Here is a 144,179-nt window from a genome sequence, read left to right on the forward strand (position 1 = left end):
AGCACTGTCCAATAGGATGATGGCTTGGATAAATAAAGAACAAGGAAGCAGCAGTAGATGCAAGCTCAATTCTTCTTGAATGGGTTCTTGATTGCTGCTGCAGTCTGAGGATATCGGATTCTAGCTTCTTCACTCTTCCAGAGCAGACTCTGCTGGTGATTCTCCAGGGAATTTCCAGAGGCCTTTGGTCTCAGACTAAGGTAGCACCCTTGATCCCTCTTGTTCTGAGGCTTCAGCCTCTTGGACTGTGCAGCTGCTGGTTCTTCCAGCTCTCTAGCTTGCAGACAGCCATTGTGGACTATCCAGCTTCTGATCAAGTAAGCCAACCTAATAAATCACATTCATAATTATATTTCCTGTGATTCTGTTCCTCTAGAGAACTCTGACTAATATAGACAACCTGTAGAATGGGAAAAAAGTTTTGCAAATGACATATACAATGAGGGACAAGTAAATAGGATATAAAAATAATCTTACAACTCAATAGCAAAAAGATTAATAACTCTATTTTTTAAATAGAGTTATTAAATTTAAGTTTACTCAAACTAAAGGGTTTGAGTACACATTCCCACCAAGAAGATACACAAGTGGCCAACCAGCACTGAATAAGCATTTACCAATAAGCATTTTCCATCAGGAAAATGCAAATCAAAACCACCATGAGATATCACTTCACATCCTCCAGGATGGTTATAATATAGAGATGAAAAATAACAAGTGTGGGGAGGATGTGGAAAAATTGGAACACTCATACCCTGCTGGTGGGAATGTAATATGGTGCGGCTACTTCGCAAAGCAGTTCCTCAAAATGTTATGCATGGAATTAGCACACAATCCCACAATTCCATTCCTGAGCATACAATCAAATGAATTGAACACATATGTCAACCCAAAACTTTATACCCAAACATTTATAACAGGATTATTAACAATAGTGAAAAAGTAGAAAAAACCTAAATGACCACCAACTGATAGGTGAATAAATATGGTAGAGTGACAATGAATTATTATTTGGTACTAAAGAGAAATAAAATATTAATACATGCTAGACCATGGATGGACCTGAAAACATAAAAACACCAATCACTAAGGATCACACATTTCATAATTTGGTTTATCTGAAATATCTAGAATAGAATATTTATAATCCTATAATCTATAATCCATAGATGCAGAAAGGAGATCAGTGGTTGCCTAGGATGAGAGACTGGGATGCAGCTGGGGAGTGACAGCTGAATGAGCACAGGGATTCTGTTCATGGTGACAAAATTTCTCCACAATCATATTGTGGTGATGGTTGCATGACTCTCTGACTATATTAAAAACCACTGAACTTTATAATTTGAGTGAACTGTATGGTGTATGAATTAGATCTTAATAAATCTCTTTTTAAAAAAGGAATAGGCAACAAAAAAGAAATGTGTATTGAGTGTCATGATTGAGGAGGAATAATTTGGGAGCCCAAATGAAGGATCTGAAGTTTGGTGACTAACCCAGGGCAGACAGTAAAGTCATAAACCAGGGAAAACATGGACAAGGGAAGGAAATTGTGGTATGCAGGTATGGCAGGAGCAGAAGCAGGAATAAGGTGTGGCTAGGTGGGTGGGCAGGCTTTTGGGGTCTGAGTTAATGACTCTCGGTTTGTCCTGTACAGTGATGGGAAGACATTGATGGGTTTAACCTGGGGCATGCAATGAATAAATTCTGGCTGCAGGAAATGGATGTGAGGGTTATGAATGGATTAGGAACCAATGCAAAAGTCAGGGAGAGGGAGGATGCCTAAGAAATTGAAATTGATGTGGTTTGAGGGGAAAGTGGGAGGTGAAGATGTGGAAATAATTAGTTCTTCTATGATGTTCAGGTGTAATGGGAGGAGAGAGAGACAGCTGTAGCTGGAAGGGGATATGAAATGGAAGAAATTTAAAAGATAGGCATGTTTGAATGGGAACTGGAAAACCCCAGAGAAAGAGACAGGTTTAGTATTCAGAAGACAGAGGAGAAAATTCGTTCAATCAGGCCCTTGCAAAGGTAGATGGTAATGAGATACAGAACACCCTCAGAGGGACATGCCCTCTAACACAACAGGAGGAAGGGAGGAAATGGTTACTGATGAAGGCGGATTTGTAGATTTCAAAAAAGAAATCCCTCATCTGCCTGCCTCCAATTCTGTAAGCAACATACGAGCCAAGAGTGAACAGGCAAGCTTTAAGTGTGATGAGCAGGAGTGTTAGGGTATGATGTCAGAAGCTGAGATTAATGAGGACACTGGGGAGCAGCTTAGGCTTGATGACAGGTGTTGGTGAAAGAGGCTCAAGTGCATGTTACCATCCACCTTACATTAGAGTCCCTTCTCATATTATCTTCAAAACAGGAGGGGCTAGAAAAATTAATTAAGAAGGAACCAGAACCCAGATGAAGAAAACACAGAGAATTCAGGCATTTCAAAAGTTCAGGCATTTAGGCCTGGGGACCAAACTAGCTTAAAGATATAATTGAACTGTGTCTTTGATATTAAAAACCCATGCAGACTGGAATAGGCACAAAAATGGGAAATGATCTCTTTTAAAAAGGAGGAATGGGGGAATTCAAGAAAATACAGTTGAGTCAAATCATGATCTCTGCCGTTTGTTAATTTGTGATCATTAGGAATCACCAAATGTTCATCAGGAAGTATTTATGCTAAAATATTATTTCTTTATCTATCTATCTTGTGATTCAAGGTACATTATTGGTAGATAAAATTAAGAGTTTTTTTAAAAAAATAACAGAATTTCAGAAGGCTGGAGAACTGTTCATTTTAAAGGGACATAGGCATGCACAAAATGGTCAGTGGGAGATCCCAGATGAGAGACAGCAGAGATAACTGCAGCGGAGAGGCTTTGGGTGAGACAACAGAGGTATCTCCATGCTTTGAGGCATGAAATGTAAGACATTTAGAAGACATCTAGTCCAGTCTTTTTTCTCTTCCATGACCCAGAACAAAAGCTAGAATGAGGGGTAGAAAGTTACAGGGAAGAAAACTGTTCCCTCTGACACCAGGAGATGACCAACAATGGAGAGAGCTTGAGTTTCTCAGTCTTGAAGGCTTCTAGGAGAGAGATTCTGCTGGGGCTTCTCCTACAGCAAGGTGTGGGTGTGGATTATGTAACTCTAGAGTCTGTTCCATGAAAACAAATGTAGAGAAAATGTGACGTGGGTGTTAATTCTCTGGCACACTCATGCTAGATATATAAACACTGATGCCTACAGATGTCTGCGATCTGTCCAAGCTCGTAGTCAAGCAGTGGTAGAGCTGAGGCTGGATCCGATTCTCCTCTCCCCAAGGTCTGCTGTTTCTATGGCTCCCCACCATTCCATCTCCACCATTTCTATTGCCTTTGTCTTTGTAACATCAACCAAGAATGTTAAATCCCTCACTTGTGACTTTTAGGCCACACGCTTACATGAATGTCCATTGGTCTAAATGGCCTGCGTGAAATTTTCAGCATTGGCCTTACAACTAGGGGTCCTGAGCCGCTGAGCCTCAGCTCATAAAGATAAGGTTTCTGTAATTGCTGGGGGGCTGTTCCCAGGGAATCTTATGTGTGGTTCCTGGAGGAAAAGGGGAGCTGTTTATAGCAGGAAGAAAGGATTCCAGAGTTATCATGTCGTACCTGGTCCACAGGGTCTTCTATGCTCCTTGTTTTAGGTGTACATGACCAGGCTCATCCACTGAGAAAAAAGCATCATCATTACCAATGATCATTTTTTTTTTATTGGTGCATTCTAATTGTATGTAACTGTGGGATTCATGATGACATATTCATACATGCACATAACATAATTTGATCAATCTCATTCCCTAGTACCTGCCCTTCTACACCCTGATCCACTTGCTCTATCTGTATTTATGACATGATAACTCTGGAATCTACTGATCTCCCCTTTATTATTATTTTAAATTAGTTTCTTATAATTTACACACACACACACACACACACGAGGCTTCACTGTGGTATATTTGCACATGAACATAGCATAACGGGAAGGTTACAATATCGAGCACTAGTGGATGCCCTCCCATCCTCCCTCCCTCTTGTTGCCCTCCTCCTCCAATGCATCACAACTAATTCTTTAAGCTTGTTTATTTAACATGGAGTGGAGAAAATGCCACTCTTCTCCCTTGAAAGATCTCAGTTCTGCCTCATCACTCCTTTCCAGCTAACTCCAAGTCAAGCAGGAGGTCTCAGGCCCCTGTCACAAGATATCTTCTGTTCCCCCTTGAATAGCCAGGCAGTGAGAAGTATATCTGAGGTCGACCAGCTGGCCGGTTGGGAGGCTCTAAAATTCAGTGGGAGCAAATTTAATGTACGGTGAGCTCAGCGGGTTGTTCTTTAGTTCCCTCTTGGATTTATGACTCCCACATAATCCTCTGCTTTATTAAGCTATTGGAAAAAAATAAAATCTGTCTGCCAAGATCCTAAAGCAACCTGGCAGCCTGCAATATATAAAGACAGTAATTGGAGGCAGGGGGGCTGGCAGCTTGGCTGGACTCTGAGGGACTGTTCAATACTCTCAGGAGAAGAATGCCCCCAGGGAAGGGGATCAGGAGAGGCAGCCTGGGACTATGCCTGGACCTGGGAGGGGAACGGACCTCACCTCCATTTCTGTCAGGTAGAGTCCTTTTCCATCCTTGGAGAGGTTGCGGAATGTCTCTAGGATAAAGAAGGAAAGGTTTTGACCGACTTAAGAGGAAGGAATCAGGGCGGGCCAGGGCCCATGTGAAGATAAAACCAAATGAGGTTCCGGGAAGGCAGCCTCACTTCCACTGTGCCTGTGTCCTCTCTCTTCTCTTTTGGGTCAGCTCTATGCTGCCAGGAGCTCAGGGCACCTCCTCAGGATGGCTCTGTGTCTCTCTGGCCTCTCCCCTGCCCAGACTCTGCGCACCCTGCATCCTTCCCCATTCAGTTGTGTGAGGGCTTGACTTTCTTTCGGGGCATGGTTTGGGAAAGTCTTGGAGACTTCTTGGTCCATGTGAGAACTCCCTGGTGGCAAGATTTAAGCTTCAGGCTTCTCTTTTTCCCTCCCCCAGGTTTCTATTCTCTCAGGCCTTATAAGTTGGCCCACCCAGAGCCATAGCAGGATGGTGCCAAGAGGTGGAGGTCTTTCTAGCCCCATTCTACCTCACCCTCAAGAGCTCCATTCTGAGCCACACACACTGTGGATGAGGGTCTCACCTAACATTTCATTTAAAACAAAGGTGATGCCTCTAAAAAGCATCGCACCCTCTGGCCTGCAGGGTGGGATTTCTAAAGCTTCAGGGGAGAAACCTTGCCCCCACCTATTTGCTTATGTGTGACATTTCTCCAGCAGAGACCAACACCCTTCATGGCATGACTGAAGCAAGGTCTTAGTTGTAAGTACGAGCTGGAGAGGGGATTTAAGTGAACTGTTTCTGAGAGAGGAGCTGATAGGAGGAGACCCGGGGTAGAGGAATGTTAGGGAAGGAAGGGTGTGGGAGGGAGACGGGGCATGGCTGACCATATTATCTGTGGCCTCATTTAGCACTGTCCTCTTGGAGCAAGGGTGCCTGAGGCAGGAAGCCATCCCACTGACTCCTCAAATCTGGGGCAGCCATGACTTCCTGGTCCTCTCCTGTGTTTTTGGTCACTGCAAAGTATTCAGAATGTGCCCATGAGATACTTACTTGCCATGGCTTCCAGTCGCATCAGGAAGCAGACTAAACTAGGGAAAGTGACCCGGCCCATGCTGTCACTGTACCGAAGGGTCATGAGGTCCAGCAGCTCGCTGCTTACGAAGATCCCTGTAAGGAAGACTGGGGTGGCAGGGCGAGCTGGTGAGCAGGGAGGGGCGGGTGGCCTTCTGCAAGGCCTGAGAAGCCTATTCAGAGGGCCTGGGGGACTCATGCCATCTTCCCTACTCAGCCTGGCTTGGCAGCCGGTCCACCTTGCCCAGAGTCTGTCTCTCAGATGCTTCTGTCTTCTCTGGCTGGGTCTCAATGACAGTTCTGGAGCTTGGCCAGAGACTACTCAGGAGCCTCAAAACACTGACTGTTCTAGAGATACATGGGCCTTTGAAATGGTCAGATAATCCCCATACAGCAAGGGAGGTGCCAGGACAGCTGGGGCCGGCTTCCAGCCCTGTTTATGCCAGGCCTCTCTCTGCTGGTGACTTTATAAAATAAGCGTCACCCTGATCCTGCAACTGTTAGTGCATGGATGGTGCTAGTGTGGGCAGGTGTGGTCTCCCTGGAAGAGGGAGATTCAGCTCTAAGTTGATCATCCAAGAAAAAGGCTGGTCCTCACAGGAGAGACCAAACTGAGAAGGTAGCCTAGCTGGGCAGGAGGTCAGCACCCTGCCCTCTTTGGCCGTGCTGTCTTTCATGTCTAGTTATTAGCTCTAGGGAGGTACCAGCCCAATAGGGGACATGCGCAGACTGGTCAACAGTTGGGCCTGCAACCTTTGATAACAAGTGGAACCTTGCAAGCCTTTCATCAAGGGACCACCCTGGTGGCCTGTAGACCCCATGCAGCCAGAGATACATTTGGCGAGTGTAGAGTTAATAAAATGGGAATGGGGATGCTTTCAGTTAGGGTAATCCCTCTCCAGTCTGGCCTCTTCTCAAATCACCCATTTTCTTAGGGTTGACTCCAAGTGGCCCCAGAGGCTTTTCAGTTGAACTTGAACTCTTTCCATTTTGTGTCCCTTTTATTATACTGGCGTCATTAGTGAAGACTCCTTTGTGGTTTCATTTTTACTTGGCTCTTCAAGTGATTCTCAAGTTGTGGTCCCAGACCAGGGCAGGAGCACCCACCCTGGGAGCTTGTTAGAAATGCCCCTCTCTAGCTCCAAACTGGAACCCTGATGCAGAAACTAGAGGGAGGCTCAGCCTTCAGAGCTTTAGCTAGACCCGCAGGAGACTCTGAGGAGCTCATCTGCAGCATCACAGCTGCTGTTGTGAAGAATTAAGCTGGGGATCAAGTAGGAAGTGGGATCCTGTTTTTTTTTACCCCTACTCCAGACCAGGAGGCAGAGTCTCCTTCCAGAGTTAACCTGGGGACACATGACTTCATCGTTTATTAAGAAAGGTAGCCATTCCCTTACATAACCTTTGTGTGACCGTTACCTCACAGGTACAATGGGGGTAATGAATCCTGCCCTTCCCAGTTCACAGAGAGCCAGGACAATCATATGAGATGACGTGAATAAGGACTCCTGGTGAACTATGAAGCACTGAAGCACCCTAAGGTATTGTTATCAGTATCCCAGGACTGAAAGCTTTTGCCTACTTGAAACTGACAGGTGCCATTTGATTTAATTTAGCGCTAAGCCCTTTGTGGAGAGAGAGAGACGAGAGATCATCTGCCTGTCCGTGGGTATTTAACCTTGATTGCCCAGACACTGAGCTGGAAGCGTTTGGAAGGAGAGCTCCATTCCTGGTACAAAATCAGTCATGTGGGGCTATTTTCTCACAATTAGAGCTGTGTCGGGAAGAAAAGGCAACTGGGAGATTGCTGGGCAAGGAGAGCTCAGGTGGGGATGATGTCTGAGTCCGGAGCCCAGGTCGCCCATCAGTGGCAGTGTATGCCAGGAAGACAGGGGACCTGTGGCTCTCTTCTCTCCCACCTGCCCAGCCTCACTGCACCAGCATGTACACAGCAATTGGAGCGTGGGCATTGCGTACTCTGGCCCCCAACCATCACTGCTCAAAGGGCCCCTGCATTACCTGTATTCTCTATGGCCTTCCCCAAGTTTGAGCTCAGGAGGACTCCAGAATTCATCCGAATGTTCTGAAAGACATGCTGATGTGGGAAAAGAAGGAAGAAGTCTGAGTTAGAACTGGAGGGTGTGACCTGAGGGCTGGGATGTTTCAAAAAATCTGTTTCCATCCCTTGAGGTTGTGGCACTACAGCGTGGGTGCAGCTAGCGCAGAGGCAGGCAGAGCAGTAGGCAGAGGACTGGGGCAGGCAAGAGTGGCCACATCCGATCTAGTCCACCAGCCTGGCTGCTGCTGGGACCGGTGGGTTCCCCTCTCCCAACCTCTCCTCCTCTCTTCTTCCCACCCCTTGTTGGGGCCCTGACATGTGGGGCAGCTTGCCGCCTTGCAGGGAAGCATAGGGATCTCTAAGGAGTTTGCACAGGGTAGTGGTTAAAAGAGCACAGACTTGACAAACTGCCCAGGGTTTAAGTCCCAGCCGAACTAGTCACCACCAGATATGTAACCAATACTTAGACAAGTGATTTGATCTTTCTAGGCCTCAGTTTCCTCGTCTGTAGCATAAGATTAATTACAATACCTACCTCATAGTTTGGTTGCCAGGTATAAATGGGCAGATACTCTTCTTTGGAGGGGAGACGGTAGATACTCTAAAAGTGCTAAGGAGCATGCCTTAGGCATTAATGAGTTCTCTATAGAAAATACCGAAGGCAGGTTAAACCCTCCTCTGGGTCCCAGCACAGTTGCAGGAAGTAGTACCTTGAATGTGCCACTGTGGCACACTCTTCTCTCATTTACCCAGAACTTTTCCTCCTCTGCCTAATCCTCTCTGTAATCCTGGTTGTCATTGTTCTTCCCAGATGAGGAAACTGACGCTCGGGCAGGTAAAGACCTGGCCTTGCCTGAAGTGTGCGGTTTGTATAGAACTGAATGCACAACTCCCAATTTTAGTCTAAACACAGCTGCCCCACAGGTCCTTTTTCAAGGCAAAATAATCCCCCACATGTGTGAGGGCATCTGTGGGAAACGAGGATTGTGCAAGGGCAGCCTGAGAGCTTTTTCTTGGCCTTATTTGGCTTTGGCCTGTGTCAGACAGTCTCAAGTGCTCAACTGGGTATTCTCTTGCTGCTTCACTAATCGACTATTTTGGTCACTAATTCAGCATTTTTGAACACCACTGTTCAAAAATGCACTGTAGAAAGAGGACAATAGGGACCCCCTCCCTGGAGAACCCTGTAGTGTAAAGGGGAGGGGTGGCCATGGCAACCACTGTGGTCCCTGTGAGAAACCAGATGACCCCAAGTGAGGGGTTGGGCTATGCATCCTGGCCAGTCACTTGGGAGAACCGTATTCAGACTTTAAACATGTTGCTGAGACTTTAGTAACCTTGCCACACATTTAATATATTGGTGGTTTTCATCATCTCAAAGCAGATCACTTATTAGTGTGGGTATTCATACACATAGGAAAACTTTTTGAAAAATACTCACTAGGTTTTACTAGTTTCTCTGGTTGGCAAGATCATGTTTTCTTTTTAAAATTTATTTCTGTTCATCTGCATTTTCTAGTATGAACAAGTGTTACTTTTATAATGAGGAAAGATTCTTTTAAAGTACAAAATCATAATACAGCAGCGTGGCTTGCCCAGACAGATGTGGGCTCACATGCTAGGGGCTAGAGCCGGGAGCTAACCGGCTCTGGGGCTGGCAAGGAAGGCTCAGTGTGGAAGATGTGTCCGAGGCTGGACTCTTGAGTGGGGTTGGCAATGGCTATGCCCAGCATGCATGTAAGAGGGGAGGACCTCAAAGGTATAAGGCCATGGCATTTATTGGGACTAAGTCTTATAGTTGGGGCCTAAAGAAGATTGGGATGGGTCAAATGGGCTTCTCTTGGGCCTCAAAGTTAGGGTGCAAAATGAAAGGGTCTTGTGTACCACTCTGATGAGTTTAGACTTTGTCCTGGGGGCACTGGGGAGGCCACCTGAGGCCATGGACAAACCATATCTGTGTTTTTGGCAGATCCTCTGGCAGAGGCTTCAGAGGAGAACGAGACGGACTCCCTTAGGGGATGCCATAATTAATCTGGGGAGAAATGAGGAGGACATGCCGGTTGGTGACTCCTGCTGTGGTCCCTGGTGACCTCTTTCCCCTCCAACCTCCTAGAGCATTTCTCATCCTGCCACTCCATCACTGCCTAGTGCCTTGGCCTTCCGGTGCAGGAACATCTCCCGGAACAAAATGTGAGCTCTCTTTGGTGGCTGGTGTCAGGTTTCCTCTCCTTTCATGCCCCTCGACCCTGGGACAGGGTTGGGCACCCAGTAAATATTTGCTAAACTTGATGAAATAAGAGTGGTAATTGCAGAGAACAAGCCATACCTGGCAGTGGACAAGGCGCCTCCACAGCCTCCCAAACTCTTCTTGGTCAAGACGCCCGTCCACTTTCAGCTGGATGAGAAGTTAAGAGTTAACTAGTCCAGGTGCCAGGAATGGGGGAGGGGGTGCTGGTCCTGCCAATGAAGCCAGAGTCGCCCCACCCATCACCTAGGAACTCAGTGGCTCTGGTGTCACCTAATGTGGCTCCATTCCAGCTGGCTCCCTCTGTGTCTGAAGGTAACCTGGCTTGGGCTTGTTTTACAAAGGAAAATGGACTATTGGAAAGAGAAGGGAGCCCTATGAGAGAGAGGCTGGTATCACTTGTACCTAGGGGAAGAGAGTGAGTCCAGACATGGCCTTCACCAGATGAGGGGTGGGTTTCCTGGCAGGGGAGGGTGGGGAGGAGCATGAAGGGGTCCTGCAGCAGTGCTAGGTGAGTGTGCCAGCCCTGTGCACTTGTGTCTGGAGGGAACACTTTCCCTGTACTGACATGAGCCCTGGCCACTCCATGTAAGGGGCTCATTGATGACCAATGAAGGGAAAGAACTGACCCCTGAGAACTGGAAGGGAGCCATGGGGGAGGAAGAGGACAGCCAGAAAAGACCTGTCTGCTTTGCTGGGGTCCTTCAATCCTGACCTCCCTTGGGGTATCTGCCCTGGCCTGGGGCTGCAAGGGCATTGGATTCCTCTGTGCCCTGAATGATGGTGACCACAGCCAGCAGAGACAGGTCTGATTTATGAGTTCATCAAGAAGCCCTCTTGTTCTACAGTGTCCGACTCCGCATTCCCAATCGAGCCTTGTTAACAGTGTGGGCGCCGGGCGATCTGTCTCTGAGACAGCGCAGGGCTGGAGAGGAGCTGCCAGTCAGCAGCCAGGACGGCACAGGTGTGCAGCCTCCCCTGCCTGCAGGGAAAGGAGATGGGAGGGGAGAAAACTGTGGGTGGAGTGTAGAAGTCAGGATGATAGCCAGGACTGGAGTGTGACCCTGGGTCCTGCCACTTGTAGCCATGGAACTAGGTGAGCCATCAAACTACCTCCACCTAATGTCCACATCTGCAAGCAACAGGTGCAGCTGCTGTGTAGACCAAGGAGGTTTCTACACATTTTGGTGGCTATCTTTTATTGAATTGGAGGCTTGTTGAGTAAAGGAACATTCTTGAAGAGGGGAAGGGAAAGTAGCTCCCATCAGTATTCTAAGGAGGGGAGCAGGATGAAGTTAGAACATAGAGTTTGAAGGCTAAACTCCTACTTCATATCCAGGCACAAGTCTGGCTAGCTCTGTGATCTGGGGAAATTACTTGACTCCCTTGAACCCCTATTTCTCCTATTACACAATGGGCTAATACCTCTTGTATCCCAGGGGTTGTTACAAGAATTATAAGGAAAAAAAATATATATATATATACACACACATATATATTCACCTATAACAAGTCTCAGCATATAGTAGGTGTTTGATCAACAGTAACTTTTCCATTGTTACGTGGTTGATCAGAAGAGTCAGTGAGCTGGTGGAAAATCCACAGGACCCAGGCCCTGTGCTGAGCCCTAAGAGACTCCCAGGGAAACCCACAGAAGATGGACTCCTAGGTCTGGGAGATGGGATGACTGCAAAGGATACATCCATCAGAGCCACAATGCTGCGACACTCGTCCAGGGAGAAAGTGTCCCCTAGAGATCCAGAAGAGAGAAAACAGGAAAGACAGATGTGGCAGCAGGAGGTGTGTCAGGCTGAGGCTGGGACCAGCAGGCCCCGGGGCTGACCATACCTGTCAGAAGCTCCTGGTTGAGAAGGTTCTGAAGCTGGGTGGCATCTATGTCCAGCCCCTGATTCGAACAAAGGAAGGACACGGGCATCAGACCATTGCCAGGACTTGAGGGGAGCACCAGCCCTACCCTGTAAAAGCTCTCCAGTTTCTAAACCTTTTCTTCCCACGACATGCCTGCCTTACCTGAAGCATGTTGTTCTGGGGATTTTAACTGGGCCGTGCTCTGGGCCATGGCCATAACCCTCCCTGAGCAATGTCTGGTCCCCACCAGGCTCCCTTGCATCCCTCCGTCCTTGTTATTGGGCTGAAGGCTGCACTGGCCTTCTCCCCAGCATGCCTGGCACTGGGGAACTTTGGGGGGATGAGGATTGTTGTGGGGCTCAGTACAGCCTTTAGGTGCATTCTCCACCTGCTTCCAAAAAGAGACTACGAGGAAATGAGACAACTGTGTGTGCACACACGCACGTGTGTGATGGTAGGAGTTAAAAATACCAGGAATCTAGGCTCAGAGAAGGTGCTACAGTCAAGCCCATTACTTAGCATTAGTCTTCCCAGGCACTGCGGCCAGAGGGAGAGGTGGTTTTCCCTTGGATTAAAAGCAGGAAGCAATGGAGGCCAAGGGGGAGAGGAACGTGCTTGGGCCTGAACTCGGAAGGCTTAATGACCTTAGGCTTCTCAGGGGGAAGTGTACAGTGTGATGGGTGGTGCCTTTGATGACCAGATTATAGAGATGTGGGAGTGTGCTGCTTTGGGGACACTTTTACTTGGAGAGCTGGTACAGGAGTTTGGTTTTTCAACAGGTGACTTGGCAGAGGGACAGGGGTTCAAGAGGAAGAGGGTGCCTTCTGGGCTCTTCTGAGAACCAGCACCTCATAAGAAAAACAGACACGCTGTCCCTTCCATTTCCCAGGGGTGGCCTCACCAACCAGCACTAAAAGCAAAAGCAACCCCACAGCCTGTGTTTCCGTGGACCTTCAGCTAGAAATACGAGCCTTCAGGATGCCCCTTGAGAACACATCCTGCCAGGGTCTCAAGTTGGTCCTTGGGTCATCCATCTAGCACCTCCCAGTTTGGGTAGGACAGGAAAGTTCCTATAACAGAACCTGATGCCTCCCTTTAGCCAGTGACATGGTAATGAGGAACTTGATTTACACAGGACCACCCACTAGACTATAAGCAACATGGAGCACGGGACATGTCTGCTTCTTTCTCCATATTCCTCACCTAGCACAGACTCTGATCTGAACTTCACACTCCATAACCAAACAAAAGCGTTTGTGGAGACAGTAGGGATGGAGATGATGGCTGCTGAAACAAATTCCCAAAGAAGCCCATGTTTGCCACCACCACAACAGGATTTACCCACGGGCTGACATTTTGGTGTTCCCAAAGTTCAGTGTGGGACTTAAAATGCCCCAGGTGCTTGGGAAATACTTGCTAATTGACTAAAGAATAGATGGTGGATGGATCTAGCCCAACCCAGAGTCAGAGGACACCCTCCCTTCCCCACAGGCAGGCTCTGGTGATGTTATAACCACCACTACCAGGGCTAATGAAAGCAACCAGTGGTAGGGATGGTAACAAGTCACTGTATTAGTTTAAAGCTGGTGAAACCAATATAAGAGACAAGGAGAGAGGACACAGTGGAGGAATGTTTTGCTTTAAAATTTCTTTGGAGGACAGAGCGTCTGAAGGTAGTTCGGAGGTATTTTGCAGTTAGGCCCTGCTCATGGATGCCAAGCTGAGGGTCACCTTAGCACAATGCAGTGTCTGTGTCTTATTCTGATTTCCACCAAGGCCCAATATGAGATGGTAATCATTCTCCATGGGGAGGAATTTGGATGTTGTTTGGAATCTGTACCATCTTATCATATGACAAAACCTATTTTTATTTTAGAGGTACAGGCATAGACTATGCGTTAGAATTTTCCACCCTCCCAAGGAAGTTAGGTCTCAGGCATTCTAATCAGGCCCTGGTGACCACCACACACAGCTAAACTTGGCTTGGGCATCTGCTCTAGGGAAGCTAATCTGTCTTTATTCAATATGACAGAAATGATTGAGCACCTACTCTGGGCCAAGGACAGTGATCAACATTGGGGACAAGGAATGCATATGATGTTATCCCTGCCTTTAGGAGCTCACATTCTGGGGACCACAATCATCTTGGCTGGACTTGTCATGCATCAAGTGAAGGCCTATGGAATCAAGCTGGGGGTGGCCCTGAATCCTGGGTTAATTCTGATTTCAGGGAGACCGACAGTCAGCTGCTATTTGGAACATGTACCCCTCATTTCAGCCATGTTCTTGATTTCTCATTTTCTCCCTCTGGGCCCAGCCTGCCTCCAGGATGCCACCAGCCCATTAGTCTTCTGAATGTAGAGGAGGGCTCAGCAACCTTCCTGTCCTTGGTCTCTGCCTGGCCCAAGCCCGTGTGGTATGCATAATCATTTGAATCACTTTCTGCTTCCCACACAAACACAATTATTAATGGTATACAGCCCATCATGCAGAGCCCTTGGCAGCTCTTTTTTCCTGATAAGTCAAGGAGTTCTTTATAACAGTTTATTAAACTATTAGGAAAATCCTGTGTGCACATAGGTGACTTGGCAGGAAGAGTGCTGTTGGTGCTTTCTGAAGCTGGCCAGCTCCTGGTAGGACCCATGCCAGATCAGGGGAGGTGGTGTCCGAATCAGAGAAGGGATGATTTCAGAGGGTGCTGCCAATGGCTTGTTTAAAGATGCAAGAAGCAATATATCCCATACGCATACCCTATACTTATTCCCTTCTTTTCTAAGCTCCACATTGTATCCCAATGTCACCCACCCAGATGGTGCCACCAATTCTCTCCAGAGCTTGGCGGCCAGATCAGTTCTGGAGATGGTCCAGAAACAAAGAGGATAAAATGATCCATCAAGTCACTTTTCCTCTCTGCCTCCCAGGAAGGGCCTGGAGCGGCCCCCCTCCCTCAAGTCCCTCCATCACCTGCCTACACAGGTCCCCTGTACTGTACCTTCTGAGCATATCTGTAGAAAATGCTTTGTTGGGAGCCATTTTCTGGAAGACTTCCCTGGATCAAAGGGAAAATAGCCAGCATTAAACTTCTGGGGAGGAGGCCGCCAGTCTTATACAGTGAGGGAACAACTCCCACCAAGATCTGAGACTGAGGCTTTGTCTGGCAGTTGGGGAAAAAACTTTTAGGGGAATTGGAAAACCAAAGCTTGTGGAAGGAAAAGGTTGGATCCAAACTGGCCTCGGAGGCCACCCTGACTCCCACCTCTTTGAGCCACCTTTGGCCCATTATGGTACCTTTCTTTTACCAATTAGTGGTGGGGCAAGGAGAGAGACAGAAGCCCTAGGGACAGGGAGTGGCCAAGGAAGCTTGCCAGCCAGACCTTCCTACACACCTACCTTCAATTCTCTGAGGTCGAAATTGTTGCTCGAGATCCTGAAAAACCAGGAGAACAGTGTGACAAGGATGACCAGGCCATTATTCATAGGAGGCTGACACTTCTGACAAGGAAGAGTGGAAAGACCTCAGCACCATGGGATGTGAAGTGGGAAGTCGTGGAGGTCAGCAAACAGAGGAGCACGAGGGTTATGTGCCCAGCCTGTCGGATGAACACAGTCTGATCTTCTAACCATTTCATCTCTCACAACCAGATGGGGGTGTACGGCAAGCCCCGTTGCCAGGGTGGGGATGGGCTTTGTTTTAAGTTCCATCTTGAATTGTTAGTAATGGGCCTTGGGCCAGGGGGATGAAGTACCCAGTGGGGTGAGTACTTGTTGACACAAATGACTTGATATTCAAGACCTTCCAGGACCAGAATGTGTCACTCAGGCCCACCTTTCACAGTCCCCCTCTCTACCCCCCCATTCTGGATACATTTGAGACAAGTTGACACACATGCCACCAACCACCTTCCCGCACCCTTGACCAGCGTCATTCGTTATTTAGCAAACCTGTGCTCATCCATTTCCCTGCCTTTGCCTAGTCTTTCTTCTTTGGTCTTTGTGGCCTTACCTTTTATGCCATTAATTTTTTTTTCTGTTTTCCCCTAGGACCCACTCAAGTGCTGCCATTTTTCAAAGAAGCCTCTTCCCGTCCCTCGGGCCAGCAATGAGCCCTTCACTCTGTCCTCTCACGCAGCTTTACTTCCAGCAATGGCCCATCACTTGGGGTCTAGTTATTGATCCCCAGTCTCTCTTCCCCCTTTATGGTGATCTTCTCGGGAGCAGGGCCAGTATTGTGTCTCCACTGACTGTCCATGTTATATTCAATGCACAGAGCACTGCACACAATGATGTGATGCATTTTTACAAAAATAAGTAGAATAAAACACTCAGAATCCCAAAGGCTCTGTACCTGTCACTGTCCGACATTTTCAAGAAGATTCGGAGCAAGTATTCAGTCTTCTCTCTGGGTGCCGAGGGAACCACAACATAGTGCCCAGGGATCAGATGGAAGGACTTTGTGAAGTTGGAGTTGACTTCATACTCTATGCCTTGGATATCATGTCTGAATGGGGAGAAAAATGTGGGCGGCAACCTCTCCTGGAATTGTTGGAACTGGAAGAAAGGTGATTATTGTGAGAAAGCATGGTCCCCAGCCACCAGGAGAGAGGCTCACCTTCCAGATCCCGCTCTGTTCACCAGAACAGCAATTACAGGGCCTGGACAGGGAGACAGTGAACTCTCAAAAAACCCACTAGAGTTATAGTGATATTTTTATCCAGACTCCACACACTACAATTAATGACACACAAAACTATCTCTTTAAGCCTAGCAGCATCCTGGGTCTCTGGCTTCGTTTTGTTTTTTCTCCCCCTACTTACACACAGAGAAGGCTGGTGACATCGTGCCAATGCTGAATTTCCTTGGGGGCCTTAAATCCCACTTTCTCCTAAACCTTTAGCCAATGCTCTGGCTGTCACTGCATTACGGAGTGGCATTCTTCTCCCTTCCTCTGTTCCCTCTCTCCAGAAGAGCCCAGAGATTCCTTCTCATTGGAAAATAATAGGCCCTGATCATTTTCCTTTTATTTCAATATTTTCTTAGAGATAAAACAATAAATATAATGCAGTTCCTATTACCAGATGTCACATACATATTACATAATAAAAACCCCTTACTAAACAAATTTTCCCCACTACAGTGGAGCATGGGGATTCCATTTAGAATGGTTATGCAGCATGAAATGATTATTTATGAGTTCTGCTGTGGGGGAGAAATGGGGGAAGGGGAGAATTTCTCTACAGGAAGCAGGAACAGAGTTGGGCTGCAGAGTGAGACAGGAGGTAGGTCACTGCCCCAGGTGTACAGCAGAGGGCTAGGTGGAAGCAGCCCCCGTGGGTTTGGGAGCCTGACTTGCTTGGGCCCCTCGGGCAGAAGCCATGATAACTGTCTTCTTCAGAGCTATGTCCTGTGCTCTGGGTGGGAGTGTGTATGCAGAGGTGCGTGGGCAGCCTGGCTGCTATAGTCTAGGAGGCAAGGATGGCCTTGGTGTCCTGCTCTCCTCCCTCCATTAGACCTCACAGCTCTGCCCAGGTTTCCTATTCTTTGGAAAACACTTGCTCAGGGCAGCCAGCAAGTGGGGTGTGGGCAGTGATGAGAGGTCTTGGTCCAGCACTCAGAGGAGCACACCTCAAATTAATACAGGGCTGGCTGGGCACAGAGCTGACTGTCACTCTAGGGAAGGAGCTTGTGCCTTTTCCTGGATCCAGTCCCTACCCTGTTCTCCAGCTCTGGGAACTAGAGTGCCAACCCATTCCTAGCCCTTGAGGATTTCCTCAAGGCCCTTTAACTGTCCCACATCCATGGCTGGTGGGGCCGGGGGCCAGAAGCAGATCCTAACTTTCTGCTCTGTGGCTCAGCCACCACTGTGGGACAGATCTCTTGCTGCCAGCTTCCTGCCAGGATTTCTGAGTCTCCCCTGCTCTCAGATTCCCTGTCCTGGCCTCTGTCTACCTATTGAGACTCCCCTGGAAGGCCTGGAGGGGCTGCAGTCACCCTCTGTTGGCTGTGGCCCACCTGCTTCCCTTCTACCTCCTGTGCCTTCCTCTGGCAGCCAAGGGCACTGCAGAGCTCACAGCCGTGGAGGGACTCACAGTCATTGGAGGGGCTGTGTGCCTGGAGCACAGGTTTCTGGATTTCATCCATCCTTCTCTATTATCCTCTAGAGTTTGAAGTCACCTGTCATCAACACTGAGCCAGGTCATCTGTTTAGGAGGGGCAGCGATTTGCTTGTCAGAGGAACTGGAGGGTATGCCTGAAGCTGCGTGTGGACGACACACTTGGGTCTGTGATGGATTTGGGGCTGACTGTTTGGGAGTCTGAAGGTTCTTCTCGGGTCCCCTCAACAACACAGACAAACCAGCTGCACCTGCCTTTTGCATTAGGGGCCCAAAACCGAGGATGGCCTCGTGGTTGCAGCCCCTCTTGAATGTTAAACAAGAGAACCCTCTAGGGGTCCAAATATCAGACCAGGACAACTAAATATTTTCCTGCTTTGTTGACCTGTTTGGAGAGGTCAACAAAAATTTGCAGCCAGAGGACATGTGAAGAGGACATGTTGGAAGAGGTTACACTTTACCAAGGGGCATCACCAAGAAGCCTGCCCAGTGAGGATGGTGGTGATCAATACCTGGGAGTCCACCTGTGGGGAAGAGGAAGAAAGATGTTCAGGAGGCCTGCTATAGTTTGGAAATGTCCCCTAAGGCCCATGTGTTAAGGGTCCCAGCTCATGGTGCAGTTTTTCTCAGTTTCCCAGTCGCAGTGAAGTGAATAGCCTCCCCACCATGATGGACTGAGCCACCACAGGTTCAAAGCAACAGGACTGAGTAACCATGGACAGAAACCCCTGAAACCATGAGCCAAACGTAAAACTTTCCTCCTTTTAAGTTGATTGTATCTCAGGCATTTTGTCACAGTAATGGAAATCCAACTAACATAAGCCAGACCACAACAGAAAGATAGGTGGGATCCCCCAGCCTGGCTCAGGGACTTGTGCCCCTTCTTTTTGTGCAGTTGACCTGTTCCCTGGCACACTGGTGGTAAATGGATGATTACTCTAACTCCATACCGGGTTGTAAAAAAGAAAACCTACTCAATTGTGAACAATAAGAAGGAAATTGAAGAGGAAAGAAGGTGTCTGAGAGGAGGAGGTGACCGTTTGTCCCTCAGCAAGGTGTGGTTACTGTTCATGGCAGTGATGATAACATTGAAGAGAAAGGAGAGACACAGGCAGGGCTGGAAATAAGAGAGAACTTTGCTGTCACTCTAGGGAAGGGGCTTGTGCCTAGGAAGAGCACAAGCACAATCCTGGCCTGGGGGAGGTGCTTTGGGGCAAGGACAAAATGGCTTATCTACCCTTTTCCACTGTCTTCACCTCTGCCTTCCTGCTCATCTACCACTGCTCCCTGCTCCTGCAGCAGTTGGGGAGCACAGGCCTGCACCAGGGGTACAATTTCAGTTGTGCCAGACATTGTTCCCACTGAGTCCCAAGTGTGCAGAGAGCCTAGCAGCTGGCACACATAGAGCCTCTTTTCTCAGCTGCACAGCAAAAAAGAACTCAAATATCTTTTGAGCTGTCAAGGTCTAGACTCCTCTTTGGTTTTTTAACTCAATCAGGATCCTTATCCACTGAGATATCCAGAGAGTCTGAGGAGATCTTGGGCAGCTGAGAAATAATGCATCTCTGGTAGAAAAGAGAGAAGTGGGCTCTGGTAGTATTTTTAAAACTGAGAATGATTACAGCCCTGCTAGGGCTTCTGAAATGAAAAGACTCTGGGCAAAACAGTTAACACCAGGTGTTGTTTTGCCCAGCTCTGGGGCCCCAGGCTTGCAGACAATAACATAAGTAACCAGCCCAGGAGCTGTGCACTGGGGCAGACCTGAGACCGTCTTTGGGGCTTCTGTCTTCCATTCGAAATGGAAGAGTTGGCTGAGATGCTTTTAGTAGACTTATCTGGTGTTTGAGTCCTGGCTGGGCAGACCAGGTACCTTAACACAGCTCCTGGGTTTATAACTGCTGTTTTGTTTTGTTTTCCTTTAACTCTTTACAAAAGTTTGACCAATGATTCTCAAACATAATGTGCATAATCAGCCCCTCAGGAGCTTATTAAAACACAGATTTTGAGACTCAGTTCTTGCACAATCTGATTAGGAGGTCTGTGGCAGGCCCAGGAATCTGCCTAATTACAACAGCTGAATTTAGATCAGACCACCTTTTAAGGTACATGCATTAAGTTCTGCATCATACCAGGAAAAGCTGACAAATGACCCAGGCAGGAGGTATGTCCCATTACAAACAATGTCAAGTCTAATTTCCCTCTAGTTTTAAGGTTTTTTTTTTTTTTTTTCATTTTGTTTCATTTCAAATTTCAAGTTGGACAGGTAAGTGCTCCAGACCCTTGGGCTTTATCTCCAAAGCTGTGGTGTACTCCAATCTCCCAGCCTGACCAGCCACTCTCCCCAGCCCAAGGTATACAGAAATGTCCCAAAGGGCAAGCCCTGAGACAGGCTGCCTTACCTTGAACACCTGGAAGCGTATCGGAAAGTTCTCATCTTCTGCCTTCAAGCTTTGTGGCCTGACAGTGAAGGACACCACAACATTGTGGCCCCTCATGAGCTCTGGCACATCGAAGAAGTACTGGGTTTCCCTTCTGGGTGCTCCTGGGTGAGAAAGAGCCATTACTGGTGCTCAGTTCCACTGCTGGGACCCTCAATGAGGGTTATGTCCAGTTCAGAGAGTCCTGTGGGGTTGGCTTATACACTTTGCATTTGGAGACCTAAGACCTGGGTCTCCACCCATTTGTGGTACAAGTTTCTTTATTTCCTAAATTCCAGTCTCCTCGTCTTAAAAACAGGGAGGGAGTAGAGTCCCCACTTGCTAATGTTTTTCAAATGTAAAGTCAAGGGCTGTGTTTATAATAATAAGTGAAATTCCAGAGTCCTGAAGTATGCATGACCTTATGCTCTGATGTAACCATGGAGCCTTGAAATGGTGTCAATGGTTCAAGCATCAAAGGAAATGGGAAAATAGGCAGAGAGGGCGATCCACACTGCTATTCTACCCAAGCATGCTCCTGGAAGCTAGAGCGAGAAGAAAATCTCATGTGGAAACATTTCTTCAATGCATGAAAAAATAAAGGTAAGTCAGGATCAAGGTGAATAGACACATATCAGAAGATTTAGGTCACAACTGGGAAGCTCTGAGAGTGGGGGAGGGACCTGAAGACCATCGCAGTCATGGGCTTTCTATGGGGATTGAGGAAGACAATGCATTAAAATGCAGGGAGCAGCATACAGCAGGTGCTGCATCAATGGCTCCCTTCTTTCCCTCCCTGTAAGGTATTCCTAAAAATGGCCCCAATGTATAATTTTGTTTGTTTCATTGATATGCATCATATCCAGGGAAGAGGGCTTTGGCTGTATAGGCAGGCACAGCTCAGGAAGATGAATCAGAACATTTGCTGCCCAAGAATGACTGGGCAGTTCTTTGAGTCTGTCCATGGCCTCCTGATGAGGAGGCTATCTGAGTAGCAGAGTGATCACTAGCACCAGGAGGTTGAAAAGAGGGACACCCTGGGGCCTGGGGTCATTCAAACAGCACATTCTCAGCAGGCAGCTGCTCAGGAGAAGAAATGCATATGTACACATACGCACTTTCACACACAAATATATTGTACACAACCTCTTTTATCAAGGATATATTAGCACACTCTGATTCAACTCCACAGGAAGCAATTTCACTTATCAATGTCACAGGGAGTGGGAGGTACAATAAGGGAAGGTGACTTAGAAGTAAGGACAAAGTCAAAAAGTTTTATCCCAGGGGAACCTTTAATGGCTCAGAAGTGCCACCACAGCTGTCTTACAACCAACCTGGGGTAGGGACATTCTTCCTTGAGTCTGGGTGGTGCTTTGTAGGTTCAAGGAGCAGACAGGCTTACTCATTCCAACATTTACAGTTGGGGAGGCTGAGGACAAAGACATAAGCTATATTCTCAGAGTCACAAAGTTAGTGTGCAGCAAAGACAATAGTTTAAGCAAGGTCTCAACTTTGGTCTGGGCTTCTTTTCACAGCCTTACCCACCATCCTGGATATGTTCTAAAGAGCAGGGATTCTGTTCCACTCCCTAGAGGTAGATGGAGGTGAGAAGAAGAAACTTGGTGGAACACAAAGGGCCAAGGGAGGCATGGTAGAGATTCTCCTGCCACCTCCCACCAGCTGCCATGTTCCTTGAAGAAGCAGTAGCTTACAAATTCCTCTCCTTTCAGCATCAGGCTAATGGTCTATTTAGAACTAAAGGTCAGAGATGTTCAACACCAGGGCAGCACTGGGGCTGAAGGTCTGCCTGTCTGGCAGAATGATCTCCAACATCCTACCTACCTGTGGTGTTTCCAAGAAGCACTTGGTTCTTAAACATTATTAGGTGCCATCTTTCATGGGGTGTGATCCCATGGTCCAGAGTGATGGGGAATTGGTTACAGATGAACAGGCAGGAGAAGTTCTCTTGGAAATCTTGACATGACATCCTGTGGAAAACATATACATGTCACTAAAGGACGGCCAGTGTGTCCCCAGGTGGGGGTTCCCATCACTTCATTGTATCTTTTCAGCATCAGCTCAAGTATCCATTGACTTATCACCCAAAGACCTGGGTCAGATTCTTGCTGATTTAGCACCACGCTGCTTTTTAAGGATCTCTCCCTCCAGTGTTTGGGAGGGCAATAACAGAGTCATATTTTGAGTTTTTCGTGTCACCTGGGAGGGGCTATATCATTAATTATTCCCTGAGTCACTGATCCAACCATGAGCCCTATGACCAGTGGGACACGCCAGCCTCTCTGCTGTGGGCCCCACATGCTGCCAGGAAGTTGGCTTTTCCCTGGGGCCCTTTGCCAAATCCACTGATGAGGTTTTTATGAAAACAAAATTGAGTCCACACCCCAAATCCCACCTCCTACTGTGAAAAAAGTGGAAATATTGGGGGATATTTATACTTCAAATTTACATTTGTTCCTCTGATTCTTAATAACCCAGGCTCCTTTTCACATCTGCTAAATTTCATCTAAATATGTCACTAAGTAAACTCGAAAACCCCTCCAAGAAATGTCCACTTCCTCCTCTAAGAGGTGTGCACATGGTGGGACCTGCCTTTTTAAAGCATCTGGTTGTCTAGTCTGCCTGATTTCTGGGTGATGACAGTGACATCCCACCCAGAATCCCAGAGTCCGGTTAAGAAATGAACTTCCCGCTCCTTTTTTGGAGATTCATTTCAGAGGGAGATTGTGGAATTGCATGCAGGGTCACAACAAGATAACATGGAAGATATGGGCATGACAACCAGGTTGCCTGGCTTCCAAGAAGCTGTTATTTCAAACCCTGGATGCCCTCATTCCCTTTATCATCAAAATATCTGGGAAAGCCCAGTACACCTCATAACCAAGGTGACTTTCACACCAAGACAGGGAATGCAATGATGTCCCATCCAAAGTCTTTTTGTCTTTGTAGAAGAAATAGGCTCCCTCTAAACAGGTCTCTGCAATTCTCATTTCCAACCTCATGAAAGTTTAGGGAAAGGGGTAGGGACCGAGGGTTTGGGCAACGGTAAAAGGTTCAAAACGGCATTCTTGAAGAGGCTAATACCAAAACTCTCCATCTTCCTTGTTCTCATACAGTTGGCTTTTCCGCTGGTCACGGGTCTCCTGCCATTCCCGGGACCTGTGCGTGGACAGACACGGGGTGAGATCTCGCAGAGCATTCTATATCAACCATATGTTGCCCTAGCAGGGTCACTTGTCACAGGCCATTTTTACTTCCTAGGGAAAGGACTCAGTCATTCTCTCATGCTGATGGCTTCCAAACACCTGTCTCCAGCCTGTTTCTCTATGCCGAGCTCTGGACGGATCTATATTCCACCACCCATTTCCACTAGAATCTCACGGTGATCTCAAATCATCTGCCCTTTACCTCCTCTATTGCCTGAGAAAAATGAAGAGTCTCTCCTCTCTCCCTCTCTGCCTCTCTCCCTTGGTACCCTCAGCTCTAAACAGTCACCAAAGATTATTCATTTATCGATTCTGCCTCCTACACGCCTCTCGCAGCCACTCACTCACTTCTACCCCTACTTTTGTTGTCCTTCTTCATATCACCCTCACCCCCCTTGAACATTGACCTGGTCTCCCTCTACTGGGTCCTTCCCACGTTCCTACCTACTCTCCACATTGCCATTCAAATCGTTGTTCTCAAATATGAACTTGATTATGTCATTTCCCTACTGAACACATGCCAGGGGTTCCCTATTACTCTCCAGGCAAAGTTCCTCCTCCTTAAAGAAAACTCTGGCCTCTGCCCACATCTCGACACTTACCTGGGAAATTCTGTACTTCCCCACCCCACCTTGTGCTTGAATTCATTCTGTGCCCCAGCAGTCACGAATGTCTTTATTTTTTAAAAGACACTCCAACCCCACAGGCTGGCTTTCACCTTGATGTTCCCCCATCTGGAGTGCTTTTCCTCCCCTCTGTTCTGTAACCTGTTAACTCTCACTGATCTCTCCTTCTAAAGGGCACCTCTTCCAGGAAGCCTCCCATGGCCCTGATGACCCACCTGCTGCACACCCAGAGTAGGTGCCCTCCTTTGAGCACCAGCATCCCTCACCACTCCTATTTTAGTCTCAGCACCCTGTATTGCTATTGTTGCCCTCCCTGCTAGATTCCAAGTGCCAGGAGCCTTGTGTACCATTATACCACCACAGGGGTCTGACACGTGCCTTGTCACATACTCAGGACACAGGAAGATTTGCTTCCTTCCTTGCTTAGTTAACTAATCACCACTGTCCACATCACTGGGATGATGAAGCTCCCCCAGAGTCTAGGGAGGAGGAACCCTCCTTCAGTCTGCTGTTCAAAGCAGAGGCAAGCTCATAGGCGATGGGCCCCAGAGGCACAAAATCTAATGAGATCTTTCCCCATAGAGGAGCTCACATTGACAGCCTGGGTCACCTCTGTGCTGGGACAGCAAGGCAGGGACCACCACTCGGGCTTCTGGCTGCAGGCTGAGGCAGTCAGATGTGTTATTGTAAAATGCAATTTTATAATTAAGTGATAATTACATTTTCTGCAGTGTGTAAGGGAAAATAAATGTAGTGTAAATCAATACTCTATCGACTCATGTAAGTTTGCCTTTAAGTGTGTGCGACTGAAATTTCAATTATGGCTGAGATTAGACCATCCAGCTCCCTCCATCCATCTCCATTCCTAAAAAGTAGGAAGAAATCGACCACCTGCATGGAGACAGTGATTATGCGGACCCCACTGCTTCCTCCCAGCCTGGGTTTTGCTGGGAGGTGGCAACCCTCAGCATTCACAAGGGACATGATCCTACAGAGCCGGTGCTGCTAGATCCCCTCTCTGCAGGCATGGCTCCCCTTCATGCCTGAGCCTGTAAGGAATAAATCCCAGCTTCTAAGCTGGCATCCCGCCATCCAGCCCCAGCCCCCTCTCTGCACTTCTTCTGACTCAGGCCAGCTTGTTGGCCTTGAGCAGATTACACATATTCCTGGACAGGGATGGTGGGATGCTGGCCCTCTTACCCAGTGTCCCTTCTGGAGTGTAGCATATTCCCTCCCTGCAAAGGCAACTCATGTTCAATCCAGTCTATGACATTCTTCCCAACATGTCCATCCACGGGGCACTGTCTTTCCCTGATCTCTGGTGTCCCTTACAGGTCATTCGAGGCTTAGCACAGGGACATGGATGAAATAGCAACTCTTGGGAGAATATTGCCTGCTCCCCAGCCTGCAGAATCTGTCCTTGCCACTGGCCTTTGCTCTACTCCTACCTCTAATAGCCAACCCCAAACTAGGGGTTCTGGCTAATTCGAATCACCTACTGTGCCGTATTTGACAGCTCGGGGTAATGGCGGACAAGAAGAACTTGAAAAGGGAGAGGATTCTAGAATTTATGTTGAAAGGGAAAAGGAGACCCCTGAGGAGAAAGAAAGCATAAAGGCAAGAGAAAAAGGAGGAAGGGGATGGGGTGAGGAAGACATTGCCAGGTTGGACTGGTTCATGGTTTTGCAAGTTTGTTTCCCTTCTGTGGCTGGATTCAGGGGCCCTGTTCTCCAGGGGGCGTCTACAAATTCATTTTGCTGTTTCCTCCTTTCTTTCCTCCCTCCCTCGCTTTTCTACTCGTCCCCTACCCCCATTAAACCTTCATCTCAACATTTGCTGAGTTCCCACATGTGCCAGGTAGACACCAGCCACTGGGTCTCTCAGAGAATTGGAGCAGTGGTGCCACAGCCTGGCAGGGCTGCAGGCTGGGTCTGGGCAGAGGGCAGTGGGGTCTGGAGCCAGCTGACTGCGCCCACCTTTCAGAACCCGCTGTGCTCTCCGCGCTGCTTTCCACTGCTCACTGGGTCCTGTGTCCTGTCTGAAGGTGTTGCATTTCCTTTCCCCTAACGCTCCCCACCCCCACCCCCACCGGCAACAAGGCTGTGGCCACTCTGTTGTGAAGCATTTCACACATCTGCCTAGGTCCTCAGAGGAGTGCCTCTTGGGCTGCCAGGAGAAGCAAGCAACCTATTGCTGACCCTCGACCTTTCCCAGGGCCACCTGCACATTCTCAGTTGGGTGGGGGTGGGTGGGACACCAGGGATTGTCCCCTGGCTGCTGACCATACAGCTGGACCCTACCAGGGCATGCTCCTCTGGACACTGGAGATCCATCTACTCCATTTACTCCTATCATGAGCAAGGTGCCCCTGCAGACTCCTGGGACACCTGGGAGTCCAGATGAGCAGGCAGGCCTGACCTGAGTAGGTCGAGTAAAAAGATCGTTCAGACCTTTGTCTTGGTTTCCCCAGTTCCCCCAGATGTGACTCCACGGGCTCTCTTTCAGGGATGAGCCTCTCTCTACCTCTCTCTCTTTCCAAGTAGGGGCTCAGCCCTGCCCTGCCTCCTGCCCTGGGTATTCGGTTCACAGCCCCAGACTTTAGTGTCCTGGAGAGTCTCATCATCTGTACATACCTCATAGCACCCACCCAGCAGCACAGAGCACACTGTACAGAGGGCACACTGTCGTTGCCTGATAGACACTAGAGAATGGCATCATGGGAGTGTGAGGTGGACGGGCAGCCACACCTAGCTGTGAACTGGACAGGCCTGAAGTAATATCTGCCCAGGCAGGACGCTGAGCTCTCAGTGAGAAGCCATACCTGTCTCCCCAGCGCCCTCTCCATTCCGTTTTGCCCCAGGGGTTCCACAGGCGGATGATTTCTTCCCAGCCCCTCTTGTACTGAATCTGTAACGAAGAACAGAAAAGGAAACTGTCAGGGCTCTCTGGCAAAAGTCAGCAGAAAGAGGGAATATGAATGCAGCTGCTTCTTTATCTCCGAGGACTAATTTAACTTCTGACCTCATTTGGCTGCAGCCAGGAAAAAAAAAATTGAAAGGAAAAAAAAATCAATGTCTTTCTTGCTGCCTGCATGGAGTTGGAATGAGATAGAAAAGAAAATGGCCCCTCATTCTGCTGAGCCCTTTGCAGGGCAGGTGCCACTTTATCATAGTCTCTGACTGCATCCAAGAACCTGGGTGAGCTCAGATTTAATAGCAGATAAATAGCAGAGGATGTAGCTTCTGGCTGCAGAGGACAGATTTTTATGGGTCCCCAGCCTCCTCCACCCCCTGTCACAAGAAGGTATCTCTATCCCAGGGACAGAGCCCCCTTCCCTGCCAGCTCTTGTGGGGAGCTGCAGTGCGATCTCCATAGTGCTGTCGTGAAGGCAGAGGGTAGAGAAGGCTGCTGCGACACTGGGACAGCCTGGGAACCGAGGGGCTGAGGCTAGACCTCCTCATCCTGCACCTCATCCTGCTGGCCAGAAGCCTCTAAGAGCAGATGACCTGCAGTGGCCAAGCACTGCATACTGTCACTCATCTGATACTGAGGTCGCACCCTGGCTCCTTTATTCCCACTAATCCAAAGGCAGGACTGTAGGAAAGGTACAAGAAACAACAGCACACCCTAAAACCTCCATTTTCGGAGGCTTAGAGCCCTCGGCCTGGAGGGGGGGATTAAAATATGATCGAGTTGTAGCTGGGATATTGATCTGTGCTAAGGCCCTCTGAGCAGAGAGCAGAAGGTGGGAGCGAGTGAGTCCACTGACTGTAGGTCAGAAGGGCTGAGAAAACTGAGCAGCGCATCAGCATTCAGAGAAGACCATTCGTGGAGGCGGGGCTCAGAGCTAGGGGCCGGCTAACTTGCCTTACCTCAGGTGCAGTCCTCTGGAGTACATGGTTACATGATGGTTTTCTCCTCTTGTCTTGCAGAGGAGAAAACTGAGCATCAGAGAGGGTAATTGAGATTCTCAAGGCCACAAATTAAGACAGGAGGGGGGTAGAATTCTTATCCTAGATACTTTTTGTTCGTCTCCAAAGACCAGGCTCTTAATTTTGAAATTGGACATAGATAAAGACTCCTTCTGAGATGTGGCTGTGATCTTGGCCTCAAAATTAACCCTTGATCCCCCTGGCCCAGTTGCCAACAGGGCATTGCCCTGAGAAGTAATATGGCCACATGGGGGCTCTGGAACTTGGCTGGGATGAGGGTCTTTCCTGTTGCTCTCTTGTCTGCCCCATCTCTGGCCAGCACCACAGTGGAACATGCTCTGGCTTTTGGTGCCACCACAGGGTCTCCTGATACAGAGTTCCCACCCCTCCCTGATCTACCCCAAGGCCTTGCACACAGTTCATCATTAGCTGCCAGCACCTGCCGGAGTCCACTGAGCAGGAACATGAGATATGGTTGCCCGGTGGCCCACAGAGCTTAATGAGCCACCCTCAGTGCCCAACGGATAGTCAGGGGCTCAGTTGGGCACATGGAAGGAAAGCAGCCAGTGATTCAAAGGGGCTGGGAGCAGGCTAAATGAGGCATGCCGATAAACACTCACCCCCCTTGCTCAGGGGAGTCACTGCGGAGCTAGGTGCATAATAAAAAATGCCAATTTCATTTATCTTCCTGTCTGTGTCCTGCCTGGAGGGAGGATGAGCAGATTTAAAAGCACGCTACATTTATGGGCTGGTTTAATCTTAACACTGGTGGCTCAGCGTTATAGCCTCCTCTCCCTGGAGGAGGATTCCTTGACCAAGTCGAAGTCTGGGCCATGTGTGATGGTGTCCTTTATGATGGTCCCCTACTAGTGACCACATGGAGCTTGGCAAGAGCTTGGCAAGGGGTGCAAGGGTCACATTTGAGGCAAGGTCATGGCTACAGGTAAGAGTGGACTGACTCAGTTTCTTCACTGCCCTGGCTGCCGACCTTAGCTCCTTACTTTGGCCAACTCTCTTAGAAAAGGTGTCATTGGGCAAGAGGTGGCCCAGGTTACCTACCCTGGAATAGTAGCTCCTCAGATGTATTCTTTTGAATATGTTCCATTGGCCATTGATAGTTTTTCCCAGAAAATATGGTTTCATGGCTAATGGTAAATTAAAACCATGTAGTACTTATCTTATTAATACAGACCTTCTCAGAACCTTTAAACTGCTAATGTATATTGCGAGTTTCCCAGAAAGGGAAATAGTGACCTGCATTTTTCCCAAATGTGTTTGGAAACCTGTTTTCACAGAGGATCTTTAGGCTAGTGCTCCTAAAGGCACCTTCTGCAAAGGGTCAGCTGCTCAGAAAGGCAGGGTGGGATGGACCACAGAAGACATGGTCTTTTGATCATCCATCATCCCAGGTAAGGTTCTCCATTCAGACCACTCCTTCTTCCCATGACCAACATGGCGGATGTCACTTGATCACCACTCTCTTTTCCCCATTTGGAATCAGTGGCAAGGTCTTATCCACACAAGAGTCCAGACAGCATGGAAAGTGGAAAAAGCTGAAGATAAAAGCTATTTCCATCCCCAGACTTGTCCACATCTGGGGCAGGGGAGCTTCACACTGCAGAGTGTTCATATGTGGTCAGGGGTGATGATGGTACTGATTGTCCCACTGAGAACTCAGGCAAGGGTTTGTAGTACAGTTTGGAGGACTGGAGTCTGGAGCCACTATGACTGAGATCTCTTCGGGCTTCCGGTGATCAGGGAGATTTTTCTTGCTGGTGGGAAATGTTTTGTGGGCTCCTTGCTCTGTTCTGTGATGGTGGATCTGCAATGTTATGGTCACAGGCCAAAGACAAATCCATTCATACACTCATGCTAGCGCAATTACCCATTGATCCAGCGAACATTTATTAGGTGCCAGCTCTCTTCTAGTAGGCACCTAACGCAGAGGGAGCAGTTCCTTGTTGATTTACCTTAGGGAGGCAGTCAGGAGACAGGAGATACTGGCCCTGTTCTGTGAATCGAGACACTCAGTAAAACATGAAACAATGGAGCGACTGGCCTCAGTCAATGGCCAGGAGAAACGGATCGATATGGGGGGGGGTAGTTTGAGAAAGCCACAAATTGAAGCTGACACTCAGCAATCCTGGTCCGCAAGTCCCTGTGAGACAGACACTTTGGAGTTTGGAACTCTGTCTCTTAGGGCCTAGTGGAGTAGTGGGAAATGGGAAATAAAGAGGTGGGCCATTAGCAAGAAACCTCACAAGACTGGCAAGTGGAATTGCTCCGGCTGCACGACAAGCAAAGATGGGGATGGGGAAACGAGGTCCCTCAATGGGCCATTTTTCTGGCTGCTGTTCCATGACCTTGCAAAAAGCGTTTTTGTTTTTTTTTCCCATCAGGCTTCAGCTTCTCCCCACATGAATGGAAAAAGCTGGACTTCAGTGGAGACCATTCATGCCCACACAGCAATTACACACATCTCTGTCCACCCACGGCAGTTCATGCATCTGGGGAAAGATTGCCCTCTAGTGCTGTCCCCCCCTTGGCTTCCACAGGAATCATGTTTCATCTGGGCACATGGAAGCCGGCTAGATGGTGTGTATCCCAGCCTCCCTTGGGCTTTGGTGTGGCCACAGGATTAAATTAGGCCTCTTTCTCCTCTGCTGACTGGGAGATGAGGGACTCAGAGCAGCTGTCTTGGGCTCTTAGGTGGACGGCCCCTCTTGAGGATGGCAAAGCCAACTACGAGACCCAATTGTCTGCTTAACCAAGAGAAAAGTGAAATTTATCTTGGTTCAGCCCCCGTAGTTTAGAGTATCTTTGTTCTATCAGTTTAGCGTGAACATCACAGGGCACATCACCCCAGCCCTGACTTAACAGCAGGATCCTTCTGCCTTCTTTTAGGACTAATCCCTGGCCTAGCTCGAGGCTCTGACCTGAGATCATTTTAGGGAGAGCAAGGTCACTGAGCGGTTCCTGGGATAGAGGGTCCTGGGTACCAGAACTCCTGGTTGAAGACCAAGGAGCGAGGCTGCCCACGGAAGTTGCCACTGTGAGGGTAGAAGGGACACATGTCAGCTTTTCTGGGCTTCCTGGAGGCATGGGATTCTGGCTCCTGTTGAGAGGGGCAAGAACCCCAGGGCAGAACCCAGGGGCAGGACGCCAGGCCAGCCGGCCAGCCTCACCTTCTCAGCCCCGGTCACGGTGTAGGCGTGCTGACTCACCAGCCCGTTCTTCATCACCTGGGCCCCAGCGGTTGGCTGCAGAGGAGAAAAGCAGACCAAGCACTGAGTTCCCTCCCCATGTGCAGAACTCTCTTATAGAGAGGCAGAGATGATAGCCGGAGGGTGACTGAGGGTCCAGGAGACTGCCGCATGGCTGAAGGAACACCACAGAGTCCTGATGATCTGGGCTGTTTGCTCCACCAACCACCCAGGATGGACAAGACCCAGCACAGAATGTGTCCTGAATAGATAGCAGGAGGCAGGGATTCTGCTGAGGCCCCTGAAATGAGCAACGGGGACTTAAAGTGCACTATAGATCTCTGATCTACTGTAGATCTCTGGTGGCATTTTGGGTTAGAGAAGTGGGTTTCCAAACCCCTACATTTAAAGAGTGCAGGAAGTGTCCCATGGATAGGGAACAGACCTTGCCTAACATACTCAAATACCTTGGAGGATCCCCTCAAGCTTTTCAAAATGAGACGTGCTGGCCTTATAAACCCAAAACAGAATACAAAGAAGCTCCTCATAGCAGCAGGAACTGCCTTATGCAGTGAGTGATGACCCCCAGGTTATCAGGCTCCTGGTCAGGAAGAAGTAGTAGGTCCAGGCTTTGAAGGCAGCAGCACCAGAGTCCCTGCTCAGCACTTTCTGGCTGTGTGTGGAACACCCTGCTTACCCCTCAGCCTGTGTCCTCTTCTGGGAAGTGATTTGTGCACTCCTCACTTCAGAGGGAGGGCTACTGGGATTAGACGGGGTGAGCTGTGAGCAGGGTAAAGCTCACCAGCAAATGCTCCACCGTGGCCCTTGCCTTTCCCCTCCCCGACTTTGGGTGCTTGGCTGGACACTCGGGGGGTGGGGGGCAAAGACTGGAACAGTGCAAAGGGGCTCCTGATCTACTCACCCCATTTGGGGTGGCGCAAGTCATCAGGGAGCCTGTCTCGGCCGCCATCTTTACTGCCATCAGCAGGTCAGAAGGGGAGGAGTGCAGGTTGACAGTGGTGACCACCCCTCCTGTGAGGTCCACCAGGGCGTTTTCGATGTAGCCATAGTGCAGGTTGGAGTAGGATCCACGCAACCTGGGAGAGGGAAGTCATATCAGCATTCGGACGCCTTTGAGGAGACACATCAGGAAGGGAGATTGCACACTGACCCTCTGCAGGGTTCCCAGGTGAGGACTGGCTTGATCCACTCTGGAGGACAACCACCCAGGAACAAAGAACATGACAAGCCCTTAGTAAACACTGGGTGTTATTTAATGAGTATCTAATACCTCTTGTTCAGCCAGACAACGTGCTAAGCCCTGACTGTGTACCAGGCCCACATTAGGGGCCAGGCTAGGGAGCACAGCAGTTATGTGTCCAAAGACAAGCAAGACCCTGTCCCTGCCTTCCAGCAGGGATAAGCAGCAAAAAGCCTGTTTCCACCCTGGGCAGACCCTGATCGAGAGCTTCTGTTCCCAGAACCAGCCTGGAATCAGCAGGGAGATAAGGTGGCTTTACTCAGGTAACACAGAAAGGGACAAATCTGACATAAGATTCCCTCAGATTGTCATCCTCAGACCTCTTCCCATCTCCCACCACCCACCACCACTGGGCCTTCAGTGTTTTCATCTACACCCCTCAATATACCCAGTCTCTATGTCCCTATCTTGCCCTACTCTGGATTCTGCCCCAAGCCTCAGTGGCTCATCACAGACCACCTGGGCCCAACCCCTGGCCTCGGAGCTCTTGAGCCCTCAATCCCTGAGAAGAGGCTGAAGGTTTCGAGGGTTCATCTGGGAAATGGGCATGAACAGCACCTGCCTTGTGGGGCTGTGGGGATCACTGCTGGTGAGTGGATCGTGTGCACCTGGCTCTGTAACACTGGTGTCAACATGAGACATCAGGACACACTCTCCTTAGAAGGGGGTCATAATAACAATATACCAGGTTTCTTGGCCCTTCTTGGGTGTGTATTTGCTACAAACATGGGGGATCCCTGTGGAACAGAGAGGACAGGCCGAACCTAACCTGGGGTCTAGGGAAGACTTCTGGGAGGGACCCTCTGAGTCAAGGTTCACCCAGGTAAGGAAAGAGGTACAGGTATTCCAAGGAGAAAGAATCGCAGTGGGGAGACCCCCAGCACCTGAAGAGCTGGTGACGGGGCCAGCAATAGGGAAGGGAGCCACCAGTCACAGTGGTTCCACTGAAGCTGGGACAAGACATATCCTATTTACTTTGCAGGCGGGGTGGGGTGGGGTGGGTCATCTAGTTCCTGTCAGTGGGGTGAACTGTCTTTCTGTGGAATCCTCAAATCCATCCAGGGCAATCACACAGGACAGGCAGCAGGGACGCAGAGGGCAGCAGGGCCTAGGGTTGCCTCCTGGCTTCAAAGTTGCCCAGTGGCTGCTGCCCTTGCCTTTGTCATCTCTGAGACTCAGGATTTTTTCCAGAGTCCTGTACATTCCTGTCTCTAGCAAGCAGAGACAGGGCCTTTGACAGGTGGCAGGCAGCAGGTGTGGGCTGGGGGAACCTTGCTGTGCCATTTTTTTTCTAGTGCTGCAAAATCAGATGTGAGTCGGGCCCTAGATCCATGCCCATTGCGGCCTTTACAGTGTCTTTGGCCTTGGACAAGTCCCTGCCCTGCCCTGTCTTTGGCCACTCAGCTGGAAAGAGCAACGTGGATTTGATGCTCTTGGAGCCCAGACTCTTCTTTCTCACCCTGTTTCCACCTAGGTCACTTTTCCAGGAAACTACCTAAAATTCCAATAAACTCACTTCAGCAAATACATATCGAGTAGAATACAGCACAGATGCCCTAGACGGCTTAGAAAGACAGTTGCTAAATAAAGTTAAGGACCCACAGAACAAAGGGGCAATTCTACAGGAACCACCATGTGACAGATTTACCCAACTTGTTTTAAAACTGGTTCTGATCTTATCATCCCCTCTCCCTCTCCCTGACCCTGGGTTAGGACTGATAGGAGACTCTTATCTCAGGAGCACTTGCTCAGTCAACTGCAGAGCCACCCTTTGATCAAAATAGTGCCCAACTGGGTCTCAGCATTCAGTTCTTGAGGTCACACTTGTCATTGCTGGAGCTACTGAAGGTTCCAGGCTGGGGTTCTGGAGCCTGTTTCGGAGCCCACTAGTACCTCATTGCAATAGCCCCTTCCTGCCCAAACCCTCCAGGGCTGCATCATGGCCACCCCAGGATAGCAGTGGAGGGCTCTGTCCCCTCCCTGGCTATCTCACAGACACAGACTCAGTGGCCCTGGGTCTCATATGAGGTCTCCCACCCACACTGTTCTGTAGTCACCAGAAACACCCCTTTCCTGACTCCCAAGGCCAGCACCCCTCCAGGACTTCCAGAATCTTCTCTCACTGTCTGTCTGCAGTGTTCACAAAGCTGGTCCCAGCAGCAGCTGGGTGTTTTGTCAAGGAGCTATCGCCCTGCTTTCCAAACAGGAGCTCAAGGATCCCGCTGATGCTCAGGAACGCGGCAACTATTCTTAGTCCCCTTGGCTGACAGGAAATAGAAAGAGAGAGAACTGGGCTTGCCACCTTGTCACTAAACCCTGACACCAGAACCTAGGAATTCCGAGAGTCTTGTCCTTATTTCTCTGCTTCAGCTTTATTTGGGGGAAATGTCTATCTGCCTGCAATGATACGGGAGGGAAGAATCCAGATGTCTAAATCCGAGCCAGACAGGATGCTGAAATACTGCAATTCTCACCTGCAGAGACTTTATGAAGGGTAGTATGCAGCCTGCCAGATTTTGTACCTAATCTGCTCTCTATTTTATAACCTCTGGGGAAAAGATTCCCCAAACATGGATTTCTTCCCCCCACATTTGACTGACTTGACCAATTCATTTCCAGAATCCTCAGGCACAAGGATAGTTGAAAGTTTGGAATCCCCATGCTTATTCGGCAGCTGCCTACACCCCTGCAGCAAAAGAGGGGCTCTGTACATGGACAGACGTGTTTTCCACACGTGTGCTACAGTCTCCATGTGCCAGGCACAGAGTTATCCAAAGCAAGAAGACAAATCTCTTTCTGTAGGACTAACATTATTGAGGACTGGTGGGAAAGTATGTGACAGGGAGAACAGTTATTGCACCAGCTTGGCCTCAAAGGCTGTGTGACCTTGGACAAGCCTTTTCACCTCTCTAACCCTCAGTTTCCTCACCTTTCACAGAAAAAGGGATGGTTCAATACTCACAGAAGTCCCCTCCAGCTCTCGAGTGCTCTAATTCTATTTGACTCACTCCTGCATTCTCTAGCTTCCTTCTTTGGATGGGTGGGGGCAAAGCTTTTAAATGGCTTTAATAGTTTGAAACATTTTACCCTCTGCTAGATTTCTTTGGGCAGTGGAATGTGGATTCCAGGTCTACTTTCCCATTTCTTTTCAAGCTGAATGATTGCTTTAGGTCAGCTGTTAACAAAATGGGGTCAAAGTCATCATTTCATTCCGCGGCTTTCTAATTCTCCCTGTGAACCTCCACGCTACCCCCTTTCACATAAGAGAAAAAGGAGGCCCTGGACTGATGGGGGCGGGATCCATGCTGGAAAGATAATGGCAGTATTTTTGTAAGTAGCTTAGAAGTGAATTAACCTCCCCAAACATGTGCGCCAGTTCAACAACCACTGCTGTTATCTGGGCTTCATTTCCTGTGCTAACGAACAGCTCTTCCTAACACTGGAAATGAGCAACAACCTCGGTTTTACACAAGCTGCCTGAGAAAAAAAGAATGTACCCCAAGAGGACTCGGGCTCCTTGCTCCTTAGGTTGTAGGTTCCAGAAGTCAGGAACTTGGGAGGACTATGGTATTATTACCACCCCAGAGGGCCTAGGATTGGATGCGGCCAGGGCTGCAGTCCTGATAAATAGGGTCTCCTGGTCAGGTGCTAGAGGCCTCGGCTGATTCAGGTTACCTACACCTGCCACCTCCAACTGCTGGGAGGCTGGGCTTCCCCACGTGTGAAATGAGGGTCTGGTTGTGATGATCCTGGAACCCCCGCCTGCTCATTTTCTTCTCCAGGGTGTGGCTCTCTGTGTGGCCTTTGCCCTGGGAGGGATAACTGCTCACTCTCATGTGTCCCTGTCAAGTGTATACTTTCTGAGGCATGGTTTCTTTCCCATAAATAACTTTGTGTTTTATTGCTCAGAGTCTCTTGCCCCACTCTCTCAGTACCTGGCCTCTGAAGACATTCCTATGTGTCTTGTCTATTGGATCTGAGGCTTCCAACTACTGTGTGGCTTTCCACATGAGCACATCTGCCCCATGGTACCTATGCACCTGGTGATAGGTGCCATCATAGATCCAATCTGCACCCCCACTGCACTGTCAGGAACAGCCTTAGACTTGTCTCCTGAGTGTCCCTCTAGGAGTGTCTTTCAGGGTGCGAGATGTGCATGTCACTAATCTGTTGTGGAGTGGCTATTCAGAAGGCTGTTTTGTGGCCCTTCTTCAGGGCTCTTCGAGGATTCCTGGCAAACACTCGGCATTATCCAGAATTCTAACCTCTGCAGTCTCCTAGGAGTGAAGAGGTGTTTTATTATTCTTTTTATTTGCATTTTTCTGATTCTGGAAAGTCTGAGCATCTGTTCATCTGTAAGGGGCTTTATGACAGTGCCCTCTTCCTCACACACAGCCTGAGAGTCTGTCCCAGTGCCAACCCCAGTGCCTGGCATCTGGGGAGATGCTTGGGAGACATCCATTGAATAAAAGCCAGCCCCAAAGCCCAGGTGAAACGTGAGTCAGATGCTATAAGTCCTCAGCCTGTCAGCACCAGAAGCTAGTCCCTGAGCATAGTGTGCAGAGCACAGGAGAATGGGTGAGAATGGGCAAAAGCTGCCCCATACCCACACCCACTGCTACCTCACGTCAGCCATGCCAGGCCTCCAGCTGCCTGGACCTCAGCTTGAAGTGCCCTGTTGATATCTTTGCCTGACGCACTCTCTGATGGGGCTGCTTCTGCCCCTAAGTCCCCTATTGCGGAGGATCCCCCATTCTTCCCGCCTCACTCGGATGCTGCCTCCTCCTACAGACTCAGCCTGTCTCTCTGTGGGTCGGACAGTCAGGCTCAGTTTCTCCTCTGCCCTCTCACTGGACTTCAACCGAGGTATCACTCAGTCAGCCCCCTGTATCTGTAGGCTCCACATCCACGACTCAACTAACCACGGATCAAGACCATTGGGAGGAAAACTGGGTCTGTAGAAAGCATGTGCAGTCTTTCCTTGTCCACTATTCCCTAAACAATACAGTTTAACAACAATTTGCAGAGCATTTACATTGCATCAGGTATTACATGTAATGGAGAGATGATTCAAAGCATACAGGAGGATGTGCATAGGTTGTATACAAACACTACACCATTTTATATAAGAACCTTTAGCACCTGTGGGTTTCAGAATCCATGTGGGGTCTTAGAACCACTTTCCTTCAGATTCCAAGGAGGACTATATTTCATATGGACTCACACCGGCCTAGCAATAATATTATCTGTGCATATCTCTGTCTTCTGCTCTGACCACACTTCACTATGTGTCCCTGGGTCCCTCTTGATGGCCCCAGCACTGATTCTTGCACATGATGATTATTTACAGAGGATACCCAGCCAGGTGGCAATGGCTCTGATATTCCAAGGGACATTGCCCACATTCAGGAGAGCTGCTGAGAGCTACAGGGCCAGCTGGTGGGGAACATCTGCAAGGGCAAGGCATAGGCATGCAGGGCCAGCATGGGAACTCTGGGGAGAGAAGCAGGCCCATACTTACTTGGCATAAGCTTTCTCCAGCAGGCAGGGCCAGAATTCTTGGTTGCCTTTGCGAGGACGTACAAAAAGGCAGTCTCTGCCTATGGCAGGCAGGCGATCATCAACCACCACTTCCACCCACTGGCCATACTGCCAGAACTGGAAGAGAGACACATGTATGTCTTAGGAGTGGTGAGGCAGGAAGGAGCCTCTGCAGCCCTCCAACCTAAGTCAAAAAACAGCCACAGTTGCAACAAGACTTCCATAATGCAAAAACAAACTAGACCCAGAGCAAATCCCAGCTCAGATTGCTAAACAGGACAAGGGCGTGTCACCCATATTGGTAGATGGAGAAAATTAGGCACAGACCAAGTTAGCCCAGGGACGAAGGAGACTTGGGTTCTAGTTTGGCTTTTCTGCTAACTATAACCTCACATTGCCAAGTTCTTTGTGAATTGCAAGGACATGGAGACTCTCTAGGCTCTAGTGCACAAAGGGCAGTAGAGGGAGAATGTGCTAAATAACCAAGAAGAGTGGTAGATGCAGGATTGTAAGGGGGGCGGGAAACCCACCAGGAGCTGACAGCCTGAGGGAGGAGGTAAGATTCAGGCAGTTGATGAAACAGGGAAGGAATCTCAGGAGGTGAGACCACATGGGCAAAGGCTTGGAGGCAGAACAATGCTCATGGCTCAGGAGGACCTAGGTGGTGACAGTCTCCCTCTGGCCCTCCTGTCCTCACGTCACACTGGCACTGCCATTACAGCAGAGATATGTAACTGGATGGTACTGCTGCTGCTAAGAGCTCCAATGAGCCAGATGTTCCTCTCCAAAACAGACTGTTTTCATCTTTAGCATTCAACTCTAAACAGTTCACCCGGGGACATGGCCAAATGAGGAGAATCCATTACAAAGCCAGACTTTTGAGTTTCTTTGCTGGCCTCCCCTGTGCCGGATGAGCAGCAGGGCTTCCAGCTTTAGCCCTGAGCCTTGATGAAAACAAGTCGAAGCCACAGGGGCTCAGCTAAAGCTGGGTGGATGTGATCTCTCATCCACATGACCTTTCCACAGCTGGATGTCCCAGATGTCGGGCTGACACATCCAGCTGAGGACGCACTTTCAGAGCAGAGATGGAGATGAAGAGATGTCAGCAGAGACAGCAAAGAACACGTCCTCATGGACATGAATGCGTCCGTGCACTGCAGCTGACTCAGGCATTCTGTGGACTTGCAGTCTTCTCCCATCGAGCAACAAGATGTGTAGGTGGCGAGGCTGAGGGAGCTGATTCCAGCTCCCAGAGGAAGCAGGGACTGGAAGCACCATTTAGGTTTGGGGCTTAACTGAGTAGCAACACAAAGCAGAGATTGTCCAGTTGGTAGAACTGTGTGTGAATTCTGGTTTTGACTCTTAATGTCCAAGCAACAAATGTTGGGTGAGATGCTTCACTGTGACTCAGTTTCCTCATCTGTCAAATGATGGTAAGATTAAGAACCAACTTCCTTATAGGCAGTGACTGGGATCAGATGACTGTGAAAGCGAGAGTGTTGTTTTGAGGGACTGTTTGTCAACAGTCATTTTGTTTGGCACCCAGAGTAGAGCCTGGTGCCCAGAAGGCCTGCACAAGTGAGTGCATCCGGGCTCCAGTAAGCTGCTCTGGTTACGGTGACTAGAAATCACCCTTGCCTCCATCTTCTCTTACCAGAAATGTGATGGAACTTTCTCTCCCTAGTCAAAGAGAGCATCAGATAAGTTTGCTGTTGAGGAGAGGATGTAAGTGGCCTGACTGGTGGTCAGGAATGGGACCATGAACCTATATTTCTTGGTCTGCATTTCTGGATGAGGAAGGAGGACTGGTGTCTGGACAGAGTTTCTACCCTCTAAGAACCATGCAGGCACCATTTTGCCTGCACCCAAATGCCTGACAGGAAAACCAGAAGTGTTTTGGGCAAAGCATCCAAGGGGCCATAGGCACTGGGTGCTATCCAGAAGAATTGCTTGAGCACACAACCATGAGGAGAGGTCTTCAGAGCTCGCACTGCAGGTCCTTTGGGGAACTGTGCAACTGTCTTTGTCACCCAGAAGGGCAAAGCGCGTCCTGTCTGGGTCTATAACCACCTAAGTAACTCCTCCAACCCCCGCCACCACCACCATGTTGGCAGCTCCAGGGTGAGCCCAGGCGTAGCTCAATCCTGAATCTTCCAGTGCACTCCTCATTGTGTCCCTGGACCAGCAGTGGCAGCAGTATCACCAAGGTGCCTATCAAAAGAACCAGGATGCACACAGTGGGACCTCAGGAGGGAGAACAGGGCTGACACATCCAGCTGAGCATGCACTGCAAGAGGCCCAGCAATGAAGGAGGGAGATTGAGCAGGAGGAGTCTGGTCTTCAGATAGAGAGTTCACTGAATTCCGGGCAGGACTATTTCTTAAAGGCACACATCTGAAGATATTCTAGAAAGATTTTTGACTTCCAGGGAAAGAAAGAGAACGTCTTAGAGATGTGCAGTTTGAAAGTACATTCTGCATACAAAGCCTGAAAAATAGATTAGCATTGGATTTTTCTTCTGCAACATTAGAGGCCACAAGACAATGGGACAACGGAAATTTTGAGAAAAGGAACGTGTTCCAAGAATCTTAAATCTAACCAAAATGTCGTTTCTTAAATAAGAGCACATGAAAACCCTTCATGTAGACTGAGGAAATTATGCAAAGAGCTACTTCTATCCAATGAAAGTTAAATTAGAACAAAAATCTCAAACAATAAAGGTAGAAGAAACAGTGGTAATCAATGAGTTCTTAACATGCTTTTTATAAGAAACAGGCCTAAAATAGTGAAAATGAAATTGGTAATTAAGGGACAAACAAAGACATAAGAGGGAAATGTAAATAATAGGAAGTTGGTGTGGCAATTTGATTGTCAGATAAAGAGAAATTCAAGGCCGAAAGCTTTAAGTATAACAAACAGAGATGCTACACAAGTTTTATCCTAACAAAAAGATAAAGATCATAAACTTCTGGCCACCAAAGGATACAATGAGAATATGTGCAGAGCCAGAATACTTGTAAGCATGAGAATTCTCAAAATGATGACTTTGAGGAGGAACTTCAATTGTTCATTTAGTATTTGATAAATTAAGCAGAAAAATTAAGTCCAGATAAAATAGAAAATTGTAGATAGTACAATCTGCAAATAAGAAAGATTGAGTCAGTGAATAGACTCATGATCACTGGATAACCTATATTCTCGGGTGTCCGTGAATCATCAACAAAAACTGTCACAGACTTAACCATAACTAAAACTAGTTTAATAATTTCCCCGAATGTTGATATTTTATGATTTATATTCTTCGGCTATAATCTAACAAAACTAAAACTCAGCAACCAGATGATTGCCCTTTCCTAGAAAATGTCATCATTTATAAATTAAATACACTTTAAAGGAATAACTCCCATATATATATGAATGAACAAACCAAAACTTAAAAACCAAAAATAATCATCTTAAAATTAATAAAAGTAAGTCTTTGTGTGTGCGTGTGTGGCGGGGGGGGGGGGGGGGTACTGGAGATTGTACCAGAGTCTTGTGTCAGCTACTCTTCAACTGAGCTACATTCCCAGGCCAAAAGTAAAATATTTTATAATAAAACTTATAGATTCAGATAAGATCTCAGAGGAAAATTTATAGTTTTAAAAGCTTTTGTCATTAAAAAAGAATTCAAATACTAAACTGTGCAATTTCAGTAATACAAAAAAGAACAATACAATTAACCAAGATAAAGAAAAAAGAAATTAATAAAGATAAAATTAAAATTAATAGCATAGAAATCAAAACCTTAAAAAGAAAAAAATAGCATGAATAGTGAAAATCAAAGTTGATTTGTTTTAAAATATCAATACAAACAGATTAGTTGGATTGAGAAAAACTGGATTATGGAAAATAAAAATATAGCACTGTTGTTGAGAAAGTAGATTTAGCCACAGATTATAAGAAATTCAATGGATTCTCAGAATTGCATGAGCAAATCTAAGTCAATGCATTTGGAAATAAAGAAGAAATAGTTGATTTTTCTGGTAAAGAATAAATTTCAAGAATTAAGTTTAGTAGAAATAAGGTATCTGAGCAGGTTTATAGTTACTGAATATATAGAAGGAGTTAAAGAAATTATATTTTAAAATGTGATTATCAGGGTCAGCTAATTTAACCATTGTCTATTTTTTTCTTTCTTTCATTTTTGTTTATTTTACTTTCAAAGGGCAGATAATGATTAGCAAATATTATTCAAATTATCTCAAATTAAAAAGTAGGTAATACTCAACCAATTCATTTTTAAAAGCTAGCATAATGCAAATGTGACAAAATAACATAAACTAGAAGCTAATTTTACACATGATACAGGGACAAAAATTCTAACAAATATTTAGCAAATTGAATCTGACAGTATATCAGGAAAGTATATTCCACAAATCAAAGGGAGACAGGAATTTGACTCTTTTCACTTTGATTCAAAATTGTGAGTTGCTAACTAATGTGACAGGGCAAAGAAGAGCAAAATAAGTTCTACAAAAATTAAAATGAGAAACAAAATTATCTTTTAAAAAATTGGATTGCTTTGTTTTCTATTTTTATTTGTAGATGAACACAATACCTTTATTTTTGTATTTATTTTTATGTGGGGCTGAGGATTGAACCCAGTGCCTCATATGTGTGAGGCAAGCACTCTACCACTGAGCCACAACTCCAGTCTCAAAACAAAATTATCTTTACTTCAGTTATTAGGTAACTAAAATGATCCAGATTCTGCTAAAGAACAAAATAAGAAATTATTAAAGAGTCTGGTAAGGTATTTAGATCCAGTTTAACAAACAATAAATAGTAGCTTTTCTTTTTTCCAGTGATGCCTAATTGGAAAAGAGCAGAACAAAAACAAACAAATAAACAAAAAACACAACTTCATTCACATTAGCTATAAAATTATAAAATATTTGAGCATAATTTACCAAAAAAGGGTAGAGCATCAATAAGAAAATGTAACTATAACATTTTACTGAAGGGCATTAAACTAGTTTTGAATAAATAGAAAGGCAACGTTTCTGGAAGAGAATAATTAAAATAATAAAAATGTAATTTTTCCAAATAAATACATAAATTTGATGCTAATACATTGTACATCACAGTGGCTTTTCTTTTTTATTAGACTAATGATTTTAAAATTCCCACAGAAGAATAAATGTGCAAGAAGTACCAAGATATTTTTGAGAAAATAATAATGAATAATGAAGTGGGGGACTTTGCCCCAGGGGTTACAACTTCCTATGATACTCCTGTAATCAAAATAACAGGACACGGTGCAGGAATAGATACAGAGACAAGAACCCACCATCATTACAAGGTTCTGAATCAATAACTCTTTTATTTTGCTAATTATTACTGTCATTTCTTCTTATTTCCCTGAAAACACTTTAATTCTCATATGTGTAACCAAGTCATAAGCCCCATGAGATAGGCTGTGTAACTAACACAGGAATGTCACTCTCATCTCAGGCTCCCAGGCCACAAGAATACCCATGACTCTGGCTTCCTCTGTGCCTCTGTGCTCAAGGAGTGCTCTATTGTCTAAGGAGTGACAGCAGCATACATACCCGGAAACGGAAAATCCCTGCATACTGGTGTGAAAAGCTTTGGTCCATCAGGATCTTCTGCAGACACTGAGGGTTCTGGGTCAAGGAGCCCAGCGCTGCCAGGAACCAGCAGTCTCCTGGGAAGGAATAAAATCATAGAGACCATGTGGACACACCTGGAAGACCCATCCCATGACTTTACAGGTCCTTGGCCCCCAGAATTGGTACACTTCCTTATGAATACAGGTTAAGCATACTTTATTTGGAAAGCTTGGGATCAGACAAGTTACAGATTTGGGATTTTTTCAAATTTTGGAATATTTACATATACACAATGAGTTATCCTGGGGAGGGACCCAAGTTTAAATACAAAATTCATATATGTTTCATATGCACCTTATACACAGTGCCTGAAGGCAAATTTTAAGCAGAGCAGTATTTTTAGTGCACCTGTATTTGACTGCAACCCATAACGTAAGGTCAGATGTGAAATTTTCTACTTGTGGCAATAGCTGGCTCTCAAAAAGTTTAGAATTTTGGAGCATTTCAGATTTTGAATTAAGACAGCTTAATGTATAACCCATATTTTCCCTCTGAGAGCAGAAAATTGGAAAATTGGGGAAAGGATTCACTGGAGCCAGTTCCAAGCAAGTATAGAAGGGACAGCTGATGGCTGTTGTAGTGGCGGCAGTGGGGGTGATGGTGTGGTGAAGGAGCACTGGGGAACCCCAGCCAGGCTTTGACAGAGCTGGGTCCAACTTACTCCTTGATTCTCTTATTGCCAAAGTGCTCAGAGCTAAAGTCACAGAAAATTCTGCTGCTAGCAAAGGTGGCCGTGGTGCTTTGGACCACATGGGAAACAGACCTTTGCTGATACTTGCTCAGCTCCTACCCACACAGGGCCTTTGTAGGCAGCACAAGGATTCTCTCTTCCTGCCTTGAGGGATGTGGGCCTTGTGTTTCTCCTTGGGCACCATTGTGGGCCCTTTTGAATATGATTATCCCCTCCCCTGAGTCTCTCCTTCACCTTCAACAGGGTCAATTGTTTGAATCCTATTTCAGGAGGCATTGTGCTCAGTGCCGAAGCCACAGAGACACACTTAGAGAGCTCCTTTCTCCAGTCAGCAAAACCCTGTGAGTGGACATTGGGGTGGTGGCCAGGTAGAAATTTTATAAGCAGGTGAAGTCCAAGTCCAAGGGCTGGGAGGAAAGATGTTGAGTTCTCACCTGCTATTCCTTGTTGGATGTCAAATCTGCTTGCATCTTCCAGGATGAAGTGAGGGGGAACCTCTGATAATTCCTTAGGAAAGAGGAAGAAAAGCTGTGAGCATCTTTTACTGCTTTGTGCCCTGAGGTGGGACCTAAGACATCATTCACTTAGTCTTTGAGGGATAGAGTTTAATTTTTAAACAGGTGCTTAAAATCTTCATTAGGTGGGAGGCTGAGACAGGAGGATTGTAAGGTCAAGGCCAATCTCAGCAAATTAGCGAGAACCTGTCTCAAAAAAAAAAAAAATTAAGGAAGGACTGGGGATGTAGCTCAGGAGTAAAGCACCTGGGATGCAATCACCAGTACCAGAAAACAAAACAAAGAAATTTTAAAAAACTAAATCAGGAAAGTTCTTTTGATCTTCAGGCTCTTCTGTTCTTAGAAAAGTAGGTGTCAAAGGCAATAAACATAGAAGCATGAGGGGACAACATAAATAAAGGCTCAGGATCCTTATAGTAAATAGCCTTTCTGGTCCCCAAAAGCCAATGTTTTATTAAGAGGCTACAAACACACACACACATACACACAAATTGAAAGAACGATCAAGGCTTTCCTGCTGGTTTATCAAGGCAGCTCTGCATATGCATAGAGCAGGGGTTGGTCTGAGAGTTGAAACAGTTTAACAGTTTAAAGGTTTTGGCAGCTGGCATGGAGTGCTTTCTGATTGGTGGGTAAGGATCATGTGAGTCAGCAGGACTCACCATTGGCCGGCTCTTCTTGGGGGGGATGGGGAGGTTAGTCTTTGGAGCTAGGGCGACTCCCAACACAAATGAATAAGATACATGTGTTAGATACATGTGTTAGATGAGACTTTTATAATGTAACAGGTGCTCTATCATTTCATAATAAAACTTGTGAAATGGCATCTCTCAGACATCAGCTTGGGTGTGTTCTGGATTCTGGGTCCCAGATCAGCCACTTGTTGCACAGGATAAAAGGTAGGCATGTTCTTATCTTTGCCCACCCCTGGCTCACCCAGAAACTGAATTTGGAAGACCCTATCCTTCTCCAACCTCCAATCCACACACACCCGCCCACCAGAAAAAAAGGGATGCTAGAGAGTTCCACAGTACAGCAACATCTGGGGAAACTTGGGGGATCTCAGCAGGGTTGTGAGAGTTCCTAAGGGAATCCCCAGGCACTTTGGGGGCACACTGGGCTGAAGGTCCAGCTCCTGCCCCAGAACTGGCCCACGCTCGAGTTTGTCCCTACTAAAGGCCCACAGGATTATCCTATTGAGGAGTCGGTGCAGCTCTTCCTGATCTCCACGGCATCATATGCATAATTTGGCAACTGTTCCTCCATCATTTCTTTTCACGTTGACAAATAAGAGGGTCACATTGTAGAAATAGATTAAATTGCCCAACAGCCATGAAAGTACAGAGTGTTGCACCTTGTAGAAACTGCCAGACTTGTGTAAGTGGCCAGTTTCCTGGAGGGGACCCAGATGGGACAAACAAAGGTGTGCCCCTCTGCAAACACATTGCACCGGGTAAGGGCATCCTCTTAACCAGCCTCCCCTGCTTTCTTAACAACTGACCATCAAATGCCAGGAGAGGCACCTGCAGGCTCTGCCTGGAGAGGGGGCTCCTCTGCCAGACCTGTGGTCTGGCTGGACTTGGGCGTCCCTAAGCCAAACAGTCAGGGAAGAATGCCCTGGGGGCTTCAGCTGTGTGCACAGGGCAGCCAGCCAGTTTGAAAACAACTTGGGGCACTTTAGTAACCACTAATTCTCCCATTTACTATGAAAAGGAACTACAAGTCTCAAAGAAGTCCTGTTACTTCACTCTCAAGTGCTCATGTGTTTTCTCTCTCTCTCTCTCTCTCTCTCTCTCTCTCTCTGTCACTGGAGAGTGAACCCAAGGGGGTTCTACCACTCAGCTACATCCCCTAGCCCTTCTAATTTTAATTCCAGACAGAGTCTTGCTAAATTCCCTAGGCTGTTCTTGAACTTGTCCTGCCTCAGCCGTCCGAGTAACTGGGATTATAGGCGTGTGCCAACACAGCCCAGATTTTGCTCTGTTCTCTTGACCTACCACCAGCTCTTCTGCTGCTGTCCTGCTGCTTTCCCTCCATCAACCTGCATAGAAGGTGGGCAGGTGCATTCAGAGGGGTCCTCCAGAGAGACCTGCTGTGGAGTCCTGCCCTGACGTTTCTCCCCAGATGACCTGAAGACCTTGAGCCATTTTCTCTCTTTTGCAGAGGCTCAGTTTCCTCATGTGTAAAATGGGAACAGGATGTAAAGATAGTTAGGAGACTCAAATGATGAAATAAGGCAATGGCTGCTGTTTTTGAAACCCTGGCTGAGGGCTGGCTGTTTATTCCTGGATTATTGGCTGCAGGCTCCAGACAGCCTTGCAGAGCAGCATGAGTCCTTCCATTCTGCAAATGAGGAAGGAAGTGAAATACTTAGTGCAGTGTCCTACAGGGTACATATTCAATAAATATTGACTCCCTTCTCCTGAAATACCTGCAAGGTTAAAAAGGCTGAGCTCATAGATACACCCATAGCCTCAGATGCATTTGTTGCTAGACAGAATAAAAACATGAATTAAAAGCCATCAATTCATAGACATTAGAAAGTAAAAGACAAAAGGGGCTCCCAAAAATAGCAAATGCAAGTGATGAAAAGAACAATTGTGAATTGTGAGATGAATCAGAAGAATAGCAAGATTAATCAAGTAAAAAAAAAAAGTTCTACTCAGGATAGGCAATTTACACAGACCCAACCTTTGGCACATGTGATAGAGAAACCAAACAAGATTAGATAAAAATGGTCTTTGGAAATATAAAAAGACAATGTAACATTCTATGCTAGTCAATTAAGAAATACTAGTAATTTTCTAAAATTAACTTTATACTAGTTATTTTAAAAAATTAACATGGCTGAAATGACTCAAGTATTTACTAACTAAAAATACCAATAGCTTTGGTATAATATTTTTACCATAAGGAGTAGCTCCCCAATATATCTGTAAAGGCTTCCAGGTACATGAAATTTTCCTGCTGAGTCTCTCAGACTTATAGGGAATAGACAGTTCTTGTGTCATTCACCAGTTCAGTGTTAAGAAGAAAAAAGAATCTTGTTACCAATTAAGAAGCCAGTATAGCCTTGATGATCAACCTGAGAGAGAACACACACACACACACACACTATATAGTGTGTGTGTATATATAAATATAAATATATATATATATACATACATATATACCAGATTGATTTTGCCTAATATATTACTATCAAATAGGATTTGCTGTAGAAATGCAGAATGCAAAAATGGCTTCAGAACTTCTAATAACATGAACTAGCACTTGTAGGGGTAAAGCGTTGACATTTCATGTCATAATTGCTATGAAGGCATTTAATACACAAGTTTTTATATTTTTCTGAAACAATAAAAGTTATAATTAAAAAACAAAAAAACATTATCGAATTAGGAACAGAGGCTATTTTAGTGTGATGAAAATTAAATGGAGATTATTTCAAACATGAAATCAATAGTCAACCTCAAGTTTACACAGAAACCCTGCAATCACCTGTGTCCAGATGGGCGGGCACCTGTGTCTCCTGTCCTCCAGGCACATGTCCCTTCCCTACCATGGGCTTTAGAGCTATGAGAGGCCACCACAAAGAGGAATAGACATGCTCAGAAGCATTTTTGTCTTTCATCTGACTTCCTAAGACAAGGCCCATAATGAAACTAAGTACCTGAGACAAGACTCATAAGGAAAATAAGCCCTGGCCTGGGCAGGTCCCCGGTGACCAGGTGGGCAGGGCACTAGAGCAGTGGTGAAGTCAGCGTGATCAGATCCTAGATCAGATCAGGATGAACTACTGCCTAAGGGTGACTCAGGATCCCTGGGCAGCCCCGCCTTCGCAGTTCTGATTTCCTGGGTCAGCCAGAGGTGGACACAGTTCCTCAGGCCAGTTGAGGCCCAGCGAGGGTGAGGGAGAGCTGAGTGATTTGTTCCAGTTCCTACAGGAGCAGGCTAGGAACTGGGCACTCTGCCCACAGGGAGCCGTGCTCTTCCCTCTAACCACAGCAGCAGTCACAGTCTTCTGAGCTTTAGGGTCTCTGACTCCTTGAGATGGGGAGTCAGAAACCCTAAAGATGATTTTTGGCTGTGTCCAAGCAGGTGTTTGGGGGTGAGATTAGCATTTGAATCACTGGGCTCCTAAAGCAGTTGACCCTCCCCAGTGTGTGGGGGCATCTTCCAATCCACTGAAGCCCTGAATAGAACAAAAGGCAGAGAAAGAGAATTTGCCCCTTCTCAGCTTGAGCTTTATCCTGTCCTCAGACTGAAATGATGCTAGTAGATCCCCTGGTTTTCAGGCCCCTGATGCAGATATAAGTCTGTCTCTGGCCCTCCTCTGGCTGCAGCTTGCAGATGGTATATCGTGGGACTCTCAGCCTCTAGAACATGTGAGCCGACAGCTCCTAAAAAAATCTTTCTAATAAATGTATCAATAGGACATATATATTAGGATGTATATATAAATCTATCAATAGGGAGTGTATATATATATATATATATATATATATATGTATATATATATAATAGGATATATATGTTAGGCTATGTAATAGGACATACAGTCAATATACTTTTCAAAATAATAAATATTTAATATTTATAACTTATACATGTGTCTCAATGAGATACATATCATTGGTTTTGTGTCTTGGAGAGCCCTGAGTAATACAGTCCAACTAAGTAATTTCAGGAATTGAGTTCTGGAGGGGGGCATTTTTCAAGCAAAGTTTCGGGTGATCTCTGTTCTATTAGGTATGTCAGAAGCTCCTATAATGCAAGAGCTCCTGGGATCTTAGCAAATAGCCTCTCTGAAGTGGTTCATCAGCCGATGTCCCCCCATTGCCTCTGGAGTGTCTCTCCCAATGTGACAGCATTGGCATCACTCTGCACTCTCTTCAAAGGCTGCTAAAGACTTCCCCACACTGCATGCTGCTCTGGATGAGGAGACACTATGCATCTTGACATGTGGCCCTTTCAGACAGTGTCCAGAGGTAAGGCTTGGACGGGTGGCAACTTCACTCTCTTTAGTTTTCCTAGAGGGCTTTGATATATTGACATCAAAGTCCTTTGACTCAGTGGCAATTGGCTGTTGGCATAGTCACTTCTGTCACCTTCTGTTACCTGTTGCCTGATGGGACATCTATGCAATCCACCCTACACTCATCTCTCCACTCTTTAACCTCTTCCTTTTCTGAAGAACACATTTTGATACCAAGCTGAATCATTTCTAGTGAATTTTCCCAAGAGAAACTGCTCTGGCTGCGTGAAGATGAACACTGTTGTGGACAGGCAGGACTTGGCCCTGTGACGGCCACAGGCTGACCCACAACGGGGCTGCTGCTGAGCTCTGAGTGCTCAGTAGACAACATGCTTTTGGCACTCAGCCCATTCGTCATTGAAAACTGGAATGTTTTTTCACTATAGAATGGGGACAAAGATGACCTTCTTGTCCCTTGGTCTGACACACATTGGTGACCATTGTGAGGCTCCACCATCTACAATGCTGGGCCATCCTATACAGTAGGCACAAGACACATGTGGCTATTCAGATTTAAATTTAATAAAATTAAAATTTCACCTTGGTCTATACCCAAAGGACTTAAAAACAGCATACTACAGGGACACAGCCACATTAATGTTTATAACAGCACAATTCACATTAGCTAAACCATAGAACCAACCTAGACACCCTTCAATAGATGAGTGGATTAAAAAAATGTGGCATATAAACACAATGGAATATTACTCAGCAATAAAAGAGAATAAAATCATGGCATTTGCAGGTAAATGGATGGAGTTAGAGAAGATAATGCTAAGTGAAGTTAGTCAATCCCAAAAAAACAAATGCCAAATATTTTCTCTGATATAAGGAGATTGATTTATAGTGGGGTAGGGAGGGGGAGCATGGGAGGAATAGACAAACTCTAGATAGGGAAGAGGAGTGGGAGGAGAAGGGAGGGGGCATGGGGTTAGAAATGATGATGGAATGTGATGGACATCATTATCCAAAGTACATGTATGAAGACATGAATTGGTGTGAATATACTTTGTATACAACCAGAGATATGAAAAACTGTGCTCTATATGTGTAATAAGAATTGTAATGCATTCTGCAGTTGTATATAAACTTAAAAAATTTAAAAATAAATAAACAAATAATAATGCTTCAGAATACAAAATAAAACAAAATAAAATAAAACTTCAGTCCCTCAGTTGCATCAGCCACATTTTAAGTGCTCAAAAGCCACATGTGACTAATGGCTATAGCATTGGATAGCACAGAAAGAACCTCTCCAGCATCACGGAAGGGTCCCTGGGACAATGCTGATCCATTTAGTGAGGGTGATATCATCTACTTCACAGGACTGTGAGGAGAATTAAATGAAAACTGCACAAAAAGTGCAAATAAAGCTAACACATGCATGCTCTCACAAACAGATTTATTATTGCTATCCATGATATAAAATTTCTCCTAAAAGGGAGCTACTCTAAGTATTCCATTTAATTCAGGGGAATGTGGCACAGACACCCCAGATGTAAGTATGATTCTTAGTATTATCTCTTGCTGAGAGTGGGGGTTACAGGAAGCACTGAGACTGATGAGTTGTTGAGTCCCTTCACCACAAGGTCACAGGCTGTAAAGAAGCTGAGTGGGGCTGTGGGAGAGGTTGGAAATTCTTTAAAGGAAAACAAAACAAAATAGGTGGGGAAGGAGCTTCTTCTTTAAACAAAATTTGATCAGCAAAATGGATTCGGCAGAGGAAGGGAAAGTAGGAAAAGGGAAAGAGGGAGAGAGAGGGCATTAAGGGCAGCATCTGGGTCAGGAGTCTTTGTTTAAATCCTGGGTCCTTCCCTCCCTAACCATGTCACCTTGGTGAGTCACATCACCTCTCTGAACCTCAGTTTCCTTTTCTATAAATTTAGAAAACAAAGGACACAAAGATGTATGGAAAGTCCTGTACAAATGTTAAGTATTGTAGATTCTGAAAAGGGACACATAGAAATGTGATATTTAAAAAGAAACATTGAAGTGAAGAATGACCTCCAGTAGAATTCAGGAAAGCTGTTGGACAAGGAGAGTAGGGGAAAAACACAATGGCCCCTAGCTGCCTCTATTTTAGGCTCCTGCTACGATTATGTATGAATGGTTTCACGTCTATTTGCCTCAGTTTCTCCTTGCTTCTAAAATACATCACAGACTGAGGCATTGCTGGAATTAGATAGTAAGAAAAAGTCAACCCTTTCTAAATAGAAATGTTATAAATTCCTCAACACTATAAATATGTCTCACATCTATTGCTCAACACCTGTAAGAGTGAGAGAAAAAAACCTACTGTTTCTAAAACAATCTCAGTGTTTGAAATAAAATAACAAAGAATGACCCTTCAAAATTTCTTCCTTTACTTCAGTACGGGGCACTGAACCCAAGTGTGCTTTACATTGAGCTACATCCCCAGCCCTTTATCTATCTATTTATTATTTACTTACTATTTATTTAGAGACAGAGTCTCACAAGTTACCCAAGCTGGCCTTGAACTTATGATCTTCCTGCCTCAGCCTCCCAAGTAACTGGGACTACAGGTGTGGGACTATAGGTGTGCACTACCGGGTTTTGCTCAGAATTAAAAAAAAAAAAAATACAGTTCACTTGCCTTAGTTCTGCACAGGAGGTGAAGGTCAGAAGAAGTCATTGGTGTGGACTTACTGCCCATGGCTGCTGCGATGGACCCTGGATGGCTGAAACACCTTCATCTTCCTTTGAGCACCATCCCTGATTCACCTGATCTCCACGAACCCTCACCTCCCACTCCCATACAAATCTGTCCTGATGTAAGCAAGAGGTGTCATCTCCAGAGCTGGAAGATTTGACTTGTTCTTCTCATGGGCAGAAGTGAGTTAGCTATATACACATCAGACAGATACTTTTGGGGTCCCACAGCCTCTCATTGGGCATCGTCAGAACTCTCACTGGGCATCTCATTGGGCATCATCAGAAAATACCTGAACCAACTTTATTGGACGTGCTTAGTAGAGAGCTTGGCATTTTATCTGTGCTCAGTGTGTCTTTATAGTCTCTTCTGCTTCCCTATTAGAATTCACTCAAAAGGAATATGTCTTGTCAGTCATTTATACTGACCATCATTCACCTACTAGATTTTATACTATTTTTTTTCTTATTAAAGGTTCTACTGGAGCTTTTGGAAGCATGAACAGGAGGTTGGAGTCTCAGGATCCTCAAAGTGTTTCTTACCTGTCCCCTTCTCATCAGTAGTAGTCCTCATGAGATTATGAGAAGTTTGAATCTGCTGAGAAATTTCCTGTGGAGCTTCATGCTCTAAAACTATGATTGTTCTAGAAAAACTAGTGTGGCTCACCATGCTGCGAGGTGGAATAAGATGCCATCTGCTGAGGTGGGGGAGTCAGGGTAGCTCGAATGCTGCCTTGAAATATCTCCCTAATTTTACAGTGGAAGTCTGAAATTCTTTTATAGGCGATCAACCCTTTACAAGATTGAGAATGTGAATATAGAAGAGGCCAGGCAATTATTCAAATTCATCCCATAGTATAAATGACCGGCATGATATATCCCCTTTGAGTGCATCCTAATAGGGACAGAAAAAAGAATATAAAGACACTGACATCTAAAGAGAATAAAGGGTGACAGACTGATAGATGGGCTCAATTATGGAGGAGGGAGAGACCCTAAAGACCAACTACCACAGTCCTCATACCAATGGCTTTTCATTTTTCTATGACAGAGCTGAGGCATTTTAATCCAGTGGTATACTCAGAGTTAGAACTGGGTTAGAACCAAAGATCCGGGCTCTGGCCCCTGGCACAGGGTCTTCCCTTCCCACTGAGAGGACACAACACTGTAGCAGAGGGTCCTAATGTATTTCATTCTCCTTCTCATTCTCTTTGGACCACCCATGACAATCAGGTCTCAGGCCCATGCTCCTTTCACTGGGAGGTGCCATGACAGGCAGCTCCGAGGGCCGCAGAGCTGGGTGTGTTCTCGAGGTACGGACTCACCCATGGCCGCTTCCACTCCAGGAAGGAAAGATTTTTTCCCTGGAGCAGCTTCTGTCCTATGGAAGAAGCCTCAGCTGGAAACGTCTCATCCTCAAATGGCAGGCGGCTGCGTAGGCAACGATCCCGCAAGGAGTAGAAGTCCTGATCATTGAACTTGATGACAGAGGTCTCTGACAGAGGCTCTGGGTTATATGCCATGACTCTCCTTAGAAGACTTCTGAGGTCCTTTCTTTCTGGTGAGAAAAAGGAATGTTTTTAGGGGGGAGATGCCCAGGCCTTGCATCATCAGATGTTGAGTCCTAGAAGGGCACTGTGATATCCCCACATTTATGCTGTGCCTGGTGGCATAACCAGTGGATGGGTGAGCCTCAACTGAAATTCAGCATCCTTATTTCCAGTTTAGCATTCAGTCTGCTGTACCAAGCAGCCTCTCAGTGTGCTGACACGTTCATGAAAGGCTACGGGGGTTATTTGTACATTTAATGAGCATTTATTGAGCACTGACCTTGTGCCAGGCACTCTTCTGAATGCTGGCAATCCAGAGAGAACTACACCATGATCTTTATAATTTCAGGGCTCATTATCAAGTGGAAAAGATGGATTAGACATTTTAGCAGTCAGCTATCATTCGATAGAAGCTGTCAATTAAAAATGTGTACAAGAACCTGTGGTCATAAAGAGGAGGAGCTAGCAGCAGCCATGAACAGTCTGGGATTATCCTCCCACAGGAAGTGGGAAGAGGATATTCCCACATGACTCTCCTACAGAGAGTGAATCGTGCCTTTAAGGAAGAAGGATCTGCCAAGTGGAGAATGGATAGGTAGACTACTTTCTTAGAAAGTATCTGCAGGTGCCCTGGGTAGCAAGAGCTTGAAGGTCTAGGAGCTGTGTTGGCAGGCCATGGGGTGTGGAGGGCTCAGGGAGCCACTGGGGGATTGGTGGGTGGGGGTTGGGTTTAGGGAGCATTGGAAGAGATGGCCAGAAAGGCAGATTGAAAAGCTGGATTGAGATGTTTTTATACCCTTCAAGTACTGCAGGCCCACTGAAGACTGAAGACATGACCAAATCTGTAGATAGGACGGTGCTGCAGGGAACAAGTTGGGGGATGGGTGGAGCCTGGAAGCAGGGATGAGTCTAGGAGGCTGCTGCCTCTGTCCCTGTGAGACCGTGATGGAGCATTAGTGGTGAAGAAGGTAGAGGCGAGCCAGATTCCAGGGTCATTTCATAGGTAGAGCCAATAGGATTTGAGATTGAATCAAATATGGGAGGTGAGTGGGGAGAAGAAAAGGCAGTACACCATGGGTTTTGAAGTTTGCTCTCTGCTCTCACCACTTACTGTTTTTATAATCCTGAGATGGTATTCAAGCTGGTGGACCCGTTTCTCTATCTGTAGGAATGACTGTACCAACAGCATTGGGTTCATTGTGGAATTAACTCAAATTTGACCTAAGAGATCAACCTGAGGGACTGTCATACTGTAGGCATTCAATAAATGCTGGTGTCCAGTTTCCCTAAAGAGATTTCAAGGTTGGGTGAGGTTTCTCATTCAGATAGCCATAGGGAGGCAACTATTGCTGTTTTCCAAAATATGCATCATATCCTCAATCATGAGATTGGCCTAGATTTGAATCCCAAATCTACCTTATTAATTATGGCACAAAAAACCCTGAGGTCCAAGTGTCCCACTGATTACTGAATCTCAGTAGAAAAAAAAAGTCAAATGATAAAGAAGAAAGAACATAAATAACTTACAAAGAAAGAGCATGAGTTTGCAACCAAGATTTTGAATCTTAGAAAAACACATGCATACTTGAAATAACTTCACAATTATCTTGCAGTTCTCTTATAATGGTATGTGGCAAATTCTGTAGCTAGCAGATTCATAGGCAGAATATCACCGATTAAGTGTCATTATACAAGTGTATTTGGAGGGAATAGTACATACAATTCTCTTCCAAAAAGGATGTGAATAATTTTCATTTGAACTGTGAAAACGGGCATTTTTATTGATCCAAAATAGTTGAATAGAGTCGTATTCATGTGGTATAGGCTAAGGTAAATAGTGGTTAAATACAGGCAGTTTCATTTGATCTTACTTAATGTGATAGATGAATTGATTCAATCTTATCTTTGGAAAATAACAGACCAAAATATTCAATATGTCCCACCACTCGCAATGGAGTTACATGGAGAGCCCACAACAAATTAAATAAATAGTGATGAAGCTAAAATAATGGCAAGCTATCATTCAAGAGCAAGAAAATAGTGATAGAAATTGCTTGTCAATTCGAGACAAAGGCAATGGTACCTGGTAATGAAGAGCTGAGAGATTGTGGGTTTTCTACTCTCTGTGTGTGCTCAGGGATGGGGGCACCAGCACAGCATTGCCAAGCTCCCACCTCTCTGTCAAATTGGAGTGTGATAGACTCCAGCAATGAGCTATTTTTGGTTCATGAAAACCAAATTGTAGTTACCTTAATAACACAATTACAGATTGCTGGTAAGCAGCCCTAATACTAGGTAAAAATAAAAGTCTAAAGAATTTTGCTTCATTTTTCCATCAGAATCATACAAAGGCCTTTCATGTGAGAATCCATTCCCAGCCCATCTGGAGGACCTCACTGCCCACTATGGGTTGGAGGGTGGGCTGGTCAGACTTAAGGAATCCCTGTTCTAAGATTCACCTTCCTCATTTGTGAAATGGAGATCATAATCATATTACACACATAATAGGGTTGTTGTGAGGCTCGGATGAAATCATGCTTATAGAATGCTTAGCATAGTGACTAGTAAATAGAAAGCAGTCAATACATAATGGCTATTAGTTCCATGATCATTATCACTTGGAGCTTGGAAGGATTGTGCAGAAGCCAGACACCCTCTAAGGACTGACTTATGGCCAAGGGCAGGTGAGGCTCAGAGGGGCTTGCAGGGGTGAGGGCAGCCTGGGTGATTCACTATGCTTTGCTGTTCTGTGATGGCTCACTGCCTAGAGCCAAGAGGGAAGGGCAGGACTCTGAGGACAGGCATCCGGCCGGAGTTGGCTGTTAGAGGAGATGGTTGCTCTGGGAGAGAACCTTCCTGGGGAACAGAGAAGGCAGACAGGGAAGCTAGCTCAGCCTTCACACCCACGTTCCATGGCTACCAAGGGTCTGCTTTCTCTTGAATTGCTCATGGCTTGGCCAAGGAATAGCTTCTGGGCTCACTTTCTCAGGAAGGGTCTACAGAACTTAATATTTAATTTGTTGTTACCCAGTAAAGACCAACCAAATTTCCCGTGGTCAACTTGGAGAGGGCTGATGGTTTCTTTTCCCACCTCTCTCCTGCTTGCCCCATCGTGTAAGATATACAAAGCTGGAGGAGACTCCGCTGCCTTGATTGAAGAAAGAGGAAGTAAGAGACAAAAGGCCTACCTAAAGACCTACCAAGGTCAAAGTCTGTCTTATTTCAGGAGGGATCTCTTGGGTTGGCAAGAAAAATGGTACAGGAGGAGCTCGCAAACTGGCAAAGAGAGTTGACACAAAGGTCTTCCTACAAGAACTTTTGTGAGCTGATGTGTGGAGCTTCAGAAGCAGGCTGAAGCAGGCAGGAGGAACAGTGCGGCCATGAGGCCTCTTCTGCTGGCCTCAGGGTCTGAAAGAGGCTGATTCTAGGCCTCTGTGATTCCTCTGCTGGGTGAGGAGACAGGCACAATCAGCTGGGGCTGCATAAAAATATACTGCAAACTGGTGCCTTCACCAACAGAATTTATTTTCTCACAATTCTTTCTGGAAGCTGGAAATCTGAGACCAGCGTGTTAGCATGCCAGCTTCTGTGTCCTCACATGTTAAGGAAAAGCGGGGAGGGGAGGAGACACAGTCTTAGCACATTAGGTCTCACTTTTATGACCTCTTTTAGCCTCTTTTAACCTCAATCGTCTATCTCTAGACATGGTCATACTGGGGGCCAGGGCTTCATATGAATTCTGGATAAACACGGTTCAGGCCACAGCAGTGACTAACCCCTGGCTGACTCGACTCTTCAGGCTCTGACTGTGTATTCCAGGAAGAATGCAGACCACGGGGGAACTGGAGCATATTAATTAGGATCTCAGAGTAGAGGTTAAAGATGACAGCAGACATAAAAATGGCAGAGCAGCACCTAATGTGCAGAGTATGCAAACATCATTTGGATTAAATATAATGAGGGCTCCTTAATGGTGGAAGGGCCTTAGACACTTACTGATACATCCAACAACATGAACAAATCTCAAAAAACATTGTTCTGAGTGCAAGAAGCCAGGCAAAGTGGAGGACATCTGTTATGATTTCATTTATATAAAATCCTAGAAATGCAAACTAATGAACCATGACAGAAAGAAGCTCAGTGGTTGTTCAGAAATGAGGTGGAGGGAGGAATGGATTAAAGGGGTTCTCAGAAAATTTGGGGGGGGCATGTAAATATTTACCAATTTGTGGTGATGATTTCACACGTAAACACACATATCAAACTTACTGAAGTTTATACTTTAAATATGTGCAGTTTTTGTACATTCATTGCACCTAAATGAGGTTGTTTTAAAGACATGAATGGTGTGACTCTATGTTGTGTGCAACCAGAGATACGAAAAATTGTACTATATATGTGTAATATGAATCAAAATGCATTCTGATGTCATATATACTTTAATTTTTAGAATAAATCTTAAATAGTCAAATGCTGTACATAGCTTAATTTTCAGCAACTTCCTTTTTTTATAAGCCCATAAATTTAAAAAGTAGTTGTATTTTTTCCTTTTCATTGCTGTATATATAAAAAGTAATCATTCTACAATTTACTTAGACCTCTCCTCTCTGGAGCAGATCTCCCAATAAACACATGCAAGAATGTCTCCAGGTGTACTCCAGGGTGGAATTACTGGGGTTAGGGTATGCACATACTGAACCTAGTATGGCAAATTATTTCAAGGTTGTACCAATTTATAATCCCACCAACATTGCAAACAGCTCCCATTGCTATAGATCCTCAGTAACTCTTAGTATTGGCAAGGTTCTTATTTGTATCTGTCTAGTGGGAGTAAATGGCAACTCCTTATGGTCTTAATTTGTTTCCCTGATTACTGGTAAGATTGAGCATCTTTCAATATGTTTCTTCTCCATTCATGTTCCCTCCCTGGAGAAATGAATATTCATATCTTATGCCCATTTGTTTATTGGGTTGTCTTTTTCTTATTGATTTGTAGGAATTCTTTACTCACACTGGATATTCATCTTTTGTTGGTTATATATGCTGCAAATATCTTCTCCCAGTTTGCAGCTAATTTTCTTAATCTTTAAACAGTGTCTCTTGAAGAGCACAGTTATTCTTTACCTTACGCAAATACAGAGGTATTACAAACATCTGCTGATAAGTTTAATTATTATAAATTGAGCCAAATGTTAATTATTATAGAAATTTAACATAAGATAATTTGTGAGAGATTCTTTTCCTAACAGAAAGTTTATCTGCAATTAAGGCCATCATTTTCCAAATGCTGATTTAAAATTTTTTGCAGCTCCATAATTATATTTTTAAGAAGTCTAATATTCATAGCAAAAACCTGAAATGGACTTACAAAGGAGTATTTTGAGTACTTAGTTGATATGCTGAAGGAAGAGGATATGTGTGTGTGTGTGTGTGTGTAATTTCTTAATCTTTAAAAATCATTTGATGAAATCACCTATTTCTTACATATAAGATGGTGAAAACAGATTGTACAGGCTAAGTTGTACATCATGTCATATGGTAGAGCTGTGAAATGTAGCACAGGAAGGTAGAGTAGAGCTTAGTAAATAGGATTCACAGTTGTTGCAGAGATTATGGATGAAAGATTCTGGATTATCTTGGAATCATTGTAATCACAGAGCTCTTTCCCTTGTTTTTTCCTGTTCAAAAAAAAAATTTTTTTTTAAAACTTAGTCCTGGAAGAAAGTGTTGAAATGAAAATTTAAAAATCCTTTTCATCTCTTTCAGGCTTAATAATAGAAATAAAGGAAGAACCACTAACCAAGCAGAGGGAAGAACTAAAACCCTAAATGACCTCAGAACCCAGGAGATGAAACTTACTCCCTGCGACTGCAAACCTGTCTTCACATTTCAAAGTTAACTGTGCAAGTACACAGTGAGCAGGGTCTGTCTCGCTACATTTCATTTAAAAAAATATTTTCTTCATGTATTACTTGCCTTCCTCTTTATAATGAGGTGAAACTATGAGAGATTTGACAGCCTTTAGGGCAGTACAGCATTGCTGTAACTGGGATCCAGGCTCCAGTCCCAGGTATGAATCTTCTCTTGAGCCGCTTTAATGTCTGGGTTGAGTTCTAGAAGTTGCATTCCAAGAGGTTCATCAACATTCTCATTTGTATCCAAAAAAAGAGTATTTGAGTGGCATGGAGTCACCTGGCCAGGGAGGCAAGCACTGTGCTGGCAGGAAGCTCTCCTGGCAGGCACTATACCAACTAGGAACAGGCGATGGCCATCTAATTGGCACAAATGTGCCATCCAGACTTCAGCCAAGTAGACCAGGAACCTAGAAGTCACTTCCTGGGGAGAAGAGCTGGAGTTCCAGAGTTTACTGGGAGAAATGCAGATTGAGGAGAGGTCTACAGACTCATCATTTTGTCCCTGCAGCCCCCTTCCCTGGCCCTCCAGATGGATGTCACCGAGACAATAGGGGCTCAACCACCACTGGACCCACAACAGGGCTCCCCACTCCTGTCTCCCTGGCAGTTCTCTGGTCCCAATGTTAAGATCCAGTGTGAAAGCGAGACTGCCTTGCCCTTTTAGAAAGAGGAAAGAAAAGGGCAAAAGAGGCAGAATGAGGTGGTGGGCACAAGTAGGTGAAATCAGGTGGGGACTTTGGTTTGGATCCAGCTGTGTCTTACTGACTACATGACCCTGGGCACTGGTACTTCCGAGCCTCCTTTCCTTACATATAAAATAGACTGGAGGTGAAAGTAGTAAAACCAGCCTCATAGTGCCACGTGGGTATTAAGGGAGAAGACTCTTGGTGTGGCATGTAGAAAATCTTGTGACCACTATCCTATCAGCAATTTCTCAGGTATCTTGCCTGGCCTACTGAACTTGAGTCCAGTGACTGGGGCTCCATACCAGATGATGGGTACCCCAAGCCCTGGCCAAACTTCCTCTGGACTTCCAACATCAGAGTCATGTTCCTCCCAAATGTCTGGACGCTCACTACTCTGCCTGGTAGTCACTCTGAGTGCCCACCTACATGGGCACGCAGCTGAGCTGTACACTGCATTATTGCTCAGCACCTGTAGCTGGACTGGGATCCCACAGCCTCCATCCTGTCCTGGGGCATTTGCATCTCCCTGCCCACCCTGTCCTGCCATGATGGCCTGAAGCCAATCACATTCCCAGTGGAAAGAACTGGAAGGCAAAGGAGGCACACATCATCAGTTTGGCTTAGAGGGTGCAACTAGTCCTCAGATATTTGGGGGCAGGGATTAAAGATCTTTTTTTTTTTTTAATATTTTATTTTTTTTTTATTTCTCAGCGGACACAACATCTTTGTTTGTATGTGGTGCTGAGGATCGAACCCGGGCCGCACGCATGCCAGGCGAGCGCGCTACCGCTTGAGCCACATCCCCAGCCCCATGGGATTAAAGATCTTTAAAATAGAATTTTCTGCAGCAAGGAAGATGTTGTAAACCCAACACAGAAGCCAGTAGCCGTGTGTGGCTATGAAACCCTTGAAATATAGCTAATATGATTAAGGGACTGAATTCTAATTTTATTCCATTTTATTTCATTTACATTTAAATGTAAATATCTACATGCAACTAGTGGCTGCCTTATTGGACAGCACCAAGAAAAGAGCTATGAATGATATGAACAAGGGTGTGAGGACACTTGAGTGGAACTGGTCAAACAGAAGTGGTGCAGAAGCATCCCTGAACGGGGCAGTTCCCTTTCACCTTTGACCCACTGGGCTCTTGTCTCTCTGGTGCTTTCCTCCAGCATCCAGTTTTTACATGCAGGACAGCAGCTGCCCCAGCCCTCACAGTGAGGGTGCAGGAGTTGGCCTGGTCACTGTGCCATTAGACTTGCTTAGCATCTCCCAGCCACAAAGGGTGACTTTGTTTTCATTTTTTTTTTCAATCAACTAAGAAACAGGAAGCAGCGGTTCAATCGTCGTCTGCCCAGGAGTGATGCGCACAGCCCTCTCCTGTGGCTGGTGTTTTTCAGAACAATGGAAATAAATCTGATGTAATGTAGCAGAACACGACAAGGGACAGTTTTCCCCTTAACAAATACTCATTTGAAATGGTGCCCAAGCCCTGCACGAGGAGCGATCTATTTCCCACAACAGTGTTCCAGCAAAACCCATTACTAATTCCACAACTCAAATTAAAACTAACAGAGCTTGAAGGCTGGGGCTGACACTCTCTCTGCTGACAAGGAACAAGGAAGGGTGGGGGAAGGGGCCCGCACACTCTCGTGTGTATGTGTTTAATTACACTGTTTAACACATGGAGAATAATCTAGCCACCCAAGTGGAGAAAATAAGGCACTTAACTGCTCTCTGGCGGAAAAAAACCCGGTGCAAATCACTTCCAGCTATGTGCCACCTCGGCACACCTCAGGGCTTCAGGGACAGAGAGGGAAGGAGTGAGGGAGAAGCTAGAAAAGGGAGGCAGGGAGAATGTGGGGGAGAGAAATGGAGAGAGAGAGAGAGAGAGAGAGAGTGTCAGACAAAGCAAGGAAGACGGGGGGAGAGGGAGGGAAGAAAAAGGGAAAGAAAACAGAGGAGAAATGGCAAGGAAAAGGGGGAAAAAAAGGAGAAGCAAGAGAGAGGAAGAGACGGAGAGAGGGGACACATGACTATTCTCGAGAGAACTGTGGGAGATGGTGTTAAGTGAGGATGAGCACTAATTCTGGATTTTGAATATGGTACTTAACCCCAGAAGGGTGCTGTACCAGGCTGCTCCCACGCATCTGAGTCATCTCAGAGCCTTTTCATGCCTTGGTGGCCTAAAAATTATAGGTGGAGCTTGTGACCCCCAGAAAGGCAGTTCTCAGAGGAAGACTCTGCTGGGCTCAATTTGCAGAAGGGGAAACTGAGGCTCAAGATCAATCAGGAGAATTGGACAGCACTTGTAGGAGACTCCTGCTCTGCCCCAGCTTGCAGACTGGAGATCTGGCCTGTAAGCAGGGCCTGGCCCTGTGCATTCTACTCTCTGCCCAATCGGGGCTGAGATGGGTGCAGGTAAGCAAGTGTTTTTCATCTTCTAAGATAATCTCTAATCCACCAGGGGCCACGGAAGTGGGAGGCATGAAAGAGGCAGATTTAGAATGCTACAAAGCATCCCAGATCTGGAGCAGGTACCAGAGAAGTGAGTGCTCAGAATGGAACTATCCACTGCCTGCCAGTGACTGGGTTCGGTCTCAGGGCTGGCTGCCAAGCAGATCAACAGCTTGGCACGAGAGCACAGAACACAGAAGCTACCTCCCATGGTGCCAGGCCTGGAGCAGCCACATCCTCTCTCTCCCCACTGCCCTTGCATGGGGACCCAGCCTGCGGGCCCATGGGAGCTCAGAGACCTCAGCGGATGGCTCCTTCCCAGAAGACCCTGTGAGGCAGCAAAGAGAACATCTGCCTGGCAGAAAGATCTGTGCAGCTCCACTAAAGTCTCTGAGCCTTGGGCTCTGTCCTCTGGCCCAGCTTCCCCCATTGGGAACACTAAGAAGGTTGGATTTCCTTTTCTAGGTGTTTTTCAACCCTAATGTTCTGTGCTTCTGGAGTTGAGAATATGGGTTCTTCTAAGCCCTAAGTGATATTGTTCGGCAGATGATAAAACAAGAACCCACAGAATGTTTTTATTCTTTGCCATTAAGGTTAGGCTCATTGTGTGGCAACATGATGTATTTTGCATAAAACTATTCTCCTCTTTCCCCTCTAGACATCTTTGATATGTGTCATTCAACTGAGAAAGAGGCCTAGAACATTCTTGAGTAAACCGTCAACTGTGTTCTACAAACAAGGTAGATAAAGCATTCTCCCTGGGTTCCGCAATTATATGCCTATCAAAGAGTGGGAATGGGAGCCTGGCTCTGCCAATCTTTGACATTTTCCTAGATTTCTAGGCATGGATGAAGGAATGTTCTGTTCACTTACTGAGTCAATTGGGACACTTAGGAGGATGGGGCCCATTTGTCAACCTAAAATGCTGGGTCTTAAGAACTTCTGTTTTGGACCAATGCTCCCCAGGCTCCCCACCTGATCTAATCCAAAAGGCATGAACCAAAGAGGACTGGGTTAGGCATCTTTTCCCCTCCCTGCCCCTTCCAAAGGCTTTTTGGAAGTTGAGGCTACAATTAGATTATCCATTTATTCTTAAAGAATTTCCTCTTGGCCTAACTTCTTAGTCTTTCATTGAGGTGAGACAGAGAAAGGAAATAGAGGAGACAGATAAAGGCAGAGGGAGCAGGAAGGTAGGGCAGGGAGACCCAGAGAAGAGCCAAGAGAGAAAGGAAGGGCCAGTCAGTGGGGAGAGGGACTGTAAGGAGGAGAGTGGCCCAGGAGAGGCCAAGATGAAATGAAGGGCAAAGACACAATGCAGCCATTCTCATGTAGCAGCCTGGGTGTCCCTGGCTCACTGTCATTGTGCCTCATCCATCCCATGGGAATATTGAAGGACAGCAGGAAAACAGACTTGCACCTGCTTGCTGTACCCCTGGGAGGAGCCCTTGAGACTCCACCCTTCTACCTCCAAGCTCTGCCTACAACAGAGCAGGGAGGAAAGGCGGCTGAGCTGGCAGGTGGACCTCTGGCCTGGTTACCTCAGGCACACCAGCCTGGGCCTGGTCATTCTGGGCATCTCAGGCTGTTGGCAGCCACAGAGGTGCATGGGCAGAGCTGGGAGTGGGAGCCTGGCTCTGCCAATGCCCCTCCCACCATGGGGCAGGGGTGGGAGAAACACCAAGCAGCATGAGCAGCCAGCCACCTTGGCCAAGGGAGCCATTCCCTGTCCCAACCAGGAGCGCAGGGGGTCACCCTGTGGTGGTTCTCAGGAGGGCCCAGGCCGAGCTTCTTCTCAGATTTTTTCTGAGAATCCTGGGCTTCAGGTGCCTTTGTTTTGCTTTGGTTTTGTCTTTCTGTGGCGCTGGGCATGGAACCGAGGGTCTCAATGTTCTGAGATGGTCTGAGATGGGTGGGTACGGGGCTGTGTGTTTGAATAAAAAAGCTTCCATCCAAGCAGATGGAGTCACACCTCTGGGGTCAGGGACAGGGGTGTGTGGACCAGTGGGAGGGAAAGTCTTCCAAAATTGAAAGCTTTCTGATTAAATATGACAAAGTGCAGTGTGGAAGGAACAAGTGTTTGTGGGTGAGAGAGAGGAGCAAAGAAAAGCCTCTGAGGGGCCCCGTGTTCCTCCTTCATCTGTTCCCACCCCTTAGAACTCCGAGGTGGGGGTGAGGGTGGGGGCCGGAGCATTTCCAGGAGGGGCTTCAGGCCATAAGGAAAGAGAGAGGAACAGAAAGAACCAGCTTGTGGGGAGGTCGAAGGGGAGGTGAGGGAAGGACAGGTCCACGAGGGTGGACAGGCCTGGGAGCCTCTACCTGAGAAGAGGTGGAGCTATCTCCAGGGCCCTCCAGCTGCCTGGACAACCTTCCTACAGGGAGCCATGGGCGAGGCCTGTGTCCACTTGGAGAAAGCAACCTGGCTGAGGGAGTAGACACGGTTCACAGACAGGTGAGACAGAGAGAGCAGAGCTGGGTCAAGATGGACCGAGCTGATGGAACGGGCCAGCCTGCCCACCAGAGTCCTGGGAACCAGGAAGCCTCTGCCCTGAACTTCTCCCCCAGGTAATGCCACAAAAGTCCTGATGGAGCTTACCCCTGTCCTGCAGCCGACTGGCAGTAAGCTGCTGAAGGCTTGGGCTGGGGAAAGCCAGGGTTTGAATAGAGATCTGGGGCACACATTCCTATGGCTTGGGACCTCATTGCCTCTCCCACCCCAGGCCCTTCATAGTCCACTGGATCCAGATGTGGTCATTGAAGGCAGGTGAGGTCACTCTAAGGGAAAGGATGACCCTCCATGTTTCTAGTCTTCAGGTTTGCTGGGGTCAGCTTGTTCTCTGTGTGTAAGCAGAGGTCCTGGTCCGGCTGATCCTCAGGACTGGCAGGTGGGCCTGGCAGGGCTGACCTAGTATGATCAGAGGGCAGACTGCTGCCCAATGGACCATTCTTTCACAGGAAAAGCAAACAAGGGTCTTGGCCACTCGTGGTTTTAAAGGCCTCTTGGGCTTATGTGGTGGAGTAAGGATGTTAGCTCTAGAACCCAGGCTCTCTCCCAGCCCAAGTATCCTGAGCATGGGTTATATGCAAATACTATGCTTATACAGTCCTTGAACATCCTCAGATTTTGGTATCCACAGGACGTCTTGGAACCTGCCCCCCAATGGATACTGAGAAGACTACACTGTGTAGTGTAGTATCCTGTGGATACCAAAATCTGAGGATGTTCAAGGACTGTCAAGCATAGTATTTGCATATAATCCATGCTCATTCTTCTGTATGCTTTCAAACATCTCTAGATTATTTATAACACCTAACACAATATGAATTTAGTGCAGATAGTTGTTATATTGTATTGTTTAGGGAATAATGACAAGAAAAGAAGCTTGTTCTGTTCAGCACAAAATTTTTACCCAATCTTTTTGAGCTGCAGTTGGTCAAATGCACAGATGCAGAAACCACAGATAAGGAGACCCTATTGTCTCGAGGGAGGTAGAAAATCAACACTCCCCTCTTGATTTTACTCTGGTGTTTTTTGCATGGCCTTGGGCTTCCTTACCACCTATCAGTGGCGGGCTCCACCATGAAGTTTGATAGCATTAGAATGTACTCTGTCGGACTTCCAAACATTGAGGAGAAATGAGATGGAGCAGCTGACTTCAGATGACCCTTCAGAATTCTCTTTATGGGAGAAAGAGGTGACCCCCATGAAACACTAGTTCTTGGCACGGTGTTCAGAAAATAATAACCATGGTAATTTGATCTTCATTGAGCATATCTCCAGTGCTATCTCAGGTTCTTCTAGCCTCAACTGTCTCCAAGACTCTAAGTTTCCTTTTCTACTCCAGCCAAGGACATGGCTCTGCTGGTCATTTCTGCCTCAGCCTCAAGGACTAAGATCTGAGTTTTCAGAGGCTGCCAAGAGAGCAAAATGACACAAGCCAGGAAAGCAGGAGAGCAAACTCCTCTGAACCAGACGAGGGAGGAGACAAGGAGCCAGTGTATCATCATCTCCTCTCCATCTTCTCTCTATTCTAAGCCAAAATGTTTATGAAAAGCTAGCACAGAGATGGCCTGCTTTGCCAAGTGACCTCCATGCCTCTTTGTGAAGACAGGTTGGGTGGGTGGCCTGCATTGCTTCCCATGATTCTCTGCTTATTTTCCATTTCCCTCACTCCCACTGCCCAGGTATCACACCTCCATGGAAGTGAGTGCATGTTGCTGATGCTTCACCTTGGGCTTTGCTTCACAGAGAACCAGGCTAAAGAAATATCATTAGTAATAACTAACATTTCTTGGGCACTTGCCATGAGCCAGATACAGCTAAGTACTTTTCATAATATCCAACCCCATCTAACTTTTTCAATGGTATGAGGTGGATACTATGGCTACCACAGTTTAGTGATGAGAAAACTGAGACCCAGAGTCCCTCAGCTCACATGTGGAAGGGTAGCAGGCACAATAACTGACACAGAATATGCCCTCAGTCCCAGGAAGTGGGTTATTAGTGAATGCGTTTCTTGATAGCACCTCTTCTTCTAAGGTGTTCTTCCAAATGGGTCATTGAACACTATCAGCTAATGGACAAATTGAGGTTTGATAGAACTTTAGTTCTGTCATTTGTGTCTGGTAGATGCTTTGTCCATCTATAATTTGAGAACCATGAGCTCATGCTACATGTAACTCATGCCTATTAGAAATTGTTAGGTTATTATATTTTCATCAGTGAATGTACAAACAAGTAAACCTTCCTACATCTACCATGCACCTCTCCACCACCAAAAAAAAAATGCCCCTTGTGGTGGAGCAATTCAAGAAAATGTGCAGGTCAGAGACCCACTTAATCTCTCTTAGGGATGAACAAAGTTTTTCTTGTGACCCAGGACAAACAGGGCAGTCAGTGACTAGGGTAACTGAAGTTGGAAAACATTTGCATTTGAGCTCAAGTTAAGCAGCTGGACTATCTCCCTGAGAACAGCATCACATTTCAAAAATGATTCGACTCCAGCAGCCACAGGGACAAATCTGTGACTGACACAGCTGTAGGGGGAAGGGAAGCATCTGATCCTCTGAAAATGCAGTGATCTGTCTTTTCTGATTAGTCCAGACTTTGCCACTTTGTTCATGTAACTATTCTGCTACATCTTTAGAAAACAGAAGGCCTGGGCCCCCTTTCTCCTTTTAGCAAATTTTCATTAAGACACTTACATGTGTCAGAAATGATACATTTGGGAACACAGGGGCACAATTCTCTCATGGTCCATGATGCACTCAAAGTTTTGACTTTGAGCAGAAACCAAAGATGGCTCAGTGACTGTGAGGTCCTCTCTCTGCAGCAACTGGGCACAATCTCTATAAGCTTCTCCTAGAAAGTGAACTCGTCCTTTGCCCTCATTCTTAAAGCATCTTCTTGGACCACTTTGATCAGACATAGCTGGTTTTCCAAGTTACTGAATCACACACCTCTGGGGGACTCAGAATGTGCCTTGTGAATTAGTCTTCTAATTCTAGAAGACTCTTTGTGGTTCAGAGCCCCAAAAGATCACCATTCACACCTTACCTGTGTCCTTCACAGATACGTCTGATGGAGCAGCATCCACGGCAGTATTCCTGCAGGAAACCCAGCTGGGACCCAGTCCCACAGCCTCAGCAGGAGCAGTTTTGTGTGATGTAAGGTGGCAGTGCTGACTGCGGAGAAGTCTTCAGAGAAGCTGTGGGCCAACTGGCAGCCCTGGAATCTGCTAGCTTCTTTCCTGGGCTCTTCCTTATATGGGCACACCAGGTGCTGCCGCTCCACCTTAGTTAAACAGTGACTTCTGTGTCCAGGCCCTGGCACTGGAGAGAGAGACAGACAATAATGGGTTCTAACAGCAAGTTCTCCCATGTCCTCTACCCAGTCCTCTCCCCACCTGACCCCACCTCACTTCTAGATGCTTTCAGATACTGACTTCTTGACTGCCTTGATTGTGGTTTCCAGATATTTCTTCAGCTTCATTTTTCTTCTGCTTCAGGAAATTGGTGTTTTTATAAAGCCCTTCTAGGAGAGGGGAGGAAGTGCCAGGAAAAGACTCCAGGAAGTAACTCTCCTTCATGCCACATTCTAGTGTGGGAAGCACATGTGCCATGTCCTTCTGTCAAGAGTGGTCACTCAAGGAGGATCATGGCACACATCCTTTCAACTGGACAGAGCATCTTCCTTCTGCAAATAAATTGCAGAACTCCTTAGCCTCTGGGCCCAGCGAGACCCGGGGATGGTTTTTGTGTCATCTGTTGATGGGTCAGGGAGCAACAGATGAGGCATTAACAGCCCACTCTTCCTGATTCCAGAACCCTGATGGCGTAGTTCACCCGTGTTATCAGAGATACTGATAAAATCAGTAAGGCAGGAAAAAAATGTGTGAAAATCACCAGAAACTAACACCGGACCTTCTCCAAACTGGGATGGCTGAGAAGAGATGGAGCTTGAAACATGGAAGGAAGAATCAGAGTGCTTGTCAGATGTGGCTCAAACCACCCTGGGAGATAGCACAGTGGGTGAGTAGGGGTCACTGGCTTGAGCAGAGGTGGCTTTCAATCTCATTCCATAAATTCTAGCTTTATAGCCTGGGTAAGTCCCTTCCCTGCTGAATTTTAGTTCACTAATCTGTGAAGTGAGGTTTATGTTGCTTGCCCTGTCTGCCTCACATTTGTTTAGTGGGACACTTGGGGACATATGCTATTAGAACATTCACTATAAATACAATACACACACTATTATATAAAGATGGTTAATGAATAAACATGCCTATATTTGTGGTACCTGCTTGAAATAATTTTACTAATAGGGTATGCAATCAAAAACATTTGGAAGCCAGCATATTGGGAAAAAAAGGTGAGAAAATGTGTTCGCAAGCCCCACCCACACAAGCCTATATTGAGTTGGTGCCTCAAGGAAAATAATTGGGTGTTTTCCAACTGACTGATGATGGTTTTTGTCTTCTCTCATCTCATGAAATATTTTTCCCCGCAAGAGCAGGAGCCTTTGTCCCTAGAGTGGTCTTTGGGAGTATTGAGTTCAAAGGGAAATATCTCTCGAGGGAGATTTGGGTGCCAGGAGACAAGTCTCTTTGGGTGATAATTGTATGGGAAGGATGGCAAAAGTGAGGGGTCCTGAGAGGAAGACCTGTTCACAAATCCAAGTGGCTGTTTGCTTTTTTTGATTTCTTGGATTCTTTGGCGCTCTCCTCCCGACCTGTCTGTGCTCTTTAGAGACCAAATCTCAGAGATTTGTGTTTCCCAGAGAATTCCAGCCTGGGGCCATAAACCAGGTAACACCTAACAGTAAATTCCTAATGGGACTTCCTGCTCTGAAGGAATGCCCTTCACTTCACATCCTGCTCTGAGATGCAGCCCCTTGGTCCCCCAGTGGCACCTGCCATGGCCGCCCCTTCTCCTGAGGCAGATCTCTTTCCTTGCATGTGACAGCAGCTATGTCACCAAGACCCAGAGGCCTGCATTATCTAACAAATGCAGAGATTCTGCTGTGGCCGCCCAAGTCGGGCTACTGGGGCTGTTCCTGAGTACTATAGTAAGATGCTTTCATTGCCTCAGTGTTGCAACCACACCCCACCCCTACTCTATAATGTAATGGTTGTCCTTGGTGCTGCTGTTCCCCACACCCACACTGCTGACATCTCATGCTCTGTGTCCTATAGAAATGATAGAGAAATAGCTCTTTCTTGTACTGTCCTTTGAGCCTTAAGAAAATCAGAAAGAGGTGAGGGTCAGGGTCTTCAACCTCACCTTAGGAACCTAGGCTATAGTCCTTGAACCAACCTACCCTCCCTTGGAAAGACTTCTGTCTCGGGATCCTCTTTGCTCACTCATGATAAACTCTGCTCACTCACTCCTGGAGGCTCTCCCTCCCCAGCCTGTAGCCATGATTCCAGTTACCCAGATCTTGAGACACACAGCTCTTCTTCCTCCCCTTCCTTCCCCCCTCCTCCTCTTCTCCAAGTCCTCTATTCTGCTTGACTCCCTCTCTGTTCCTTCATCGTCCCTTTACAATGCCCTGTGCCACCCTGTGTATCAGGCCTTGTGCTGGCCTCAGCACACACAGCTGTAGACCAGTGGACACAGCGAGCATTGTTGCTTAGGAGTCTAATGTGAGAGGCTCCCTCAACCAGTAACCGCAGAACAGCTAGATGATTTCACTTGGGATCAGCGCCGTGAGGCGGGCAGGGGTGGCAGGTTTGATGAAACTCCAAAGCAAGGAAACGGCTCCCGCCCCCATTGGAGGGGTCACTGGAGGCCTCCCTGAGGAGTGCAGGATGGGAGGAACCAGCCAGGAGGAGAGTGGCGAGAAAGTCCAAATCCCTGGAAGAGTTTTCCCAAAGTAAAAGCCAAAACACCTGTACCCATGTCAAGAAACACCCTTACTGGGTTCCCAGAAGCTCCCTGGACACCTTCTCCCCACAGTATCCTGCAGGCAGCCCCAAGGTAAAGCGTCCTCAGGCTGGTTAATTTTGATAAGCCTCATTTTCTTTTTCTTTATAAGAAAATAAACCAGTGTTGATTTACGGGACTAAGTCAAATGTCCATGTAAAACATAACAAAGGGCACTGTGTGGCCGGGTGAATGGGTATACAGGGTGCTTGAACAGATCAGCTGTGAGATTTCATGTGTTATTACATTCCTCAGGGAGCGGAAATGGCAAAGTCAACAAAGTGAGATGATTTTGTTATTCCTAAGAAGGATGAGACCCCAAACTCACCCAGCCTGTGTTTGCTAAGGTGTGGACTGTGGACTAGATGAATATGAACCATCCAAGTCAGGCACAGGTCCCTTCCTCCCCAATTTGTGCCCTGGGGGACAGGATCCCAACAAAAGCTGGAGTTTCCATTCCTATGTAGGATAAGACCGTGCAGTGTATGTGAAGGTGGAGAGGCAGGAAGGGTACAGGCACAAGGGACAGAAGGAACCCAGGGTGGTGGTTACTTAATAATTACTGTTTTTCTAAACCCACCCATTAAAAAACAAAAACAAAAAAACTTAACCATTTCAGTCACTGGAGCTTACAGCTGCATGTGAGAGAGGCTGACCCAGAGTTTGTGCCCTACCCTACTGGCTTTGAGCCTCTTCCCTACAAAGTCTCACCACCCCCAATATTTCTGGGCAGCCTGGGGGTGTCTTCTGGGTGTCCACAGAGCATGTGTCCCACTAGGGCACCCTGAACTGCCTTGCACAATGCACTGGGCTCGTGCTGCACCTAGTTACGTTGTCCCCAGCCCCAGTTCTTCTCCCCAAGTCCCTGCTGGGGCCCTCTTCCTGTGCAAACCACTCTTGCAATTGTATGCCTCTGAGGGGAGGTGTTTCTAACTTAAATTTATTTTCCATAGGATTGCCCTGTTTCTGTCTCCCTTCTCATACCCCCTTTCCTTTCCCTTTCTTCCTCCCCAACACTGATCTCTCAGGCATTGGTTTTTCTGCAGGGTGAGCTTCCAAACCTGAGTTTGGGAAGGTTAACCTATCCTGCATCTTTGGACATTATATCATTTCTAACTTTTGGCCTTGCCAAAGTTACAAATCCTTGCATGGGAATCTTTTCAAAAGGTGATGATTCATTTCCTAAATTCCTAAAATTATCAGATGAAGAGCTACGAACCCTGGAAAGGTCTTCAATTTTTATGGCTAAAATACTTTTCCAAAGGACTGTACCCGCCACCTCTTCCAGCAGTGTAGAAAGGCCTTTCTATCTCCTTTATAGTATTTTTACTTTACAAAATGGTGCCACTTACCTATGGTGGAAAGATGGAGTACTAGAGAGTAAAGAAGTGAACTGCAAACCCTCAAAGGACCTCTGTGATCTCATTCATCTAGACAGCACCTCTCCTTCAGGTGGCGTTTTCCCCCATGCCATGTGCCCAGACCCAGGCACAGGGCTAATTAGCAGTCCTTGGACACATCATATACTCCCATGTTCCCATGACTTCATTTATGTTCCTCCTTTATCTAGAATTTCTCATCACCTCTCTTCTGACCAGTCAAACTCCAGTCAGCTTTCAAGTCCCAATTCAAATATCACTGCTATTATTCTCACTACCTACTAGGGGCCAGTGTTTAATAAATACCAACAGTTGCCCCTACTATGACACCTTTACGGAATACTATAGGAAGGCCCTTTTAATATGACATATACTTTAATTTAATCCTTATAACCCTATAAGAGAGGTGTCATTGACTCCACTTTATACACCAAGGAGTGTGCCTTTGAAAGGTTAAATAACTTACCCAAGATCACATAGATTGAAGTGGTCAACTTGGATTTGAACTCAGTTCAATCTGAGTTCAGAGCCTAGGTTTCTATCCTCTATGAAATTCTCTTCTGTGAATCTTACAGCTTCTTCCTCTTTCTGTACAATGTCTTATTCACTCAGTTAGGCCATTATATACTATGAGCTACTTACATGGCAAGGATAATGTCTCCTCTATGTCCCAAACTCCTAGCAGATACATGGCCCAAGGTAGGTGCTCAATAAATCTGTGTGGCATTTAGTGCACTACATAAATCAAGTGGATTACTTGAGTGTTGAAGAGGAAGACCATTCATTTATCTTGGGCTACAATAATTATTTTACCTAGACAAATGAACTATAAGTTAGAAGGAGTCCTTAAACTAGAATTTGGAACTGACAGGAAAGGCCCATGAGAACATTGCTAGAGGGGCAGGGATGAGGCGGTTGACCTCCAGAAGGATGCGCCCTGCAGATTCTCATGGCCTCTATGATGGATAGGTCTTGTCTTACTTTTAGATTGAAGAAATATGTGAAAAAATATCTAAAATTATCTTCAAAAGTACATTAGCAACACTCAAGTTTTCAAATCAGACTGTCCTGGCCTTACCACTTTCTTATTGCAGAATCCTGAACAAGCTGCTTAACTCTAAGTATGCTTTCTCAACACCAAAAGGGTGATGATAATAGAATTTAATTTGTCAGGTGTCATAAGAATGAAAAATCCAACAGCAAGAAGATTATTTAATACCAATTCTGGTACATAATAACTATTTGGGAAATGATGGGTATTCTTTAGTAAATGTGACTTAACATCCGGCTGGTGGAGGGGTAGGGGAACTGGGTTAGGAGGGAGGCTGGGTCTCCTGAGGTAGGAACCAAGAACATTAATGGGCAGGTTAAAGGAGACAACCCAGGACAGTGAAGTAGGTCCCAACAGTGACCAAGAGAAAGTCCAGGGTGGGAAAAGTATGCTGTAAATGTGGCCTGAAGAAACCAAGCAACTAGCAAAATGTGGCTGCTGCCATGCGTTGCCGTACCTATAAAGACAGAAGAATCTATCCAGAGACAAAATGTGCTCTGCCACTGATGGGGAAACCTTAGTAACAGGTGGACTGGAAGGAAAGGAACCTCTCCCTCCTTTTGGTGTGGTGGCCATGGTGGAGGGGACTGGAGCAGTACAGGTCCTTCTTGTGCCCTGGAGGGAGTATGTGTCAATCATGGAGCTTGCTCTGTCTCCTCCCATACTTCAGCACCCCTCAGGTTATGCTCCTTTGGTGAACACCAGATCCATGAAATCACAGTCCAAGGGTGGCCACTCTCTGTCCTTGCAGCCTCAGAAGACACCTGGACCAGAACCATATCCTGTCCTTGGAATTGAAACTCTGCCTGGGGTCAAAGGGGGCATAGGCATCATTGTTTTGTGTTACTATAACAGGATGTCTACAGACCAGGTAACAATAGAAGTTTATTAGCTCCTGGTTCTGGTGCCTGGGAAGTCCAATATTAAGGTGCCAGTGTAAGGTGAGGACCCTCTGACTGCATCATTCCATGATGGAAGACAGAGGATCAGAGAGTGCAACAGTGAGAGAGAAAGAGGGCCAAATTCTCTTTAAAAACAAATCCACTCTCACAATAAGGAACCCACCCTCAATAATAACATAGACCCACTTCTCAGGCCCCACCTCCCAACATATTGCATTGGGGATTAAGTCTCCAACACATGGACTTTGGGGGACACACCCAGTGCATATTGATTGAACAGACGGATTTGAGATTGTTCTTACTACTTCCTTCTTCAACCATATCCCCTAATAAACTTTTTCTCAGGAATTTGAGTCAGAGGGCTTAAGTCAAGATGGAATGTGGGTAGGTGGAGCTTGGAGGAAGCTGTACTCCAGCTATCATCCTCTAGCTAACTTGGCAACCTCATGAAAAGCCCTACCTTCTCCCAAAAGGCATTGAATGGGTAGGGTGGGACAGGCACAGATCAGTGGTGTTCAGAGTTGCTGCAGAATAGCTTGAAGACGAAGGAAGGACTTGGGCACACAGGTGGGGAAATATTTCAATTGCCCATTGAAGCTGAAGTGACTTATGGGGATGAGTGGACTTTGGGGAAGAAGAGGCAGGAGGCCAAGGACACAGGATGGACAAGTAAGGCCTGGTGGCAGTGCCAGCTCAATCTCCACAAGAGGCTGTGGCATGACAGTTTCGTTTGTGAGTCAGACACTTGAAAAGATGCTCTCAGTCCCAATAGGAGAGCCCCCGGGTACCCTAATGAAATAATCTTGGAGATCCAGTGTGGGCTAGTGCTGCTGCTCCCCAAGCACTCCTGGGTACTTCTCTCTGTTCCCCAAGACGATGAGCAAGAAAACTGACAAAAAGGGATGCCTGTGCTCATTTGGAGGAACAGAAAGAAAGGGCTGTCCTGTTGAGACCGTCTCATCTATAGCCAGTCTTGGGGGTGAATCCTCAGAAGATAAGAGGCCTTTGGAGAAGATGAAGGGGGAACCCTGAGGCCTGACTCAGCAGAAGGTCTGCCGCCCACGGATGCATTATCTATGAAAGACAATCAAAATAATTTCATGAATATGGATACTGGAGCCTTCACTGAGGGATTAAATGAGGAAGTTTAAGACTGCCAAGGATCACCGAATAAGAGCCATATCGGGACAGGCCTCAGGTGGATGGGCTGCAAGCTAGCTGGGGTGCGCCCGCTGTGATTACACAAAGCCAGCTCAAGTGGTCAGAGGAATATTTGTGCCTCCTTATAAGCCAGTGCCTCTGGGGAGGTGTGTGCAAGTCTATTAATATCTATTTTTATCAGCATTAGGGCCGTACTTACATCTTGAGAGGACAATCATTAGACAATGAACCAAACAGGAAGATAAGTACAGTGTGCTCAACTGCAAACGCTGCCCCTGAAAAGAACAATCAAGCTTTATTCATTTCTTTTTCAGCTCATTATGTTAACCTTTTATTATACAAAACTTTCAATTCAGTTGTACAATGACCAGGAAAAAAATATATATTTGGGACAATTCACAAGCAATGTTTATCATACCTACGAAAAGGGGGAAAAAAAAAACTAGAAGGAATTTGCTGATTCTCAGATCCTCATGGACAAGCTGATTGGTCCATCCAGGAACCTGTACTGCCCACTATAGAAAGCTAGTGTGCTGTCAAAGGACACAAGAGCAAGAGGGCTCTTTGGAGGGCTCCTTGGAGTGGAGGGGTTGCCTAGGAGAAAGGTGCCCTGCAGAGAGCTCTCAGCAGCAGTTCTCAAACACAGGTGCAGGGGATTCACCTGGGGAATTTGTGAAACAATGTGCATTCCCAGGCCTCATCCTAGAGATTCTGACTTAGTAATTTGGGGTTGGAGCCAGGGACTCCACAGGTTTAATAATCATCCCAGGGGATACCTGGACTCACCCTGGTTGTGGCTGGTTCACTGTACAGATCATCACATGCACAGGTCAGGAGAGAGGGCTCCCTTCTGTAGTGCTGGCCCTTGCACCCAGGAAGAGATCTTCTGTGGTATTCAGGGTCTGACCACCAGGGGTCAGAGCAAACTTGTGGAGTAGATTTTAAGAGACAATATTCGCTTTCTGGACTGCTCATCTGTGCAGGTAAAGGACTTCTAATACTGACTGTACATTACAGTTACCTAGAAAGTTTTTTTTTTTTTAATGCTTTTGCCAGGGTCTGCCCCTGAGCAGTAACTAGAATCTTGAGGCTAGAGTGAGGCTACTCCAGGCATTATGGGCTGATTCTAATGTGTAGCTCAGTCTGAGAACCACTGCCTTTATTGTCTTTTTTTTTTTTTTTTGTCTCCTGGATCCCTTCTCTTTTGTCCTTGGTGGTTAGGGACACCAGGTGAAGAATATGGAAAATAAACCTCAAGGAACTTCCCTTACTGTTGCCCTACATGCCCGGCCCCACTCTGCGCTATAAATGATCCCACCACCAAAAGTAACTCCTCCCATGACCTGGCTCTTGTGCCCCTTCAGTGAAGTATCGCTGGTCCGTGAGGTCTGCCTCCATTTTCTTTTTCTTTTTGTATTCTCTTTCATGTGCTTTCACCAGGACCTCTGGGCTGGAACTGTTACTGAACGCTCAGTCCTTGTCCCCGATGCCACCTCATGCCAATTTGATAATGATAGCACTTATTGGTTAAATCTATATGAACTTTCATTTTATAAACTTTCAAAGAACATTTAGATAAAACTCAGACAAACATTATAAATTTTAGATGTATACGTATCTCTAGTCACATATATTTAGGGTATTCTTGAAAATCAAGCTGGGCCAACATTTTTAGTTCATCTGTTTCTCTGACAAAGAAAAATCCTAAAAGTAATGGACATCACCCTTTCATAAATATTTTTTAGCTCTCAAGTCTTGCACAAATTGGGACTCATTCGTGTGAGTTTTTTTTTTTAAACAAACACAACAGGCAGAATAAGATATCTGACAAAGCTGACTCAATTCACATTTTAAACAACCATCCAGAAGAGAATTAATCCCCATTAATGCCTCTTTCTTAAGGGGCTATTTCCCCCACCTGGGACAAGTTATTTCCTCCTAAAACAAATCTTGGTTAGGATGACATTGGTCACCTTACTCAGGGTCCCTTTGGCCTAAAAGGTCTTACTCACTCCTAGGAGACCTCTGTCTTCCCCTGGAAGGCACTTGCAAATGAAGTTGTTGCTTTTAGGGTGAGAATGTTATCTTTACATTTAATTTACACAACCAATTTTGTCCCAGGAGAGGGAAGCAGCAGTCTGGCATATTTAAAAACTTGTGCCTTAATCTTTTTTCCTTCTAGTTTGCACTCAAGGGGTTTGAGCACAGGGCATTGTTATTTGACCAGTCTCCTTTATCATCATCATAATGCCATCAACTTTAAGTGAGTTCCTCACTGTCAGTTGTACCCAGAGACTCTCTTTATATATCTTTATATCTAGGGCACTCTGTCCAGTGAAGGTCACAATGACCATACAGAGATTATCTCTCTCTGCAGAAAACAGCAGGGCCAAGATACAGACACTTGCATGTATGGGGACTTGGGTTGGCCCTTGTACTGTAATGCTGTGGGCAACAGGAAGGGCTGCACCCGGAAGTGTCCCCTGGCCAATTGGGGCTTCCTGTCAGATCTTAAAGGGGGAAACTCTTTTGTCCCAGGGTTATAATTTAATAGTCCTGGAACCCATTGCCCCGTTCCTTGTGACTAGCAGCTTTCATATTCCACCTCCATTAAGATAGGCTAGTTAATCATCAGACAAGGAGTGTAATGGCCCCAGATAAGGCTTGGTTCAAATGTAAAGGCAACCCTGTGAGGTGAAGCTTTCCAGTTCACTGCTTTGTCTCAAAGGGGCAGGGAGAATGGAAGTGGGGGTGGATCCAAATGGAGGTTACAAAAAACAGAGACTTAAGATTAATAAAAGCACACAGTTAAATAGAAAGTCATAGGTCAAGTCACTAGCCTAGGTGCCTTCCCAACATCTGCACAGCATAGATTCCAACGATCACCCCCAACACTATTGGGTCTGTTCAGCATGGACTCTGACCAATGCCTTTACCAAGAGGAATTACGTCTCCAGACTAGTGTACTCAAGTGGAAAAGCTTTCTGCTGGTTTCCCCCTCACATCATGGGGAGTTCCGTCTATTTTTGTCTCTCATTTAGAACTAATTTTATTTCTTTTATTTTTGTCCTCTTCCACCTTTGGTGGATTTCATTGCTTGAATCCATGAGACAAGAACCCAGAAAGAAATCAGTGAGGACTGCAGCCCACATAGATTTCATTTATCTGCAGAAGTGGCAAACTGAGCCTTGTTCTCAAACTCTGATTTTATTCCCATGGGCAAAGAGCGGCTGGAAAGCAGGGTAGAGGCCAGGTCCTCTTTACCCATTTCTCTATAGACCAGGCAGTTTCCCTGGGATTTTCCCCCCTTATCCCAGGACTGGTGTCCCTGACCCACAGCAGGATGAATTGCAGCTGCCTGGGGCCAAGATGAGAAGCAGTGCTTAGACTATCAGCACCGGGTTGAAAGGAATAAAAAAAATTAATAAAATTTTTTTAGATCTTCTTTTTGTGTCCTGCTATACTCACACATTAGAGGCAGTATCTTTTTGCATCCAACTTGGTTTTTGACTGTTTAGATTCCTTATTATGTAATTACATATGTTCCTGTACATACAGAATCTTTCACTTATTTTATTTCTGGTAGACCAACTTCCAACTGCAAGATTGTACAATAATTCAGAAAACCATTCAAAGACCAGGTTGTTACAGTAAAACATCATCTTTTTCTTAGATAGGTTTATATCTATAAGTGACCCATTGGGCCAAGATCTTTCCCAAGAAAACAACCTATAGAATCAACACATTATTGCCCCTGTCTTAAAGGGCCAGAAACAGATACAAACAAAAATCATAAAGACAAACTGAGAGAATCCCCAACCATGTCCAACAGATGGTAACCTTTAAAACAGACCAGATAGGGGAAAGTCCCCTGAAGCTCCCAACTCCCACTTAACCATGACTTCTACACCACAGATACCACAGATATCCCAAAAGGGGAATCAGACATGTGGAATCAAGGGTCTTGGTGTGCACACTGCAGGGGAGCTTACAGAAAGACCAAGGTGTCCTGATTTTACTGCATTCAGTTTCCTTTTTCTCAAAGTACATCAAGATGGAGCAATCCACATAGTTCAGGGAAGGAAGGCGGGAGTTCCCTTAAGCAAAAGGGGCTTCTGCAGCTGCTGCTACACTCCTCAGTCCCTCCTTTTACTCACAGGAATAGCTCCTCTGGTTCAACCCAAGGCACACTCGGCCATCTCCTGACTTTCCAGCAGTCAGCTCTCAAGAAGTTGGCCTTACATCCTGAGCGTGGAAGTGTGGTTGCTTGCAGTGCCCAGCCTGCCCAAGAAAGCCGAGTGGAGCAGCTCTCAGGTCCCATCTGGGTGCTAATTTTGTTACCAAAAGCTTGGTCCTTGTCCCTGATGCCAATTCGTGCCAGTTTAATAATGAGAACACGGTTTTGAGAAAAAGGAAAAAGAAGTTTTTTTGCTTTGCCAGCAAAGGATAAACCCAGGGGACTCCTGTCCCAGAGACTGTGATTCTGCCCATCAGGGAGGAGAGAGGGCTTTTAAAGGAGCTTCTCAAAGGCTCCATTCCAGGTGTGCCCTGACTGGGGGCCCCAGGTGTCCCCACAAGTGTGTCCAAATTCTCTTCTTAGATCCTCTGGCAGATATCTCCTTCCTGTGGTGGATGTGTTCAAGGACAATTAACTAGGGGAAGAAAAGATAACATTGTTAGGGAGGGGGAGAGAGGAGAGGAAGGAACATGTCCTTTTAAAAATAAGCCTCAGAGCAAGGAGGGCTATATTCAAAAGGTAAAGTGGACCACTGTTATAGAACCACACCCTCTAGCTGCCCAGAAGCACTCAGCTACCCCATGGAGGTCTGCTCTTCCTCAAAGCCTCATGATCTCTCTTCTCCCCGCTTCCCTGGAGCTGTGGGTCCTGGGGAAGATGTCCATTACAGGGTCCATTTCTATGGCCCCTAGTTTTGCATGTAGATGCCTAGTGGTCTCATGGTCTTAGTCAAGTCCCTAGAAACAAACGCTGAGCAGGAGGTTCACATGCAGAGGATTTACTGGGAAGCTTTGTTGGGATCAGCTCCTGTGCAGGAAGGAAGGCAGACAGACAGGACAGAGTGAGGGACTGGGTAGAAGCAGTGACTGAGGCCATTGCAGCTCTAAGGTCTGGAAGGGTCCTTAATCATCCCATTCTGAGGCCAGAGGGAAGGGCTGCTAAATCCCCCACCTGGACTGGTAACTCAGGCTGACTGCCTTGGGGAGGGGGCTTGACCCTTAGATAAGGCAGTTCTCTTCAGTGAAGGGTAATCAAGGGCGATGTCTGCAGAGGGACATCATGGGAAGCCATCAGTTGTCAATACACCTCAGTCCTGAACAGGGATGTACCTGTCACACCCCATCATCCACCACACCACCCAGGTCCTGGTCTCTTTATTCTTTGAGACAAGTTGCCAGTATAAATGAATGTCTAATTAGCTGCCCTGAGGAAGGGAGGCTTCTTGGTGAACTTGAGAGGCAATTTGGGTACAGTGGAAAAAACTTTTGGATTTCGATTGAAATCCTAGCTTGGTTAACTCCTGAATTGAACATCTTAGACAATTCACCTAAAATCTCTAAGGTTAAGTTATCCTTAAAATAGGGTCATGAATGGGTACCTTGCAGAGTCTCTGAGGATTAAATGGTGTGGGGATCATCTCAGGCACTGGGGTGACCCCAGATGGGCTTTGTTGCCCTGGGGCACTCTCTCCCTGTCTGATCCTGCAGGATACTTGGACAGGACTTAGCCACTTATCTTCAATTTCTGCCACTTGTCCTGGTGGCCAAGAAGCCAAGAGAATGTTGTGCATGTTTGTTCTTGGACAAGATTCTAAGGTTTCTTCTCAGGTTTCTACTTTCTCCCTGGAAGAAAGTAAAAATTGAACCCAGGGCTCTCTATCACTGAGCTATATCACCAGTCCTTTTTTCATTTTATTTTGAGACTAAGTTGCTGAGGGTCTTGCTAAGTTGCCAAGCCTGGCCTTGAACTTTCCATCCTCCTTCCTGCCTCAGCCTCCCAAGTCTCTGGGATTACAGATGTGCGCCACCATGCCCAGCCAGATTTCTATTTCTGTTGCTGAACTATAAAGAAGTGCCCAGACCAATTTCCCTTTAGGTGGCAGGAAGACTTGCAATTTGAGGAAAATGATGTAATGGCAAACAAGACCTCCCTACCTCCCACCCACCACCCTCCCCGGCCTGAATAAATCCCAAAGTCAATATGGAGGCCAACTACAGGTTGTCAGTCTCTCATATATAATATCAATTAGGAGGTTGATTAACAACCAGCCTTGGCAAAATGCTGTGAGCATATCAAGTGCCAAAGAAAAATTGGGTTCTCAAAATAATATACTCAATATGATCTCAACTATGTTATATAATGGTTTATAAAAATTCTGGAAGCAAAAAATGCCAAGATGTCACAATAATTGCCTCTGTGTAGTATGAGAATAGCTGATTTTTTTTTCATGCCTTCTTTATCCATTTCTATGGTACTCATTTTTCCACAATGAGTAGGGAGTAGGGTTAAAATATATATATATATATATATATATATATATATATATATATATATATATATATATATAAGTGTGCTCCCATCAGGGAGGAACACATGCCACTTCCTCCTGCCAGTTTCTCCTGCAGATGGCAGTGACCTTCAGGGTCGGGGGATGTGAAGCTGGATGTCCACCCCACTTAAAATGCTTGTGTGTACAGATGTAAGCAAAACATACCCTTGTGCTAATCACCATTGCCAGTGTTTTCCAAGAGCTGCATTGTCAGTTGAAGGCTGCCCGCTGAGTGGAGTGGATTTCAGGATAATTTTATCATCAGGGACATTTGCTTTTTCTGCCTGAGCAGATTTCCTGGTGAGATAAAGAGGGGAGACTGCACTCAGGTGCCAGGGCTGAGGTTGAAGGACTGAGGAGGCTGGCCTGCCATGTCTTAGGGGTTGGGGGCCGTCAATAGCTCAGAGGGGCACCCAGAGGCTCATCGTGGTGATGGAGAGGGTTTGTTGGGTACTGATGAGTCCTCTCTGTCTTCAGATCAGACCTCCTGTGGTGATTGCCTGCCCCTTCAGTTCCATGAACCTTGTCTTGGGCCCTTTGGGGACATGCTCCATGTCACTGGGTTCAAGTGTTTTTCAAATGTTTTATCCATTACTGAGAGAATCTTTAGTAAAGAGACAGGAAGTTTTGATGAAGGAGAAGAGCAATTTTAAACTTGAGAGATTTTAGAGATAGAAGACAGTCTTCACATGATCTTGTCCTACTCCTTCATTTTACAGGATTAGAGCTGAAGTCCAGAGAGGCTAATAATAAGCCAGGATTTGACCTGGGTGAATCCAGATGGGAGATTCTGCAACTCCAAGATTTTGGTAGATATTATGGGTTGAACTGTGCACCCTTCTCCTCCTCCACCAAAATCAGGTATGTGGGAGCCCCAACCCCTAGTACCTCCACAGGTGAACTTATTTGGAGTAAGGGTCTTTAAAGAGCTAACCAAGTTAAAGTGAGGTCATCAGGATAATCCAGTACATCGGTGGCTTTGGGGTCACCATTTTACACACAGATACAAACTTGCACACAGGCAAATGTCACGTGAAGACTGAAGTTAAAGTTGCTGCAAACTTCTTACCAGAAGCTAGGAGAGAAGCCTAGAATGTCCTTCCCTACAACCTTCAGAGGGAGCATGGCCCTGCCAATGCTTAGATCTCAGACTGCTAAGCTCCATCAGTGTGAGACAATGATCTTATGTTGTTTAAGTCACTCAGTTTGTGGTACCTTCTTACAGTCACCCTCTGAAATTCATATAAAAGATTTGTCAGAGGGAGAATTGATAACATTGGCTCTATTGGAGGAAGCAAATCTATGAATTCAGTGATCTCTGACAACCTTGTACTTCATGATGGTTAATAAATGAGATTGGAAAATTCATAGATGAATTAGGTCATTAGAAACATAGTTGAAAAGCTGGTTGCTACCCAAGGACCTGAGGAAGCAAACATGATCGTTTGGGACAACTTGGACAGAGCCAGGCTGTCCTGGCTCCACAGAAAGAGGCTGTTTCTCAACCAGGAGAGAAGAACTCAGGCCAGGGCTGTGACATAAATCAAGATTGAATCTTTTTTTTCTGTTCCTTTTTGAATTTCAAAGACAGGCGTCATTCAGAGATTTGAAAAAGCTCCCAACTGCCATTACCTACAGAATCAATCTGGATCAGCTGAACTCAGTGACAGGATAGGGCAGCGTGAGAGACAGGAGAGAAGCTTCAGGAAAGCAGGTGTAGTGCAAGGAATATAGTTCCTCTCCCCATTTCAGTTGTTATTTTCTTGAATCCCTTCAGTTCATCTCTTCAGTTCTTTTTATTAGTGAGAATTGGAGGTTAGAGGTATCCTGCTGTCAGACACTATCTGGTCCCGTTGGGTCTCAGCAAGAGGGCTCCAGGCCATCTCTGCTTTTTCTCCTTTCCTTCCTGAGCCTCCTGTTGCATCTGTAGCCCACACAACAGCGAAGGGACCCTGGAATAGAGACTGCCTTGCCAGCAGACACTATGTCTCCAGAAAAGTGGTCTGAAATCGTAATCTGTCGACATATTGCCAAGCACAGTGATTTAGCTAGCACAGTTTTATATCACCACGGTGGAAAAAAATTAACTTTGATGATTGAAAAAGAAATGTGGCACTCGGGGTTTATCTCCATGAGGAGGCACATGTGGAAAGAAAACTGTGTAGAACTCTCAATACTCACTTTTGAGCTCAGCTGGAGGGCCCTGGCATGTAAAATGGCAGATGTTCTTCTTTCAATCAGACGAATAGTTTCTTCAAATTTGAATTGGAAGGCCAACTAAATCAAAAATAGCAATTTTCAAAAATGAGTTGATCCATTAAAAATGAGCAAAAAACTTGAATATACTTCTCTTTCTCTCTCGCTCTCCTCTCTCTCTCTAAATATATATATATATATTTTTGAATTTCAAAGACAGGCGAATTTGAACAAATATATATATATATATATTTGTTGTCAATGGACCTTTATTTTACTTATTTATATGAGGTGCTGAGAATGAAACCCAATGCCTCACATATGCTAGGCAAGTGCTTTACCACTGAGCCACAACCCCAGACCTTGAATATACTTTCCTTCAAAGAAGGTATACAGATCAGATGGGCAATAAGCACAAGGTACTCAATGTCATGAGTCATTAGAGAAATGCAACCAAAATTACAATGAGATACCACATCACTCTCATTAAGATAACTGTTACCTGAAACTCTCTCTCTCTCTCTCTCTCTCTCACACACACACACACACACACACACCAGAAAATAACAAGTGTTGTGGGGATCTGGAGGAATTGGAACATTTGTGCACGGCTTACCCATGAAAGATGGTACAGCCAGTTTGGGAAACTCTATGGCAGTTCCTCAAAAGAGTAATGATAGAAATACCATACAACCTAGCAATTTCACTTCTGGGTATATGCCCAAAAAAATTAAAAGCAGAGACTCAAATAGATATTGAGCCTATATTAATAGCAGTATTATTCACAATATGCAAAAGCTGGAAGCAATTCTGGTGTCCATTGATGGGGGAATAGGTAAACAAAATGTAGTCTATCAATAAGATGGAATATTACTCAGCCTCAGAAAGGAGATTCTGACTGTTGCTACAACATGGGTGAACTTTGGATCATGCTGAGTGAAATAGGTCAGTCACAAAAAGAACAAATACTGTACAATTCCACTTAAATGAGATACCTAGAGCAGTAAAGTTTGTGTTACATATATGTGACCACAATAATAAAAACATAGCCGCTCTGTTTGAATTTTTAAATCTTTAGGTATTTGGGCTTCCAAATAAGTTGTTTTCTCCTTGCTTGTCTCCTATCCTAGATGTGCAGCTCTTGAAGTGCCTAAGAGAAATCCGAAGGAAATCAAGAGTTAAAGCTCAGAAACGTCTGGACTCCAGGGTCCAGTAGTTCAGCCTCTGGTCTTCAGAGTTCAGAACCCTCAGCAGAGCTTTTGCTGCCTAGGGCAAGTCACCATCTGGTACATGTCTTCCCAAACTGAAACTGGGAACCTCTGTTCTCCACCCTGTCCTTTCTCTCCTCCATCGATTTTTACTAAGTACGACATTTTATTTTTTCCAAGTTACAAAACCATATAAACAACTATAAATAAATAAAACTTGTTCTGAAGAATTCACTATCTAATGTGAATTGCAAGTCTATTGCAGGAGTAACCTTAGAATGCAAATAGCCTGCATCTTAAAAGCAAGTCCTTCCTATTCCTGAGAATCCTTGATTTACCTCCATTTAGATTAATGCTCTTAACTGGGATCACTAGATCGATTGCAGGGGGCCCTCAAACACTTGACTCTTTACCCTTCAAGGACTGGCAGCATTTAAAGCTGATATTTTTCCTTATTGTTCCTGAGATAAAATTGAATATGGACTATGGGACAGAGGGTACTTTCTCTTGGTTTCAAAATCTTAGGTGAGAATGAAGATTTGATGTCAAAGTTTTTTATTGATGTATTTTTTATTTTTGAGGACTGAGTCTAAACAGATGACCCCAAAGACCTGTGAGCTATTCAGGTAAACTCTTTGGAAGAAAACTATTTTATTTGAAAAGATTTTGTTAGATAGACTTAATTTGGATGCAGCCTGCAAACTGGTCCATTACGTTACAATGGAGATATAATGTTCAGATTTCCCAGTGGGCAATGTTCCATTTCTGAAACTTCTTTTAAAATGTTTCTTAATCTAGTTGGGTCCTAGGGATAATAATATGCAGATAATAAGATACAACCCTGGTTAACATGCAGTGCTGTCCCCTTCCAAGTGTTTTTTTACTTTTTTTTTTTTTTGTGTGTGTGTGTGTGTGTTGATACTGGGTGTTTGGAGGGTTGTCTATATGAATAATCTCTGAAACAGAGTCCATCAATGAGAACTTGGTTTTGGAGAACACTAATTTAAATTAAAGGAGGTTGCATTTCAGGGACGTAGACTCAGAATTATTTATAAAATTTATCCTGGAATTTGTTTCTCTCTGCATATAATTTCTCTGATTGAATGCATATTGACATATAATAACCGGATTGGAAAGAGTTTAGATGAGATAGGTCAAGTGGGATCAGTCAGGGGAAGCTCCCACGAGGAGTAAAAAAACCAAAACAAAACAAAAAACATAAAAATCGTGATTCTAGAAGAAAGTGGTTTGTCAGGGAAGGAAAGGGGAGCACTTTTTAGAAAGTCTGAAGGTCCATGGATAATGGGTAAGAAATTAATTTTCCCAAATCAAATAGTGTCTGAAGGTAGGTAAAGCATAAGATGAGCTCTCAGGAGAATAAAATGAAACCATTACAATTAATTTTATTAAGACTGAAGCATGTCAAATGCACTTAGTTTGTTAACATTAGGTAGATGCACATACAGTTTTATAACAGGCAAAAAAAAAAGAACCTTGGATGGAAAAAAGAACATGGATGAACCTTGAAGACATGGTGCAAGTCAGAAAGGCAAGAGAAGAAAAGAAACAGCCATCTAGGACTTGCAGAGCAAACTATTTTTTTTTTCATAGACATCAGGATGGTAGGTTATTTTTCCCCATTTGTTTTTAAATTTTCATTACCTATTTCCTCAGGATGAAAATGACCATTTTATTTGTTTTCAAATCAAAGAGATAGGGGATATTGAGTTCTAAAAACCCAAATTTAAAAAAAATTACAGATATTTGGTTGACTGTATATTCTTATAACTCACTCAACTTTTCCATAAATAAAAGATAATATTGTACAAGAATAAATTTTAATAGGAACTTTTATTAGTCTAATCATTGTATTCTATAAGTAATGGTACATTTATAGATTGGAATATTACAAAGCATTCACATTTGCACAAATTAACAGAAATTGGAAATGTTCACAGTATACTATGGAGTAAAAAAAAAACCCACAAGATTATATAGGCAATACAATCTAAATACTTCTGTTTGAAAAACAAAAATACAGTCAGGTAAACCCATGTATGTAATGTGATATAAAGAAAGAAGATTAGCCAGAATTATTTCAAAATGAAAACACTGGCCCTATAAGTGGTGGTATTATGAGTAACTTATTTTCTTCTACACATTTTTCTGTATTTTTTCACCGTCCATAAAGCATGTATGTTACCCTTTAAAATTAAAGTTAAAAAATTTCCACTATGGAAAACAGAATGGTATTTCCACCAACATTAAATAAAGGATTATCAGATGACCCAGCCATTCCATTTCTGGGTGTATACCCAAAAGAATTAAAAGCAGGAATTCAAAGATGTGAGTACATACATGTTCATAGCAGCATCGTTCATGATAGCCAGTGGTAGATGTAACTCCAACGTCCACCTATGGATGAATGGATAAACAAAACATGATGTATAGATAGTAGAATGTTCTAACATGGATGAAACTTGAAGACATGATGTTAGCTGAAATAAGCAAGTCACAGAAAGGCAAATATTGTGCAATTCCACTTACTGAGACACCTAGGGTACTCAAAATGACAGAAAGTGGAATGGTGATTGACAAGTGGTAGGAAGGGGAGAGGAGTTTATACTTAATAGGCATTTGTTTAGTTTTACTGGTGAAAAGGATTCAGGGATGAATTTTGGCCATAATTGCACAACCATATGACTGTCCCTGTCCACTGAACTGTATGGACACTTAATTGAGGGTTACAATAGTAATTTTAAGGTTATGTATATTTTACCACCTTTAAAAATATTTTCACTTGATTTGAATTAAAATCCTGTTTACTCTACGGCACCAGACAATATGATATGGTTGGTGATATAGTTGGAAGGGGTTGGGCCCAATCATGGAAAGCTTGGACAGCCAGGCTGAGCTCTTTGGCAAGAGCCTTAGGGAAGAGCCATGGGTCAGCTGAATTGCAGAACGCATCCTCAGTCAAGTTCAGGATGCAGGAGAAGGGAAGGAACCCAGAAGTTATCAAAGCCTCTGTGTCCCTTATGCTGGACATCAGCCTCCACGTTCATGACTAGGGAGACAATGACCCAAAAGAGTTCTTTGGCCCATGTCCCAGTGCTGGCAAAGGCCTGTCTAGAGCTCAGATGTATCTGACCCCACATCACTGCCCCTTCATAACACGCTACCATTGGGTACTATAAATGAAAGAAATGGTGAGATAGGAGAAGGGAACAGAGAGGATGGGGAGAAAGTTGAAGGGAGAACCAGCAGATGAAGATGAGACTCGAAGCCGCAAACGAGAACAAACTTTTAAATAAGGCCCTGAGTCTGCATTGAACTTTTGACAATTATGGTTTGTCAGCATGGTAACTGATTCATAATTATTTTATGGGAGTTTAGCAACTCTATATGTAACTGGCGCAGAGCAGTTGCAGAGCTCTTAATCCTGAATGTTTATTACCCACCATTCAATAAATAGCTTAATAAATCTAAAGAAGTCCAATTTATGGGGATGGTTATGGCAAGCTATTCAAATTCCAAGCAATTGCAATAAAACCGTGTCTATTGAGGGTAAAGCTGTTTTTTTTTTAATTTGATATTGGAGAATGACTGAAACTAGACATTCCTTTGAGCTATTCTTTGCTCCTTATCTAGGCCACAGAGACGGGGGCAAGACAGCAGCCAGTGGCTGTCTTAGGTTGTTGTCTCCCAAGGAGATGGAGAGAGACTGAGACACAAGCTCATCATTTCCCATCTTGCCTCGGGATCTGGGTTCTTGGCAACAGTGACATTTCGAGGCTTACCTAGGACCCCGCTGTGGTTGAGTATGCCATAGCCAAGCTTGGGTAGACGTTGAGCATTTTCTAGAAGGTGAATGATTTGGGAAGAGCCAGAAGCAGTGAGTTTTCTTCTCATAGGTTTTTTTCAAGGTCACAGACTTATCTGTTCACTGCCAGGATCTTAATGCTGCCACACAGGGGGTTATAGAATTAGAAAAGAGGAAGAAAACTCCTGCACACACACACACACGTGTGTGTGCACACACATACTTAATCGTGTTCCTTACTGCTTGACCCATGGATTTCCCTCTATGACCTGACTCTTGGTCTTCCTGGTGGGAGATGACTGCACCTGGAGAGAGAGTCAGGTGGAAAAGGCACGGGCTCAAGGGGTCAGCTGAACTCCCCTAGCCTTGGTTCACAGCCTGACTGTGTGGCCTGGACAAGTTCCTTCAACTGCTGCGTTTCAGTTTCCATTTGTAGTTCTGATGCTCCACAGTTAAGTGATTCAGTTCAAAGGTGAGTTAGAGACAGGTGAGAGGTGCTTTGCGGAAGAGGCTCCTGTCTGTGAACTGGCTGCATGTCCTCAAGGGTAGACATCTGACTCCACTTTCTTCCAGCTCAAGTATTTATTGAGAACCTACTGATTTCTCAGGAAGTTCAGAGTTGAAACTATGCATGAGTAAGACACAATTTCTTCCTTCCTAAGAGTTCAACTCTAGTGAAGTACCTAATCAAAAAATCGTCATACAGGGAGGTAAATGCTAAACTGGCATTTTTGAGGAAAATGTTTTAGGTCTACAGAGGAAGGAAAGCCACTTATCTTGAGTTGGGGCAGGTGTATTTAGGTCAGCCTTCATGGAGCATTGATATTTGAACTAGAGATTGAAGGGCAAGTAGACATTCATGACCCAGAAACTAGGGTCAGAGCACCTCAGGTAAAGGAACCAGCTGAGGCAAAAAAGGATGGAAGGGGACCCTTTCACCTGCTCTGTGCAGACATGTGAGGCCCTATGAGTACAGCAGTCAATAAGACAGAGCCTCAGATTTCATGGGGTTTGCAGCAAACAGATGGGAATAGGTATGAAACAGTTACACGCAACCATGCGCAAGGTGGTCTTAGGAAATGCAGAAGCCTATGTCCCTGCAGCATATGGGGTGGGGTGGGGAGAAACCGGACCTGAACTGGAAAAGATACAAACTCAACACACTGTGGAGGGTCTCTCATGTGGTGCTAAGGCCTCTATGTTTTGTTCTTTAGGTAACTGGAGTTGACAATTTTTTTTTCAAAGTGGGGAAAACATTACCAGATTTATGTTTTAGAGCTAAAACAGGAACTAAAGCCAAGTGAAGAACACATTAGATAGAAAGCAATTAGAATGTTATTACTGTAATCTAAGAGAAAAGATGATGAGATTGGTGTAGTACCACATCAGTGGAATGGAGGCAAGCAGAGAAATCTGAAGGGCATTTCAGAGGCACGAGCAAGACTTGGTGACATGGGCAGTGGGCAAGAGAGAGTCAGGGATGAAACCATCTGCACATCAAGTAACTTGGGAAATGTTTACACCATTCTTTTTTTTTCCAATTTTTTTAAACAACAACAAAAAAAATTATTTCTCAGTTGTCAGGGTTGAGAAGTCCAAGATCAAGGACAAGTGGATTCAGTGTCTGGTGGGGGTTGCTCCTTATAAATGGTGCCTCTTGTGGGCTTTCCTCACACCAAGGAAGAGGAAAGGAATTCTCTGGGGACCCGTGTGTGTTTGTGTGTGTGGTGTGTGTGCGCGCACGTGCACATGTGCATATTTTCTTTATTTCTTCTTCCAACATTTTTTATTGGTGCATTATAGTTGTATATGATGATGGGATTTGTTGTTATCTATTCGTACATGAACACAATATAACAATTACACTATTCTTAACCATAAGGGATACAGAGGAAGCAGGATTAAAGGCAAAGTCTACAGGTGAATTTGAGGTGCCTAAGGGACAGGGAGTAAGTTCATAGTAATGTCAGCTCAGAATTCATAGATAGGCCTGGGCTGGGGCTAGTGATTGGAGAATGTTCAATGTAGATATTTACATTGAAGCCCTGGGAATGCATGAGGCCACTCAATGGAGAGGATGGCTAAGCCACACTGAAGAGAGTCCCACAGAAGGGGACAAGTGAAGAAATTGAGAATGAGCTCTCTAGGAGAATGATGTCCCAGAATCAGGGAGGAAATAGAAGCATAAATGGGCTTAACTGGGGAAATACTGCCTAAAGGTTGACAAAACCAGGGAGAGGAAGAGGGGCCAATCAATAAGTGGTTAATAAGAAAGCTGCTGGGATGCTAGGTCTAGTCATGTTGTTGATACAGTAGGACAAGAAGGCATTTTGTAAAAGGTCACAAAGGACAAAATTCCAGAAAGTAGAGAGAGAAGGCATAAAAACACTCTGAAAGAGTATTTCAGCAATAAAGGACTTCAGATATTTGGGTACTACAGTCCTAGCCTTCATTCACTCATTCAATAATTATTTTTTGTCCTTATACATTCTAGGCACTTAGCTGGGGGTCGTCATAGGGTTTAGTAAAATACAACTACTCCCAGGCATGGTGGTACATACCTGTAATCTCAGCAACTTGGGAGGCTGAGGATTGTAAGTTTGAGGCCAGCCTCAGCAATTTAGGAAGGCCCTAAGCAAATTAGTGAGACCCTGTCTCAAAATAAAAAACAAGAAGGGCTGGGGATGTGGCTAAGTTGTAAAATGCCTCTGGGTTCAATTCCCAGTACAAAAATATATATATATGATACTGTCACCAAGGTGCTCCCCACGGAGATGAAGAAGACAAGGCAATTGGGGAGGCACATAAAACTACAGGCATATCTCAGGAGAAGAAATTTTTGTTTTATCTGGTAGAGAAGCTGGAGAAACTTTCTATGGTTATTTTCCCATAAAGCTCAGTTTTTAAAGATTAAAAAGAGTCTGCCAGGTGGAAGAAGGTTGGATTCATTTCAAAGACTGGGAATAGTACAGTAATAAAATGAAGGAAAGGGAAAGAATATGTCTTGGGAACTGTAAGCAATTTGGTGTTTGGGGGTCATGAAGTGAGTTGGGCATGTCAGCTGATGGGGCTCAAAGGCAGAGAGGGACGAGAACAGAAATAGTGCTGGGTGTCATGCTTCAGACTAAGGACTGGGTCTTGGAGATAGAGAGAAAATACAGAAGCAAGGAAATCTTTGGGCTTTGAAATATCTTTGATTTAAACATTTTATAGATTCCATTTTCCTGATTGATTTCTTTCACTGTTTTGTTGTTGTTTGTTTTCATTTTTTTTCCTGGTTTAAGAGGAGCATTTAAAAAAGACCAGGACATTTTTTCTGATCTTTCTTTAATGATTAAGTACTGCTTTTGCAGTGTGTAGTATTACTGTTGTATGAGTTGTTGTATTTTTCATGGGCATCTAGGTAATTAGTAATCTCTTTTTAAATTTCTTCTTTGAAATCAGTGAAATTGAAATTTTAAAAATAGGATAAATCTGAAAGCCGATTCTTTGAGAAAGCCAATAAAACTGATACCTCTCTTACAAGTCTAATTAAGGCAAAACAACGCACAATACACACAAGATTATAAATGAAAAAGGAGACATGTACCATGATGACATGTTTGAATTATATAGCCCCAGAATTAAAAATCTAGAGGAGATGGACTAATTCTAAGAAAGATACATCCTACTAAAATTGATTTATAAAGAAGTGGTGGGCATCTTGACTTGATCAACATTTAGAGAACTAGGTAAGCCCTTTAGTGAGCTAAGTTTTTATATCATTTGAGAGATGGTAATTCCAATGCAATTTAACATTTCAGATGATATAGAGAAACCGAACCCTCCCCCAAAGCTCCAATAACAAAACCTGACAAAGACAACAAAGAAGGAAAATTATATCTACCAATATCATTTACTAATGTAGGTGCCAAATCCTAAATGAAATATTAGCAGATAAAATCTGGCAATGATCTAAGAATAATATATTATGAATAAGTAGATTCTATACATGATTCAATATAAATCTATCAAAACAATTACTTTAGCATATATATCATTATATCAATATTCATATCAGTTTATATGAGTGCATCAATGAATTGAATATGTGTATATATACACATATACTATATATATTATTATGTTATATACACATTTATATGTACATGCAATGATATGTATGGTATTATTACAAATGATAATTTCTTTATCTATATTTGTACTAATCTAGGAGACTATGATCTCAGGTTGGAGAGATTTTACTGATGAAAAATAGAGGCTTGGCACAATGGCACATGCCTGTAATTCCAGTGGCTCAGAAAGCTGAGGCGGGAGGATCACAAGTTCAAAGCCAACCTCAGCAACTTAGTGAGGTTCTAAGCAACTTAGCAAGAACCTGTCTCAAAATAAAAAAGGCGGAGATGTGGTTCAGGGGTTAAGCACCCCCTGGGTTCAATTCCCAATAACAGAAAAAGAAAAAGTAAAGAAAAATAGATTCATAGAATGAACAACAGCAACAAAAACCAAGACATTTGACTACAGACAAATTAAAGTAAACCTTTATATGAAATACAATTTAAATTAACCTTGGCATAAAGAAAATTATAGCAGCAATATCAGTGAAAAATGGCAGAGTACACACCTTCAAAAAATCTTTCCTCCATAAAGGAAATAGTAACATTAGCAAAAATTGTCAGAATCAACTTTTTCAGAACACTGGACATTGACCAAAGGTATACAGAAATCCAGTGTTCGTTCATACAAGAAAAGAGTCTGAATTTTGTAAGAGCGGTGAGCATCCTGTAGCATTTTAACTTGCCCTATTCTAAACTTCCTGTTCCCCAGCTCTGCAATAGTCATGAAAACCAACGCCCTGCATTCACATAAACCCAGCAGCCTGGCAACCAGCAGGACAACTACTTTGAAAATAACTAAAAATATAAATAATAAAGGAAGTACCAAAGGAATTGAAAAGGCACCCCAGAAAATAACTCTACCACAAAATAGAATAGTAATGGAGTCGAGTAATAGAAAAAGACAAATGCTTTGAACAAAACAAACAGCATAATGGCAGCTATAAATCACACCTCATTAGTAACTACATTAAATGAAAATGGATTAAAGATTAAGTGTAAATTCTTACATGCTGATCAAAAGGCAGAGATTGGCAGAAGAGATTTAAAAATTATCCCATTATATGCTGCCCACAAAAGACATATTTTAGATTTAAAAAAACCCCACAAATTCATTGGAAGTGTAAGAATGAAAAAGATAAATCATGCAAACAGCATCCAAGAGAGCTGGGGTGGTTTACAAATATCATAAAGCAGACTTTCACACAAGAATTGTTACCAGGGACAAAGAAAGGCAAGGAGACCCAGCAGGTACATACATACATATGCACCTGACAACAGAGCCCCCACAGGCATGAAACAAACTACAGGAAGAACTAAAGGGAAAATAGAAAATTTAATACTAGTACTTAGAGTCTTCAATGCCCCACCCTCAATGATGGACAGAACAATTAGACAGAAGATCAACAAGGAAATAGAAGGTTTGAACAACACTAAAAACCAGTTAGACCTAAAGACACCTACATTCCACCCAGCAAGAACAGTACACTCTCTCCTTGAGCACATGTGGGACATTCTTCAGGATAGCAATAGGCTAGGCCATAAGACAAGCCTTACTGTGCTTAAAAAGATGGACTCATACAAATTATGTTCTCTACCCACAGTGAAATGAAATTTAAAATCAACAAAAGAAAACTTGAGAAACAGATACATTGAAATTAAACCACATATTTCTAACTAGCTATTGGGTCAAAAAGAAAGGGAAAATAGAAAAGTGAAAATGAAAACAAATTTCTAAAACTTAGCAGATACAGAAAAAAAAAGTGCATAGAGAAGAATTACTAAACTATATTAATATATTATATTTTAAAACAAGAAAGAAGTCAAAATAATAAAGGGGCAAAATAAGCAAAAAGTAAGTAAGAATAAGAAAATAATAAGATGACAGTAGACATAATGGAACTAGAGAATAGAAAAACCATAGAGAAAAATCAATAAAAATCAAAAGCAGGCTTTTTGAAAAAAAAGTCAACAAAATTTATGAACCTTTAGTTCATAGACTGAGAGAAAAAGAAAGAAGACTCAAATAACTAAAACTGTCCATTAAAAAGGGGACATTAGTATTGACCTTACATTAATAAGCAGAATCACAAGTGAATACCAACAAATTAAATAATGTAGATGAAATGCACATATTTATAGAAGGAGACAATATGTAAACTGACTCAGGGAGAAATAAAAAATCTGAATAGACCTATAATAAGATAAGAAATTGAATTAATAATCAAAATACTTGAATTAAGCTAAGAGAGTGAATGAAAATCAAAATAATCAAAATACCACAAAGAAAAGCCCAGGATCAAACGCTTTTATCAATGAATTCTACCAAAGAAGGACTAACACAAACTCTACTCAAAAACAGAAAAGGAGGAAATACTCACCAAATTATTCCATGAGACCTGTATTACCCTGATGTAGTATATCATGAGAGACATACTGTGGCTTTAAGAATAATGAAAGCCATTAAAGCTCTCTCAAACATCCTGCAGGGCCAACCCTACATGTCACTTAGCAGTCTGATGCAACTTGGCTTGGGAATTCCTAACCCTGGCCAGGGGATTTTCAGGAGACAAGACCACTCAGTACAAAAGCAAATCCCATGAATCTTAAAACAAAATTCCTAAGACTAGCTTAAACTCCTTTGGTGATAGAAATACTTGGTAACCCATCCAGGTTGAATACAGGAAAAAGAAAGGGGAACAAATCTCCCAAACTCTGAGAATGCTCTCCAGATGGAGTTCTTCCCAGTCCGTCAGGCATCTGACCCTTGATGGTGTTTGGTCCATACCACTGGTCTGCTGCCACTCTTCATCTTGTAAAGTGTGCTGCCAGAATCAACTGAAACTCATTCCTGATGTGAATTGGACCCAAGGGGAGAAGTCACCTCTGAGGAGCCTGGTTAACTAGGACCACCTGACAGCCCACACATGCCAGACAGCTGGTGATGAGGGTGGGATTTGAACCCAGGTGCAAAGTACAAAATGAGACAGAACATCACAAAAAACCTACAGACCAATATTCCTTAAGAATATAGACACAAAAATCCCAAGAAAAACACTGAATCCAGTGCCACCCGAAAGGATGATACAGCACAAGGATGTTGTGTTTCTCCTAAGAATAAAAGGTGAGTTCTAACATAGAAAAAATCAGGCAATGGAAGGAAAAGCCACATGGTCATCTCCAAAGATGCAGAAAAAGTGCTTGAAAAAAAAATCCAACATCCTCTCAAATAGCAAGTCAATAATAGAAGGAAATTTCCTCAATCTGATAAGTGGCAAGGAATCCACATCTAATATCACACTTAATGGCAAGAGCTTGAAATTTTTCTCCCAAGATCAGCACCAAGATAAGGAGCCTACTTTCACCACTTCTATTCAATAGGATAGAATTGAGAGTCCAGAAATAAACCCTTCCACTTTCAGTCAACTGATTTCCAACAAGGTGCCAGACAATAAAATGTGGAAAGAATAGTTCTTTCAACAAATGATACTGGGACAAGTGGATATTCTCATGAAAGAACAAAGCTGTGACTCTACATAATGCTGTAAACACCATAATGCCGTAAACACCATTGCCTTTGTAGGCAATCAAAGACCTGAATGTGAAAGCTAAAATTATAAATATCTTAGAAGAAAATATAAAGTTTCATATCCTGGAGTAAGTAACAGTTTTATTTTTTTTTAAATCTATGACATCAAAAGCACAACCAACCAAAGAAAGAATAAATATATTAGACTTCATTAAACTTATAAACTTTGGTTTTTCAAAGGATACTATTAAGAAGGTAAATACAGACAATATATAGAATTAGAGAAAAATGTTTGCCATATCTATATGTCTAGTATCCATAATATATAAAGAATGATTACAATTCACCCATAAAAGGACCTAACTTAAAAATAGGCAAAGGCTAGGGGTATAGATTAGTGGCAGAGAACATGCTTAGCATGCACAAGGCCCCGAGTTCAGTCCCCAGTACCAAATTAATTAATTAATTATGTTAAAAATTACAATGGGAAAAAGATTTGAAAAGATATTTCTTCAAAGTAGATAGGCCAGTAATCATAGTCGACATCATTAGTGATTAGGGAAATGCAAATTAAAACCACAATGAAATACCACTTCATATTCGTTAAGGCAGTGATAGTAAAATGGTGAACAGTGACAATTATGGAGAAACTAGAACCCTCACACATTGCTGGTGGGAATGTCAAATGGTGTAGCTGCTTTGGAAAACTAGCTGGTTTGGCAGCTTCTCTGAAGTTAAACTTGGAATTACTAAATGACCCGATAATTCCTCCTATAGGTGTATACCCAAGAGAACTGCAACATCTTAGCACAAAAACCTGCACATGAGCGTTCATAGCAGCAGTATTTATAGTAGGCCAAAGGTGGAAGCAGCCTGACGTTCATTAACTGATAAATGGATAAGCAAAATAGAGTAGATCCATACAACAGAACGTTATTCAGCCATAAATTAGAATGAAGTTTGGAGACATGCTACCACATGGGTGAACTTAGAAAACATACCAACTGAATGAAGCAGACACAAAAAGCCATATAGTATCTGATTCATTTCTGTGAAATGTCAATAATAGGCAAATCCATAGAAACAGAAAGCATATTTGTCGTTTCCAGGGATTGGAGAAGGGAGAAATGGGGAGCAACTACTCACAGGTATGGGGTGCCTTTAGGATGACAGTTATATTCTGAAATTAAATAGAGGTGATGGTTGCAAAGCCTTTTGAATGTACTAAAAAAATCAATGGATTATATGAAGTGTATATTTTATGGTATACATATATTTTGTGGTAGGTGAAGTATGTGGATTGTATCTCAATAAAAATTCAGTCTATGCATTTTGGCATAGATAAACAGATGTATAAAAATATTTCTAATTCAGATGGCAGTTAAAGGGTTAATTTCTGTATTAGGCAGAGAAATTGTAAATTGACAAAAAGACTAAATCACACTAAATAGAGGAAATTATATCAAAATATGATTCATAGAAGGGCATATGCAAATGACACAAAATATGCTCAATTCACTGACAGTCATAGAAATCCAAATTAAAATAACAATGAGAGATCTTTTTGCACACACCAGACTGGAAAAAATCAAAAGAACTATCATATCTGCTGCTGGCAGGGATGTGCAGGATAAAGAGTGCTTTCATACATTGTTGGTTGGGATAGTGATGTAGTTACAATATTTTGGAAGCTAGCAAGCAACATCTATTAGTATTCAAAGTCCATATATTCTGTGATCTAGCAATCCTACTTCTGTGAATTTATCCCATATAAATAAAATAGCTGTTTCTAAAGATACAAACAGAAATTGACATGTGTATTGTTGCCGAATTGTTTATTGATATTCATACAGAATAGATTGTTATACATTTACACTGCAGAACATTATGTGAGCATTAAAAAGGATGTATTTGAGAACTACCGAAGATTTAGAGAAAATTCCATGGATTTCATTGGATGAGAAAAGAAAGACACAGAAATAATGGTAGGTATAATGCAATTGCATTGTAATAAAATAATTAGAGCAATATATGTACATATGCATTATCTGTATACATAAATCTGTACATGATTATACTTTTAATAGACCTTGAAAAACAGGGCAGGGGGAAGCATTTTGGCAGCAGATGCTTATTGGAGGCTCTTACAACCACCACAGAAAAATAGAGCATCTCCCTAAATCCTACTGGGGCACTCTCTCTGGGGCTTTGTATGTTTGTGTATTTGCATGTCAGAGCTACCATTGACAAGGAGCACTTGCAGAAAGAAAGCACCCACCCAACATGTCCATCTCCCACCCTGCCCTGAGCCCCATACTGGGCTGAGCATGTTCTCACATCCATTTGTTGCCATCCATGAATTAAGAAACAGACAGCATCAATAAGGCACTCACGGTGAAGTCTTTTCTTAGTATTCACCCTTGGTTTTCATGCATGATAAAGAGCCATTTGTGACTTCCCCTTACTTCTCTCCTTCTCTCTGCAAGTTTTCTGCCTTCATTCTCCTAGAAGTCAAGTCAATGAGTCATTTTCACTGTCTAGAGCTTCTGAGTTGTCCCCAAATTACACTTCTCCTCCATTCCAAATCCACTCTCTTGTCCTCAAACCTAGACAAGAGATTCTCACGTTGGGGTTGGCTTAGTTCCTCAGAATCCAATGAGAAAAAAACTTTCAAATACATATTTCTGCCACTCTCCCCCAGGGGCCATTGTCTCTGAAAAAATGAACCCTTTTTTAAAGAATAATACTATCAGGCTGGGATCATATGCAATCTCCACCCTATAAATTAGGAAACAAATTAAGTGACATTCCCAGGATCTTCCGACTCTAGAGCACCTACAGTTTCTACTATATGCACAGATTTTTTTTCACAGAATTCTCTGAGGAGTCTGAGGTGGTACATTTACTTCTCAGAGGAATCTCCGGGAGTCCAATGCCCAACAGCTTGTTTTGGTGCCCACTCATTTTGCAAACAATCACTGAGTTTCTGATATGTGCAAGCCTCTGTTGTAAGTGTTGTAAGTGCTGGGAGTCAGGAGCGAGGAGGCTGGTGGGGAGATGTGGAAATACAAAGATGAGCAAGATGACATCTGTCTTCGATGAGATCAGAGCAAGAGAGGGAGGTAGACCAGTTAAAAGAGGCGCTTGGAATCAACCTGGTGGCACGTGGGCAGGCTGGAAGACTCTGGAATGGGAGTATCTGAGAAGGCTGGATCTACTTAACCCTACCTGTTTCTAGAAGGGAAGAATCCTGGCTCTCCCTCTGAACTCCTTGAGACCCATCCTGTTTCCCTCCGGACGTGGGCACAACCCACACTAGAACATCTATTCTGCACAATTTCCAGCTTCTGAGAGCGCTCCGTGGACAGGCTGCCAGGGGGTTTTGGCAGCAGGGTCTCCCCACACTTGCCAGCCTCAGACAGACAAAACAGATGCACACGCTCACACAGATGAGTGGGTCTCTAAAGTGTTTCAAAGAAGCGAGTGTGATCCTCCAGGAAAGAAAAGAGGCTCACCAGGTGAGGAAGAAAGGAAAAGAATTTTGAACAGATGGAGGAGTACACATAGGGTAAAAACTCAAAAACCCAAAATGCTCCAGGGGGAGAGGGACATTTCTGCTTTAGAAAGTGGAGGCAGGGGGGACACGGAAATCAAGGGTTGTTCCAGATTGCAAAGGGTCATCATGGTGGTGGGGGTGGAGGAATTGGGAGGAAGATAGATTTTTTTTTTCAGGTGAGCTTGTTGCAAGGTCAAAAACAAAACAAAACTATTTTTTTGCTATTTTGTCCTAACTTCTCAGCAACTTTCCTACTTGGCAGAGATTTTGTGAAGCATTGAAGCATTTGAAGAATGCCTGTGAGTGCCTGAGGAATCAGCCACAGAGAGATGAAGAGAGAAACCTGCATCTGACATGGGCCCGATTGCCTATCTCTTCAAAGCAGAGCGGAAGCCGGGGCAGGAGGGAGGTATCCTAGGGTGACAGGGTGGGAGGGAGGCCACAAAGCCAAACACTGTGAAACTCCTGCCTTTAGGGCCTAGGGACTTCTGAGACGTCCCTCTCTCTGTGCTTTCAACCTATAAAAGCTGCCTCTTTGATCTAAAAGAGAAAAATGGATTGGGCCTCCAGGTTAATGCTATTTGCTAAGTATTTCAGAGAGGCTGCAGGACGCAGGCATGGCAGAGAACAGGCATCACAAAAGCCGCTGTGAGAATAAAGGCGCTTCTCTTAAGCTGTGTGAACCAGTGTTCTCTGCTACAAAGTGGGGGAAATATCCCCGTCCAACATTTCTTCCCAAGGAGGGGACAAAGGAGGTCTCTTCATCAAGTCTGTTGCTACATTGTGCTTTACAAAACCACAGGAGCTCACATGTCTGGGTCCAGTTGATGTGGGCTCGGCGGCTCTTAGCTCTGCTTGCTCATGGGGCTGCTCAGATGCAGGTCACCTGAATGGCTCGGATGACATGCCTGGGAGAGGGCTCTCTGTGGCTGATCTAGGACAACCTTGACTGGAGCCATGGGATGTCTTGGCTCTGTCCCATGGGCATGTTCTGATGGCCATGGCATAGGGCAAGGATGAACAGAAACCATATACCATTGGCCCAAACAAATCACATGATCAAGCCTAACGTCAGAGTGGGATAGTTTTACAAAATTACAATGGCATATGGGAGGGGAGGGGAGATAGGGAGTGATGAGGAATTGGGCCATTTTTGCCATCCACCACAGCCTCTATAAACTGTAAGCTATGCAAATAAATGTGAGATCATATTACTATCCAAAGGCAATTCAAAATGTATGCTTGTTGAATTGATTTACATGGGCATTGGCCTGTCTCAGACCTGATTACTTTCACAAGTGTTTTCCAATTGCCCCATAGTTTTCCATAGCTAGAATAAAAGTCCATTTAAAAACTATCTGTAAATTTTTCTCGGACAGCTGAATCTTTCTGCCTTCTCTCCATCTGATATTACACTACCGTGAATGTGTGTGTGTGTGGGGGGGAGGTGATGTTAGTGGTGATTTTCTGTTTCCATTTAGCTTAAGTCATCAGTGATAACTTTAACTTGGCAGTTCCATCAGGGCTCTTTCTAAATGTGCTGACATTTCAATTAAATGTCAGTGGCATCATTCTGTTTACCAGCTGGAAGATTTGTAATAGGGAATATTGGTAGCGCCAGAGACTAGAGATTTCCATTTGGTAAAATGCCAGCCAATGTCTTTTGTATTTACCACTCCCCCCCCCCCCCCCCCCCCCCCGGGTTCTCTGGATGTAGATTTTGACTGCCCGATTGGCTCTTCAAGAGTTCCCAGGTGCTCTAGGTCAGGAATTTTCAAACTGTTCCCTGAACCCTAATGAGGGTGCTTGCAGAGCTAGGTTATTATTACTTTTTAAATTTTCTACAGAACTCAGACTAAAACCTTTGGCCCTCCCAATTTAATCCAAGAAAAGCTTTGGCTTGCCAACCAGGCAAATAAGAAGTTGTCACTTATAACTATGCATGTCTACGTGTGTGCCCACACATGTGTGTGCATGTATCTGTGTATACACATACAAAGTGTGGCTTTCAGTTGGGGGCAGCAAAAGAAAGTAGTTATTCAGATCATAGACTGTGGAAATAGTCTTCCTAGGTTTATATCCCCCCTTTAGCTTGACACATGGCTTTGGGCCACATGTCTGGCTCTCTGGGCTTCCATTTCCTCACCTGGAATAAAACCTCATAGAGTTCTGAGGCTTAAATGAGTTAACATGTTTGAAGCACTCAGAGCAGTGGCTAAAGGTTACTGTCATTATTAAGATAATGCTATGAAAACAAAATGCAGGTGTGTCAGATGCTGAAGCTCAAACAAACAAAAATGCAACTGTCATCCATGATCCCTGACTGAATCACTTTATTAATATGGAATATGTGTCTGTATGGATGGGGAAAATGTGATATTTCAACACATGTACGCAGATGTCCTGACCAAACCCAGATAATTAGCATTCTCATCTCCTTATCATTTCTTTGTGCTTGGAGCCTTCAAGCTCTTCTCTTCTAGTTCTTCATAAAATAGCCAATATGTTGTTGTGACGGATAGTCACCCCACCATACTGCAGAAGGCTAGAACGCATTCTAACTATTTTTCAGTACCATTTATCCAACTTCCCTCCATTCCCCTGCCCACACCCTTACCAACTTAATCATTTTTATTAAAATAATGTCATTATCGTCACTGGTTGGCTTTGTAAGAATTTCTACTACTTAGAAATTATTTTATAAAATACACAAAATAACTATTATTTATCCATTTCATATGTATTGAGCTCTATATATGTTTAATCCATATTTGAGGGAAAAAGGTTTCCTTAGTCGTTTCAACATTATTCTGAGTTATAGACTTAAGGAACAAATTCAGATACTCTGATACCGATCTGGTTCTCAACACACATGGCTTTGGTCGACAAATTCCAGGCTTAGTGTTTAAACACAGCATATTCCACAGTGGTTCCTACTAGCACATCCAGCTGGATTAAACAATCAGAAGAGCAATTGGTGACAATCTCCTATGGTAATGGTAATTACCTTGTCATTGACCAGGGCTAAAAATGGTCCCCTGAATGGTTGCTGAAGGATGAGAAGCCTCCAAGGTTTCCATGGCAATTATCATCATTACTATTGGGTCTCTGGTTCAGCAGAAGCCACAGATACAGCAGGACTCCAAGGGGAGCGCACGGCAGGCACTTACCTCTCCACTCCTGCACTGTGTGGACAGATTGCTGCAGATCAGTTTGACCCAAGTGACTAGCTTGGTGGGCCCCCTCTGCCCAGAGTGCCAGAAAAGCTGCCCTCACTCCCCGTGCCTGCATAAAAGCCCAAATAGTGCTGCTTCCTCACCTAAGGAGTAACGTGGAGACAATACTAGGGGTGGAGCACAGGGCCCCATAGTGAACAGAATCTTCTCATTCTACAGATGGGAACACTGAATGAAGTCCCGTGTCCTGACCAGACTTTGAATAAGTCTTTTCAAGTCCATTATGCTTCTATTCTACCAGCTGCCTTCAGAGACTGTTTCAGGGAGGTGCTAGCAAGTACTAGACACTTTATGTCATAAAATAAAGCAAAGCTTCATTGATATACCTTATCATTACTTTGTCCAAGAAGCCTCAGGGCGAAAAAATCTATTGTCCTTTAGCTGTTCCCATTGTGGGGAGACAAATGCTCCCCGTGGCAGGGCTCCTACTTGTTTTAGGGGCCTTTTTCTAATCTACAGAATAGAAGTGCTTTATTCTTAACATTTCTGTTATGGTTGACCATGCAAGCTGTTTTTACTCTTCACAGTAAATTATATTGCTGTAATAAACATCTTTGTGTTTAATGCCCAAATATCTTTGTTGGTATATAGGAACATAATTTATGTTTATGTATTTCTTATCATGGCAGAAAAAAAAAAAACCCTAAATTCTGATAATGGGACATTGAACTTGCTTTGAAATCTCTCTTGACTGAGTGGGACTGGGCAGTGGTGGGAAGTTCAGGGGAGGTGCTTCTAAGTTGCAAAAGGACAATGGTTAAATGACAAGTAAAGATATTTGACTTTTTCCTAGGAAATAGGGTGTTGCTAAAGAAGAAAGGAGGGTGCTATGTGCACACTGGGTGTGGGATGACAAATCTGAGTTCAAAGATCAAGACTGAACGAGACTGAGAGATTAGGCAGGGATTGGAGCCAGGGCCTGGTTGCTGTAGTTATTGTAGCTCTCTGAGCCTATGAAAGAACCAGAGGCTTAAGAGCATAGAGCAAGAGTTCCAGCTGTGGACTCACATGGATCCTGATGCTCAGCAACTCATCCAACTACAAAAAGGGGAGACTTTTTACCTACCCTATAGAATTTGGGGGTAGAAAGTGTAGGCATGTACTAATTTTGGCACAAAATTGAATAAGCAGTGACCATTTTGTCCTTGTCCATTCTATGGACTGGGATTGCCTAAGCTCTCTCCCAGCTCTGATGTGCCATGGTTCCATCTATTATGTGATGAGAAAACAGCATAGATGAATGAGGGCCCAGAAATTAAATCGCTGGTTAATGGATTAATGGTTTAATCTACTTTAAAAAAAAAATCCTCTCCTGGCAAGAACCCAAAAGAAAATAATAGTTATTAGAGAGCCAAACATATCACTGGGGAAAAAATGATGTTGTCTAGAAAGGTTTTCTTTAAAGTGCATTTAATTCATATAACTCCATGCTATCCAGGCCCCATGGGTCAGTTTCTCCTGGCTCCCAGGGGAGAAATGGAATGACATGAGAAATACACCTTGAAATTCTTAGATGATAAAAAGGATTAAAAATCAATAGTCTTTCTGCTTCAACTCTTTCAATTTTGTTTTCATCCCCCTTCTGTAGAAAGAAGCACAGCTACTGAAGAATGGTGCATTTGGGTGATCTGATGTGTTTTGCCAAGGGATATAAGAAAGCGTCTCCAAGTGCCATCAACGACTGCAAACTTCCACTGCTTGAATGTTTGGCAGGGGCTGTGGTGCTGGGCCTTGAGGGAGAGAAAATGCTAGAGCTGTGTATGCAGAGTGGTAAAAATTCAGCTCCTCAGTTGCACTAGCCACCTCTCAAGTGTTCAATAGCCACATCCTGCTAATGGCCACTGTATTGGACAGTGTAGGTACAGAACACTTCCATCATTGCAGAGTGTTCTACAGGATAGCACTGGCCCAGACTAATCCAGAATCTAGCACAGAGGGATACTGGACATTATCTAGGTTTACCTCTAATCCAGACCAGGATGAAAAAGACCTAAGTTCCAGTCCCAGCTCTGCCATCACTCACACATACCTTGCAAGTCTTTGTTGCTTCCTTTACAAAATTGGGTTTAATTATCTTTTCAGTCTGTCTGTCTGCTATTTTAAAATCATGTACTCAGTTTAGGCTGAGCCCTACATTGTGAACAACAAAGACAGGTTCTGCCAAGTTTCTAGCAACACCCTCACTAGTGTGTGCCAGTGCTGAACCACCCAGATAAGCCACATTGGGTGCCTTCCACTGCACTTGGCATAAGGAACGTGGTTAATGTGCTAACTGTGCTGTCCATAGTGGAGGAAGAATGCCTTCCAGAGAACTCCTTTCTGGTTCTCTTTTCACACTTTGCTGGTCTTTTATACATCATCACAAGCTAAAAAGGGCTCAGAGAAGAGTCACAGCAGGAAACCAGAAGCTGTGTGTCCTCGCAAGGACATGGACACATACCAGTAGATGTGGCCCTAACCCTAGGTCTCCTCCTTGCCCTCCTACCCCTGCCCAGTGAGGTGGAACCAGCTCCAGGAACCAGTGGAGAGAAGCAGCCATAGGAGTTCTCACCTTGCTGAGGAGAACCTGGAGGATCTTCTCTGGAGGGAGAAGCCAAAGGAAATGCCTCCACCTATCATCTTGGCTCTAGAGCATCTTAGCCATGTTAGCATCTCCTACTCAGAGAATATAGAGAAGGCGGGTGGAGGAAGTGAGGCCCAGCAGAATAGGAGGCCCACTCACAGTCAGACTCCCTGGTACCCAGGCCTCCCGCAGGAGCCAGCATGGCCCACGAGGACCACCTTTTGGATACTGGGGCCTTTCTAGCCCTTCTCCATCATGTATGTGCCCAGGTGAGGACACCTTAGCCCCATAGCCCTGTGATTTCAGAGTGGGGCTCTGCACTGAGGCAGAGGAGACCAGATTCCCATGCTATTGCTGCCATCAGCTTAGTTGTGTGATCTTGGGCAAAGCAACCAACGTCTCAGATTCATGCATCAGTCAATTGACCATGGTCCCTATCTTTTGTGCATACCTTTTAATGTGAATAACAATTTGAAATCTAAAAGAAAAGGGTTTGCACAAATTGAAGCCATAGGTAAAGGTATTGACATTTTGTCACTAGAAGGGCTTCTCTGGAGAATGGCAGCTGTCTGGGGTAATATCCCATGTAGGAGTCTGTGGGTTTCAGGACCATGGAGAGAAAGCAAAGCAAAGGGCTGGAAAAGGCTCTTAGGTCCTTCCTCTGTTTATGGCTGGAGGCCTGCTCTAACACCTCAACTTTCTTCCCAAGCCACTTACAGAATCTTAGGGACAGCTGGGTTCCACCTTCACTTGCTACCAAATCCCCATAATAGCATTTCTGTATTAAGACACTGCCAGTGACCTAGAGCCCACTACCTCCTGAGTTTACTCAGTCTAGCCATCAGAGCTATAACAGCAGGATGAGGGGGTTCTTCTTGGTAGCTGTCTCTAATTTAATATTACTTACTGCCTGGAAGACTAAATTAAGGGGGATTCCGAGGCTGTGTCCAGGCTCTGTGGTAATGAGCTATTGATTAGCTTTATCTGCCATTGGTATCCAAGGGGGTAGCTGTGGGACAGATGCACCATTTCCGTCCTCCAGTGTTAAGATGTTCTTCTTTCTGTGAGTCAAATCTGCTGTCACTGATTGGTCCTGTTTTTCCCTAAAGTTAACATTGTTAGTGGTTTTGCCAAATATCAATCCCAACTTTGTCCTTCCTAATAGAGCCCCACGTTGCTCAGGTTGTCACTGCCACTGTTCCTCCATGAAATTCCAATGGAAGCTGACCAGAGTGCTGCTCCAGGGTGTGCAGGATCAGTCTTGGCCAACCAGAATACTCTCATCCTCCTAGTCACAGAGAGCCATGCAGAATGGGCATGACCCAGTGCCCATTAGTGAGATGTGATTGGAGGTGTCTGCTTTGGCCTCTAAGCTCTTTCTCCATTTTTTCTGGGACTTACGGGAAGACAGTCCTTGCTTTCCTAACAGAAGCTAAAAAGAGAATATGCAACTCTTATTGCTAGAGGGGACCAATTGAGGATTGGGCCAACACTGGCTAGCAGAGTTGAGGAAAGGAAAGAGCGTGGAATATATCACCAAGTCCCTGAATTGACCATCCACCTCAGCGTTTACTGTAATGCAAACCAGCATATACCCTAGTTAGTCAAAGCAATTAGAGTAAGGTTTCTGCTGCCCCCACTAATTGACTCATGCCTCTTGGGCTGTATGGATGTATCAAGTGTAATTCATTCTAATGGAATTCTAGAGATAGTCACCCTTTGCCCTGTGTCTTCTTTTACCCAAGTTCAACTTCTTTGGTTCCTTTGACTAGTTCCTTCATGAAATGGCTGGGGAGTCATTCAGTATTTTGGAGGCTGTCTTATAAATATGTTCAAACTTGTTTTAAATAATTTTATAGGACTTGATAGTAGCTGGACATGGGGGCACACACCTGTAATCCCAGCAATTCAGGAGGCTAAATAAAGTCTGTGGATTCCAAGTTCAAGGCCAGCCTCAGCAACTTAGCAAGATCCCTAGCAACTTAAAGGAATCTGACTCAAAATAAAAAAATAAAAAGGGCTGGGGATGTGGTTCAGTGGTAAAGCACTTCTGGGTTCAATCCTCAGTCAAAAAAAAAAAAAGAGCTGATAATAGTCATTGTTTTCTGTTTCCAGCCATCTGTGGAGGACAGTGGAAAGCACACAAAAATTGACACAAGGAGTTTCTCTGTATCTGCCTCCTACCATTGCTCTAGGGCCCCTGATCCTGCGAGTGGTCACCTGGGGTTTCTCTTTCCTCAGCCACAGCTTGGCTGCCTTCTTTCTCTGGCTTCTGGGTAAATAACTCATGTTCTCGTCACTGCGCGTCACAGATAGAGAGTTTTCAGTGGGGTTCAATGTAATTGCTACCATCTATCACTTTAATAGCTGAATGAAGGTGAGATGTAATTAGAAAGGGTGTCAGTGGAATATGGAGTTTGTTTTACAATTATCTATACAGCCGGGGGGACCATCAGCACAGAACATTGCCTTTTAAAAGCCCAAGAAACATGTGGCATAAATGTGCATCATGGAATGACTTAAAGGACCCATGGTCAAATTCCATCGCCTTTTCTCTTAGCTCCTTTGAATGCTGACACAGGTTTGTTGGACTGGGCACTAGGAAGGCTCTGGATAAAGTCTCATAAACACCAAATTTTTAATAAATCAAATCCTCGTTTCCTGTACTGAGTTACATTGACACTGCAGAGCTGTTTCTCGTCATGGGACATCTCTTGAGTGTCTTAGCTACTCCCTTCTTTGGTGAGAGGGTCATGATTTCTTAACCAGCATCATAACCCTCCTGGAGCCACCAGGGAAGGGAACCTTTGGCCGCATACCATTTCTTTTGTTCAAGTGAAAAATTTCTCCTGCATGTTTTATTTTGGTTTTTTTTGGTGTAGCAAAATATACATGATATAAATTTTACCAATTTGACCATTTTAAATGTGCAGTTCAATGGCGTTAAGCACATTTGTGATGTTGTGCAGCCATCACCATTATTATCCATTCCCAGAACTTTCCATCATCCCTGCAGCAATCTGAATCCTTTAAATTATAACTCCCACTTCCCTTCCCTCAGTCCCTGCTAACCTCCATTCTGCTTTCCGTCTCTCAGAAAACTCCGGGTTCTCACCCTAGGCAGCAGAGGTCCTGGGGCTCCAACTCATTAGGTTCTGCCCTATCCCTAGAGGCCTTGATACTACTGGGTCCTGGGGCAGGTAATTCTCTGCAGTAGACAGACCTCACATGAGTCCATATGACCTCACATAAGTGGAATTATTCAGTCTTTATCTTATTTCACTTATCATGTTTCCAGGGTTCATTCATGCTGAAAATATGTCAGAATCATTGTCCTTTTTCAAAGTTGAATAATAGTCCAATTGCATGTATAAGCCATGTTTTATTTATCCATTCATCCATCGATAGACATTTGGACTGCTTCTACCTTTTGGCTACTGTGACTTATGCTGCTCTAATCATGGGTATACAAATATCTGTTTGAGTCCCTGGTTTTTATTCTTTTGGATATATGTGCAGAAGTGGATTGCTGAATCATATGGTAACTCTCAGGTTTAACATTTTAAGAAATCTCAAATTATTTTCATGGAGGTTGCACCATTTTACAACTTTACTAGAAGGCATGAGAGTTCTAATTTCTTTGCATCCCTCACCAACACTTGTTCTTCTCTCTCTCTCTCTCTCCCTCTCTCTCTCTCTCTCTCTCTCTCTCCCTCTCTCTTCCTTCTTTCTTTCACAAAAGCCATTTTAATGGGTGTCAAATTATACCTCATTGTAGTTTTGATTTGCATGTCCCCCTGGGTTTTAAATATCCAAGTACCGCAGGCGAACCTTCCCTGTCCCAATACCCAGTAGTAGTAAGGCCCCTAGGGATGATAGGGCAGAATCTGATGAGCAGTAGACCCAAAGCCTCAGCCACCTAGGATGTGAGCCAGGGGTTTTCACTTCTGGGTAAGCAGCAGGTTAAAACACCAGGTGATGCTACAGTCAGGATAGGGCCCAGGCCCTGGGCACAGGAATAAACAGATGTAGTCCTTATTTCAATCTTTGGATTTTGGCTTAGTCATCCAACCTGCCAGGCTTTGGTGATTTCAACTGTAAAATGAAGACCTGGTCTACCCAGAATTGTTATGGAGTACTAAATAACACACAGAGTCCCCTGTCATCATCCAGCACCTATCAGACCCTCAGTAAATCTGATCCAACTGCAGAGTTGCTCATGATCACACCTTGGCTTCTACTGGGCTCCACGTGTCCCAGGGTGAATATTTGAAATGCCAGGAGGGGAAGAGACCAAATCATATATTCCTCTTGATTCCCCAGCAGCCTGCATAGCCTACGCCACGTAGGACTCTGTTAATTAATGGACTCATCATTTAGACTATAACTTTTAATCTAAGTTCACAAGAGGTAAAGAAATAAAAAGAAGGCCAGACTCAAGTCAGCAAGATGGAGGAGAGAGTGCTGAGCAGACATCAGCAGGAGGCCTGGATTTGAGCAAGAGCAGAACTTACCTGTGTGAAGCTCTACACGGCCCATGTCATGTTTTCTTATAGATTCTTAACTCCACTAATCTTCAAATGACCCTATTGGAAAGGGATCATCATCCTTCTACATGAGCAAATCTACGTTCAGGGAAGTTTAGGGCCTGACCTCCTGCCAAAATGCAGGAGTTGGTAGACCCTGAACTTAAACCTGGGTTTTCTGATGCCCAGTACTGGGCTACTTGGATGGGCTTGTTCTGATGAGCTCAATCTGAACTGATGGACTTGAACCCATTCCAGATTATGGTCTGATGATAGGAAGACAAGTCACAGAGACCAAGAGCTTTAAAAAGCCTTTTCTTTTTACCACCCAACACCCAGAGCTTTGCCATCCAGGTAGTCTAATGGGTGGCCTCTCACATCAATGTCACACAGGGTTTGTTGAAACAGACATGAGGGTTCTCCTTGGCATTGCGTCTTCCCCCCAAACTTGTTAGAATCAAAGCTGGGATCGGTTTCCCTGGCTCAGCTGTGGGATAACCAACCTCCCTAACCAACTTCTCTCTCACCGCCACACTTTCTCCCCAGCACCTCCTGCCATCGTAGTTTCAATGTGGTTTATCCCACAGGAACTAATCAGCAGCAGGCAGGCGGCTGGATGGCTGACCCTTATTAAGAAGATACTGTCAGTGGGAAGAACATTGCCACCAGATAACGATCACTCGCTGCTAGATAAATGCCAGGCTGGTCTCCTGATGGATGTTGTGCAAGAAAATAACAATCACTCACCAGAGCTGTGTTGGATTGCTGTGACGCTCGCCCCCACCAAGGGGCTCAGGCACCCTTTTGAGAACAGAGCCACACTGGAGACGGAGAGCAGCACCAGCTTAACAGCTGGTGACCAGACCAGGATGAGGGCAGAGAAAGAGGAGGCCCCATGTCCAAATTGCTGTGTGACTCTGGGGACTTTCCTGATTTGATAGAGTCTCAGTTTCTCCAACCTATACTATAATGGCTGTCCCCTGTGACCCCAGGCTGTTTTAAGGGTTTGGAAAATGCTTGAAACCAACGCTGGGATGTCAAATAACAAGACACTGTTATGGTGCTTACCTCAGTTTCTCAGGTTGGCAGCAGGGGCCAGAGAGCTGAAAGGAAAGGATATGGGGTCTTCCTGGGGCAGGGAATGGTCTAGAGGTGAGAGCCCCCCCAGGTGTGAGGACATTGGCAACCAAGTAATTCACTGGACTCTGAGTCCAGTTTTCCTTTCTGGGCAGAAAAACCCTGGATTTGGAGTCAGATGGTTCTAGATTCAAACTCTAGTGCAGCCACTTATTAGCTGTGCGACTGTAAGAGAGCTAAGCCTATCGAGGATTTAAAAATGGCAATACAACTCTGTCCACGCCTGAACTGTTGCAGTATCCTCTTAGTCAGCCTCCAGCTTCTCCTTGACCTCTCTTCAGTCACAGTCAGAGTGACCATTTAAAACACAGGACACACTGTGGTACTTCCATTCCCAGTAGACTCTGGATTCATGGAGAGTAAAAGGCCTCTCAGGACCAGCTTCCCTCTTTCCTCTCTGACCTCTTCTCCTTCTGCTCTAAGTCCACTCAGCCTGCAGGCCCAACCTGAGGCGCAGCACCCTTGGGCAGCCATCCCCTCTGCCTGCAACACTCCTTGCCCACAGAGTTGAGGACACTCGCTCATCTCTTTCAGGTAGGTGTTTGCTCAAATGCTTCCTTCTTCAGGTGACCCTCACCAGCTTGTTAAAAGCTGCCAGCTCCACCTTCTTGGACTCTCCCCTTATGTCCATTTGTCTCTTTTCCTTTAGTGCACATCATCCGCAGCCAAGCTGGGGGCCTACTGTTCCGGCTCACAGCCGACAGGTCTTCATTATGTGTGTTGCCCTTCTCTCCTGACGGAATGCTGGACTCCACAGGAGCATGGGCATTTTGTCAGTTCTATTCAATTCTGAATAGAATTGAACCTAGAAAATTGCTTAGCACCCAGTTCGGGAGCCCACATTCAAAATATAAAAATGCTTCTAATAGAAAAATTAGTAAAAAAAAAAGAAAGCAAAAATTAAAATAGCTTTCATGCATCAAGCCACTACCCAAAGTTAAGATCGGAGTTTGGGTAGGTATCCTTCTTTCAAGCTTTATATGTACATACGTAAATGTATACATGTATGCACATATGCATATGTCTTAATTTAATAGCCACTATTTAATATCAATTTCTGGTGCTCTTTATTCTTTATGGGAGAGTTAAATGTCCATCTGGAGTCATTCTTTGTAAAGGCTTTGTCAGATTTCTGTGCCAGCCTTATGATGATGTCATATACTGTAGTAGGACACGTTCCCTCCTCCTCTGTTTTCTGAAAGCATTTGTATAGGATGTGTCAATATGTGTTCCTTAATTTTGATAACACTCAACACTAAAGCTATTTAGATTTAGATTTTTTTTCTTGATATACTATAATGGACACAGATGAAATAGAAAATCTCAGTAGTTCTAGATCTAGTAAAGCCGCTCCGTTTATCTAAATATAATCTGTTTTTCGTAAAAACTTAGGTCATTAATTTTAAAGCTTGATGATTTTCTAATACAATTATAGCCATGAATTTTCCTCTTAGTGCTACCTTAGCTGCATCCTACAAATCTTTTTTTAATTTTTAAAAATTTTAATTGTATATGTACAAAATACTTTTATTTTATTTATTTATTTATGTGGTGCTGAGGATCAAACACAGTGTGCCCCACACATGCAAGGAAAATGCTCTACCACTGAGCCTTAACCCCAGCCCCCACAAATCTTGATATATTATTACATTATTATTTTGTTTGAAGTATTTTCTAATTTTAACTCACAACTTACTTATAAGCATATTGCTTAATTTCTAGATATTCAAAGCTTTTATATGTATCATATTGAATTTCTCATTTAATCTGTTTTCATCAGAGAACATACACTGAAAGAATTAAACATTTTGGAATTTATTGAGATTTATTTTGTAGTTTACGTGCTTGGTCTTGGTCACTGTTCTTATGTGCACTTGAGAAAGAGATGTTTTGTAGTTGTCAAGTACAAAAATGTCAGTCAGACCAAAGTGGATTATGGCATTATTGGGATCTTTTATGTCCTTGCTAATTTTTGTCTCAATGTCAACCAGTTAGGGAGAGGAGGTGTTTTAGACAGCTTTTCCATTGCTCTATCCAAAAGACATGACAAGAACAATTTTAGAGGAGGAAAACTTTATTTGGTGCTCACAGTTTCAGAGGTTTCTGTCCATAGATGGCCAACTCCGATGCTCTGGGCCCAGGTTAGGCAGAACATCATGATGGAAAGGTGTGGAAGAGGAAAGAAGCTATGGACACAACAATCAGAAAGCAGCGAGCTTTTGCTCCTCAAGGACAAAATATATACCTCAAAGGCAAGTCCCTACCAATGACCCACTTCCCCTAGCCATACCCTATTGGCCTACAGTTATCACCCAGTTAATCCATTCAACTGGATAAATGCACTGATTAGGTTAAGTGCCTCATAACTCAGTCATTTCACTTCTAACCTTTCTTGTGTTGTCTGACACATGAGCTTTTAGAGACAACTCATATCTAAACCACAACAGGAGGAATATTGAATTTTTCCATTTCTGCCTTTAATCTAATTTTGACATGTTATATTTCTGCTTCATCTACTATAAAGGTTTGCAATTAGGTACACATACATACATTCTTGATGAATACATACTTTTATCATTGTAAAATATAATATTATACTTTGTTTAATATTACTAGAGTCACTTTAATTTTCTTTGATGTTCTAATGATTTATCTTTTTCTAGATTTTTTACTTTCAAACTTTCTGTTCTTTATCCTTAAAATGTGTCTCTTGGTAGGCAGCATATAATTGAGTACTGGTTTTTATTCATTCTTAGAATGTCTTCATTTTAGTAGAAATGATAAACTGTATAACTTCAATATAATTCTTAGTACTGATTAATATGGGCTATGATTTTGATATGTGTCAATCTTTTTTATTCTGTTTTTTCTTTCTTCTTGGATAATTAAATATTTCTCTCTACTTCTTTGTAATTTATTTATTGATTTTTAAAATATACTCATTTAAATTGACTTTCTAAGATAACAGTGTGAACACCCAACCTTATCACAGAAATTAGAGCAAATGCCTTTCTACGTGAGATGTAAGAACCTTGCAACAGTAGTTATGTTCAGCCTGCCCCACCCTTTAATTATAATTACCAGGGCCTCTTCTGTGCTACTTTGTCCATATATTTTAGAACTATATATAATAAATTCCTCAGATGATGTAATTTTCTCCTTTAATTAGTTATGCATCTTTAAAAAGCATTAATGAAGGAAGAAAGTTTTTATCCTTCAATTTACCATTTCTAGTGCAGTTTATTTCCTTCTGTAGTTTCTACCTGGAACCTTTCAACATCACTTTAACATTTTTTTTTTAGAGAATGTTTGTTAATGATAAATTCTCTCAGCTCCATTAATCTGAAACTAGTTTTATTTATCCTGAATTTTTGAGGGCTATTTTGCTGATAGAGAATTTTGGTTTGGCAATTTTACCTTTCTTCATGTTAAAGCCTATGTGTCTTTATCTTGTCACCACCATTATTTCTTCAGAAATGCCAGCCTTTATTCATATTATTGTCTCCTGATATGAAATGGTTCACTTTCAAAAGTTTGAATTCCATTAGTTTTGCCATGAAATGAATAGATCCAATTCCTATTTTTTTCTTTGTATTTAGTTTTTTTGAGATTCACTGAAATTTGTGGATCTGTAAATTTCTGTTTTTATCAAATTGGGAAATATTCATCCATTATTTCTTCAAGTAGTTTTTCTGCCTTATTCTTTCTCTCCCCCTTTTTTGGATTTTACTTATACATGCTACATTATGCTATGTTTCATTGATTTATATTATTCTACAGACTTCTGAGGTTCTGTTAATATTCATCAATCTTTTTCTCTGTATTATTTACCATGGATATTTTCTACTAATCTGACTTCAAGTTTACTAATCCTTTCTTATATCATCTCCGATTTTCTATTGACCAAATCAGTAAGTTCTTCATTTCAATTGTTACATTTTTTTCACTCTGAATATTCAATTTGGTTCTGGTTTTTAAAAAATGGCATTTTCTCTGCTGACATCCCATGGGCTTACATTTGTTATCTGTGTTATTTTCTTTCAAGTCCTTGAACAGATTTAATGTAAGTTTTGAGCCCTTTTCTGCTCTCATAACAACTGGAGTCAGTTTGTATCGCCTGTTTTTTCTATTGACTATCTTTTCTGTGTCTGTCTTTTCATGTCTAATATCTTCTAATTGTATGTCAGATATTGTGAATGACATGTTGTAGGAACTCTGTTTTGCTATCTTGCTCTCTAATTTTTGAATTGTGTGGCCAAACTCAGATCCCAAACGGTCTTTCCTGACGTGGACAGCAGCTGGTTTCATTGCTCAGTTCTTTTAACTTTCTAGCCAGGTTACTTGGAGCCTCCGTAAAACACACACAGTTCTGAGTCAATTCAGAATTGGGGCAGAATTTATGAGAATATTTTGGGTATCTGTACTTTGTCGCTTCCTCTTTTCCAAGATTTCTCTCCTCAATTTCCATCTATTTTGGAAGTCCTAAAATCTGTCCTTTGACTCCTCAGGATTGTAAGATTGTGGCTCACTGGATGAACTAAAGCCTCTCTGTTTTGTCTCGTGGGCTAGGGACTGAGAGGAGGTATTAAGTAAAATGCTGTCAAATGTTACTCTCACCAGCACAGTTCCCTATTCCAAGAGTTAATGCTTCCACAGTTTCTACCTGCTTTTAATCACTTTTCTGTGCTTTCAAGTGGTTTTTAGTTGCTATTTGCTTCCCAGCATTTATAATTCCACATAGAGAACAATTAGTCTAAAGCAAGCTATACTGCCACTACTGAAAGCAAATACCTTGGTATTTTTTTTTCCTATGTGAATTGCCTGTTTTATATCCTCCACATTTTTGCTTCTTATCTTTCTTTTCTTTTTCATTCTTTTTTTTTGTAGTTGTAGGTGAATACAATACCTTTATTTTATTTGTTTATTTTCACGTGGTGTTAAGGATCAAACCCAGTGCCTCACACATGCTACACAAGTGCTCTGCCACTGAGTCATAACCCCAGCCCCAATCTTCTCTTGTTAATTTATAAAATGTACCTTGTGAGCTTATTTCTACATCTTGTTTCTACTGATCATAACCTATTTGAATTGGTAAATAACATGGCTTCTATTTCATGCTTAAAACAGAACACAGAGGGCACCTAGGAGAACATTTATAAATGGATTAAAGACAAATACAAACATGGAGTTAAAAAAATCACTGTACACTGCTATCTACCTACACAGTATTGTGTAACGTTCTGTATTTAGAATTTATAATGTCCTCACTTCTGGGTACAATGACACAATCATCTTTGCCCCAGAACAATCTGACAAGGCTATTTTTCCTACTTAGTATTGTAACTTCTATTTTAGCCCAGACAGATTTTTCTCACTATAGTGTATGCAAAACCAAGATTATCGACTAGGGAGGGAGTGAGGAGACCTGGGTTTTAAACTGGATTCTTCCATATACCATAGTCAATTTGTAGGAATCAATTTCTTCAACTTTTAAATAGTCATAATAGCAGAGTATTAGGCTTTGTCTAGCACCCTACAGAGCACATAGGGAAAGCTCAACAAAAGTTGAGTCTGCATTCTTTCTTGAGTTCTGACCTACCCCAGAATGGAGAATAGAGGTGAAGAATTCATGGCAATAGGTGGCACAATTATACCGTGGGGAGAGACTTGATTTTGAATTGAGGTAGCAGCTCTGCAAAGATATATGAGGGAGGAGTGGGGAACTTGGGGCTGGATTTCTCCAACCACTCGAGTTTCCATTTGCTCTCTGGAGAAGTAAAAGTAGGTAGAGCTTAAGCCCAATAAACTTCAATTTTAGATGGCCTTTCATGAAGAAATATTGTGGGACTAGAAAACAAAAACAGGTGACTTGCTTAATGCAAAACTGCTACTAAGGTGTGCCTTGGATTCTGTTTCTGGCCTGTCTTACCTACAATGCCGAGCCTTTCACATAAACAAATATACCTAACCGAGAACTTGTTTTACTAGATGAGATCAATAAATTCTAATATCTGAATCTGTCTTTCTTTGTGAGTATCTTCCAATGAGTCATGCCAAGCTCAGACTGGGGGCAGTCTTAGTCACAAGGCCACCCTGCTTCTCTGCACTCAGACTGTGCTGCCCTGGGTGGGGCTGGTCCCTGGGCCCAGGGCAATGATTCCAGAGAGGCTGGACACTTAGAACACCAGTTCACTTCCTCCTTCATCTCCAGCTGTCGGACCCACAAGACCCTGGGGAAGTCTTTGTAGGATGGGAAAAGTCAGAGCTTTGGGATGAGTAAGAGAGGTCTGGAGAGGGTCAAAGAGCACAGCGAACCAGGGACCCTGATGAACACAGTGCCTGACTGTGCCCAGGGTCCTGGCCTGGGCTAGTCAGTCTGCCATAGGTATTTGGGTGGTACCAAAATACCACCTATCCCTGTTGAGTGGGGATCAAATGAAACTCTTTCATGGATCAGAGGTTCCCATAAATATGTGTTCTCAGGCAAAGAAAAAAAATAAAGGGAGCTAGAGGACTCTCCCAAAATATACAAATGGGGCAATGACCAAGTTTCTCAGGGTCTAAGGAAAACCTGTGCAGGGCAGAGGATGGGTTACCTCTGAGAGCTCTGAATGCACAAGGCTTAGGACAAACCTGACTTAGCTCATGGAAATTGAAAACTAAAGGATCAGGAGGGGGTGATTCTCTTTCTATAGTAAGGTTCCCCATTGGGTTCCTTTAAGCAGTGAGCTCCCCTGCTGCCCTTAAAATATTACTTGATTTGCTCAATTTTAATTAGATCTAACTTTTCCAGAACACATCGAGTGTGAACTGGCTACCCTGGGTTGGTGTCAGTTTCATTTTCTCACCTTTACTTGGGCAGCTCTTGTTGTAGGACACAATGCGGGACCTTGTGCTGGGCCAAAGATTTTGATGTGAATAAGAGTCAGCATAGCCGGCATGGTGGGGCACGCCTGTAATCCCAGCGGCTCGGGAGGCTGAGACAGGAGGATTGCAAGTTCAAAGCCAGCCTCAGCAATGGCAAGGCACTTAGCAACTCAGTGAGATCCTGACTGTAAATCAAATACAAAATAGGTCTGGGGATGTGGCTCGGTGATTGAGTGTCCCCGAGTTCAATCCCCAGTACCAAAAAAAGAATTAGAGTAGAGCATGTGCTCTGCCCAAAGGACATCCTTCATGAATTTAGGTTGAATGAAATGCTGAATGAAAGGTAAGATTTTTTTAAAAAATGGCAATGATGAACTAAAGTCCTACATAAAAGAGGGAGGGTCCAGACATGGCTCTGGTGACCTTTTTAGTTGTGCCTAACTAATCAGTCCTTGTGTTCTGTTCTGCCTCCTGTCTTCTCAACTGGATTTATTCTTATTAATAAATTCTTTGTCTCATTACCACCTACCATTGTTCATTGTTCTTGAATACCTTTGAATAATGATTCAAGTCTATTTGATTTGCTGGAGGGAAAGTTGTATTTTGAGAAGATGGAGTTCATGCATAACAGACCTAGGCTAGGAAATTGGTTTTATTTTTTTAATGGTTATATAAGTTCATTATTATATGAGTTTTGAGCGCAAAGGAGATGTGGTTACACAGATTGTTCCAACTCTTGCCAGGACATCATTGGACACACTTCTTGCAATTCTCTCTTCTATTATTGTTTCCATGGTCTTTTTTTTTTTCGTACTGGGGATTGAACCCAGGGATGCTAGCCACATCCCTAGCTCTTTTTTTAATATTTTATTTAGAGTCAGGGTCTCACTAAGTTGCTGAAGTTGATTTGAACTTGCAAGCCTCCTGCCTCAGCCTCCTGAGCCACTGGGAATACAGGCATATGCCACCACACTCGGTCCATTGTTATTTCTGGTTCTCCTTCCACATGACCAGCTCCTTTTATTCCCTACCTCCATCTTCTCTGTGATGGTCTCCCCTCCTGCCCTGTGACAGCTGGCTTCCCTGAGATCCCTTCCATACCCTCCTCTCTCCCAGGGTGATGGTGCTCTCCCCCACACTGGTCCAGCACTCCTGTGACTTCCCCTTCCTCCTCTCCGGTTCTCATCTCTTTCTGGGGCTCCTTGAATAGTGCCTGTTGGATTATTGTTGTCTTGAAATTAAATTTGTCTTAGAAAAACACTTGCTTTTCCTCTCCATTACGCTCACCTCAGTCCAGGGATTCACTGCGGATCCAGGATTTCTCGAGCAGTCTCCAAGGCTTCCTGCCCATTCAGTTCTCACATTCCATGAAATGGAAGCCCTAGCAATTGTCCCAAGGCTTGTTTCCAAATCTGTGTCTTCCAAATTGCCTGATTTTGACCCCTCACATTTTTTTTTCTCTTGCAAAACCCCAACTGGTCTTCCTCCCCTCATCTACTCCTTCCCCTCTAGTCTGTTCTGAAGATCCTGGTCCATTTTATTGAGATTTTATGAGCCAGTTTGCTGGTGGTGTTGTCCTGTCTGTGGACAACTGAGTAGAGTCAGGGAGCCATAGCACAAGCAAGTGGCTGGGATAAGTCCTTCTGCACCTTCAGTTGTACCTCCCTGACCCTGGGCAGACCAGGGGAGAGTGTAGCCTTCATCTTCATTGATCCAGGTGTGGCAGGTGGTGACAAAAAGCCTCCCTGGATTTTCCTCATTTCCTCTAGAAACTCCTACTCAGAAGAAACAACCAAAAAAACAAACAAACAAACAAACAAACTAGTTTTTAGATCCAGTTTCAGCATCAGAACATTAAAAAATCTTTCACTGATGAAATTTTCAAACAGATATCAAAATTTAAAAGAATAGAAAGGTATAATAAACCCGAGTGAACCCACCACCCAGCTTCAACAGTTTTTAACTTATGGTCCATCTTGTTTTCTCTCTACTTGGCCCAATTTTCCTCTTCCACCTTGGGGTATTTTAAAGAAAATCAAACTGAAGATGCTGGGGCTTGACCAAGCTGAAGCACCAGGAGTGTGGCCTGTTTTGAGCCACAGCCCAGGTACTCAGGTGTGTGTCTCTTCTCGGCACCTCTCTGTCTGGTGGCTCTGGGAGGTAGGGCTCTCAAGGGACCCTGGGACTCAGGCTGCGGCTAATCATGGCTCAGGACCCTCTGCTCCACTGCTATTCCCTGTGACACCACCTGCTCTCCCTGGGAGCTTAGATAAGGAGTTGGGGACCACAAGGCCAGTTTCTGTTTTGAGCCAGGTTCCCCACCAAGCCCCAAACTGCCCTCTGCTGGATGGAACTGGAACAGCCAGGAATACGCTGCTCAATCCCTGACCAAGGAAACCTCTCACCATTAGGGTGTTCATCAGACTTCCTTTCCCACTGTTACGGTTTAGATAAGAGAGATCCCCCCAAAACTCACATATGAGACAATGCAAGAGGGTTTAGAGGGGAACTGCTTTGGTTATGAGAGCCTTCACTTAATTAGTGCATAAATCCCTGATAGGGATTAACTGGGCGGTAATCGCAGACAGGTAGGGTGTGACTGGGTCATTGGAGGCATGCCTTTGGGGTACATATTTTGTCCTTGGTGAGGAGCTCTCTACTTTTTGGTGGCCATGTGGTAGAGCTGCTTTCCTCTACCACACTCTTCCGCCATGACGTTCTGCATCACCCTAGGCCCTGAGGAAGGGAGTCTGCCTTCTATGGACTGAGGCCTCTGAAACTGTGAGTCTCAAAATAAACTCCTCACTCATTGTTCTTGTCAAGCCTTTTGGTTACAGTGGTGGAAAAGCTGACTAAAACACTTGCCCATGTTCGGATCTGAGCTTAATGAGCGGCCTAGGGACAAATACAAGAAAGGGGAGGAACCCATCTTCTTAAGAGTTAAAGTAGAAAATACATGATCCAGGTGCCCAGGAACCTGGTGGAAGGACCTGGCAGTAGTTTGGGGCAGGAACAGGGTGACAAGCTGTAGGTGTCACAGGAGGGACATTATTGCATCTGGACTTCTGGAAGACAAGGTGTCAGGCCAGAAACTGCAGTTAACAGTTCATTTATCCAGGGCCTCAGTGTAGCCCTTTTTTGTAATCAAAAACATTTGCAGGGCTCTGAGCTCAAGATACAAATTTGCATATTGCTTTACATAAGTCAGCATATGGAGTTCGCTCACCCCTAACACCAAGAAAGGGAAATTAAATTCAATTAGATTAATTAGTGCAACTGATTGCAAATTGTTTTCAGACCTAATATTAAGGGTGCTGCACGCAGGAAATACAGAATAGATTTTTTTAATTGGGAGAGGAGGGAAGATAAGAGGGAGGGAGATTGGGCAGCCCAGCTGGGTTTTTAAGAGAGGAGTCAGGGAGGCAGATAGAGAAGGTGGCATGGAACTCTCAAACTCCATGTTTGTCATATGGGGGATTCAACCCAGGGCCTTGTGCATGCTAGGCTAGCACTCTACCACTGGGCTATATCCGCAGTCCCAGGCTCATGCACTTCTATAGGATGTTTGCATTTCTCCTCCAACACACACACTGCCACTGGACAGAGGCTGATCTACTTGGAAGGCAATAAAGCTTAGGTTTAGGGACACTATGAGCATTGAAGCTCAATGCTCAATCTTGCATTTGTAATTTTCAAGTGTTCCTCCATTGCTCAATCTTCAAGTCCCTATAAACCTACATCTGTCCTGTGACTCCCCTATCATGCCCTTTTGTCTTTCCCTCATCCTCTTCTTTTGCTGATTTGATGCTTTCTCATTTCTTAGAATTCAGCAAGGACTTAAGGAAGAAAAATCTTTGGGGTGGGTCCTGGGGGTAGGCCCTCCTTCACCAGCTCCATGAGCTCAGGCCTGGCCCTTCTGAGCTAAGCCCTGACAACAGTCAGGCACATTTTAAAGCCTCCAGCTTTGAGTCCATGTCGGGAGTTAAGCAACTCTCCTTTTTCAGGTGTTTGCCCTAAGCTCAGGTCTGTTGCCTTCCACCCACCTGTGTTGAGAGAGGACCCCCATCAAGAGGCCCAGCTCACTTGTACCCTTGACATCCTGCAAGCCTTGGCTCTGTCCCCTTGATTCACAGTCCTGCTTGGTATTCTGCCAACTGAATAGATGACTAGAACTGAGACTATAGGCCCTGAGGACTTCTGCTGCCTGGCCTCTTCCCTGTGTGGTCCTGGCTACCCCACTTTCCCAAGGGCATATGTCCTGGAAATCTCTGAGTACCAAGGACTGATTTGCTTCAGTTTAGATAAAAAGGAGTTCATCTTGCTGGACATAGTGGCATATGCCTGTAATCACAGCAACTCGGGAAGCCAAGGCAGAAGGATCACAAGTTCAAGACCAGCCTCAGAAACTTAGTGAGACCATGTCTCAAAAAAATAAAAAGGGTTGGGATGTAGCTCAGGGGTTAAGAACCTCTGGGGCACACGCTGCTGCCTCAGATGCCATTGCCATGCCGAGGTCTCTTCTCCGGGCATGGCTTGGGTTACCTTGGTTGCTAATTCCCTCTCTACCTCTGTGGTCGCTGCTGCTGAATTGGAAGTCTCCTGTCAATCAGTGGCTGCCTGCACCCTACCTACGTTGCTGCTGCCAGCCTGAGGGTGCCTGGAGGTCTTCTTTCTGGGTGCTGCTGCCACAGAAGCCACTGCCCGGATATAACTGAAGCTGACACTGCTGCTGACCCCCGGAGATAGTCTGGTGACGCTGCTCCCAAAACCGCAATTGCAGCTATCTCTGCAGCCGTCGCTACTGCTGACCTGCTGCCTGCTGCCAACAACCACCACCACTACCACAGCTACCACGGCCTAAAGGACTGCTCCGGGGGACACTCCAGGTTTGGTTGCACGTGAGACTGCACCCATTTTGGCCTGGGTGCCAGCAGGTTTACCACCACAAGAGTCTCTGGGGACTCTAGCTGGGACGTGCAGGTTCAGTGTGGGGGTGCCTGCAGGTTTGGAGGAGCCTGGGGTCTTCCTGCTGAGAGTGCTGGTGGTCCTTGTCCTGCTGCTGCATCTCGGGGTTGCTCCTTTGTGTGAGTGTATCCCTCTTGGTCTCTCTGCAAGTGGGAGCAGCATTGAGATCTTGGGACTGCAGTGTGGACGAGACTGAGGTATCTGAAGCCCAGATCTGTGGGACAGAGACTGGATTTACAAGGGCTGATCTGGGTTTGGTGATCCTCAGAGACGTAGAAACAGGGCTGAGAAGCTGTTGAACATTAACAGAGACAGTTTGATTTTCCAGCAAGATTTATTTTATTTTATTTTTTGATTCACTAATCTCTCTACCATATTTGGAACAGGATATTTTTTATGCATCAGTGTGTGGAGGACAATGATATATGGATGGGGTTTTGCATTTTTTGTTGTATTCTTATGTCTTTAATTTTTTCTCTTTGTTCATATTCTTCCTCTCTCTTATCTATTTTCTTTCCAACTTTTCTCCAACCAACAGCCAATCTCTGTCAGCTCCTCTTCCACTCTTCCTGTGATTTTTTACTTCTTTTATTTTTATTTATTTTTTTATTTTTTACTTCTAGCATCTCTCTTCTTCCTTCGTGAATATTGCATACTACACTACCTCTGGTCTCTCATCCACCATTTGAAATTGTAAATAGTTTTTAAAAATATTCGGTTTGTACTATAGATAGTTATTGAACTCATCATTTTGGTATAATACAAGAAAGCAGGAGACACCTTAGTAGGAGCTATTAGGTTTAAGGCTTTATATTATGTACACTGGGTGCTATTGATAATGGTCTCACCAGTAAAGGCAAAGTGCTGGAAACCTTCAGGGACACTATAGGTCTACAGGGTAGAATTTATCCTGCCTTAGAGCCATACTTTTAAATGGGGAAACACACTAACAACATGAAAAAATGAGGGAATAAAGTCCCAAACATACCAAGAAGCCACTGATAACACAGAAGAAGAAATGTCCAAGAAGGAGTTTAGATTGTATATTGTTAAATTGATATATGAAGTAAAGGATAGTATAAGGAGTGAAATCAAAGAACAAAATACAGGAAGACCACTTCAATAAAGAGTTAGAGAAAAATAAGGAAAAATAAGCAGAAATTCTAGAAATGAAGGAATCAGTGAACAAAATTATAAATTCAATAGAAAGCATCACCAACAGACTAGACCACTTGGAAGACAGAACCTCAGACAATGAAGACAAAATATATTATCTTGAAAATAGAGTTGAACATGCAAAGAAGATGGTAAGAAACCATGAACAGAACATCCAAGAATTATGGGATAACATGAAAAGACCAAATTTAAGAATTATTGGAATAGATGAAAGAGCAGAGATACAAACCAAAGAAATGCACAATCTTTTCAATGATATAATAGCAGAAAATTTCCCAAACCTAAGGAATGGAATGAAAAATTAAATACAAGTGGCTTACCGAACCCAAATGTACAAAATTACAGCAGACCCACACCAAGACACATTGTAATGAGAATGTCTAACACAGAGAATAAAGATAAAATCTTAAAAGCTGTGAGAGGAAAAAAATATCAAATTACGTATAGGGGGAAACCAATTCAGATCTCAACTGATTTCTCAACCCACACCCTCAAAGCTAGGAGGTCCTGGAATAATATATTTCAAGCTCTGAAATGGATGCCAGCCAAGAATTTTATATCCAGAAAAACTAAGTTTCAGATTTGAAGATGATATTAAAACATTCCATGATCAATAAAAATTAAAAGAATTCACAACTAGAAAGTCTACACTACAGAGCAATCTCAACCAAATATTCCATGAGGATGAAGTGGAAAAAAAAAGTGAAAGCCAGCAAAGGAAAGATCTACACTAAAGGGACATTCAACCAAATGAGAAACTAAGACAAATCAAAACCCAGAAATGAATCAAAATGACAGAGAATTCAAATCATATCTCAATAGTAACCTTGAATGTTAATGGCCTAAACTAATTAGTCAATTAGTCAAAACACATAGACTGACAGATTGGATTAAAAAGCAAGACCCAACAATATGCTGTCTTCAAGAAACTCACCTCATGGGCAAAGACATCCACAGACTGAAGCTGAAAGGATGGGAAAAACTTACACTCATATGGATTGTATAAACAAGCAGGGGTTTCCATTCTCATTTCAGATAAAGTAGACTTCAAAGTTAATCAGAAGAGACAAAGAAGAACATTTCATACTTCTTAATGGAAGTATATATAAGCAGGGCATAACAATTACAAATATTCATGCACCCAACAATGGAGCATCTGTGTACTTGAAACAAACCTTTCTCAATTTCAAGAGTCAAACAGACCACAATACAATAATTCTGGGTGACTTTAACACACCTCTCTCACTACTGAACAGATCTTCCAAACAAAAACTAAATAAGGAAACTATAGAACTAAATTATACAATCAATAATTTAGACTTAACAGACATATAGAGACTATTTCATCCATCAAAGAGCAAACACACTTTCTTCTCAGCAGCACATGACTCCTTCTCTAAAATAGACCATATCTTATGCCACAGAGCAACTCTCAGTAAATTAAAAAAACAACAACAGAAAAACTAGAGATAATACCCTGCAGTCTATCAGACCACAATGGAATTAAATTAGAAATTAATGATAAAATAAAAAATAGAAGCTGCTGTAACAAATGGAGACTAAATAATATACAATTGAATGATGAATGGATGTAGAAGAAATCAAGGATGAAGTAAAAAAATTCTTAGAAGTAAGTGAGAACACTGATACAACATAACAAAATCTCTGGGACACTATGAAGGCAGTACTAAGAGGAAAGTTTATTGCATTGAGTGCTGAGAGCCATTGCCAGATGCTGAGAGCCATTGCCAAGTAGGTATGACGCATGGCATGACCCAGGTCATTTGCAGTGACATTGCATGTAAGGTGACCTTGCTCAAGGACCAGAGCGGATCCAGGTTTAGGGTGTATCCTGCTGGGATTAGGGAGTATCCTGCTCCTTGGGTTTAGGGCGGTTCCAGGTTTAAGGTGTACCCTGCTGGGAATAGGGCGTATGCGCACCCGCTCCTTGAGTTCCCATTGAGTTCTCGCGGGATTCAGAGAGTATTTGGGATTCAGAGCCCGGTTGAGTGTGTGGATTTTGCCCAGAACGTGGATTTGCCCAGAACGTGTGTGTAAAGTGCAGGTGACAGTTTGAGAATAAAGAGTTGCTGTTTGAATCTACAAGGTGTGTGGTGGCTCGTGATTTTGTGCCCAGCCAGACTGCGGCAATTGAGTGCATTCATTAAGAGAATAAAAAGTCAAGAAATAAATGACCTAATATGCATCTCAAAGCCCTAGAAAAAGAAGAACAAATCAACACCCAAAGCATTAGAAGACAGAAAATAATTAAAATCAGAGCTGAAATGAATGAAACTGAAACAAAAGAAATAATTGAAAAAATTGGCAAAACAAAAAATTGACTCTTTGAAAAAATAATAAAATAGATAAAACCCTGGCCATGCTAACAAAGAGAAAAAGAGAGAAAACTCAAATTACTAAAATATAAGATGAAGAAGGAAATATCACAATGGACACATCTGAAAATAATTAGAAACTATTTTGAAAATTTATACTCTAATAAAATAGAAAATATTGAAGATATTGACAAATTTCTAGAGACATATGAACTACCCCAACTGAATGAGGAAGTCATACATGATTTAAACAAATCAATTTCAAGTAATAGAAAACACCATCAAAAGCCTTCTGACCAAGGAAAGCCCAGGGTCCACCGCTAAGCCACAACCCTGGTCCTTGGGAGAAAATCTTTACCATGTGCACCTCTGATAAAGTATTAGACTCTAGGATATATAAAGAACTCAAAAAACTTAACAGCAAAAAAACAAATAACCCAATCAATAAATAGGCTAAGGAACTGAACAGACATTTCAGAGAAGAAGAAATACAATTGATCAACAAATATGTGAAAAAGTGTTCAACATCTCTAGTAATTAGAGAAATGCAAAAACTACTTTAAGAATTCATCTCACTCTTGTCAGAATGGCAGTCATCAAGAATACAGGCAACAATAAATGTTGGCAAGGATGTGGGGAAAAGGGTACACTCATACATTGCTGGTGGGACTGCAAATTGGTGCAACCACTATGGAAAGCAGTATGAAGATTCCTCAGAAAACTGGGAATGGAACCACCATTTGAGCCAGCTATCCAACTCCTTGGTTTATACCTAGAGGACTTAAAATCAGCATACTATAGTGAAGCAGCCACATCAATGTTTCTAGTAGTTCAATTCACAATAGCTAGACTATGGAATCAACCTAGGTGTCCTTCAATGGATGAATGGATAAAGAAGCTGTGATATATATACTCAATGGAGTATTACTCAGCGTTAAAGAAGAGTGAAATTATGGCATTTGCCAGTAAATGGTTGGAGTTGGAGAGTATCATGCTAAGCGAAATAAGCCTATCCCACAAAACCAAAGGCTGAATGTTTTATCTAATATGTAGATGCTAAGTCACAATAAGGCGGGGACACTCGGGAAGAATAGTGTTACCTTAGATTAGGTAGAGGGAAGTGATGGGAGGGGAGGAGAGAGGATGTGGGGATAGTAAAGATAGTTGGATGAAACAGACATTATTATTTTATGTATATATGTGACTATAATATGATTCTGCAACAAATACACTCAGAAAATTGAATTATATCCCATCTACGTATATTAAAGTACATAAATGCATTCTACTGTCATGTATAACTAATTTTAAAAAAAAGAAAACAATTTTTTTAAAAAAGAACCCCTGGATTCAATACCTGGTACCAAAAAAAAAGGGGGGGGGGAGGGTCATGCACTTCCTGGTTTTGCTTTCTAAGCCTGACCTCCTGTGCTGAGAGAACAGAGGCCAGGGTACTCTCCAGGGAGGCAGAAGCCTGGCCCTAAAGTCTCTGCTGCACTTCTTTCTAATATACTTTCTAGATGACACTTTATAGCTAGGCTTTCAGGGGGAGCTGCATGCAGTGGTGGTGCAGGGACCCCTGGTGGCTCAGCAGTGTCCTGGAGACTCCTCCCCTGACTCAGTTTAGGAGAATTCATTCACTTATCCATTCATTCAACAAACACCATCTCACACGGGTCAGGCCCTGTGCTGGTGTAAGATGATTCAGAGGTAGAAGCACAGAGCCTAGCAAGGGGGGTTCCGAACAGTCCAGAAATAACCATAATGCAAAACCAAATAGAAAAATCTCTCAAGAGATACACAAACAGGTTTTTCAAAGGAAGGGAGAATGTATCTGATTGGACAATGAAGAAAGACTTTGAGAAGGAGGCCACACAAACTGGCCATTCCAGACAGGGTAAGATGGCGGCAGGTCAGGGAGGTCCCAATATGAAGCCACCAGAAGCAGGCACAGGGAGAGGACCACTCCAAAACAACCCCGGGGGGTGGGCATCACCATGGAAATGAATAGCATTCAGCGTGGCTGGTGCATCAGTGTTTGGAAGGGGAAGTAGTGGATGAATACAGAGGGATCTGTGGGCAGAAGACTGGCTGGAGGGAGGCAGGAGGAAGGACCAGCCTTAGGAAGGAAGAAGAAGGAGACCAGGAATATGGGAGGCGGGTGTCAAAGGCATCTTTTATTTTTTATAAATTCCTTTCTTTTCCTAAATCCCCTTCTTTTCCTAAATCCCCAGCTAATGGTGAGGAGGGAGTGGGAAGGTCCCAACTCCCTGTCTCCAAAGCTTCTCCCTGCTTAGTCCAGGCCAAGGTTTCCATGATTGTTTCAGGCTGGACACCCAATCCTAGCTAGTAAGCAAGGGTTCCCCCTCAGAGCCCCAGAATTCCTTAGATAAGCCTTGCACTGTCTGAACACCTCCCTGGGCATCCGAGCAGGAGAACGGCTCTCTACTTGTGCTCTGAAATGATGAGCACACTCCTGACATTGCTAAATGGGCGTCTACTTCTAATAAACCCCATGCTGGTGGGTGCAGCATGAGAGGTAATCATCGCTCTTCCTGGCTCGTTCAAACTGCAGTCAGGATTATAAAGATGCATGAATCAGAGATGGCAGCCTGCAACAAAAGCTTTACCTCCAGCTGTTTTGTTCATTTTCTAAACAACAACAGAATATTCCCTCCCTCTCCACCCCTCCCTCTTGTTCCTTTGTGCTTGAGATTCATTATCAGCCAAATGCATTGGTCTAAGCCTCTAGGCTTACACAACAACTTGAGAAGAGGGAGGGAGGCCAGAAAAGCCTGAATCACAGGAAGCTGTCCTATGTCCCCTGGTCACTGGCATTTGCCTCTCTTGAATGCTCACATGGAGCAGCTTCTAGTAACTTCCCACCTGGAAAAGAGATCTCAGGTTCCTCTTTGCCCAGCTGGACACAGTCCATCTCCCTGACCCTTACCCATTCCCAGGGCAAAGCCTGCTCCAAGAGCCCTGGTCCTATATGCTGAGGTCAGCACCAGGTCACCCTTATGCGGAGTAACAGTGCTGCTGCCAAGTACTGAACTTGATACTCTTTTTTTATGCATGTACCTGGGAACCCACCTTGCTCTCTGCCTGATGCCATGGTTATTCTAAGGTTCCAATGTGTGTATGTGTGTGTGTGTGTGTGTGTGTGTGTGTGTGTATATATATATATATTTAGACTGAGGTGAAATTTACATGACATAAAACTAACCACTGAAAAGTGGCATTAATACATTCATAATGTTGTATAACCATCACCTCTACCTTTGTGTTAGTCAGTTTTCTGTTACTATAACAAATACCTGAGATAAATAAATTTAAAGAGAGGAAAGGTTTATTTTGGTTCATAGTTTTGGAAGTTTCCAGTCCATGACTGATTAGCCCTATTGCTTTGGGCCTGGTACCGCATAATATATCATGATGGGAGTTTATGGTGGAAGAGGCCTGTTCACCTCATGGCCAGATGTGGAAAGAAGAAAGAGGAAGAAGAGAGGGATGGAGTACCAATATCCCCTTCAAGGGCATGGCCCCAGCAACCTAACTTTCTCCCACTAGGCCCCGCCTTTTAAAGGTCCTAATACCCGCAAATAGTTCCACCGCCTGGTGCCTTTAACACATGGACCTTTTGGGAACATTTGAAGGCCAAACTATAGCAGTCTTATTCCATAACATTTTCATTTCTTGGAAAGTAAATTACTTACCCATTAAGCAGTTACTTTCCATTTCTTCCTCCCCTACCCTCTGGCTGTCACCGGTCTGCTTTCTGTCTCCATGGATTTACCAATTCTAGATATTTTATATAAACAGAATTGTATGGTACGAGACCTCTTGTAACTAGCTCCTTTCACGAGCTTAATGTTTTCAAGGTTCATCTATGTTGAGGCCTGGATCAGCACTTTGTTCTTTGTTATGTGTAAATAATTATTCCCTTGCATGTATACACCACAATCTCTTTATCCATTCATCTGTTGACTGCTATTTGGATTGTTTCCACTTTTGGCTCCTGTGAGTAGCGATGCTGTGAATGTACATTCATTCATAATATATTCATTCACGTGTTTGCATAAGCAGCTCTTTTCATTCTTTTGGGTGTAGACCTAAAGGTGGAATTTCTGGGTCAAATGGTCACTCTAATCTTTTGAGAAACTCCCAAACTGCTTTCTACGGCAGCCAAATCATTTTATATTCCTGCCAGCAATGTAGGAAAGTTGCAATTTCTCCACGTCCTTGAAAGTATAATTTTTCTGCTTTTTTTTAAAAAAAAAGTTTAGAATTTTTAAAAATCATAGCCATCCTAGTGAAGCCTATCTCATTGTAGTTTTAATTTGCATTTTTCTAATGATGCATGATGTTCAGCATCTTTTCCTGTGCTTGTTGGCCACTTGTATATCTTCTTTGGAGAAGTGTCTATTTAATTCTGCCTATTTTTAAGTTGAGTTGTTTGACTTTTTTTGATTTTGAGTTTTAAGAGCTCTTTATATATTCTGGATATTAAATCGTTATTAGATATTTCATTTGCATATATCTTTGCCATTCTGTAGATGCCTTTTTATGTTCTTAATACTATCCTTTGATGCACAAAAGCTTTTAGTTTGTTTTTTGCAGTACTGGGGATTTGACCCAGGGCCTCCCATATCCTAGCAAACATCCTAACATTGAGACACATCCCCAGCCCTTCCATTTTTTATTTAGAGACAGGGTCTTGCTAAGTTGCTCAGGCTGGCCTCAGACTTGCCGATATGGTGTGAGGTAGGGGTTCATAACTCACTCTTGATTCCTGATCTCAAGCCCACTTAGCTAGGGTTTCAACCCATTGTAGCCTGCTAGCAGTTGATGATGCCTGCTCTACTGAGTTTCTTGTGCGTTCCCTGTTAGTCTGGGACACCCTTCTACCTTCTGTCAGCTCTCAGGTTGTTTGCATGAACTAATTCTTGCCCTGGATTAAAATCTCTAGATGGGACTTCTTTTCAGCCAACCAGCTAGGTTTGCTTCTCCAGTTCCAGTCTTCTCCCTGTCATAGGTCTAACCCAGACCCTTTCTGTCTCCTGAGACTGAGCTGTCCTGCTACTCTGCCAGGCCACTCCAGAAGTATCTTGTGACAAAAATTGGTTTTGTCAGTAAAGTTCAATTGCTAAGGCATGGACTCTATAACTGGGTACCAAATCTCAGCTCTGCTACTTACTATATGCATCACTAAAAGGAGAAGTTTAATCTTTTTGTGCCTCAGTTGCCCAATATGTAAAATGGGTAAAATTGTTACACCTATCTCATGGGGCTGGAGCGTCAATAATGTGAGTTAAAAATACAAATAAAGGGCTCAGAAGAGTGGCTGGGACATGGTAAATGTTCCATAAGTCTTGGTTCTTATTAACAATATCTAAAAAATAAGACACTGGTCCTTGGAAAAGACATCATAACTAGAAAAAACAATTCAGCATGGATGAGCTCCTCATTTTGCTAGGTCCAGGGTTGGGAGGAGGATGGCCTACCAGATCAAGGACAGCAATAAATTTACTCTTGCCAGTGGCCATCTGCAAGCAACTAGGCATCATCAAGGAAGGAGAGAAGAGCGCAGGGCCCTAAACCAATCTTGCTGGTTGCAAAATTCTATTGGTTCCTCCCAGGTTACATGAATATGCAAATTCAGTCGCATGATACCTGTGATTTAATGAGAGGCAGAAAGCAGGAATCTTGTTTTACTTAACAGCCCCCCCTCCCCCTTGATTTGCCTGCTGTAGAGTTCTGGGGGAATCTTTTTGTCGGTTGATGTTAATTACCTGCAGGGTTGTGTCCTGGGGCCAGAATTACAAAGATCCCCCACAAGTCAGGGTGGCCTATAAAGAAGCCTGGGAGGAGGACCCCTCCCTGCCACCACCCCTGCGGCAGTGTCCTTTTTAGAGTTGCAGATGATTCATTCCTAGGAGGGAGGTTAGCCACCCGGATTTACTGTCTGTCTGAATAGGCTCTGTGCAGCAAGACCAAAATAAAGGGGAAAAAATAGAGCTGTCTCAGCAAAATCTGCTGAATCAGAATTAACAAGAAAATCTTGTAACTAACGATCAGAAATTAAAATGTACTCAGGAGCTGCGGTGTTTAACTGAACATCAGGGCTGCAGGGTGATCCTGCGCAGGATAATGAAACTTGAAACGGCTCACAGTCCAATTGCCATGGGGACCAAGGCTAGACTGTTCACAAGCTTGAGGAGGTGGGGGGCTGGCTCCCCAACAACCTGGGGAACCAACAACTTGGAAGAGACTTCTCTCCCCACCCAACCCTCCATTTCTCTCATCAAAGACGCCTTACTTTTCTAGAGCACCTCAGAGCTTACGTTCTACACCTCATTAGATTTCCAAGAGGGGCAGGTAAAATAGCCTACCCCTACCTAATTCCATTTCACAGAGATAACACTTGAGGGCAGAGAGGCTGTTCCTGTAAGTGGTGGGGCTTGACCTAGGATTCTGGTTTCCAAACTATTGGAATTCCTAAATAAGGAAAACCTTGTAAACAAATAAGTAATCTCTAATTTTTCTGTAAACCTAGATTTTCATGTATTGTGTACTTAAAGGGCTGTGTACTGCAGCACGCTGGCAAATATTGGAGTTTGAAACGTAGAAGTATGGCTGCTTTGTATATTTCCAAGGCTAAAAATAGCTTTCATTAGAACAAAAGTCAAATATTTTCTTGCTTGCCTAACTCTAAAAGCACTTAACAAGTTTTGCAAAATAACTGGGACCTGGGGCCGCATTGAACAGTATTTTTAGTCTCCAAGCAAATGTTACAGAAAGCTGTGGGGATGACAGAGAGGGGTGTGGAAGGAAATAAGCCTGCAGCCTGGCCCTCCAGCTCGCCTTTCCGTGAACTCTGTGGCCACTGAATCATTAGCATCACGACTTGCCATACTCACCTGCCAGAATAACAGTCACCAGCAAGGGAGGAGCCTGCTAGCGGGTCTCCGCTGCTCTCCCTGGCTAAGTGGGGAGACACAGCATGATTTGATTTGAATTTCATTTGCAGATGTCTCCCTGCGAGGAGATTGCTCCTCCTGGAGGGGAGAGCTGCATTATTTCTTGTCAGGGTAGTGGCAGGAGCATACTGAGAAAAGAAACCTGTCCTGAGACTGGAATGCCACTCTTCCTCCTGGCCCCTAAAGATCTTGATTGAGATCTCAAGAAAATCATTCTCCTCTGGACCTCATTTTCCACATCTCTAAAATGGGGATAATCATGCCTCCCTCATAGGGTTGTTGAATAGTCTCAAAAATATATGTAAATAAGTTTACATGTGGTGCTTCTGCTACAGTAGGAATTCAGTAGAGCCGTGTATGACTATCAGTTGGAACAGCAATAGTAGTATCTGTGTTGTAATAGCAGAAGGTGTTTGATATTTCCTGGATTTGATTTCCTTTTCTCTATGAATATGCAAAAATACTCTTCCACTGAAAGTCCTACTGACATCTATGGCAGTGGGAAACCTCCCTGAGATGAGGTCCCAAGTCCTCACTTCCTTCTTGGTGCTCCTCATCTGCATTTCTCATTGGGCCAAGCATTGCACTGCCAAGTAGCATCCTTCCCACTTACTGGACCTGAGGCCCAGGCAGCATCAGGATGGTCCAGGCAGATTAGGCAGGAAATCAGGACTTGGAAGGATGGTGGGTGAAGGGTCAGGATATGAGCCTTGGCAAGGACAGGTAAGCATAAAGCCAGCCTGAGATTGGAAGGTCAGTGTGAGGACAGAGAATTTAAGGTGAGGGGACCACAGTTGAGTGATGATGCAGAGTCCAAGTTCTGGGGTTTAGGCTCTGTCCAGTCAGGTCAGTGGAATGTCAGAGGTTCAACTGGGCAGGGAGTTGGCACCAGGGACATATGGCTTAGGATATCAGCCCTAGGTTCAGGCATTAGGCATGGAGGCCTAGCAGGTCACCAGAATCATGTAAAGAGGTTTTTTTGCTTTTCGTTTTTTTTTTTTTTGTCTTTCAAAATACAGATTCCCAGATTTTAGCCACTGAGATTCTGAGAGTGTAAATCAGAAGGGACTATGGAATCTCCTCTGCAGGTGCACATGCATAGCAGGTGATGGCCAAGGAAGGCCTCATAATGGCAGTGGCCATGAGACTCCGAGATGCAATAAAGGTGTACCAAGAGGGCACTCCTCATGGCACACGACTATGATAAAATAAACACTTTGTGAAGAGAAAGTTGAAGAAGGGCAAATGCCACCTTGAAGCTCAAGAAACCAAGGTCAAGTAATATCAAAAGAAACAGGAAGATAAGACATCTTCTATGAAAGGGCCATGTGGAAATCTAGTTGCAAAGGCTCTAGGTCTCTTTTCGGATGCCCTGAATCAGATTTGCCCCCTCTAACAGACCTGCGAAGAATGGCACAGAGTGTGAGGGCGCAGTTCAGCCGGTGTGGACTGGTGAGGATCGGAACTGGGCTCCCTGTTGTATCCATCCCTTTCCCCATGGTATCCTCCCCTGTTATGGAATTGGGGGCTCTAAGCTAAGACCCAGGCCCTGAGAGGCTAGGGATGAGGGAAGGACTATTGGGAGGACCAGGGTCAAGGACTTTGTGTTATCCATTGTAATTATTTCTTCTCCTTCATAAAAAAATGTGCTTGCTGAAGCATGGTCGCCTTAGCCATCTTCTCCAGCCTTGCGTCCAGAAAGCCCATTCTGGAATAAGTCTCCAGGCAGAAAACTGATCAACTGTTCTCTCAAAAAACCAAAGAGACCAAGAGCAAACCCCTACCAGAAGGGAAAGTTGGGATCCTCCTAGTGAAAAGACAGGTCGCCCTTGACCACGCTGTGGTTCAGCTCACCAGATGGTGCACTCTGCCTGAGAACACCAAATCTCAAGCTGTTTCACTGATTCATTCAGATACACTCACTGGCCACCACAGGTAACTGGAGATTTAAGAAAATCTTCCAAATGGAGAGACAGAGAACAAAGCAAACAAACAAATCCAAAAAGAACTAGAGAATTTCATAAGGGTGCACAAAGGGGAAAGAAGCCATCTAATAATCAAAGAACTAGTATGAGAAAAAACTCTAGAAATGTAGGGTAGAAGGGTTTCCAAATTGAAATTTAGAGATTGGAGGAGGGAATTCCTATGATGTTTGCTATGTAACATGCACAGAAAGCAATGAATGATATTGAAGAATCTGAACAGGGAGCCCCTGAGTGACATTCTTAAGAGAAAGGAAAGGGTGATTTGTTTGAGATTATAAAAAATATTATTATGACATGTTGGGAAATTTGGAGAAAAGTGTGAGAGATTCTCAGAAAAATGGGGAAGTGAAAAAAAATGAACTTGAGGCAATTATTAATTCCAAGAAAAACAAAAGGTTGTACAAGAAAGAAGATTGGTCAAGATTCACTGTTTGGTTTATGTAAATGGTGATTATTGATTTTTCTAAAACTTATTTCTAAATATGCCACAGGCATAAAAGGAGAGGAATGTGGGTAGTGGTGTGGAAAAACTAAGTCCTTATTTACACTGGAACGAAGTCAATAGAAATGTCTAAAAATGATATTTCAAAAAATAGTATAATTTAAAAATTATAGACATCGATGCTAGGGGAAAGACCTACAAGTGGAAGAATGTTTGTCCCTGGAGAAGGTAGTGGGTCTGGAATGGGGGCTTTACTTTGAACAATGATTGCTTTGATAGCAATCAGAATTTGAGCTTCTTAAAGAGACACAAACAGCTGGTCAGCCTTTTAGTGGGCTGTATCTACTTTTTTTTCTATCACATCGGCCAAGTCATTACCATCTCAGAACCTCAGCTTTTCTTCTCATGAGTGGAAAAGGCAATTTTAAAAATGTGTTACCTTTTAAGCTTCTAGAGTTACACTATGTTTAATACTGTTCTCATGTTTTTCTTGATTAAAGATTTTTAGAGGTGAAACTTATTTGAAGAAAAGAAAAGCCTACAGGGGCCTGGGATCTGGAGCTAAGAGAGTTCCAGCCCTTTCTGCCCACCGTTTTTCTGTGCGTCCTTGGACAAGTCACTCTGCTGCTCTGAGCTCCATGTCCTGTCCTGTGGATCCAAGATATCACCATTTTGCTTCCAGGGCAGTTATAGGCACAGCCTGAGGATCTCAACTCACTGTAGCTCTTTACACCTGACTACCTGCATGGAGTGGGCACCTACTAAGTAGTGACTCTATTTGAGCAAATTAAGAATAATTTCTAAAGATGTTTTAAAATGGAAGCAAATGGATGCTGATTTGGGCATAGGCCTGTCCAGAAGCTGGGGCTGGACTCCAGAAACACTCTTTTCAAAGTTCTGTTCATGATCAGTATTCTAGGCTTTTCTTTCATTCTTGCCATAGAAATACAGAATTCAAGGCAATGCATAGAATTGGACTTTGTAATCAGAAAGAACTGGTAGAGAAAAGACCAAGAGAACCAAACCTGATTTCACAGGACCGGCTTGCTTGACAATAGAGACCTTCCAGCAGGTGCAGGGATCTAGTCTTTGGCTCATGGTCTGCAAATTATAGCTTCAGGTTCTGGAATTTGAATCCCTCTCTGTGGTTGGAGCATGTCGGTCAGCCATACTCCGGAGATGACTCAGTCTGGATGTCCTGAAGCCAGCTGTGGCAGAGGAGGACAGCCAGTGGTCATCCCTCTGGACTCCTGGCATATAGCTCTGCCATTCCTATGTGTCAACCTGCTGTGGGGATGGGCGTGGAACCCTGTGCGCAGGGAACTCCCCTCAATCCCAGTCCCTCAAGGAGCTTCTGAGTGTCTGAGCACTCAGCAGAGGCTGCCTGAGAACTACTCAGAGCTTGCTGGAAGATTGCTTGGTAGTTGGAATGAACTAAGGGCTCTTAGGTGCTGTCCAAGTTCAAGGGCCTATTCTGGTCAGAGAAGTGATCTTGGCTTGGCTGATTAGATGAGGGAGCAGATTAATCCAGGCAATCTGCTCTGGCTACTTGGGGCATCTCAGTTCAACACACACCCTTTGAGAGCCAGACCCTGCCAGGTGCTGATCGACAACTGGGTGCTTCTGTGCCACCCTTGGAAGGTGACAATACAAACAGGAACCTCAGAGCACTCAGAAGCTCCTTGAGGGACTAGGATCCGAGGGGAGTTCCCACTGCCCACAGGGTTCTATGCTCCCCACCCGTCAGTGCTAAATCCCACTTTATTCTTCAAGTTTATCTCAGGTGTAATAAGATACAGTGGGATGAGATCCTCAGGCTGTGCCTGTAACTGCCCTGGAAGCAAAGTAGTGACATCTCTGATCCATAGAAGGCCACTCTCCACATTCCATCTTCCATGTGGTATACTGCCACAGTCTGGCTGGGTACACAATCACGAGCCACCACACAGCTTGTAGATTCAAACAGCAACTCTTTATTCCCGAACTCACACCAGCCGTCTACAATCACGTTCTGGGGAAATCCAAGTTCTCTGCCCAAATCCACTTTCTCTGCCCAAAATCACCTCCACTGGGCATCTGTCTCCCCAAAAATACTGTCTAAATCCCGTGAGAACTCAAGGGGAACTCAGGCAGCAGGATACGCCCTATTCCCAGGAGGAATAATCTTAAACCTGGAACGCCCTAAACCCAATTATCTTAAACCGGGAACACCCTAATCCGCCTTGGTCCTTGAGCAAGGTCACCTACATTCAATGTCACTGCAAATGTCAGCAACATGGGGTACGCTGGCAAGGAAATTGTCATACCTACTTGGCTAATGGCTCCCAGCAGTATACGCGCACACTCACAGGAGCAAGGAGTCAGACCTAGAAAGGACATGCAGGTAATGAAGTGTTAAGATAGGCCATGCAGAGGATGCTGTGGGAAGACAGGATGTGGAGACACAAAACATTCCATGAGGACACGTGTTTCCCTGGGGACAAAGGGGACACCTAGCTTCGTGTACCTCTCCTGCTCAGTTCCTCGAGGGGAGTTCAGTCTTCTTTGGTACCATGCTCTTCCCCAGCCTCAAAACAGTCCACTGTTCATAAAGAGAATGCTTCACTGATAATAGTGAGAATTAAACCAGGGCCTCAAAGATGGCACAGAGAAGCAAATGTGGGCTTCTCTGAGTGAAACTGCACGGCCTCTTCCACTTTCCCTGTCAGTCTCACAACACCCCTGCAGCCATCCGGTTCTCTGCAAACTTTCCCTTCTCCTCTGCATCCTCTGAATCCAAGTGGCCTGTTGTAGTGGTGATGTTGCCAGGCACACCCCACCCCCATCTTACATAAAACCCATTTCTCTCGCTGTTGCTCGTTGTCCTTGAAGGCAAGGATTGGCGGCCAGGTCCTGGCATAGTGCTATCATATAACAGGTGCCTACTAAATATTTATTGCTTAGTGATTTACATATACATTTGGGGGTTGAATTGCCATGCACTTTGGAGGCATGACCACTGAGGTGAGGCACCTGCTGTGCTATTTATCACTTGGGCAACCTTGACCAGTTATTTAACTTCTCCAAGACTCAAGTTCCTCATCTGTAAAATTGTGATGCTAATACCTACCCTGTAGGGATGCTGTTTGCATTAAATAAAATAGTGAATGGAAAGCACATTCACATCATTTGGGCACATCTTAATAGCTCACTACACACTTCCGGTCCCTACCCTGCCTAACAAATAGCAGATGGGAGAATAAATCTGAGGATCAGCGTGGCGAACCGGTTGTTGAAGATAGCGAATGACTCAATTTAAAAATCAGCCCATTGGTGAGTTTGACCCAAGAGATTTCAACTGCATTTCTAGTATTTTCTTTCTGTTGAGAGCACAAGTATTTATTATTCTATCCTTCCTGAGAGAAGCAATGGCACCTTGTAGTAATGGATCCAGAATCTGGGGGAGGGTTTCTTGGATTTGGATAGCACTTCTACTACAAGTTGCATGGTTCTAATCTTCCTGGCCCTCAAGGGACTCCCTCATCATTTGATCAAAGGAGGAGCCATTAGTGGATTGCCACTGTTAACATGGCGCTTTATCAGAGCTTGCTCTCAGCACAATGCTGGGTACAGAAGAAGCGCTGCACACGTGGTTATTATATATTACTATTTCCCTGTGTACTCATAATGTTTTATAATTAAAAAATTGAGCCTGATTATCAGATAGACAGATGACTGAAAGGCAGGTACTATGAAGGCATTTGCCCAATCAGCTGGGTATGAAGGCCCTTCTCCAACCACACTGCAGGGCCTCTTCTCTGCAGCTCACAGCCACCACCCTGGTGTCTCATAACCACCGTCTGTTTTCCACCCTGACAGACAGGGACAGGAACTATTTCAGGCCTTGTAGAATTTTTGGAGGCTTTAACATGCCCCGGCTTCACACCCTGTCACTCTCTGAGACTCTGGACAACATTGTTCCCTTTTTCTCAAAACCTTTAATGGCTCATAACTACATACCTGTTCCAAATCCTCTGCCTGGTGTCCACGGGCCCCTTTCTGACCTTTCCTGACCCCCAGGTTGACCTGTCTGTTCCCTGAGACAGGGCCATCCCCCTGCTCTGAGACTTTACTCAGGCTCTTCCTGTCATCTGGGGTGAGTCCTCACTTGAAATCCCACTTTATACTTCAAGTTCATCTCAGGGGGCTTCCTTTCTTCCCGTGTGCCTCAGAGCACTTTCTCTGAAACTCTTCCCTGATGCAAAGTTTTACCTGAGCCTCTGCGGTCCTTCTCGTTCTTTCCCTTTGCTCAGTACTGAGTGTCCTATAAAGAGCAGACACTTTTTTATGGCATTTGCAGGTGAATGAATGTCCCTGGTTTGGTGAGATGGCTCAGACTCCACCACCCCTGAGCAGGTGACCCCTATGGGGAGCAGGTGGAGGCCCAGGGCATGAGGTGCCAGCTCCAGCCCGGCAATCATGCAGATGCCAGGCTGGAGAGGAGCCATGAGAGGCAGCACTCAGGGCTGAGCTCATGAGTCAGAAGTCCCTAACGAGGTGGGAAGCAGAGCTGCAGATGCTCCCTGGGTGTCCTGAGGCCTGGTCTGCGGAGCTGTTCTCTGCTTGTCTTCTGCCCTCCTACACCATGGTGCTCTCCATGGTGCTGATAGTTCACAGGGCTCAGCAGAGGTGGAGGCCTGACCCATGTGCACAGGTGGGGAAGGAACAGGCAGGCTGGGGAAGCACCAGGCAGGAAACGGCAGAGACCTGCACCCAACCAGTAACCACAGGGACATCATTTGCCCCACTGGCCCTCTCTGCTCTTTTCTGTTTTCTTCTCTCTCACATCTGAGATTTCTCCAGGACCCATTCCACAGGCAATGCCACAGGGAAGTCTCTGCCTAGTCTGACCTTTCAGGGACTTCTAAGGATTGAGGGGTACAGTTGATGGATCCCCCAAATTTGTATGTTGAAATCCCAACCCCCAATGTGACGGCATTGGGATGGGATTAGGTGGTAAGGATGGAGTTCTCGTGAGAGGGATTAGCATCCTTATGGAAGTGACCCCAGAGGGCTCTCTCATCCTTTTCCTGCAAAATGAGGCCACAGAGAGAAGGTGGCCATTTATTTGTTTTTAAATTTTATTTTAAAAATGTATTTATTTATTTTAATTAGGTATATATGATAGCAGAATGCATTTTGATTCATTGTACACAAATGCAGCACAACTTTTCATTTCTCTGGTTTTACATGATGTAGCATCACACCATATGTGCAGTCATACATGTACCTAGGGAAATAATGTCCATCTCATTCCACCATCTTTCCTGACACCATACCTACTCCCCTTTGCCCAACAAAAGTTCTTCCATTTTTCCCATGCCTCCCCCTCCATTATGGATCAGCATCCACTTATCAGAGAGAACATTTGGCCTTTGGTTTTGGGGGATTGGCTTACTTCGCTTAGCATGATATTCTCCAACTCCATTCATTCACCTGCAAATGCCATAATTTTATTTTCTTTTAATGCTGAGTAATATTCCATTGTGTATACATACCACAGTTTCTTTATCCATTCATCTATTGAAGGTCATCTAGGTTGCTTCCACAGTTTATTGTGAATTGAGCTGCTATAAACATTGATGTGGCAGCGTTACTATAGTAGGCTGATTTTAAGTCCTTTGGGTATAGACCAAGGAGTGGGATAGCTGGGTCAAATGGTGGTTCCATTCCCAGTTTTCTGAGAAATCTCCATACTGCTTTCCATAGTGGTTGCACCAATTTGCAGTTCCACCAGAAATGTATGAGTGTCTTTTCCCCCAAATCCTTGCCAACACTTTGCTTTATTGTTGTCTGTTTTCTTGATAACTGCCATTTTGACTGGCATGAGATGAAATCTTCAGAGCAGTTTTGATTTGCATTTCTTTAATTACTAGAGATGTTGAACATTTTTTCATATATTTGTTGATTGATTGTATAACTTCTTCTGGAGTCTATTCAGCTCCTTAGCCCATTTATTGATTGAGTTTTTTTTTTGATGTTTTGAATTCTTTATATATCCTGGAGATTAGTGCTCTATCTAATATGCGTGTGGCAAAAATTTGCTCCCAAAATGTAAGCTCTCTCTTTACCTCATTGATTGTTTCTTTTGCTGAGAAGAAGCTTTGTTGTTTGAATCCAATTCCATTTATTGATTCTTGATTTTATTTCTTGAGCTTTAGGAATCTTGTTAAGGAAGTCGGGGCCTAACCCAACGTGATGAAGATTTGGGCCTACTTTTTCCTCTATTAGGTGCAGGGTCTCTGGTCTAATTGTAATCTGCAGGGACACTACAAGATTATAGTGTAGAAACTGTAATACCTCAGATCCGCACTGCAAGAAAGGAAGACTGAGGTGGGCATTTATAAGCTAGGAAGTGGAGTCTCATCAGACACCAGAACTGCTGACACCTTGATTTTGGATCCCCAGCCTCCAGAACTGAGAAATAAGTGTCTGCTATTTTAAATACCCAGTCTTTATTTTATAGCACCCAAATGGACTAAAACTAGGGATCACTTTCCATACTCACATGCCCTGGCCTCTGCTCCAGTGCCTAAGGTTTAATCTTCTTGATAAGCCACGAGGATGACAGGCATGTGGAGAACCTTGTATGTGCCTCATTCTGTGCAGGGACCTCATTCCAGCCATTT

At 44.3% G+C, this 144,179-nt stretch overlaps 1 protein-coding gene across 1 annotated transcript; it reads right to left on the reverse strand.

Moving 5' to 3' along the window:
* Positions 1-4,459: 4,459 nt before the first annotated feature.
* Positions 4,460-69,202, reverse strand: Capn13 (calpain 13). Its single transcript, XM_046441706.2, has 22 exons — positions 68,949-69,202; positions 54,109-54,341; positions 44,998-45,070; positions 43,792-43,907; positions 38,178-38,314; positions 32,318-32,492; positions 31,378-31,452; positions 27,082-27,167; positions 23,513-23,587; positions 22,253-22,398; positions 20,390-20,532; positions 18,503-18,514; positions 16,226-16,428; positions 15,271-15,307; positions 14,873-14,929; positions 11,860-11,917; positions 11,712-11,761; positions 10,093-10,161; positions 7,727-7,802; positions 5,687-5,815; positions 4,639-4,694; positions 4,460-4,477 (listed from the first exon to the last, which is right to left on the reverse strand). Exons 2-22 carry the CDS (start codon positions 54,304-54,306, stop codon positions 4,460-4,462), a joined length of 1,989 nt encoding a protein of 662 aa, XP_046297662.1. The 5' UTR covers positions 54,307-54,341; positions 68,949-69,202.
* Positions 69,203-144,179: the final 74,977 nt, after the last annotated feature.

Source organism: Marmota monax, unplaced genomic scaffold (genome assembly GCF_021218885.2).
Source record: "Marmota monax isolate L192 unplaced genomic scaffold, Marmota_monax_Labrador192_F-V1.1 WCK01_AAM20220418_F8-fsc00010, whole genome shotgun sequence".
In the NCBI taxonomy this organism is placed as follows: Eukaryota; Metazoa; Chordata; class Mammalia; order Rodentia; family Sciuridae; genus Marmota; species Marmota monax.

What these genes read in the sequence shown, in the direction of transcription:
- Capn13 (XM_046441706.2), bottom strand. Translation starts at nt 54,306, where the DNA reads ATGGCATATAACCCAGAGCCTCTGTCAGAGACCTCTGTCATCAAGTTC. An exon ending in TGGAGTGGAAGCGGCCATGG is followed by an intron (nt 45,071 to 54,108) that starts GTGAGTCCGTAC and finishes CTCTTTCCTAAG; the next exon opens with GAATTATCAGAGGTTCCCCC. An exon ending in GAAGGCCATAGAGAATACAG is followed by an intron (nt 5,816 to 7,726) that starts GTAATGCAGGGG and finishes CTGCCACCCCAG; the next exon opens with TCTTCCTTACAGGGATCTTC.